The 125,023-nt window shown below is 37.2% G+C and overlaps 10 protein-coding genes and 1 long non-coding RNA gene across 13 annotated transcripts; 4 read left to right on the top strand and 7 right to left on the bottom strand.

Moving 5' to 3' along the window:
- Positions 1-3,999: 3,999 nt before the first annotated feature.
- LOC135439602 (peroxidase) lies at positions 4,000-20,131 on the bottom strand. The gene is made up of 9 exons (XM_064698335.1): positions 19,755-20,131; positions 6,517-6,689; positions 6,255-6,461; positions 5,977-6,188; positions 5,172-5,916; positions 4,872-5,028; positions 4,428-4,797; positions 4,268-4,373; positions 4,000-4,212 (listed from the first exon to the last, which is right to left on the bottom strand). The coding sequence occupies exons 1-9, from the start codon at positions 19,755-19,757 to the stop codon at positions 4,098-4,100; spliced, it is 2,088 nt and encodes a 695-aa protein (XP_064554405.1). The 5' UTR covers positions 19,758-20,131; the 3' UTR covers positions 4,000-4,097.
- A 4,331-nt stretch (positions 20,132-24,462) lies between these two features.
- Positions 24,463-29,845, bottom strand: LOC135439608 (epidermal growth factor receptor kinase substrate 8-like protein 2). Of its 2 annotated transcripts, none has more exons than XM_064698341.1 (7): positions 29,703-29,845; positions 27,108-27,507; positions 26,805-27,043; positions 25,686-26,373; positions 25,235-25,619; positions 24,821-25,161; positions 24,463-24,759 (listed from the first exon to the last, which is right to left on the bottom strand). In XM_064698341.1, exons 2-7 carry the CDS (start codon positions 27,504-27,506, stop codon positions 24,664-24,666), a joined length of 2,148 nt encoding a protein of 715 aa, XP_064554411.1. In that variant the 5' UTR covers position 27,507; positions 29,703-29,845; the 3' UTR covers positions 24,463-24,663. The 2 variants fall into 2 exon arrangements, with proteins under 2 accessions (XP_064554411.1, XP_064554412.1); XM_064698342.1 differs by having other exon boundaries at positions 27,108-27,510; positions 29,703-29,821.
- A 1,598-nt stretch (positions 29,846-31,443) lies between these two features.
- On the bottom strand, positions 31,444-43,339 carry Irc (Immune-regulated catalase). The gene is made up of 11 exons (XM_064698336.1): positions 43,110-43,339; positions 42,267-42,375; positions 40,087-40,417; positions 39,844-40,036; positions 39,609-39,787; positions 38,969-39,543; positions 38,764-38,911; positions 37,974-38,141; positions 32,144-32,261; positions 31,914-32,076; positions 31,444-31,685 (listed from the first exon to the last, which is right to left on the bottom strand). Exons 1-11 carry the CDS (start codon positions 43,207-43,209, stop codon positions 31,652-31,654), a joined length of 2,118 nt encoding a protein of 705 aa, XP_064554406.1. The 5' UTR covers positions 43,210-43,339; the 3' UTR covers positions 31,444-31,651.
- Positions 43,340-49,873: 6,534 nt separating this feature from the next.
- Positions 49,874-54,542, top strand: Sf3a1 (splicing factor 3a subunit 1). The gene is made up of 7 exons (XM_064698328.1): positions 49,874-50,067; positions 50,160-50,324; positions 50,387-50,558; positions 50,620-52,088; positions 52,144-52,322; positions 54,089-54,259; positions 54,322-54,542. Exons 1-7 carry the CDS (start codon positions 49,959-49,961, stop codon positions 54,421-54,423), a joined length of 2,367 nt encoding a protein of 788 aa, XP_064554398.1. The 5' UTR covers positions 49,874-49,958; the 3' UTR covers positions 54,424-54,542.
- Positions 54,463-57,552, bottom strand: LOC135439598 (xylulose kinase). 2 transcript variants are annotated; one of them, XM_064698329.1, is made up of 6 exons: positions 57,289-57,545; positions 56,505-56,626; positions 55,615-56,442; positions 55,248-55,469; positions 54,999-55,188; positions 54,463-54,925 (listed from the first exon to the last, which is right to left on the bottom strand). In XM_064698329.1, exons 1-6 carry the CDS (start codon positions 57,349-57,351, stop codon positions 54,689-54,691), a joined length of 1,662 nt encoding a protein of 553 aa, XP_064554399.1. In that variant the 5' UTR covers positions 57,352-57,545; the 3' UTR covers positions 54,463-54,688. The 2 variants fall into 2 exon arrangements, with proteins under 2 accessions (XP_064554399.1, XP_064554400.1); XM_064698330.1 differs by lacking the exons at positions 54,463-54,925; positions 54,999-55,188 and having other exon boundaries at positions 55,351-55,491; positions 57,289-57,552.
- Positions 57,553-58,957: 1,405 nt separating this feature from the next.
- Positions 58,958-62,451, top strand: EMC2A (ER membrane protein complex subunit 2A). Its single transcript, XM_064698338.1, has 4 exons — positions 58,958-59,116; positions 59,255-59,663; positions 59,721-59,877; positions 59,938-62,451. The coding sequence occupies exons 1-4, from the start codon at positions 59,083-59,085 to the stop codon at positions 60,217-60,219; spliced, it is 882 nt and encodes a 293-aa protein (XP_064554408.1). The 5' UTR covers positions 58,958-59,082; the 3' UTR covers positions 60,220-62,451.
- On the bottom strand, positions 61,694-63,192 carry LOC135439604 (uncharacterized). The gene is made up of 3 exons (XM_064698337.1): positions 63,032-63,192; positions 62,520-62,963; positions 61,694-62,450 (listed from the first exon to the last, which is right to left on the bottom strand). Exons 1-3 carry the CDS (start codon positions 63,079-63,081, stop codon positions 62,012-62,014), a joined length of 933 nt encoding a protein of 310 aa, XP_064554407.1. The 5' UTR covers positions 63,082-63,192; the 3' UTR covers positions 61,694-62,011.
- A 7,149-nt stretch (positions 63,193-70,341) lies between these two features.
- On the top strand, positions 70,342-76,110 carry LOC135439614 (uncharacterized). Its single transcript, XM_064698345.1, has 3 exons — positions 70,342-70,601; positions 74,993-75,030; positions 75,623-76,110. Exons 2-3 carry the CDS (start codon positions 75,018-75,020, stop codon positions 75,892-75,894), a joined length of 285 nt encoding a protein of 94 aa, XP_064554415.1. The 5' UTR covers positions 70,342-70,601; positions 74,993-75,017; the 3' UTR covers positions 75,895-76,110.
- LOC135439615 (uncharacterized) lies at positions 70,743-71,231 on the bottom strand. The gene is made up of 2 exons (XR_010438128.1): positions 71,118-71,231; positions 70,743-70,999 (listed from the first exon to the last, which is right to left on the bottom strand). It is a non-coding gene; the product is annotated as an uncharacterized LOC135439615 (long non-coding RNA).
- Positions 76,111-86,534: 10,424 nt separating the features above from the next.
- AhcyL2 (Adenosylhomocysteinase like 2) lies at positions 86,535-90,199 on the top strand. Its single transcript, XM_064698343.1, has 9 exons — positions 86,535-86,688; positions 86,805-86,960; positions 87,022-87,089; positions 88,136-88,205; positions 88,288-88,847; positions 88,916-89,022; positions 89,087-89,649; positions 89,715-89,835; positions 90,066-90,199. The coding sequence occupies exons 3-9, from the start codon at positions 87,039-87,041 to the stop codon at positions 90,070-90,072; spliced, it is 1,479 nt and encodes a 492-aa protein (XP_064554413.1). The 5' UTR covers positions 86,535-86,688; positions 86,805-86,960; positions 87,022-87,038; the 3' UTR covers positions 90,073-90,199.
- A 4,357-nt stretch (positions 90,200-94,556) lies between these two features.
- Positions 94,557-95,023, bottom strand: VhaM9.7-d (Vacuolar H[+] ATPase M9.7 subunit d). Its single transcript, XM_064698339.1, has one exon. It carries the CDS (start codon positions 94,971-94,973, stop codon positions 94,707-94,709), a length of 267 nt encoding a protein of 88 aa, XP_064554409.1. The 5' UTR covers positions 94,974-95,023; the 3' UTR covers positions 94,557-94,706.
- Positions 95,024-125,023: the final 30,000 nt, after the last annotated feature.

Here is a 125,023-nt window from a genome sequence, read left to right as displayed (position 1 = left end):
TCGCCATCCATTTCAAATGTATTCATATGATAAGGAACAAAACACAAATTAATTAAACCAATTAAAACAAGAGTGCTCAGGTTGAGCGTGCCCGACTTTAATTATACCATATTCACACAAAAGGCAACATTAAAATTGTGCCTTAAATTGGTGTGTGGCTGTAGACATAACATGAAAGACACGTAAGAACTTTAGAGATTTGCTCAAAGACAGAATTTCAGCATCGATTTTTATTGAATAATTGGAAACGAGGTAAGTTTTCGATTAGCGGAAACAAATTTGTCCTGCGCAGACTCTGGTATGATCTATGTTAAACATTTCAAGTCCCTAGCTCTCCAGGTTCTGATTCCATCTGCCTGAAAAAACAAATACACAAAATGATTAAATCGTTTTTTAATAATTTCCATGAATTCAGTGTATAAAAGACCAATTCTTTCTTTTTCTTCGTATTTGTTCTGTTTTGCTTTACTTGAAATGGGCAAAAAACTATAATTAAATTGTGTAAATTAAAAAAAAAAAACCTCTATAAAGATAATGTTGCATTATAACTGTCTTTTCGTCGATATGACATTAGAAGCAGCCCTTTCCCAAAATTAAAAACGGTTATAGCCTTGCATTTCAAAAAAGTCTATAAAATATTATTGATTATCTCTATATATAAATTTGTTTGTCCTAACTGACTGATTGGTGATCAACGCACAGCCCAAACAACTAGAGCAAGGAGGCTGCATTTTGTACTGTAATTACTGTACGTGGTGAAGGTGCACTCTAAAATGGGGGTTTTGAAAATTCAAACGCATTTTATATATCTTTGTTCAAAGTTCAAAGGTGATGTTTCACCTTTAAATTAAATCTTAATGATCTTCATGAAAAATCATTTGAGACGTGTTTCATACTTTTCTCAGAATCCAAGCTTCCTTTGTGCAAAATTCGATTTAAGGATTTTTTGGGGGTAGTTAGTTGTTATGTTTGACTTTAATCTCTAACCAAATAACATATAGACTGGTCAAACCGTACATTTGGCGGTGAAAAGCGTTTTTTTTTTGCGGCTGGTCCAAAGTCGCCGTCGTTTCTTTTCGTGTTCGAGACATGCCCGCATGCTCTTACAGCAAGATAGTAAGAATACATATGACCTGTGTCGTGGAACGGCATCGTGACAATATTTTGGGATTTCTGAATTTCGAGCTCTACACACACACACAAAGACCCAGATGTGTGTGAATGGGGAGACCATGGGCGCAAAATTTATAAATATCATTATTGACAGGCGTTTGACGCGCGCCCTTCTTTTTATGATTTAGAACGAGCCAAAATGAAAGAATTTCGCATCGACTTGGCAAACCCTTTCATTATTTCATATTACCACTAACCCTAAATCATTAAATGAAGGCCGGCGTCGGACGCGTGCCAATAATGATATTTTTAAATTTTGCGCCTATGATCTGCCCATTCACACACATTTGTGTCTGTGAGTGTGTGTGTAGAGCTCGAAATTCAGAAATCACAAAATATTGTCAAATTTGCATCGGACAGGCAGGCAGGGACCAACAGGCACACATGCGCATAAATGCTTCTATTCATATACAAAATATGCAAGTATGCGTGAATAGCAAGTCCAAAAACTTTTAAATGCACACATGCCAACGCTTAGGTACCCTTTCGAACAAGAACGAGCTAAAATTAAAGAATTTCGCATTGACTTGGCAAACCCTTTCATTATTTCATATTACTCCTCCCCTCAAAAGGGAAGAAATGCCACCGACATTTGACGAAAATTGAATTTGTGGGCATTTTTGCTTGTACGGACGCATACACACACAAACATTTAAATGGTACATAGACAAATTGAAAGAGCACTGAGAGTAAGCCAAAGCAGTTTCCTGTAGTGGGAGCGAGATAAAAACAGCGATGCCGTTCTATCGCACAAATCATATGGAAGAGAGTAAGCCAAAGGAGTTTCCTGTAGTGTGAGCGATCAAAAGATATCATATGTATATCTTACTCGCTCGTTGGACCAGATGCATATTTTTTTTGGTGACCAAAGTTCTGCTACGGCATGTCCCATCTATATGTTTTTTGGTTAGTGATATTACTCGTCCCCTCAAAAGGGAAGAAATGAATACTTGCTTTATCAATTTTGATAATTCCATCCACGACTCTGGAAATATAGCGAAAAAGTTGAAACTTGTTTGCTTACAACCGGATCGGCATCAAACTCATTTTCAAAGATCTTTGTGCTAATTTTTTTGAAAGGTTAATGAACGAAAGTTTTTTTTCGGTCCAAGCCTCGCTTCATAGGAATTACATGGCCGAAAACCATTGTATCTAACTTTTGCTTCATAATTCGATGGACTTTAAACTTATTTACAAATATATATGTAAAATTTAACCTTAGACATTTAGATGGGTATATTGTCTACCGACGAGAAATGGGTAAAAAAGTGACATACATATGTATGTATAAAAATAGAAGCACAAACCTTGCTACGGGCAAGGGCGGAAAGTGCCCTATAGTTGTTTATAAACAGCGAGGTTATTGAAGAATCAATTTTTATACCCTTAACCCATTGAAAATGGGTAAAGAGGGAAGCATCTCCGACCCCATAAAGTATATATATTCTTGATGAGCATCAATAGCCGAGTCGATTTAGCCATTTCCGTCTGTCTGTCTGTCCGTCCGTCCGTCTGTCCGTATGTATGAACGCAAAAATCTCAGAACCTATAAGAGCTAGAGACTTGAAATTAGCTGTAGGTCCTCCTAGTCCCCGCGCAGATCGAGTTTGTTTCCGATATTCGATAACTTGCCCCGTTTCCAAGTAATCGATAAAAATCGATATTGAAATCCTGTTTTTTGGGCAATTTCGGTAAATAATATGAGCTAGAGTCACCAAACTTGACATGTAGCTTTTAGAATAGTATATATATATCAAGTATCTTTCATTTTATAGCTATCGCCACCTCCCCTTTACCACCACAAAGCTATAAATCAAGTCAATAAACCAACTTGTATTGCCCACTAATTTAAGCCACAAATAATGCAATTGATAATAAAATTGAGAATACACAAATATTCTGTATTCTATTCTACAATAAGATGTACTGCCGAAAATTTCAATAAGATCGGTTAAGAAACACAAAAGTTATGTGCGCACGTGTTAGCATCAGCTAGCGCAAATTTCAAGAATTTCTGTTTACATGTACACACACACACATTCATGTGCGTCTGCTTTGAATTCTATCAACAGCATTACAATTGCGATTGTATTGTTTTCTATGCTGTTATTTTAATTGGTTTTTTTCTCATTTAAACTCAATTATTGGTGTGGCTCTTGAGTTGAGGCGGCTGCAAGTGGTGCGGTTAGTTGCGAGTAATTTGTGTTTATTACTACTTAAGCAAACGAGCGCGTAGCGCGAGCTGCATTTGGTGTTGGTAGAAGAGGGTTCAGGGTATTCCCTAGTCCGGAGCTCCCGGCTATAGCCTCTTACTTGTTTAATTTGTTTAAATAAGTTGGATATATGAAAGATCATATAAGAAATAAATTTCAATAAAATAATAAGTTGGTTATTCTCAAATTTTGAATTTTTAGTTGACAACACCACAATTGCCAATACTTTTGTCCGTGACTGTAATTTCATTTTGGGTGTGCTAACCTGATGATGCGGAGTGTATATAGGCATCGATAAGATTTTAATTTACAGATAAAATTAAGCTTTTAATTAAAATTCGTCCCAAACTTATTCGGGTTTTATGCCAGAAACTATCTTAGCATTTAAAAAAATATCTAATTATTAAGAAATTGTATGGCGTCGTCGTAATTGACGCCGAGCTGCCAATGTTGTTACCTTCTGCTTGTTTTATTTTACCATACAATTTTAAATAGATGAGGAATATTAATAGAATAAAGTCAAGCATCTGGTTTAATTTGCATTGATCGGGACCATATAATAAAGCATGTTAAGTTCTTATATTGATTTGTTTATGTACATAAAAAGGGACAATATAATACATGGAGTTTGATTTTATAATCTTTAAACTGATTAATCTAAATGTTATTATATTTTGAACTAGTTAATGATAGATTCGTGTATATAAAGTGTCAGCGATCATTTTTTCCAAAAAGAATTGACTGATCTGTGGAGGGGTGTGCACTTTGGTCGATCCATTTCGTAAGGTCAACTTGGGGAATATTTGTGCATGGCACAACAGGGTTCCTAGTAAACGATTATGAAAAATTATTTATGTTAACCATAATTTTATTGTACTTACGATCCAGATATTGTTTTGAAAGCAGCAGGCTGCATTGATGCAATATTGTTACCATTGTCGCAGAGCAAACGTGCCATGCTTGCTTTACGCAGCTCTACCAGTTGATCTAATAAAGAAATTATATTAATATCAATATATGTAATTGTGGATCTTATAATACCTGGAGTAAAACCAGTGATTTTATCTCCATTTTCAAAGAAGAAACGATCGCCCACACGAGTTCTATAGAACTGTTCTGTAAGAATACAAAGAAAAGTAGGACCGGCTAACGCACCGGCAACATGTGCCTCTAAAGAGCCTCCAACTGTTAAATCTACATCCTCATGACTATCATAGAGCGACTTAAGTGTATCAATTATTTGCGGACTGATCAGATCGCCAAAGTCCTCCCATGAGTGTGCCCGTCTCAGCCCACAAAATTCCCTCATATCATTGTATGATGCAAGTCCATGATCACGATTGCGCTGAATATCCAAAGAACGCAAGTCCGAGCCGAAGGGCATATTTCTTCTAAACAGAAAATGCTTGATCTAAGAAATATAGGATGTCAGAAAAAAAATGGATGTTATTTATATTTGATACTATATAGTATATGCATACACACCTGTCTATCAAAGTTTATGTCCGTCAGCTCTTCTGGCTGTGTTGCATGGCCTCTGGTAAGGGAGTCAAAATTGTCGCCAACTTCAAGAATGCCAGGTCGATTAAACCAATCACTAAGAGTCAATGAGCCAAGAACTGAACGCAGCTCGGACAAAAGGCTACAAATAAAGAATAAGCTCGAAAACATTGAGTGGTTGCTTATTAATAACAAACCTTCAGCAGAGTATATGACAATATGTAAGTGAAAGATGTTCACTTCCAATCAATTAACCTATTGAATGGCAAATAAAGATGTACTTACTCCAATCTACCTTCGATTTGGGAATGGAAATATCTAAAAGCCGCTGTCGCATGTTCGTTTAAAACACTGGGATCTATGTTGGAATCGAAGTCATTCACATAGCTTCCTCCAGGAGCTTTAAAAATGAGTCGATTTTTCAACATATTTTCAGTTCCCAGGAAAATTGGCAGCCACTCGTAGTAGCTTATATGCTGGTACTGGGCAATGTTGATTTTGCGTGCTTCCTGGAACAGAGTGCGATCGTCAAAGTGTGGATTTAGGGCCGCTAGAGCATCGGCAATACGGTTGTGTTCACGTAACAGCACGGTCTGTAATATAGCTAGTCCCGGGTTCTGATTGACACGTACATCGCCTGCTCTGTAGCAGACCTCACTGGAATCAATGGCATCACAGTCGCCAGTGACATTACGTGACAAAGGAAGCCATTTTGCACCATTGCGTTCCTCAACAATCATGCGGCCTCCTTGAAACTCACGTATGTCGCTGTTCTGTTGAATAGAGTTACCATAGACTAACGAGAGGTCCATATAAGAGGTGACTACCGTCAACTGTTCCGCAGGTCCACCAGTATATTGACAGTTAGAGTCGCGGTCTGTCAGCGTACGAACAAAGTTGAGACACTCTGTACCGACTTGTGAGTAAGCCGGGTCATGGGGAGGCACGATTATAGCAAAGCAGGTTTTATGTGCTATGTCTAAGCCTACCAAACGTCCGTCATCGGTGCAACAACGTGTCGGATGTTTTTCTATAAAAGTAAACAGTGGTAATGAGCTAGTACTTTATTATAGTTAAACGATTGGTATACTAGATTGGGTGCCACCGGCTTGCATGCTCATGTCGTGGGTTATGATCTGTCCCCATTGCATGTTGTGGAGCGTAAACTGAGGATCGGGCACGTCCTGCTCACCAAACGCCACCAAAGATACGAGACGAGCACTGGGCAGCTCATTTCCGGTAACAGAACGGGTAGGTGCCGATATTCCATCGGCGTATTTGGGCGTCACAAGACGGCCATACCTAGATAGAAACCATTCTGTATATAACAACAGAAAAAAAATTTGCAAAGGCCAGTCTGAATCATACTTAGTGTTAGGGACTCCTAGCCCTGCGCGTTCCAAATGATTGCAAGAGCCGTCCATCGTTCGATAGGCCGACTTTTTACATATTTCTGGAGGATTAGCACATGTGACTCGCCCCGGCATTGGCGGAGCCGGTGGAAGATTCGCAACTGATAGGAAGGGATTTTGTAGCGCCGGCGAAGTATCCGCCACTGCAGTAGGTAGCGCATTTCTAGTAATAAAGATATGTTTGGTAGACTTATTTACATAAATAAGCTTAGGCTTACCCTACTAAATATTGATCTCCTCCGTGAAGGTACCTGAACCCATGGAAGTTTTGTTCATGAGTCTGCGGTTGTTCGTTGTGTACGATGTGATAGCCAGTAGACACTTTAAGTCCCACAATACTAGAGACAAGGCCCAAAATTCCAATTAAAAGCAGCTCCTGCTGATAGCTCATCTGAAATTGAAGTTTACCACATTCATTGTTAGTGAGCTAGCTTTATGAAGCAAGTGAGATTAAATAGATAGAAATACTATATGCTATAAGGTTACTTTGTATATTTTTACAAGCGAAAGATATTAAATCAATGTTAAAATTTTAATTTAATACAAATGTTTCGGAAGTGTCATCTTAAGAAGAATCAAGTGAATATTCGTAAAAGGTTCATGATTATCTATTATTATGTATGTAAAATTTACAGTATGAAATTGTCGATTGGCCTAGAAAGCCAGTAAATCTTGATACTAAAAAATGGAAAACAGGAACTGGTAATGCCTTGATTTATGTGAACTGGCAACAAACACGTACCGCAAGCGTGCTATTTTGCATGCGCTTAGCTTTTCAGCTGCTAGGGAACAGCTAGCTGCAACAATTCACAATCGATCTTAGCTTTTCCGACACAGGCTCCTGCAGTTATGGTCAGAACTGGTTTCATCACCTATTTGGTATGTATTCATTATTATTCATTTTCATTGCGACATTTCGAATGCCAACCATTTGTTGCTGGTATTTGCCTAAACTACATACATATATACCTACATATATACATGGAAATTTATTTAGACATATGCTCGTGCAATGTAAATTGTGGTAGCGTGAAAAGTCTCATAATTGTTTTAAAATAATAAATATATATTTGGCCAACTTACAGGCTACTTATGTAAACAAACTGATTCGCAGGTCTTTAATAGATGGCTGTACACAATACATTTTTCATAGCGCTCTGGCCTCGGGGTTAGACCTAGACTCATTCATCTAGCAATAGCGCCACTGCCGAAGCTAACCATAGTTCCCAATTTGTAGTCAGACCTTTGGGTAAAATGCCAGCTGCATGCAAATGCGCAGATATTGGTGGCTAATCCGTTCCAGTTGCTGCCGTGACAGAAACTAACACAAACAACATGGTGTATATTTTAATTGCATGGCAAGCAGAACAATGGCCCAGACAATACGATTGGATTGCTTTAGATACATGCAAAGCTGTAATAAGTCTTGAATATGCCAACAGGCTCTGACAGGGCTTCCTAGTTAGCTAAGCTTCCTACCTCTTGCCGCAATTAAAACCAAAGCTCCAACAATCTCAACATCAGGCGAATTAAATTAGAAAAACGGGTAAATTCACGATTTTGAATTCTAATTTAAATTAGAGAAACGAGGCATTTGGCAACTACAATGCAAACAAAAGCGATTGTTCGGGGTCAGTCATTGTATATATTTACGATCGTTAAGCATATTTAAATAAGTAATATACTATATATATTAGTCGTCTATCCACTCTTCCAGATCTTGGTTTATAACTGACCAGAGCTCTAATATCGACATAAAATTGTCATTGTAAGCGGAACAGAAACCTTAAGGCGAAAACATATACATACATCTGTGTCTAGCTGTGGACAGCAGTTCCATTCATTTGATGCCCTGTTTGCAAAGTGAAAATGAGTATTTTTATTTTGTGAACTGTACGTCTCTTTGTCCGTCTTTCTATTCGTTTTTTGCCGTTGTTGAATGTACATATATTCGTTTAAACACCGCGTGAGACAAGGAGATACGAAAAGAGTGAGAATCGATATCTCCCACAATTGCACAGCTAGAGTCCTTAAGATTTGGATCGAAAAAGCAACTGCAATAGTGATAATAAATGTAATATATTAAAGAAAAACAGCTCAGTAGTTATTTGATAAATATTAATGCTTTTAAAAAAATATTATTGTATAAACATATTAATAACAGAATTTTTATGTACCGACTCGAATGGCATACATTCCCAAGTGCTTAAGTCAGCAAAATACTCGAATATTTGATCACAAAAACATGCATTTAAAGTGGGGCAATATTGGCGACCCCAATGACTAGCCAATTATGGCCACATTGGGTAAATGCGAGCAAATTTTTTACAACTTTAACGACTTCTAATTAAAATCAAATTTATATCGCCGAATCGGCAAAGAAATTTGGTGATCATTAAAGTGTAAAATAGCTCAACGCAAGACTGCAAAGAAATTAATACCAAATGATTGATTTATTGATGGCTTGGCACACTGGTCGCTGTCATCGACAACCTTATTGGGATCAACAAAGTTGCGCCTTTGCCATTATGGATACAGATGTACATATCTGTCAATATCTTTCTGGCAATCCGTTGGGAGGAGGGTTCAGCAAAGGCATGTGAAAACGTCGATACGACGACGTGGTGTGCACACAAATAGAAAAACATTCCGATTGATCTATGTAGGTAAAAAGCGTTCGAGTAACAAGCACTAATTGAAATTGCCATTTAAAGTGAAAGTGCCTCAAACAGAGAACCGAGTACCCAGCACCTTAAAGTGCAGATTGGGAGGCTGTCGGGCATCGCAGTTGCATTCAACTATACGCATGCTGGCTATAAGTTGTGTAAATTTAAGCGACTCCTCAAATCTACAAGAAAATTACAAAATATTTGGCCTTATTTTCTGATCGAAATCAAGGCACACACTTTATGCAACGACATGTCTGCGTTTTGTATAATTGATGCCAATAAGTAGACTGGCACTCTGAGTGCCCGGCCAAACATAAGGCACATATGTAAGTGCAAATGTGCATACATATTCACTTACAGTCACACACAGTGAGCTGTTTGTACTCAAACAGTCTTTTGACTAACCCGCTAAAGTTGCGGCTGGTAAACCGTAGCTCAGCTTTGCTGCAGCTAGCCAAAAGTCACATGACCGAAACACTCAATATTAGTACACTCACGCAGTCGGGTGATTAGCAATTTATGAACCCGTTGGGCAGGACTGGTCGCATTTTGGTTTTCGAGTTTATTACAAGCACAGCGCTGGTATTTTCATTAATTGCGAGCGCAATTTGCAATCGCCTTTGCCGTCGTACATTTAGATGCTACGAACTAATTGATTCTTAACGGATTTGGCCCGATTAAGCCAAGTCGAGGTAACTGGTTTTGAAGGAAATTATAATACAGTCAATTGAAATTGCCAAGTAACCTTTCATTTGCAGATGGGTGTAAATTAAAATTATCAAATTTATGCCAGGCCAATGTACTGGGTTTTGTTTTGCAAATAAGAGCTGATATACAATCGCGATATACAATCGTCTTACCATACAACAGGTCTAAGTCTGGGCCTGAGTAACAATCAGGCATTTGAAATTTAAAAAATGTATATAAGTTTGCAATTTTTAACATTGTTTATAATTTGATTTTGACTGTTAATTTTAGTTATTGGCTTTGTATACATTTTCATATTAAATATATTTATTAAATTTCTTAAATATGCAGGCATATGTATATGTTTTCAAAGCGAATCTAATTGAATTAATGTCACCAAGAGCATTAGCGGTTAGACTTAGCCTTAAAAGTCATCAGCAGCTAGCATAGAAGTTAACATTCCAGGTCCAGGTCCAAGGTAATGCAACTCTGCAAGTGCCTTTCGCCATTCAGTCTGACATATCACGACTCCGACTCTAATACAGGCCCATGAAGTTAAAAGTTGCCTGCTTTACTTTTAATTACCGACCATGCATAGCGTCATGACAACTTTGGTGACCGCTATTTGTAGATTCGCAAAAAATAAAGCCGCCGGTAGCTGACGGCTCGAAAAAACTTCCATGTCCATGCAATCGAAGTTACATCATGATTTATGATAGTTTAAGTTACCTAGTAGAGGGTACTACAATGAAGATATATATTCTTGATCTGCATCAATACTGAATCGATATAGCCATGTCCATCTGTCCGTTTGTCTATTTCCATTTCCGTTGCAGGCAGTCAAAGGAAAATATCTTCACCAAACTCAGCAATTCACTATTCTCCTCACTTATCTGCAAAATCATAAGCCATACTTCTACAAGGGTAGAATCAGGTTAGGAGTGCCGATGATATCCATCTGTTCTTGTTTAATAATACCAATTATCGGTATAGGAAATAATCGGAATAAGGAAAGAGTGCAAATACACAAGATATCTATGTAATCATATAAAACCAATTGTCACTAATACATTATATATTTATTATTTAATAGCATTTCCCGCCGCGAACGATTTCATTAAGCCGTCCAAGTGTGCTTGTCTCCCCACCCCTCCCGAGTATTCCAATCAATTTTCCATTTAACAAAGTAATAATAAAACGCAAACAACGGCCCCATTTCGCTGTTTTGTTTTTTTTTTTGCTATTGCATATCTTTTGCGCGTATCTCGATACAACATTCGAAAATCCGGTCTTACTGCCAACTTTTGACTTAAAAGGAAGCTTCAGTAAAAAATATTAGCTTCATAGCTCTTACAGCTTAGGCTTAGCATTGGTCACCAGTAAATCAGTCAGGTAGAATATTTTGTAATATTTTATTACTGGAAGGCATGGCCCGTGTCAATTTTAATGGTTCAAGTTTTAGATACCATGTAAAGTTATCCATACTAACAAATGTATATATAACAAAGATATTTATTTATTTATTTATTTTTATAATTAACTAGCGGGTATAACCCGCTAACAATGTTTTCAAAAAGCTTTGAAAATGATTTTGAAACTGATCGGACGGGAATCAAACAAACTTAAAATTCACACAAAAAAAATTTGAAATGTATTTTCCACCGAAGGAGTTTAGATTTTGCGAAAAATGTGAAACACTTCTCAAATGATTTTTCTTATAGATCTTTGGAAATAAATTTGAACAAAAACGTCATCGACCAAATCTTCGACCTCCATTTGCAATAAGGAGGGATGGATTTTTCAAAAAGTGTGAAACACCCCTCAAATGAATTTGAACATAGATCTTTGAAAATGAGTTTGGGGCCGATCGGATGGTAAACAAGAAACTTTCATACAACCGTTTTCCGCCAATTTACTACTGTTGCGGGTGGAATTTCCCAAATCGCTGAAATACGTATTTATTAAGTTCTTATGTAGAGCATTGAAAATAAGTTTGAAGCAAATCGGACACAACTTAAAACTTCGCCCAAAAAATCTTTGAATCGCATTCCCCCCCAAGAAGTTTGAATTCTGCGAAAAGTAAAAAAAAACACGTCTCAAATTAATTTTTATATAGATACTTGGAAATAAATTTGAGGGCGAAACGTCACCCACCAAATTTTTGACCCCCATTTCCACCAAGGAGGGATGCATTTTCCTAAAAGTGTGAAACACCCCTCAAATGAATTTGAACAAAGACCTTTGAAAATAAATTTGAGGCCGATCGGATGGTAAACAAAAAAGTTACATACAAACGTTTTTCGCGATTTTTCCACACTTGCGGGTGGAATTTCCCGAAACCCCGTCTTAACGTGCACCTACATCACATAAGGTAGCTACAGTGAAAATTTCAGCTTCCTAGCTCTTACGGTTTGGGCTGTGCGTTGATCACCAGTCAGTCAGTCAGTCAGTCAGTCAGGACAAACAGTTTTATATATAGAGATAGACGACTAAAACGAATGTCTTCCCAATTATTTGATAAATTAAATTTTAGATATCACTTAAAGTTATCAATACTAACTATTTATTTATTTGCTTATTATTTATTTATTTATTTATTTACTTATTTATTTACTACTTAATGTTTGTCTTCCTAATTATTTAATACATTAAATTATGAAAATTAAATGCTAAAATCCTAATTAGAATACACAACGTTCTAATAGCATCACCGACACGATGGAGGCGTTTTATTTGCCCGTCCGGCCAGCTATGCCCCTTTTTACAGCTAATTTTGTCAATGACGTTATTAGAGTTAACAGCTAACAAGGAGGGTGTTAGTAGAGACAATAGTGTTCATAAAAGTTAAAAATATACTTAATTTACTATATCACTAAGGAAAAAACAATAAATAGGAAACTAGAAAGAAATAAGTTATTAATAAAGTAGGGAAATTTATTCTAGATATAAAGAGTGTTAAGTAGATAGGATAAAGAGATAGTGATGGGAAATCATCGACCCGGTGGGGGAAATTTATAGCCTGTCCGGCAAGCTATGCCCCTACTCATAGCTGGGAATGGTCAGTGAGTTCCCGAAGGTATCCTGAAAGTAACGATTTTTTTAGGGGTAGAGAAAGTTCGGTGGTGAAAACATGACACAAACTATTGATATTTTTACATAGTACACGAAAAGAATTGTGCATAGAGTAATCTGTTGTGCACGTAGAGGCGATAATTCCTGGTTGGTCTAGACGGATCAGAGAATTAAAGACGCCCTAACAGAAAAGAAGAATCTATTTCGTCCTACGGTTGGTAAACGACGGAAGATCAAGAAGAAGCCTGCTGGAGTAGAATGGCAACCGAATATTGGGGTCCCAATTTAAACCTCGTAAGGCAAAAAGTAAATGTTGCTTCTGAACTGATTCAATAAGTCCTGGCTATTGTTAATAATTTTAATTTATAAAAAGTTTAAGTTCAAGTTTAAGGAGTAAAATATCATAGTGCACAAATTCAAACGCCTTACTGAAGTTAGTGTAAATGACATTAGTTTGCATTTTAGAAAGGTAAGCATAATTTGCCAAGGAAGTAAATTCAAGCAGATTGGTCGTAGTTGACCGATTCTTTACGAAAACGGAAACGAGTAAGATAATTCTTATAGCACTGAGACTTCAGAAAAATAAGTTCGGCTTACTCGAACCAGACTTATTATTATTTAAATAAAAATATTTAAAATATTTAGACTTAATACCTAGGACCTGGACACATAAGCAATAAGGCAATCGTTGACAAATACAAGATCAAGTTTTCCATGCAAATGATTAAAAATTGAATTGATTTGAAACAACGAAAGGTCTAGCGTGCAATCTATAAAGTAATGCTGCGCTCAGGATACTAGATAATTTTCGGCAGTCAATAAGGACCAAGAAATGTTCGGTAAATTAAAATCAGCCAACGCTATAAATAGGTTATTATCAAACACGTGAATAAAAACTTTTTTAATACGAGTAATATGTCTTCATATAAACTTGAATATCAGAAGAAGGAGGAGCATAGGAGCAAGTGTTATAAATATCGCGTGATGGAAAAGTCACCTTTACTGAGACAATTTCAGCGTCAGTAGGCATAATAAAACAGAAAGGTTCTGACTGGAGAATGGCTTTAACGGCAATAAATACCCTACCACATAAAAAGAGTGAGCGCATCGAATTAACCAAATGTGGAATCCACATTTTTCGTCGAATGGTGTGCAACACATACCATATTATTTTTAGCAATGATATTTGAAAAGTAGTGAGAAGCTGATTGGATGGAAACGGAAAAGTTTTATGTAACATGTTTTCTGGAAATTTTACACGCTGGCGGTTTGAATTTCCAAAATCCCCGAACACGTATTCATTACATCTTTAATTAGAGTTTCGGAAATAAAATTAAAACCGGTCGGACGAAACTTGAAAGATTGCCACTTTAACCTTTGACCCACAATTTCCATCCAAGATGGTTGGATTTTGTGAAAGATGTGGACCTATCAAATGAATTTGGGAAAAGATATTTGGAAAAGAGTTTCAGGCCAATCGGATGGTAAGCAAACAAATTTCCAATAACCGTTTTCAACGATTATTCCACACATGCGGATAAAATTTTTCAAAACCCGGGTTTAATGTACATTTTCATTTACCTCTTAAGCTTCCTAGCTCGTACGGTTTGGGCCAGTCAGTCAATCCCGAGTCTCACAATGGAGTGAGTAATTTTAATTTTACAGAATAAAAATGTTCGACTTTCATCTAATAATTCCGTTTTCCGGATTCCGTTTCTTATTGTTCCATGAACCACAAGACAATAGTTAAAAATAGCTTAGTTTTGTGTTTTTATGTAAAGAAGCTTTGTAAGATGAATGATTTAGCAGCTTGACGCTCACTTCTGAACCCATTGAAAATTGGTAAGGAGGGCATAATGGTTTATTGCGAAAGAATATAAGAGAAAGAAGAAAGCATTTATTAAGTATATGTATTCTTGGTTAGCACCAATGACCAAGTCAGTCTAGCCATGTCCGTATGAAATGGTCGATATCGGAAATAATAAGAGCTGGAGACTGAAATTTTTAATGTAAGTTCGCCTAGTGCCCGTGTAGTTCAAATCATCGGTAACTTGCCTGGTTTTCATGAATCGATAAGAACGGATGTCGAAACGCATTTTTAGAGGTATAGTCCTTGGCTGTGGTATTTAAAAACCTTTTTTTGATGCCATATTGGTGCCATTAAAATTTTATTAAGATCGTTCAATAAACACCTTAACTAATCTCGAAAGTATTTCCCATAGTCTGTGCCAAAGAAAAGAAGCAGCGTAGCCGGGCCGTTAGCTGCGCAATACGTGTGTGTATGTGTGTGTGAAATGAAGCTAAAGTGTTTGTGTTTCAGGGAACCTCCTAGCTGGGCATCCCCGATATGAGCACTCTTATTTAAAGAGTTTTGAAAATTTGTTTAAAGCCGATTGAAGATCTTTGTATATCAATGTGCAAGGCGTCTTCGTTCAATGAAAGTGGTTTTTATAGAGTGATGTAAGTGCTTAAAAGTTTTCGGTACAATCAGAACAATTACGACGATGTGTAAGGCATAATCGTTATAATATAATTCGTCAATTATTGGTATATAATTTTTAGACCTTATGATGTGTTGATTATTGATGATGAGAGACTTTCTTACGATCCGCTGCTTGGTTGTGTTTTGGACGTCACACGTTCACATGTTTCAACTTGCAATTATAATCAAGGTAATTACGATGCTCTTAACGCAATTGCCGCGTCCGGTCTGGTTCCGGCCCCACGACGGCGGCACTGACAATGCCAACCAGAGCAGATCCATCAACGTTGTCTTTGTAACGGAAGCGAGCAAAAAAGACATTGTCGGGCGGCAATAATAAGAAACACGCGAGACAAACAATCACGACTTGACAATTAAATAAACGCGTACCGCTACTATATCTATATATACAACATATGTGTGTATGTATATGCATAGATATGTATGTATGTATAAATGAAGTAACAGGCATAAATTGGGCATTAATTAGAAGCGGTCATCTGCATTTCTTTTTTTTATTTTAGTTTTAGTGAATCGATCGAATTTCCTCGGCTATGATTAGTACAAATTTCAATTTCAAAAACATGTGAATATCATATATGTATATGTATGTGGACGTACATAAGCTTTAAAATCATGATTAGCAACTAGTACTCATGTATGAATTTTATTTAGCAATAATGATTTCAAAAGCGGTATGTGATTGGTATCGGTATGGTATGGCATAGTATGACCGCAGACATTATTTTTGCCCCCATTAGCAAGCTACAGTTGACGGATAAGCAATGAGCACGACACACAGTGTGTGAAATATTTTCGAATGTACATCCATATGTACATCTATCCATAATTACATTGGTACAACTTAATGTGGAGTGTGCGAATTTTTGTGTGAATTTGTTAACTCCATTCAAATTTCGCACGCGATTCGTTTGTCGCTTGTTGCAGCCGCCCCCCATTCATGCGCCGACAACATACCTCCGTTTGTGGCGAGATGAAGTTGTAATCGACTCAAATTATGGCCAGATGCTGTTGGGGTTTGCCCGTGGTCGTTGGTTGGTAGCTAGCAACAAGCAGCCGGTAGCCGCACCGTCTACCACTGACACAAGCATTCGACTGCAGTTGTTGTTGTTAATATAGACCTTGACTTTGAAATCGTATAAGTTGCTAGTGCAGTTGCATCAACGGTCGGAGCGAAACGTGGCTGAAACCGAAAGCAAAGGCCAAACCCAAACTGGTTAATATCAACGTGTCATTCGCTTTCTTCGGTGCCAATTTAACTTGTTTTATACTTTTTGGTTTTTAAGGTCGCTAGCTGCAAATTTATTTGAATCCTGCTGCTGAATTATTATGTAAATATAGTTTTTACTTTCGACTATATTCAATTGAATAATCATATTGTTAAATTAAATATATGTGTTCATTGTCTACGGTAAATCGCTTTTAAAATATTTAGGGGGTATTCATAGATATCATTTTTTTTATTTCCACATAATTATCTTTATTGGGAAGAAGTGCTTGAAGAACAATAAAAATAATAAAAATAACATATACATTTTTATGATTCACTCTGATATCTAATTTTTCATATTATAACCCATTATTTCTTTTTATTAAAATTTTAATAAAATTATTTTTGGATAGTTGCAGCTGTTAAAATCGATATCCACGTAACGTTCAGCTAATTAATTATACCCTGAACCATTGAAAATAAGTAAATAGGGTATAATGGTTTTCTGCAAATGTATATAACAGACAGAAGGAAAGAACTCCGACTCCATAAAGTATATGTATTCTTGGTCAGCATCTTATGTTGTATCAGCCTATCTAGTCGTAATAGTTCAAAAATTGGTCACGCAGCTTCTCTTATAGAATACACAGAGCAAGTATATTTTTAGATTTTGGGATACCCTTTTGGAAAACAGTATCAATGTTAAGGCTGCTGTCTTTCAGCAGATCGAATTATTTTTTAACTAAAATTCGTATTTTTTGACTAAGACTTGTACTTCAGATTTTGGTAGAAGAGGAATCAGGGTATCTCTTAGTCGGGCACTCCCGTCAAGTGCACTCCTAATTGTTTTGTAATTAATATATTTCTATAATAAACAATAATTGAATTCGCTGGCGAATTGTCGATTCTCGAGCCAAAAATACTCTTGTCGAAAAGCCTTTTACGTTGAATTTTGGTTTACCAATATGCTAGGTGCATGGTGCTCAATAGTTTCGTGCAGACAAAGTATATTTTTGTCTAAGCAAATAAGTATAATTGGGCTAACGCTTAAATAGGTGAGCATGTGCAACCAAATGGGTAAAGTGCGCACTAATTAGTAATTAGTGCGCACTAAAAAAAATATATACACCATAAGTATATAATATTCACGTGTAGTTCAAGTGAGCCTCTTTAACAGTGGTTGCCATAATTACTCGCAAGTATTGCAAAATGATTGAAAACCAGAAATAATGTCCCTCAAAATCTTTGAAAGATAATGTGATCTTTGGATCGTGTTTGTGGGATTGCTTCCCAAAACAATAATGTGCTATTGTTTTGTACACCCTGAGATGACGTGACTTAAAAAAAAACGCAATAACATGTACTATTTATGTTACACATGAATAGGTAGGAGGTAATTAATTCATCTCTTTATGTATAAGGCGGGCTTGGTGTATATAAGTTGAGAAAGTATATAAACCAAAATTTATATGTCTAATATTTACGAGTATTTGCATATTTGACTTCTGGGTTTTGGTTTTAAAAAGCCATAACTAAAATGAATGTAATCGCCAAGTGAATGGCAAGTCGTCAAATTGTGGTTATACTAGTGCATAAATAAACAACGTAGACACATACTCTCTCATTTAGGCATAATGAAGTTTGTATATAAATACGTAATAATTAAGTAGATTACATAACTGGCTTAAGATTCCAGTTGGGAGTGAAATACAACTGGTGAGTGAGAGAAAGTACGCACAGCTGAGCCAATAAGCCACTTACCTTACCACCTGGATAGGTAGGTCACTACACAGCTGCATCGGCGTTCGAATCACCGTTCTATTGAATGCTAAAATCCCCTTCTATGCAAATGGTCCAAATATTCAAAACATATCCAATACAAGCATTGTAATTGTCGATTTGCGGCGGCGAGTGCCACCATTTGGCCCCACTTGAACAATTCAAATATGGATGTATATAATGGTATATGTATGTATAATTTATGGTTTCAGCTAAGACTTGTTGACTGTCTGCGCTGATTAGTATCAGCTAACAATTTCAATGTTGGCTTGAACAGAGCCGATGCTGAACAATGGGGCGTATCCAATTAGATGGCGTAAATTGCTGACCATGCACAGCTTGCAAATGGTTCACTTCGATTATTTATTAATAAAGTTGGGGCAAGGGTAGGCATAGAATGAAATTCGAGCAGCTATGTTATGTGTTTTTTATTTAACTTGAAGCCATGCTACAGGCCCTTTAACTGTTGGGGTCTGCAACTCGTGTCGGGGACAACAATAGCACCACAAAAATGTAAACGAATTCAACTATGAAGGTCATTTGCTTGGTATCTTAAATTAATTACCTTACTTTTAATAAAAACAAATGCAATTTTCAACACAATTATTATGCCACTTTCAAACTTGTGAGTTTGTATGTAGTTTTTAGTGTGGTCTTACAGTTAGAGCAGGTCTCGTATAAACAATAGTCCGTAATTTGTTTTTAAATATGCTATTAAAGGTACTCAACAGAAACTGGTATGAGTAGCTAGATTAACAAATAATGTCAAATTATATATGTATAAACACTTAATTAAATGTTACTTATATTTTAAGTTTCTTGTGAAATATGTTATGTATTGTGTACTCCGACAACAATCACAACTCTAAGTCGATATCAAAACGTACATATACTTATGTCTATCATTTTATATATTTTGGTTTATAAAACATGAAGCTTATTTTTGTGGAAAGTACATCACATTGATCGGTTCAAAGATTACTTATTACCCAAAAATGTTTACTTTTTATAGATGACGCTCAGATGCTCAGAAAATAGTTTGGTAAAACTACACAAAATTTGTACAATATATTGTTTGACTTAACGTTTTTGCTTATTGGAATATTATTATGTTCTTGGGATATACTTATAAATGGACACGAGACTTACCGAATTTTCGAATATAATTTTTTAAGGGATAAATAATTAAACAATATACATTGGTTAATTATTAATATGTAGCGATACGCGCAAAGTGATAGAGATCCACAGGGACTTGGCGGATATAATTTTAATTTGTACTTGAAATAAGAGTTTATGTAAGTTTATGTAGTTTATATCTAATTGTTATATTCTGTCAAACAAAATATATAAAATATCTTGAGGACAGGAATATCCAACTTAATCTTCTTTTGGACTCTTGGTGCCCTTAAAGAAATAATACAAGCTATTTTGCAATCTATTGTTGGCAAAGTTCAATGATATGCATATTAAAATGATAACTGACCCATCGTTATTCAAAAATTGATTTATGTTTATTTAATTTCTATTACTTACCATGTTCAACTGTTCTTGCCTCAGGCTAACCTGCACTTGCGAATGTGAACGTCTCGCCCAATATGCATCAACTTAGTACAAATATTTCACTTTTAATTGCTCACTACTGTAACTGCACCACGAATATAGGCCAACCTTCACAATGCTTATAATTCAGCAATTACCGAATCGAAAACGCGAGTTCCACGGTGAGTTGAGAAAATTATGTCAATATTGTAGGCGAGTAATATTGATTTATTTCTGATAAATTTGCAGCTTAAATAGCTACCCATTCACAGCTCGACACCTGTTCATAAGTGAGCGCTGAGCTTTAATCCACAGCTGGCTTGATTTCGGTCCGTTGGTAAATCTCTTTCTACCAAGGCCCCAAGTTACTGTCAGCGGCAAACTAACTGGCCAGCCGTTGAATTTGGAGCTTTTATAACAAATCGACATCGGTTCCCGCGGCGACTGCACAACGCCAGCGCCTAGGCCAACGAGGCTGCCTGAGTTTGCGTTTGCTAAAAGCCAGTTTACCGCTGGTGGCGCTGCAGGCGCAGGCATATGCGCTGGAACTGCCGCCGACTGCGAAGAAGCTTGCTTATTTTTTACTCTGCTCTAATTTATACTCATACCGGCGGCCGCGGCTTAGAGAGGGGAGGAAAATATGTGCATAGCAAGTGCTACTGAATACGATCAGCAATAGTTTTTAATGGCTTATACTTGCAGAATATATGTCATGGGCCGGTTGTCACTTTTGGCTAGGACCCGCAGAGCAGCGTTTGACAAACTGTGCCAAATGCTATTTGTAAAACTCACATATAAAATAGATATTTGTACATATATATGCACACACACAGATACACATAAGTAACCCCATCGACCTTTTCGAAGTGCGGCTGTTGTAATGCGACAAAACGTGGAATGGAAACGGCTTACATACATATGTGACCTAGAAAGTTTTTCTTTCGGAAATATTACGAAGCTTTTAGTTGCGTTTCTGTGACGTTGATATGGTTAATTATTGCATTAATTAAACATTTGGACACATACTCAAGATCTGATCTATATTTGGCAGATTCCTATATATGAACAACTTATAAAAGTATTAGCCGCTTAGCTGCCGATCGTATTGCATCCTCTAGTACTTACTATAAAAATTCAATAACCAAACACACATATGTTTCAAAATAGCTCATTCAATCTAAAAATGTTAGTAGTTTAAAAAATGAGAGTTGTTTGTGTACTAAGCCAGTCTAAAATATCGACGAAAATATGTATTACTAGCGGGTATAACCCGTCCTTGCACGTGGCACGTCTGTTATAAAATCAATGTTTTCAAAAAGCTTTGAAAATGATTTTGAAACTGATCGGACGGGAATCAAACAACTTTTATGCAAATCGGACAAAACTTAAAATTTACCAAAAAAATCTTTGAAATGCATTTTGCGAAAAATGTGAAACACGTCTCAAATGATTTTTCTTATAGATCTTTGGAAATAAATTTTAACACAAAACGTCATCCAACAAATCTTCGACCCCCATTTGCACCAAGGAGGGATGGATTTTTCAAAAAGTGTGAAACACCCCTCAAATTAATTTGAACAAATTTCTTTGAAAATGAGTTTGAGGCCGATTAGATGGTAAACAAAAAAGTTACATACAAACTTTTTTCGCGATTTTTCCACACTTGCACGTGGAATTTCCCGAAACCCCGTCTTAACGTGCACCTACATCACATAAGGTAACTACAGTGCAAATTTCAGTTTCCTAGCTGTTACGGTTTGGGCTGTGCGTTCATCACCAATCAGTCAGTCAGTCATTCAGTCGGTCAGTCAGTCAGTCAGGACAAACAGTTTTATATATAGAGATAACATTAAATAAAACAAGTAAAAAATCTCTGGCTAGGAGTACGCGACTATGAACTACCCTGAGATCATTCGCTAGTTTGATTCTTGAGAATCATCCGGCTCCTAGTGACGGCGATCGGTCCGTCGGCGGACCTCAGCTCATGGGTCGCTTTCCCATGACACAGACACGTAAAACTACCCATTGGGAAGGGTGCCCGACGGATCGGGTCCTGTAACCAAAAGCTGCTAAATTTTAAAGACACGGACTCACTGTCTGAGCTACTGGGATCGCTGTTGTTTTCCAAATTGACAGCGATGTCTATTGCCTTACACGACTAACTATACAACATATGTTGTCGTATGACCCAAATTTTCTTTTGTGGTATTTAATTGAGCAACCAAGTCACATGTTTCTAACTCAAAACTTCAACTACAACAAGGCCAAACCAAAGTAAGATGTAAGTATATTCTACCTGTATAAAGTGTGTACATACTTACAAGCTACTTATTGATTTATTGGAGTCCCAACTAGGAGATGCCTTGAATATAATTTACTGAAAAATTCGTGCATATTTATTCTCCTAAATATTCTATTCATAACGATTTATTCGTATATAACTAACCAATAATAATCGAACAGAAAGCAAAAATGCACAAAAACTAGCATAGTTCGATTTTTCTTTTTTAATAAAAAACTTCTTGCTATCGACTCATACCTTTCCACCATAATAACATTAAAATTTCACGTTAAATTGAAAATAAAAGCACTCAAACATATTTATGGACTTTAAAAAAGTCACATGTTGAATGCATGTGTCTCAATTTTTTTTTTAACAACATAAATTTTTTTAACTTGTTATTTTTTTTTTTATCAGTCACTTAACATCGGCAATAGTAAAAAAAACTATGACGCCAAGCGACAACGTTTTGTGACTAGGACGTGCTGTGAATTTGCAAGCAAGGAGTGCACGGTATCGAGCCTAGATACAACATACTCCATAAAGGTAGCAATATCTTCCGACATATGATTCCAATGACTCTGTAGCATACAACTTGTCCCCATCGTATAAAATGAGATCAACAAAAATTGAGGAAATGTCTGGCTAAGCCAGTCGATGCTTTGCGAAAACCAATCTTCCGCTACCGCTTTGACCAGCTATCCGGCCTACATTACTATAACGGCCATCACCTCCACTTATACAGCAGTAACTGCAACTACAACTTAGCTTATCCTATTAAAGCCCAGTCCATTATTGCAACAATCGAGCAAGGGCTCCTTGCTCTGCCCTTGGCCAAGATACCTTCTGTCCCAACTACTGTGCTATCTTTTGCCTCCCGGTAAACACCGGGTAAACGCCATACGCCAGATCTTAGCCACACCTTAAAAATGGCCGCAGTCAAGATTGGCACTGGTAAAAGTGAGTTCCCAATTACTTTTGTTTAACTCCCCCGGCTGTACTTTGTGTTACGCCAATTTTGAGTTCCTGATAATAAAACTAGGACAAAATTTGATTGCCAGAGGGGCCTGGGATGCCAATCATAGATAATAGGGAAACCTCAGACCTTGTACGCGAAGGTAAAAACTACATGAAGTCATTATGGACTATAGACACCATGTTTTGACAACTGGTGATGCAACGTATTACGCGTGCAATTAGCAACGCACTCCTACATTTTTTTACGATGGCCTTAGGCACACTCTCCATCAACACCTAATATGAGCTCTTAATATGAACTTAACACACAAACCCTGTCAAAAAAAAAAATAATAATGTGACTACAGCTGACAAATGGGACCTTAAAATATTTCACACTGTACTAAATAACTCAACCAACCTTAGCATGGTCCTGAGGACTCTGGGGACGCAGTGGATAGTTTCTTGGCCAAGATTCAAACAGCGGCTCAACTGCCTAACATCCGGGAGGCTCAAGCCCAGCAGCAGCCCCACCTATTGCACTTAAAAGGCGGTTGCGCACTGAAGACCTATGGTAATCAAGTCGAATCTTATAGAGCCTATCCCGTAATATCGTTTTTAATAAATATTTTAATTGGAACCACACAAGAACTTTATTCCACAATTTTAAGGCTGAAATATACTACATCCACTTCAACTATACCTGAAGCTACATGTTAAATATGGGACATTTCGCTTTGATTTTTATCGATTTCATGCCAACGAGTCAAGTTGTCGATCATTTAAATAAACTTGACCATCGCTGACTATGCGATCAAAATTTCAAGCCTTAAGCTCTTGAATGTTTAAAATCGACGGTTTGCCTTTAATAACCTTTCTACCTATTTTCAATGGGTTACGGGTATACAAAATTACTTTAAAATTCATGCTGGTAGAACTAATTTTATATCTCTTTCTAACCGAGGAAAACAGCCTAAGATACAATACGATACACGCTTATTGCGTGTGTTACCGATAGAAGAAAGCATCTACGAATATGCATACATATAACCAGGACTGCCCGTCCATCAGTTCGTCCGTATGAACGCTTCGATCTCAGAGCCTATAATAATCATAATAGGCACCAAATTTTAAATTTCACCTATACACTTTAGCAGATCGAGTCAATTTCTTTTTTGGTGCCTGGTCGCGTTTCTCTAAAAAATCTATTAATATCGATTTTCCGCCACGTTTTTAGAGCATACAACGAGGATCAAAAGAGCTAGAGACACCAAACGTAACGAGTCCATTAAATTCTTAATCTAAGCAACTTGGTCCGCCTTTTTACTGCAGGCAGTACGGGTTAACTATCAAATAAGAGATGAGTATTTGTTTTCAACGATGTCTTGACAATAATGGACGTAAAAATTCATTTTTGATATGTTTCATACTTTGTATTTTTATATAGTATATATGTACAGACATATTTTATATTTTTATAATAAGTGAACGGAATATTATTAATAAATAACTGGCAAAACTTAAAGGATTCTTTTGAATAATATTGACTTAATATTTGAACACCATGTATTCGTAACGTTTATCTGATCGAATTGTTCAACTCAATCTTCCATGGAACAGGGTATAAATTTCAACCAAAGTAAACATAGAGTAACGTAAGGATGCTTAAAATACCTCATTCTGATCACCGTTTGATTGATCAGCCTTTTGCCTAGCACGAGCAAGTTTAGCCGACAACTCGGATGAACGAATGGTTTTGTACTGTGAAAGATTACAATTAGAAGTGCTCAATAGTGTGTTTAATTATGGAGAATATCTTTACCTCGCAGAAGTTTTTCTGTAGCACAATTTGTGATATAAGTCGACGGCTCTCCCGCTGGCCAAAATAACTTTCGATGGTGTGGGGCGAAAGCGCAAATAGTTGTTCGCCACTGAGCGTATGCAGTCGCTTGATAATGTCGTCAGAGAAGCCTTTTCCGCGCAGCCATTCCTCCACCTCCCTGGGCTTGGAGTTTTGGTTAATATATATTTCAGGTGTCTTTAGAATTTCGAGGTCCCTGCGATGCTGTCTTTGTTGAAGCATGATTCTCAGTTCATCGTTAACGTCGCCCTGCATAAGGTAGGCGTCATCATCGGCATCGCAGTCATTTCGAGCGCGCATTGCTGTTATACAAAAGCCCAAAATGTTATTGAAGTCTATGGTACTAAGTAGTAAGTAAGTAAGTTTAAAACTCACCTGCAAGGGCTCCAGCTGCGGCCATGTTTCGTTTCAAAGTCCCACTCGGGGTAGGTGTTTGGCTCTCACTAGCCGGAGGCATCGGTGGTGGGATCGGCACATTCGGCATTGAGTAGGAACGGGGCATGTTTTTGGAAGTACCCACCGGTTGCTGAGACTCACGCTCAGCAGCTGGTACATACATTGCCATTGTATTACGGTAAAGCGGATTATTGTTCTCTCCTTCTCCGTTCTCCATAGATACAGAGGCCAATGACTCATTATCGCGAGCATTCCGATTAGGTAAGTGCTCGAAATTGTAAGGAACTAGCACGGTATGCGGTACGTAGCCAATGCTTCCGAAATAATTTCGCGCCTTCCACCAGTTTCTGGAGTCGTCAATAATCTGCATTTGTCATTAAAAATATAAATTAATATTGTAGATAGATTTAAAAAAAGGCTACTAATGTACCTCTAGATATTCTCCCTTCGTAACACTTAATTCCTTATCGTTCGTGGCCTTCTTATTATAAACCACCTCTGCGATATTAACGTTACGGCTCTGAAGACGACTTAGCCAGGTGCGGTTGCTTGCTGGACTTAGGGGAATGGGTCCTGTTGAGGATGTTTGGGTATTCTTGATCGCAGGTGCTAAGTACTGCACCTCCTCGTCTACCACCCAGTCTGGCGACCAGTCGTCATAGAAAATAGGGTGGTATACCCCTACGTGATCTTTAAATTGATCCTTCGGCACTGTCCAATTTGGGCCCAGACTAAGCCACAGGGTTTTCTCATTAGAGTCCAATGTGCAATTCAGAAAGCCAATTGTTTCTCGGCGCAATAGTGGATTCAAGACGCTCTCCGGCAAGTGAGCACCGGCGTAAACATCGTTGCAAACGTTCACAATAGTTTGCAGAGATATGAAAACATTGTGAATTGGATCAGCGCTTTTGCTGAAATGGTTCTGTAATTTGACCGCATAGTTGAGGGCCAACTTAATTTTGGCTAATATGTCACAGAACTCGCTCTCGATTGGCGGACGCGATCGTAATACCAGTAGGCCTTCTCCATGAGGGTTATGTTGATTTTTACGAGACTCTAACTCATTCAATGCCTCGGCAGCATAGTGTAATCTTGCTATAAATCGTTCCACATCCTCGCTACGTTAAACAAAATTTAGAAGTAACGAAAAAAAATATTGGTTAGACTTATTCAAATTGAAAGTTAGCTATAGCCTGAAGAATCGATAACACATTAAAAAGAATATTATTACTTAAAATTTTAGTTTGATTAAAAGGACAGTCATTTTAAACAAGCAATCATGAATCTAAACCCATCAGAACAGAAATATGCTTTAATTCCAGCGAATTCAATGATTGTTACAATCAATGAAATATCTTTTTAGACTGATGTACCACGTAAAGCTAGAGGTCTGAGCTTCAGCTTATAGAAAACAAGTCCTTTCCTTTAATAATTCGTTTGAGAACGAAATTACTTACCATATACAAATAAGGCTGAGGATTTGCGTTGATTTTACTTAATATTAAAAAATGTAAATTTTTCAACTAAATACAAAAAGAAGATAACATACAAACAGTGATTGAGCACCTGCACATCACGATCGGTTTGCTCGCGATCTTGTGCATTTTTCTCAGCGGCAATTTCTGCCACGGCCGCTGCTATCCCGTATTGATCCTTAGCCTGTTGATTGGCAGGACGCTCGGGCTTGGGCAAGCGTATGGGCGTCTTGTTCCGGTCCACTATGACTGGCGAGCCGCTGCTTAGCTGACGCAGGTCTTCCACCAAATGTACCGAATTTACGTCACTAACCTATTGAAAAGAGTTTACATACTAGATTTTGTTACAAGTCATCAGATAATGACTCTTAACTTACTTGGAAAATGTGCATTTCAGTATTGCCCAAGGAGATTCCCGGCACAGAAAAAATCAAAATATTATTGTACGTTTCCAATGGATCGTCGCTGATAAAGGCTGTTGGCTCCGTTATTAGACTACCCGGGAAGTTTTCAATTTCTTTCATATCCTTATTAAGCATGACTAGCCATTGGCCATTAAAGCACATATACATCTTATGCGGCCAAATGCCACCCGTCTTATCTAACTCAATTAAGAGTTTCATTTTCTCTTTTGGGTGCTTAACTTCAGACTCATTTTTTAATTTAAAGGTGACCAAGTGCTCCAAGGCATATGTAGGCTTATTATCATCGTTATCGTAGACGCCATTGTGCTTATCAATGGAATGAGCACCATTTTCATAGCCGTTGCGGAGCATACTACTTTAATGCAAATTAAAGGGAATCAATATTTTCAGAAAAACACATATACACTCATATAATAGTAAAGTAGTACTCTATCTATCGCCGCATGGCCCTCTATCAATTAGATATTAATTCATATGAGGGGGAATCCCATAAAGTACATATTTTTAAACAGTAACAAAAGTAAAAACGATATAGTGAAAACTGTCTGTCTGGCTATCTTCACGTGTCTTTAAGCTTTACACATCGCAATAAAACTTTTCATGGGGCCGCGTTGGGTGCAGTATACTTTTCGGATTTCGCGAGGTTTAACTAGTACAACGATCGGTAAAAAATAATGTTGATTTGTACACACACTTTCCTGATGTTTACGATATATTAGCTCAATTTAGCACTTGTAAGGCTTACTTTCCAATATCCACCATGAGAACAATCGATCGAATTATATGCTTTTCAAGATATTTTAACCAAAATTTGCAATGAGCTCTACTATTAACAGGGTATTCAATGAACGGCTTATTAACACGGACTTCTTCTACATCATATAGCTCCAATAGGAAGACTTGGTTAAAAGTCGAGTTTTTGTATGAACAATTTTTTTAAATATCTTAGCCAAACTCGCGTTTCTGGCGAATCTTACCAACATCGGACTGCTTTCTATGTCACATAGCTTTTGTACACTGATGATTTGTTACCCTTGCTGAATGATGACTTAATGTTTGCACTAAAGATAAATTACTGTCATCCAAGCCAAGGTCCTCCCATGCAATAGAAGCTGCGTGGGCCGCCTTTTCATCCATCCTAATAGACCGGCAAGAAGGCTTTTTAGAAGAGAGCAGACTTTGCAAGTCTCAGTAAAATAAATCATATCAAAAATAAACGAAAGAAAGGAGAATTGTGAACCTCCTTATTGCTGATATCTTAATTTTTCAATATAAATCTCATTTTTGATCGATTCTTTATAATTGATAAGATAATGCTCACATATAATTTAAATTCCACGGGTCTTTCGTACGGCAGCTATATGATATTGTGACCCGAACTTAATAAGATTTTGGCGCATATATAAAGCAGCATTATGATATGGTGCTCTGATATTGGTCGGAAAAATATCCTTCTATACGTCACACATGTCGTTTGGTATTGTACAATGTCCGACTTACTGTTTAAACGTATGTGTAGGAGCACAATTTGTGCGAGATATTAAATCTGAAGACTTGAAAGGTTAATCCTGTGTATATATCGACAAAGTGATCAAAAAAGCACCAGAAAGCACTACCTTCAACAAATCGCCAAATCGATACTTCCTCAAGGCGCAGCTGAAAACTGTCTGCTTTGAGCTAATAGTCGGTACGATTTGAAGCTCATTTTACAAGGAGAACGAAGTATTGGTCAGTCGGACGAAGTATTGGTCAGCCCAACTGCAAAGTTCCGATCTTTTGCATAAAGTTTAAATTTATTAAAATATTAATGACTGACAATAGAGATATTTAAATTTTTACTGAAAATGGCCGGGCTATTTTTTTGACTTCAATGAATATTCACCTACGCGTAATCACCAGCGATCGAAAATATTTTAATGTCCTGTAACTCGGTTTGACCATTGCAATGCGACAAGAGCTCTATTCGGTTGCTAATGCGTTTAACCAACTCCGTGCGACTGATTCTTAAACGAAGTAAATATCAATTTACAAAAATAAATGCATGTACATAGTAGTACTAATAAGTTTGTACATATATAAATATGATGATTTATAAGAAAAACGTAAATATATATTTATTTACTGGGTATAGTTTGTGCAATACACCTGTACGCTTGTGAATATGGTGACTGCCGTGCTGATAAGATAAACGCCATATAGCGCCTGGTTATGCTTTGCACCTTATTGTCAATGCCACAGTTTTCCAGTTATCGCATTTTGGTAGAAAATTCTTGGCAAATGAAGCAATTTTTATAAACCGCCCGTTACATAAACCATTTGTTAAAGGTAAATCAACACATTTTTAGTCTCTGATGACGGTTTAGTCGCTTTTATTTTTTTCAAAAATTTATTGATGTCATGACATCATTGCGACATGCGATAATGACATCCATATCGTCTTTATCTTTCAGATCTTGATTTATTTTGTATATCTGCCTTTTTCTTATCGATCGGTTAGCGAATGACTTATTCTACTAATACACATACGCGAGATGAGCAATGTTTTACCTTAGAGGAGATATTCAGGCACTGAGCTGCTCTTTCAAAAACTTCCACTCTCGACACGCCGCGAATCAAAGTTGAACTAACTGCCAATGGCAATCTCCCAATGGAGCGATATCAGTTGGTTCTCTGCGCAGCGACTATTAATTGATTGCTCGAAATTGTTTTGGGTAAGTCTTATCTCTCCGTACAAAAAAAACATTTTTATCTACCTGTTCTTTTTATACCCTTAGCCCATTGAAATGGGAAAATAGGGTATAATGGTCCAAATGTATGTAACAAGCAGAAGAAAGCATCTTCGACCTTATAAAGTGTATATATTCTTTTCGACCTCGGAAACTACAACAGTCGGAGGCTTGAACTTTAATCCTCCTAGTGGCCACGCAGCCCGCGTTTTTTTCAAATTGTCTATTACTGGCCCTACCTTCATTTATTCGATATCGAAATCCGGGTTATTGAGCATATCTCTTCATTTTTGAACTTCCTTTAGCATACCTCCTTCCATTCCCATTTTGAGAGGTATTTTCTTGGGCTTTGAAATTTAAACACAATTTGACGCCCTTAAAATTTCAAAAGTGTTGTACACCGAATTTAATTTTTTTTTTCTCTTTTTATTAGCTAATTAATTGATACTATTCTTGAGCATCTTAACCTAGATTTACAATATTGGATTAACTTACTTAACATTACCTAATAAGTTTTAAATTATACGATTTATATTTTCCATATCTAAGTTCCCGATTTGGGAGGTCGATGGGGTGGATCCTGCGAAGTCTCCGTCGGTTTCTTCTGCAAAGCCTTCTTGCCAATATGTTAGGGTGGGCAGAAAGACGGGCCATGTAGCTGGTGGACTGCTGTCTTAAAAGGTCACCCACTAAGGGAACCTTTAGGTCCGAATTTAATCACAAAAGTATTTCCCATTATGTGTGGCTAAGGGAAGAAATAGCGCAGCCGCAGCGTAAGCTGCGCAACAAGCGGCGTGCGCATGTGTATGTGTAGAAGGAAGGTAGAATTTTCGTGACGGCGCCTCAGGGCGGTGTTTAGGGAATCTCCTTGTCGGGCAAAACCAACTTTGACGCTCATACTTTTGTTTTTGTTTTCATGGCTGCTTATTGACGCCGCAAATTTTGCTAGAAACCCTATCAAAAAATAGTCAACACCGATACTCACACATATATATTTGAGGTATATTTATATAATATATGTGCTTCCGACAAAATAACGCCTCAACAATCAGTAGCAAAGTGCCATTAAATAATCAAATCAGGCATTGAAATATAGACTGACTGATCTCAGATTAATATTTAAATAATAAATATTATATTTATATAACATACATAAATGAAGTAAAAATTAAGTGCTCAACTATGAGATTTCATGAACCTCGCGCCGAGCTACCATCACAAGCATTCATGCTTTCTTCTACTCATACTTACAATAAAATAGATGATGGACTCGGTATTTAGCAAAAACAAATACACTTTATTCGGTTTACCCATTTTCAATCTGAGCCCGGATATAAAAAAAGGTCTTATAAAAGTGAATCGAAAATAGAAATACATGTAATATATATTTCCTAGAAGTTGAGCTATTAAACTGACCTGCGTGCCAAATATCAAGTCTCTTAAAATGAAACGTTCATACGTACGGATGGACAAACACATTGCATTTTATATATTTTGCTATATATATGGGCTACCAAAGTTCGAAAAAAATTGATAAATTAAGCATCGGAAACATATGTAAATAACATATAACTACATGGGTATATTTTTAAAAAGTACAAGTAATTAAAAGTTTATATAATTGCTAAAATATTTATTAATATTTAACTCGTATTTTACGAGTGGCTGCGTAATCTGGCGTATCAGTCAAGATTAGGAACATCACCTCAATTCATCTTGGTATACATTGGGTTTTTGTTTTAATTCGTTTTCGCGTCTGCCATCGCCAAATTATACCACATCGTCACAATTAACCAGGCGATTGCTGCAAATGAAAGTAAGAAATCAATCATTATACGTATGTAATTACGTTGGCCGCTTATCACACTACCCCTTAACTGAATATTAAAAGCAAATCAACTTTTTTTACTGCATCGTGACTCAGAGACGCCTGTCTTATTGATAGCGACTCTTGTTGACATGTGAGCTGAGATTTGCGATTGTAGTTGTGCAACAAGTACATTTCACTAAGACGCACTTCAGTAACACTCACCTGTTGGACTGCAATCGGAAGATATTTTCTGGTACGGCCACTACATTGGAGTTCAGACACAACAATTTGGTGCCGTTTATGGAACTGTATGCATTTAGTAGATTGGCGTGAACTTGCGATTGCTGTTGCTGATGACGTTGGTGTATTTTGGAGAATTGCTCAGCTGAAATGGTTAATTTAAATGGGTTCAAAGCATAGTGTATCAGTAGAAAATATTTCTTGTCTCTTACCCAATATACAATTAAAGGTTGGCCCAACAGTTCCGGAAATAGTCTGCTCCGAAATGCCTCCAATTATAAGGTCCACATCTGTCCAGCTATTGTAAACGTTCTTGAGTTTATTCACGAGCTTAAATTAGAGTCAAAAAATAAAATATTAAATATGTTTGTGAATGTAAATTTAATTAAAATGAATCTACATGTTTTCTAAGGAAAAATAAGCTAATATTCAATATAATAATCTTAATTTATACATACAAAAGATTGATCATGTCTGTGAAAACCGTGTTATATTGAACCAGAAAATAAGGATATTTATGGCACGCAGAAGGTTTAATACCCTTGCAGACATTGCCTTACGTTTTTGCAAATATGTGGGGCTCGTAAATGTTAAGTCTCATGAATATATCTTGTAAAACAGAATATTTTTACATACAAAAACTAAGTTTTCGTAGTAGTAGTATCGAGTAGTATATATACAGATTTGGCTCACATATAGACAACATAGTTTAATTGCCGGGATTGGTCAATATATTTTATTAAATAAATGTTGTTATTAGATTTTGCATACATATTTTGAGAGTGAAAAAACTTTCCACACCAGAATCTTCATGTCGATCGATCGCAGGTATATGATACAGTGGACAAATATGTATACATTAAGGCGTCAGAGAATCTATTTTAATGCGTTAGACATATACCCTAAGTCTACCTATTTGCAACAAAGTTAAGAATATTTTATTTCATAGGAGGAAAAAAAACTCTGAAAAGAACACTCTGTAACGCTTACTGTAATCGCTACAGACAACCCTGAACAGTTTTTGCAAGGCACAGTTAGTTAAAAAACAGTGTCAACATTGTCGATCAACATATATGTGATTATATTAAACATTATACTAAGCATAATTCTACAAATATATAAAGAGGGAAAATACTGTACTGTGACTGTACCAGAAACCGAGTTTAATCCATAGAAAACAAATAATACGAACCGTTTTTGTAAAGATTTAATTATATTTTGATGAATCGAGCATTTTTGGGACAAAACACAATAGCCAAACTCAAGAATGGGACGAATAAAAGACATAACAAGAGTGATCCAGTCAGGATTGCCCGGCTAGGAAATACCCAGAACCTCGCGGGCAGAAAATTACATATACCTTTATACATATTTAATGGGTAAAGGGATAAATCTTAAATTATTAACAAGTAAGAGGTTCTTGTCGGGACCTCCCGACTAATGGATCCCCTAAACCCTCTTAATCCAACACCAACGCGCTCGTTCGCTTTAGTAGTAAAAAAAAGAATTTAATAAAAAAAAGTCCCCTTGGCACGGTTCGAACTCGGAACTGACCGCATTACTTGCTGCCGCCTCTTCTCAACAGCCACACCAGCCAAAAAATAAAACAACAATTAGTTTCCTTAGTTGGGTTCGAACTCGCAACATACCGCACTACTTGCAGTCGCCTCTACCAAACAGCCACACCAATAATTGAACCTTAATGAGTAAAAAACGAATTAAAATAGAAGCACAGAAAACAATACAATCGCAATTGCAATGCTGTTATAGAATGCAAAGCAGACGCGCATGAATGTGTGTGTGTGTACATGTAAGCAGAAATTCTTGGAATTTGCGCTTGCTGCCGCTGATAAAAGGAAAGTCAAAATACTTTTTTTTTAATAATTGTGTTTCTCAACCGATCTTAATAAAATTTTCGACAGTACATCTTATTGTAGAATAGAATATAGAATATTTGTGTATTCTCAAAAAGTCAATTGCACATAAATTGTGGCTTAACTTACTGGGCAGTACAAGTTGGATTATTAACTTGATTTATATCTTTGTGGTAGCTAAAATTTCAAGTCTCTAGCTCTTATAGGTTCTGAGATCCTTGCGCTTATACATGCGGACGGACGGACGAACAGACAGACGGACATGGCTAGATCGACTCAGCTTTTGATGCTGATCGAGAATATATATACTTTATGGGGTTGGAGATGCTTTCTTTTGCCTATTTCATAAATTTCCACAAATACATTATACCCTTTTTACCCATTTTCAATGGGTTCAGTGGGTGAAATTTTAACTGTAGGTCCTCCTAGTCCATGCGCAGAACGAGTTTGTTTCCGATAATCGATAACTTGCCCCGTTTCCAAGTAATATATAGAATTACCCTTGCAGGAATACGACTTAGTTTTTTTTTAATTTTAAGCAAAATTGGTCCCCACAGTTAACAAAAAAATTAAAATATAATATATAAATATATCATTTAGGTCATTTAAGTTTTTAATGAATATAAATATATCAGATTCTTCTCATTATGCCTGACTGGACGAAGAAATACATGATAGAGCATTTGAATGTGTGTGCCTTTTGCCACCACAGGCACAAAGGGCACACAATTAATATCTCTGTCTCACGACAAACCCTTGATCGGCTCATTCGCACACATTTTTGTGTGTGTGTGTGTCTGTGTGTAGAGCTCGATATTCAGAAATGCCAAAAACTTCAAATTTGGTCAAATTTGCATCGGGCAGGCAGGCAGGCAACCAACACGCACACAAACGCATACATACTTCCATCCATATAGAAAAGTGTGTAAGTGTGTGTGCTTGGCAGGCCCAAAAAGTTATGCACACATGCCAACGTTCAAGTACCCTTACCCTTACACCATGCATGGAAAATAGGAGTTTTGCACATGAACAGGCCAAACCCTTTAATAATGTCACCCAACTGCTTACTCGAAAGAGTGTGCGTGTGCACAAGTAGCAAGTCGAAAAAATTGAACATTTTCAATGTTTGGTCTTTTCTTAAATTATTCGACAAGCCGACGAAGAATTACCCTTGCAGGAATACGACTTAGTTTTTTTTTAATTTTAAGCAAAATTGGTCCCCACAGTTAACAAAAAAATTAAAATATAATATATAAATATATCATTTAGGTCATTTAAGTTTTTAATGAATATAAATATATCAGATTCTTCTCATTATGCCTGACTGGACGAAGAAATACATGATAGAGCATTTGAATGTGTGTGCCTTTTGCCACCACAGGCACAAAGGGCACACAATTGAAGAAAAAATCTCTGGCTCGCGACAAACGCCGCGATCTACTTGTACGCACATCCACACAACACAAACATATGTATGTTTGTAGATCTCGGGGTTTTTGAGAAGCTATGCAGGGAGAAGGAGATGCACACAAGTGCGCAAAGCAATAAGTGTGAGCGAGGCGCACTCTGCACACGCATATACACATATGTATGTATTTGGGCTGAAAAGATTTAATACTAACATACATACATATATTACGAAACAGCATCAGCCGCAGCAACGTTGTGCGCTGAGCGGGATGCGGCTTCATACTGAACGTTCGGCTGTCGAGGCCGGCGTTCGGCTGCCACTCTCAGCAGTCTTACTTTGTCTGGGCACACTAAAATGGTCGCGGACACCCATGGGGCTCAGTCGTTGACGATTTATCGGTATCCGATTATTTTGACGTTTGACAAGTCTATGCATTATATAACTTGTATTGCCTATCTCATTAAGCCACAATTTAAATGCAATTGTGCAGCAAGCGCAAATTCCAAGAATTTCTGTATACATGAACACACACACATTCATGCGAGTCTTCTTTGAGAGGCGGTGGAAACTGGCTTGGTCAGCTACGAGTTCGAATCCTGTCGAGGAAACAATTTTTTCTTTTTTTGCTGATATGGCTGTTGCGTAGAGTAGGCAGCAAGTAATGCGGTCAGTTGCGAGTTCAAACCCTGCCAAGGAAACTTTTTTTTTAATGTATCTTTCTTACTACTAAAGCAAACGTGCGCTTAGCGCGAGCTGCATTTGGTGTTGGAAGAAGAGGGTTCAGGGTATCCCCTAGTCGGAAGCTCCCGACTAGAACCTCTTACTTGTTTCTAACATGTTTAATGGGTAAAGGGATTTGCTAGTATTATTAGAAATAAATTCGTAATTGTAATTCTATTTGCAGAATTAAAACGATAAAGAAGGGATATTTCGGAACGCCGATTATTAAGTACCCTAGCAGACCCAACCTTTTCATAGTGCTCATAATGCTTTGCTCGTATTTAACAAGCACAGGAAAAATAGTTAATGCCGAGTATGGTTAAGATAACTCGAAAAACAAAAAGTTTTTTAGACAAGAACCTCATTTTCGACCGATAGTTCCTATGGCAGCTATATGATATAGTCGTCCGATGTTGATAGGACTTTGCATCTACATATATGAGTTCCTATGTCTGCTATATGATACAGTGGTGACATGTACTGCGTGCAACAGAAAGAGGGATTTCTGCAAAGTTTCATGACGATAGCTTTAAAACTGAGAGACTAGTTCGCATAGAAACAGACAGACGGACAGACCGACATGGCTAGAAAGACTCGGCTGTTGATACTGATCATGAATATATGTACAGTGGCTCACAGCCTATTTCAACCAGTACATAAAAAAAAATTTGGGAAGCTATAAAAACTAAATTAAGAATGATATTCAAATGATATAAATGCAGGTTTTTAAATTATTGTTTCAAGTTTTAAACTATGACTTCATGTATTTTTTAAATATTTTTTTTAACATCTTATAACAACTAAAAACAAAATCACAACCCAAAACAATGTCACAGCTTATGTCAACCACTTTCTTAATTCAATTTCGAATAAAAAGTTTACAGCTAAACAATATTTTTTAATATTTAGTATGACCACCCTTGTGGTCAATAACCATTTTGAGCCTTTTTGGCATGGATTTGCCCCGTCGGCGAAATTCTTTTATTTTAGCTCTTTCTTGTTCGAAAGGGTACCTAAGCGTTGGTATGTGTGCATTTAAAATTTTTTGGACTTGCTATTCACGCATACTTGCGTATTTTGTATATGAATAGAAGCATTTATGCGCATGTGTGCCTGTTGGTCCCTGCCTGCCTGTCCGATGCAAATTTGACAATATTTTGGGATTTCTGAATTTTGAGCTCTACACACACACACAGAGACACAAATGTGTGTGAATGGGGAGATCATGGGCGCAAAATTTATAAATATCATTATTGGCAGGCGTTTGACGCGCGCCCTTTTTTTTAAGATTTAGAACGAGCTAAAATGAAAGAAATTCGCATCGACTTGGCAAACCCTTTCATTATTTCATATTACTCGTCCCCTCAAAAGGGAAGAAATGCCACCGACTTTTGAGAAAAACTGAATTTGTGGGCATTTTTGCATTTGCGGACACATACACACACAAACATTTAAACGGTACATAGGCAAATTTAAAGAGCACTGAGAGTAAGCCAAAGCAGTTTCCTGTAGTGAGAGCGAAATGAAAAACAGCGATGCCGTTCTATCGCACAAATCATATGGATGAGAGTAAGCCATAGCAGTTTCCTGTAGAGTGAGCAGGTAAAAAGACAGCGTTGCCGTTCCACGACACAGGCCATATGTACTCTTACTCTCTTGCTGTGAGAGCATGCGGGCATGTCTCGAACCCGAACATAAACGAAGGCGAGTTTGGACCAGCCGCAAAAAAAACGATTGTCACCACCAAATATATGGTTTGACCAGTCTACATATATGTTATTTGGTTAGTGGTTATACTTAATGGGGTCGGAGATTCTTGGTTCTCTCTGTTACACACATTTGCACAAAACCATTGCCCGTTTTCAATGGGTTCAGAGCATAACAAATTAATGTTATGAGAAATAGCCTTACGCTTTTGTACACATGGAATCAAACATACTCAAGTCCTGAGCATAAAGGTCATAAATTCTCAGCACCGCAATTATGCATTTCCTACCTATCAAGAATACAGTTAAGTATATAAAGTCATTTACTTACCGCCTTTGGTATAACGGGCTCAAAATCTTTCCAATCAGTAATTTTTTTGTTATTACTACATGCCTCCAAATACTTGTAATAGGGTTGTAAGCCATGATCCCGACCTCTTTGAATGTCAAATGCCAAAACATCGGCATGCGCCGGTTTCGTCTGTTCATGCCACACAATCTGTAACGAAGTTGTATAGAGGAAAGCTTTTTATATTTTGTTTACAAAGATAAGAAAACAGTTACAATATTAACAATTTCAGCATCAGCAAGCCGCGACTTCGGAATTCGTTCGTCTAAACGAACAGCCGTCGGCTAGCATGTCATCAAGGGCCATATGAAAGGCCAGGCTAGTTTTTATATTGTGTTTGGTAATTCTATTCAAACTATAGGCTCGGAATATTACTCGTTTATGTACGTCAGACAGTGTTTAAATTTAAACGAAATTCGATGGTACAGATGTGCGACAAAAGTACTCGTAAATGCTGAGTTTGGTCAAGATAACGTAATAAACAGAAAAGTTTTTCGTACAAGAATTTAATTTTCGACCGATCGTTCCTGTGGCTGGTATCTGATGTAGTGTTATTTAAATTTATTAGGTATGTAAGGAGCACAGTTTCAAGAATATATGTGAGAGACTAGTGTGCATAGAAAGAGACAAGCGGAGATGGCTATATCGATTGATGGGGATATATATCAAGGATATACATACATATATACTTTATTTGGCCATCGACTTAGTAAGTCTATAATTGCACTTTGATCAGAAAACTCCAACTTTATTAATTGTTTTAAATACTTACAGCGCCTACATAGGAGGCATCCATTTTCATAGCCCGCTCGTGGAGTAAGCTTTGCAGGATCACGTTCAGTTTTTTGGATGTATATCCTAGTTGTGGCTTGTATATTTCATTTTTAAGTTCAAACAGATTCGTTAGCGGCAGTATATTGCTGTAATAATCAGCAAAAATTAAAAGTACATAAACAAAAATAGGTAGATTGTCTTACTTGCTAACTGATTTTAAGCCAACTTCGTTATTGGTGGCTAGATCGTGCAGCACGTTTGGGAGCATTGAGAAATAGAAACGAATAGCAGCTACTCCAAATTCATTGGAAACCTCAAACTGTCGTTGGTCAGCAGTTACTGGTGGTGTAGTAAGCACTTCAGTGGCGTTCTTCTCGCCTATAATCTCTGTGAGCCACTCCCTCATGATAACTCGCCGATAAATATCGATGTTGACTGCCTTTGCCGCCTGGAATAGCTGCTCATCAGTCCAGCCCTTGTTACGTGCCAGCAGCTCAGCGGCAATGCGATTGTGGTTGCGCATAAAGATTGTGTATATTAGAATTGAGAAGGGATTGCTGTTAACACGCGAGTCCCCCGCCACAAAACAGGTGGTCGCATTTGCACTGTCGCTCCAAGCGCAGAAGGTGTGATCTTCATCGTCTGAAGTCATGGGCAATAGGTTTCCGTTCGAGGTGGACTTCAAGGTTCCGTTGATTAACGTGCGCATTTTGCGCTCTGCTAAATCTGTGAAACCGTAAAGCTGGGACAGATCCAAGATGCCAGTCGCTTGGTTGAGCTGTCGTACAAAAATTTGAACTAAGACGTCATTGACTGGCATTGATATTTTTGAAATACACCCACCTGCTCAGCAGCCCCAAAGCTACAGCTCTCGCCCACAGCAAGGGCACTTCTTACATAGTTCAGACAGTTGGGCCAACTGTATTTATCATTGTGGAGAATTGGTGCACACAACGGGTGATGGAAACGGGGCTGTAAATTGTTTTGATTGCGGTTGCAGCATTCGATCGGGGATCCATTGCCTAAGAAATGTTTGTTAATGGCAAAGCAGTATCTAAATAAATATGGGGCCTCTTACTCATCGACTGAGAAACGGTCTTGCTTAGATCATGCTCTATAAACTGTGCAAACTGAACAAGAACTAAATTTAAATTTCGACCATCATCTAGTTCGCTCTTTGGCCTTGAGGCAGTTTTCTGCTCTGCATTTTCCCGATCATACAAAGCCATGCTTATGGACCAAGCAGCGGGCAGTTTATCCTCGCCAAACATCTGGAAAGCAAATTATCATTAGCAATAGCTCAAACTTAGTGTCCACTTACCTCGTGAAAGCCATCCTTGTAGTGGCGCGGCAGAAGACGCCTAAAAGCATAGTGGCCAGCGCGTGAACTGCACAGTAATCTATCACACTCGGATTTCAGAGTGCTGCCCTCAGGGAGCGCCTTTGTCTCAAGGTATGCACGGCACTCATCACTAGAGATCCCTAGAGGTACACACTTGCTGTTATACATGAATAGACTCGCCTTCAAAATTTTTAGCGCAATGTCACTGTCAAGCTTCGTTTTTTCATTCGGTAAAGTATCCAGCAATTGAGCGTGTGAGAGGCTGCCATTCTGGACAGTGATGTCAGAGCTTAAGAGATTGTCCTCGAGTCTTTAATATACATTTGAAATTGCGAAATATTCAATAAGAGAAATTGATTTCATCCGTATAACGCTTTATTATATACTTTTAATGGGCATAGTAAGGCTTTGGAAAGTTTGGTTTAAATTGTTTAGTTACAATTAATACACTTAAAAAAGGATCTTGCTCGAGAAGTTTCGAGCTTAGTGAAGCTTGCAACCACTGGTTATTTCTATAACACCCATAACCAAATAGACGTTCTCTAGTTGCAAGTGTTCGACTAGGAGATACCCTGAACCGAACGACGAACCACTGGTGATCTTACATTCTTACCCATGCCTAGAAATAGGACGCCTTTTGAAGTATACAGTAAACTTGAGCTCAAATCACCTCCTTCTGCTGATTGACTTACTAGTTAAAACTAAGACTAGGCCTGCGAACATATCCCGTTTTCAAAGTAGGCTGGAGCTATTATTTGCATAACATTTATGATGCTGACGCATCTATAATGCTAGGCCAATTAGATGTTGCTGGTACGCTTCTGCCACTTCATGTCCTAATGTGCGGTTATCGTTATGGTATTGAAGAAAGGCAAGGATCCGCATCTTTCGAAAGTATCTCGCCCTACCAGTTGGTAGATGCAAAATAATAATATATATAGCTTAATAGGCAGCTGATCGCAATCTGGGAAACTGCCTGTTAAACCGAGCTTTTGACCCCACCCGATCATGTAATGAGATTAAGCACTATATAAAATGACTAGCTGGTATTCCCCGTACCATATTTTTTTGGCTTCATTATACCCAGCAATCTTGACATGTAGCTTCTACAATAGTATATATATATCAAGTATCTTCCGTTTTATACCTATCGCCTATTGGAAGAAGAGGGACTAGACTAGAACCTCTTACTTGTTTTAATTATATATATTTATTTACTAAACTTTCAACTATTAATGCTTGGGCTAAGAACTATTTTTTTAATTTTGGCAACCTGTGGTTAAGTTAGCACAAGCACATAAAAATGTCTTTGCTTGCAGAAAATCCAAAAACTAAATAAATCACAAAAGATCGGCTATCTTTGACACGACGATAAAATTCCCGTGTAGGATATCTTAGAGTTTATTTTATACAAAAGCTTCATATCCTACAGATTGATCTGATAGAAGCTATTATATGATATTCTGATGACGCTGAAGTGTTTCTAACCATTTAGGGAAATTGTAAACGTCCTAATTGCTCTGTTTGTTAAAGATATCCTGAAAAAGTTAGATCAATTGTACATAATATATTATTTGACTTTAAAAAGATTCGCTCATATGTAAGGGATTAGTTCAACTCGTTTGTTAAAATACCTTGAGAAAAACGTCTTTCATACAAGAAATTTATTTTTGATCCATAATTATTACGTCAGATATAGATATGGTTATCCGTTCTGGCCAATTCCTTGCGTTAAGACTTAGAGACAAGTTTGAATAAAAATAAAATAAAATAAAAAAATAGACAGACGGACTGAAGGACATAATATACCACTCGGTTATTGATACTAAACAGAAAATATAAATACTTTATAGATTTTAAGGCGTTTCCATCGCTCTTCGTGACAAAATAATACCCAATACAAGGATATAACAACAAAACTGAAGTAAAAAAGGCTTTCATAGAGGTCAGATAATAAACAATGATGATTTTTGAGAATGTTTTTCCCCGGATGGAAGGCTAAAGGAAGTGTGCACAAGTATATATATAGGATATGTAGAATGTTTGTGACGGCATCTTGTCGGTGGATACAGTGTACCTCTAAGTGGGACTCTCGCGACTAAAACACTCTTACTTTTAAAATCCTACATTAATAAAATACAATTTTAATTAAATACAACCTTTTTTGTCTATTGACAGAATCAATTCCTGAAGTTACAAAGTCCATCCATTGAACCGGCGAAATTCCATTTAAGTACTCCCTCACATTCTTGCTTAAAGTAAGATGAGCTGTAAGAAAATAAATGCAATCAGACTAAAGTTTTTAAAGAGAACTCTTTACACTTTGTGCACCCATTGGAAGTGGCTAAAAAAAGTTTAAAATGTTTGTGAAAACACATGTAAAAAGACAAAGATTCTTTTCCGACGAATTACTGTAAATATATCCTTGATCAGAAGCAATAGCCCAGTCCGTCTGAACGTATCAATCTCAGTTTCTCCTCTTCACCTTGCAGATCAGGTTTGTTTAATATAATTATTTAATTTCTACGAATTCGATAGGTATCGATCTTCAGATTAGAGATTTTGAACGTGTCTCGTTCTTTAGAAGAGCTATAGATACAAACTACGGAATAAAGGTTCTCGTGTAGGTTGCATTGATCAAAAATATATTCATTTTTTCTTGGATAACTATGCCGATGTAAACCTTTTTTGATTTGGAGCCTGAAGCTTTAGTTGAAAAACACGATCAAATTCCATATTAAGGTCCTGAAAGTTTTATAAGAAACGAATTGATCGATCCATGGTGCTATTTTTAAATATGAATATACACGCAAGTATACATACATGCATAAATAATTATTTAAGTACTCTTGATTATCTATAAATCACGCAAAAGTTATTTATTGATTATACAGATACATGTTAATAATCATATATCGTATACATACGGTTTACATAAAATTATTACTTTTTCACTTATATTTGCAATTGCATTACATTTGATAATTCTAAAATAAACTTACATTGTGGAAATTCAAGCACCTTAGCACTATTGCCGGGTCTTGGTGCTAACGTCAAGAGTATAAGAAAAGCGGACAGGCCAAGATAAATAGGTGGCACCATTATTAATTTGATATTTTTGATTATTGTCTTGTCCACGAAATTAATTTCAAAATGTGACTACGAAAACAAAATTCCTTCTATTAACACAAACATTAGAAAATAGACAATTGAAGCCACTTCACAAATTGTTGATAAGAAATGTAATTGCGCTTCAACGATGCTTATCTCTACCCAAGCCGCTTAGTGGTGTCTCTCGGGCGGTTCGTGTATTACTGAACGATATGCAAATCTCAACACACTACGCAGCTGAGCTGCGCTTAGTCATTATCAACAGAATGAGTACTCTTCGAACTCTCGAGAGAGGAGCAAGTAGAAATGCTCTGATTGGAAGCTTGACTTTGAAATACCCTTTACATAATATTGAATTCTTCATCAAATATATAACTCAAGCTTATTAAGCACTGGACCAATGTTAAAACTTAGTAATCAACTATCTATATTGTAAAAGATTTCAGCAAAAACTGTACTTCAAAGTTTATAATTTTCTTTTAATTTTACATATTTATTTATTTTAATAGAATTATTTTTAAGTTGATTTTTTTGGACCGTTTGTTCATATTTGTGTATGCATATATATTTGTATATATATATATATATATATACATATGTGTAAACGTTCATAGTAATATAATCTTTTCAAACCTTTAATTCACGTTTAATTCCCAAAAATTCGGAATTCTAAATGAAACATGGAATTTGGAATTATTTTTACGATGTTTATATTAGTCTAGTACATTTCCAAATGACACTTTCGTTAATAGGGTATTCATAAGTCTAAGCGGAAAATTAAATAATATATACTTTGTTTTGATTCTTCTCCAAATACGCTCATTTATACACTCTTGCTGTTACATTTATTTATGGATGATCTTTCTTTGTTTGGGATTTTTAAATTTATTATGTATAAATGTTTATATTTGGACATACTGAAACTGTAGAATTACGATACATTTGTACATATGTACATTTTTGCTCGTATAAAAATACATATACATATATAGTATGTATGTGTGTGGCTTTAAATACATGGAATACAAACTTCGCTTTGTATACAAAGCAGTTATTCAAACGCCACCAACATACAAATGGATATATGGACAGTGGTCGGGATAATTATTTTAACGAGACAAATTTTGACATAATTTTATTTTTTAAATAAGTTTTTAATACAATATTGATTACAAAATTTGTTTATATTCACTTTGTTTGAGGCATATTTAAATGTATCATTATCCAATTGTTATTCAAAATAAATATGCCTGCCACTAAACCTCCATGCATAAATACATATGAATTTATATACTAAGTGAACAAAACATGCATGATGATGTAAAAGTTCAAGTTAATATGCTTCTGGAAATGCATTTGAATTGAATTTTTAAATGCGCTGTATATTCATATTTAACACATTCGTCTCTAATATAATCTCAATTTGTAACTCTATTTTGCGCTTATGCTCTGTCACTATTTACCAAGAATCAAAGCTCGCAAGGATTTTTATTCTAATGAATATTTGAGCTTATACGCAATACACATACATATGCATAAGTATGTATGCAATGGTTGACCAACTGTGTGTACTGCGATTGGCTTAACAATATAAATATTATTAATTTTTCATTAATTATATTATTTCATAATAAATTAATGAATAATTATTTATAATTACAAAAATAATTTTATAATTTCTGGATTCAACGAAAATATTTTGTTCTGTAATATATTCGGCATTACCTCCTTTTGAAATTCTAGTGTATCAAATCTCTTTGAACTCTAAAACTTGTAAATAAGGTACACAAATTTTGTCACGAAGTGCATGACAGGTTAAATACATATGAATTTATACGCACAGCTATATATGACAAGCTAGGATGATATAACAACATCGCTAATTGTAAGTACATTTAATGTAGATATACATATACATGTATATACGGGAAAACATGAATTTGTAATTTTGAATGAAAAATTGATTGTTTCAAAAAAACTTGAAAGCTGTGGATATTCAAGGAACTTAAATCCGGATTATTTTTAAATAGTTATAGTTAGTTAACATCAAAAATGCCAATAATATTGTTTTTCCACTGAAAAAGTTTTACAATTCTTCAAAACTCTTATAATTCCGAAATATTTGTTACGCTTATTCAAAACTCTAATAGTCCCCAAATTTTGAAATGCAAAATATGAATGCCATAACTGATCCAAGAAATATTGTACTTCTATTGATAGACTTTTATGCTTAATCCGAAATATTTTATATACAAGACTCAAATGCCATATTTAATATAAGAAATATAGACAATATTTCTTCTTTCTTCCACGGATAAAGTCTTACGCTTATTCAAAAGACTAAACAAATATCCAAATCCAAATAGTTTAAAAAGGCAGATGTGTTGCACATAATAAATAAAGTCGTCAAATCGGCAAAAAAGCTATTGACAGTATTTTTGGAATCCTTATCACGATCAGTGCACGACGTCACTGCAGCTGATTTTCTAAATTTCATTTTGAATTCTTATAGACCCAGATATGTATATATCTGTGTCTCGTTCTCACTCAGTACTTATATGTATATACTTTCTGCATCTCGTTCTTAATGCATAGTTTTGAAACTCAAGACAACCCCAATGATCAGATCAATGCGTTGGTCGCCAAAGATTTTACTATAATGACTGGGGAAATTTGGACAAGTATTAGTATTAGTATAATTTTAGTATTTTTGTAGACCTTTTGCAAAAGGTCAAACAATAGTACAAATGGTTTATTATGTATGACAAATTTAAATTAATTTTTTTTTTTTTTACGTCATGAGAAAACCATTTTGTTAAAAATCTGTCATACTTTGGCAATAACGAAATTTTTCGTGGGTACTGAGCAGGGTGTGTTTCATTTGTAGTAAGTGGTGGGAGTAGGGTATAATTAGATTAAGTGATCTGGTCCCTTGGAAGATCCAGCGGGTGCACTCTCTTGAGTCTTCTGGTGGTGTTGCTGTTGTCCAGCAGGCCAACTGCTAGGTTGTTGCTATGAAGGCAGAGCCTATTCAGGTATCTGCTGCTACTTTTGGCGATCTCCTCACCAGCCCATGGGATCTTTAGAACGTTGTGGTTGGAAGCGTTGTCGTGGAAAATATGTGCATTGGAAACGATGCGCAGTCCCTTGTTTTAAATTATTTGAATTAATTTTAGGTTGCTTCGGCTGGCAGTACCCCATAGCTGAATGCCGTAAGTCCAAATTGGTTTAATAATTGCCTTGTAGACAAGGAGCTTTGTCCGAGTAGTTAAGTTGAATTTGCGGCCAACAAGCCAGTAATAGGACTTCAGCTTGTCCTCCGCTTGTTTCCTTTTCTTTAAAGGGTGAGTTTTCCATGTTAACCTCCTGTCGAGAGTCATGCCAAGGTTTTTTGGTGTCGTCGCTACTGATATTACAGCTCCGCCTAGGTAGACAGGAGGGCAATTACCAGGCCTGAAAGAGAAAGTGGTGGCTGTGGACTTTTCGTTGTTCACCATCATGTTCCATCTCCTCTGTCATTCGTTAAGTGTGTCCAATTGGCCTTGCATGACCTGAGAAGCCTCTTAAGGTGTCTCAGCAGTGGCGAGGAATGCCGTGTCATCGGCATATGTGGCGACTAGAAACGTCTGCAGTCATAGAGTAATAGCCTTTGTCCACTATGCTTAAGAAATGTCACATTTTCAAATTTCACATATTGGTGTTCTATCGGTTGTCGGTAACATGTGAGTGGGAAAAGTACCGCTTCTTTAAATAAACAGCTGATCGAGTTCCTTTGATTTGTCTAAGCACCGCAAAGTTTTCCTTTCAAAATGGACTCTTCGCGGGATTTAGCCATCTTTAAATGTTAAAAACTGTGGGATTATTAAAATTTAAAATTGTAATTTAAAGTTACCGCTTGCCTTCGGTGCTATATCAGCTGTTTATGGTAATGATACTTTCATATTTTTCATAACACCGATAGAAAACTCGATAAATCATCGCAAAAAACTCGAACGGTTCAACTCACACATTTTGGTGCAAATCTGCATGTATTTGCCCAACCCAAGGGAAGTATATGAATTTAAGAAGATTACAACATTCTGTTGCGCATGTGACGTCACAGCCTAAGGTTCTTTGTATGCGTTCAGTAAATTTATACATTTTTAAAAAAATTCATTATTATAAAAGATCCTATTAATAAATTACTTAAATGTACGTAATAAAGATAGAAATATATTATATTTTTTGATACCCTTGCAGAGAGTATGTATAATTTTGTCGTGAAATGTGTATCGCATAGAAGGAGATATCTCCGACCCCATAAAGTGTATATATTCATGATCAGTATCAACAGCTCGATATAGCCATGTACCGTCTGTACTGTTATCCATGCGAACATAGTCTCTCAGTTTTAAAGCTGTCTTTATGAAACTTTGCCAGAAGTGCCTCTTTCTGTAATGTCACGCAGCTACATATGTCAAAACCAGCTGTGATCGTGACCACTAGTATCATATACGCAGACATAGGAACGATCGGTCGAAAAGTATGGTTCTTGTATGAAAAACATGTTTGTTTAGTCAACGATATCATTCACCAAACATTATTAGTTTTACGACTTAGTTTTCCTATGTGTCTGATATATGTAGATGCAAAATCCGTATCAACAGTCGGACCACTATATCATATAGCTGCCATAGGAACATATCGGTCAGAACAATGAGGTTCTTGTCTGAATATAAACTTTATTAGATTTTTCGCAGTTATGCTTAACCATACTCGGAAATACATGATAGAGCTATTTGAATCCCTGTGCTTCTTAGCATCATGGCGCAAAGGGCACTATGAGCATTGCTGAAAAAGTCTCGGATCGTGCAAGGGTATTAAATCTCCTTCTTTTTACTTCATACGACACAATCATCATGTATGCACGTTCTCCAAGCTCTTGAGAAGCTATGCAGGGAGCATTTGATGCATACAAGTACGCAAAGCAACACGTGTAAGCGAGGGGTACTATGCACATGCATATACACGTATGTATGTATTTGCGCATGATTAAGACACGTGTATTTACTAAACAGTGTTAGCTGTTGTAATGTTGTATGTTGAGCTTGGCGAATTTATATTAATGTTTGGCTGTCGAGTTGGCGTTATGCTACCACTCTCAGCAGCTTACTTGTCTGGCACACTAAAATAATCACGGTCACACATGGGGCTAGTCGTTGTCGATTTATCGGTATCCGATTATTTTGACATTTGACAAGTCTATGCATTGTATGGTTAGTGGTTCGGTGTTTACATCAAAAAAATTATCGATAAGTCTTCTGCATCCAATAGGGTGCAAGCAGCGCTGAGTTCGGCCACTAACCAAATAACATATAGACTGGTCAAACCGTACTTTTGTTGGTGACATTCGTTTTTTTGCGGCTGGTCCAAACTCGCCTTCGTTTTTGTTCGGGTTCGAGACATGCCCGCATGCTCTCACAGCAAGAGAGTAAGAATACATATGGCCTGTGTCGTGGAACGGCAACGCTGTCATTTTACTCGCTCACTCTACAGGAAACTGCTTTGGCTTACTCTCATCCATATGATTTGTGCGATAGAACGGCATCGCTGTTTTTCATCTCGCTCTCACTACAGGAAACTGCTTTGGCTTACTCTCAGTGCTCTTTCAATTTGTCGATGTACCGTTTAAATGTTTGTGTGTGTATGTGTCCGCACAAGCAAACGAATGTCACCAACAAAAGTACGGTTTGACCAGTCTATATGTTATTTGGTTAGTGGTTCGGCACTTCTAATTTGGTGGTTTGCTAAATACACCACAAAGCCCCTATATGTTCTCCTCCCAAAGATCAAAGAGGATCAGAGTAGCTTTCTTTGACCAACCATTTTACTGCAAAAGCAAAAACAATAATAAATGTTTTTAATACAGTTAAGCCTCAAATATCCCGGATATTAAAAAACCCCGGGTAAGACACTTAAAACAGAATGAACGGAAACGCGCATTACAGTAAAAAATAAATGGAAAAATGGCCTAATTTTAATTTGTTTATGAGCATAAGTATGCATATATGGGTGTCAAGGACAAAAAATATAAATCACGGCTACAGGCATAACATCAAAAATAGAGGTTAGTAACGGTATTAAAACACCTGCTGGTCTCCCGGATAATCGAAGCTCATCGAAGCTTATAGTGCACAAATTTACAAATTTTGTTACCAGAGACATAACCTAACATTCCCAACATTACAGAAGTCAGTTGTGTTAATGCATATGCTGTGCCGGCAGAAACGCATAGTTATTAACAGCAAGCAAATATATTTTCATTGCGTGTAAAAGCATACTAACAAGAAAAAAACAACCGAAATGTATCGTACCAGATTCATGTTATATTATTTTAATTTTAAATTCTTTTTTCCTTTTGAAAAATGAGGCTGATAAATTTCAAAATAACTTTATTTAGTTTTCTCTTTAATCGAATTATTGCAATTCAACACTAAAAGTTTTTGCTGTTAATAAAAGTATACAAAAAATTAAAATCTTACATTTGACCCAATATTGATTCTATGTTGGGTTAAAGACTTTGAATTTTAAAGTATTGATATTGGTATTATAAACTAAGAAATAAGTATTTCTTAGTAGTATCGTAGTATTTTCATTCTTTCGTAATACGGTCACACTTTACTTAGCTGTGTTTTGCCGAGTTTTCGTGTTGATGTATTAACATACTAAGTACATAAAATAGTATCAAGCAGTTTTTAACAATGCCTTTACTTGAAACGGATACCTCCAACGATCAGTTCAACAATGATCAATCTAAGCCAATGTCTGGGCCCATCATTGGCATTATTTATCCGCCGCCGGAAGTTAGAAGCATCCTTTTACAAAAAAACACTTTAAATACATATTATTATTTATATCTGAAGGTTTTCTTTATGCTCAGTAAACTATATTTAACTAATTAGATATTGTTGACAAGACCGCTAGCTTTGTGGCGCGTAACGGTCCGGAGTTTGAGGCTCGCATCCGGCAAAACGAGCTGGGTAACCCGAAATTTAACTTTTTAAATGGAGGCGATCCGTATCATGCTTATTACAGGCATAAGGTCAACGAGTTTCGTGAAGGAAACGGCTAGTATTATTCCTTGGGTTTATATCGACTTGTATAAGTAATTTATCCCTTATTTTAACAGATGCCAGCAACGCGGCAGTAAGTGGTATTAAGCAGTTGTCAGTGACGAGTGCGGCGCAGCAGAGGCAGCAGGAGCTATTAAAACAGGTAGTGGAACAACAGTTTGTACCAAAAGAGCCGCCTGCGGAATTCGAATTCATTGCTGATCCACCTTCTATTTCTGCGTTAGACTTGTGAGTTAGAAAATGATTCCTAGAAAATGATTCCTATAATGTTTGAGATTTTCTTTTTTAGAGACATAGTGAAGTTAACCGCTCAATTTGTGGCCCGAAATGGACGTCAGTTTCTTACGAATCTGATGAGCAGAGAGCAACGAAACTTTCAATTTGATTTTCTACGACCGCAGCACTCACTATTTCAGTACTTTACCAAGCTTTTAGAACAGTACACTAAAGTACTCATTCCTCCAAAAGATCTACTGGGCAAGCTGCGTACCGAAAGCGCACCCGGGCGCGCTAGTATGCTTCTAGTGCTGGATCAGGTAAAATATCGTGCCAATTGGCAACGACACCAGGAGGCGCAGCGTCGCCGCGAAGAAGAAAAGATAGAACGCGAGCGTGTAGCCTATGCGCAAATCGACTGGCATGATTTTGTCGTGGTAGAAACGGTTGACTATCAGCCGTTTGAAAGCGGCAACTTTCCACCACCGACTAACCCCGATGAAGTCGGTGCTCGTGTGTTAATGGAAGAGCGTTTAATGGAGGAAGAGGGCGACATTGAAATGCAAATCGAGTCTGACGAAGAGGTAGACTCTCCAATGGTTGGTCACATGGATGGTGGTGTCAAACTCTCACAAATGGAGAATCGCGTAGGAATTCAAATGAAGAACGCAACGGCTTATGGGCAGCCAGCAAACGCAAAACGCGACAACACACAGGTTCAGGACATGGACGAGGCCTCAAGTGATGAAGACACGCCAACTACAAAAATGCAGCCAACTGTCGCGCCCATGCTACCCCCCACACACGACAAGGTTGTGGTTAAAAAATACGATCCAAAGGCGGTCCAACCGAAGCCGGTGCCAGTGGCAACAGATGAATACCTTATATCGCCAATCACAGGCGAAAAAATCCCAGCCTCTAAAGTGTCGGAGCATATGCGCATTGGATTACTTGATCCACGCTGGGTGGAGCAGCGTGACAAGCACACAGTAGAGAAGATCAATCAAGACAATGTATTCGCAGCAGGAACGGCTATCGAGGCCAGCTTAAAGCAGTTGGCAGAGCGCCGCACAGATATTTTTGGTGTGGGTGATGAAGAAACTGTTATTGGAAAAAAGCTTGGGGAAGAAGAGACCAAAAAGGATGATCGCGTCACCTGGGACGGTCACACATCCAGTGTAGAAGCGGCCACGCGAGCAGCTCGTGCTAATATTACGCTCGAAGACCAAATACATCAAATTCACAAAGTGAAAGGTCTGCTGCACGATGAAGAAAAAGAGAAAATTGGACCCAAGCCTGTGGGTAACAAAGCGACGCTTTCCGCGCCTCCGCAGCCATTATCTTCGAAGAACCAACACAACAGCCACACAAATAGCCAGGCACTGCATCATCAAGGTGGTGGTGTCACTCATCACCACGCTCAGCACCATCATCACCAATCGCATCAGCAGCCGCCGTCGCTTCATCAACACCAGCAGCAGTCGCAACACAGCATGTCGCAGTCCAATCCAGTAATGATGATGCAGAGACCACCCATGATACGTATGTTACATACTTGAATTGTAATTTACATCTAATCGAATCGGATCTGTTTTAGCAACCCCTTATGGTGCTGGCTCTGGTGGCTACATGGGCATGCCATCTGGAAGCGGCCCACAGCAGATTTCTCCTGCGCCGCCAGTTGAGTTAATGCCTATTGAGGATGAGCCGCCTACTAAGAAAATGCGTTCTGAAGATAACTTGGTGCCCGAAGCAGAATTCATAGCTCTTCATAAGGTTGGTTATGACTTATGGATATATATTATATATATCTCTATATATAAAACTGTTTGTCCTGACTGACTGACTGACTGTCTGACTGACTGACTGACTGACTGATTGGTGATCAACGAACAGCCCAAACCGTAAGAGCTAGGAAGCTGAAATTTTCACTGTAGCTACCTTATGTGATGTAGGTGCACGTTAAGACGGGGTTTCGGGAAATTCCACTCGCAAGTGTGGAAAAATCGCGAAAAACGTTTGTATGTAACTTTTTTGTTTACCATCCGATCGGCCCCAAACTTATTTTCAAAGATCTTTGTTCAAATTCATTTGAGGGGTGTTTCGCACTTTTCGGAAAACCCATTCCTCCTTGGTGGAAATGGAGGTCAAAGATTTGGTGGGTGACGTTTCGCGCTCAAATTCATTTCCAGTGATCTATATGAAAAATCATTTGAGACGTGTTTCTCACTTTTCGCAGAATTCAAACTTCTTCGGGGGGAATGCGATTTAAAGATTTTTTTGGGGGCGTTTTAAGTTGTGTCCGATTTGCTTCAAAATTATTTTTAAAGCTCTTCAAAAGAACTTAATAAGTACGTATTTCAGCTATTTGGAAAATTCCACCCGCAACAGTGGTAAATTGGCGGAAAAAGGTTGTATGAAAGTTTTTTGTTTACCATCCGATCGGCCCCAAATTCATGTTTAAATATCTATCTTCAAATTTATTTAAGGGGTGTTTCACACTTTTTGAAAAATCCATTCCTCCTTGGTGGAAATGGAGGTCAAAGATTTGGTGGGTGACGTTTCGCACTCAAATTCATTTGCAGAGGTCTATAAGAAAAATCATTTGAGACGTGTTTCACACTTTTCGCAGAATCCAAACTTTTTCTGGTGGAATGCGATTCAAAGCTTTTTTGTGCAAAGTTTTAAATTGTGTCCGATTTGCTTCAAACCTATTTTCAAAGCTCTACATAAGAATGTAATGAATGCGTCTTTCAGCGATTTGGGAAATTCCACTCGCAACAGTGGTAAATTGGCTGAAAACGTTTGTATGAAAGTTATTTGTTTACCGTCCGATCAGTTTCAAAATCATTTCAAATTTTTTTGAGAACATTGATTTTATAACATACGTGCCACGGGCAAGGCCGGGTTATACCCGCTAGTAAATTATATATTAGCCTGATATTTATTTTAGATGCTTTATTATATGTATTCATCCATGGTAATAGGATTATGAAATGTAAATATTTATGATAATACCGGTAGTTAAACGGGTAGGGTTGATTAATTTGGCACGTCAGTGTGTTTATATTTATGTGTATAGTTTATTAGGTTCAGAGCGTGACACATTTTATTATAAAATTTATTGCAGGCATCCCAGGAATATTATAATGCGTGTTTACCCATTAAAAATGGGCAAAAAAGTATGTGCAAATGTATGTAACAGGTAAAAGGAAGCATTTGCGGCCCCATAAGTACCAGTTGATCTGTCCGTCTATGGAGAGCTCGAAAACTACAAAAGTTAAACTTGAAATTTTAAATATGTATTCTTCTGTAGCATATGTAAAACAAGTTTATCTTTTGTCGATGTGGTTTTTAAGCCATAGCCCAAAAAGGATGAGCGAGAAAGGCCAAATTAGGTATATAGACTCTCGTAGAGTATGCACAGATTTCATAAAAATCGTGTGTACAGAAGTAGGGTAACTTCTAGTCGGACATTCTCGACTACAGAAAACTTACTTGTTTCAATAAAAATGTTCTGAAAATATTAAAATTTTTTGCAGAGCCCTGTAACGATACAGGTGCAGGTACCAAACACCGAGAAATCGGAATGGAAGCTAAATGGTCAGATGATTGCCGTTACCCTGGCGCTAACCGACCCTATTGCAAACCTTAAGGCCAAATTGCAGGACGAAACAGGCATGCCACCTGCAAAACAAAAAATATTCTATGAGGTAAACAGTGCTTGTTTTCGGCTTTCACAATATACTTCGATTTATTTCGCTATTTTTTTCAGGGTATGTTCTTTAAGGATAGCAATACCATGGCCTTCTACAACCTATTAAGTGGTACTACGGTACACCTTCAAGTAAAGGAGCGCGGCGGTCGCAAGAAGTAAGGAAGGGAAGAAATAAGGAGCTAGTTCCTTTTAATAAAATCCATTTGAAACATGTAAAAGTTTATTTTTGTGAATGCTTTTGCAATCAATCAATATAAAAATGGTTAATCACAGAATAATTTTGTTAATTGCACTTTAGTCGTATATATCTTTATATAAAATTTGGAGTATGGAATGTGGTTTCCAAAGTGCATAGGTGATATTTAATATTTAAATCGTGGAGCGCGGACTTACAAAAGATGACTACCACGGATTATACAATGGCTCATTGAGCCAATTGACTTTCGAGAACGCTCGCCATATCCCTGTATCGTTGCAACATAGGCGTGTATACGGTCTCACTATCTTTATTCGGCTCGCAAACTAGCTTAAGGTGATTTGGCGTCTTGCTGAGGATGTAGTCGCGATAGCTGTTAACGGGTTCCCTCTGCTCATTCTTATTAAGATAGAAAGCATAGGCTGCTCGATATGCGGCACCAAGAAGCGCTGCCTCACTCTCATTCTGTAACAAAGCAACGCATATAAGGAACACACTTAAAAAAGGTCTGTCAGTAAACGGAAGAGTTATCACTCACTTGTTTGTAGACTGGTGCATTGAAAACATCAGCAATAACTTGAAGAATGGATTGGTTGACTGAGGCACCACCGGTAGCAAGGATTTTAGTCTGGTTCCCAAAGTGGAAGCCCATGTCCTCCGCAATAGCACGATGATGTAGCATTTGACCCTCGACCAATGCACGGATTTCAATTTGAGGCGAGCTAAATCTATTAGACAAGATACAAGAGGTTATAGGGGACACAAATGTTTCTTATCTTACACTCACTTAAGTACACCCTTTACGGCGTCATTAGAACTCCGATGGATGTCCTTGTTCCACCGAAGCGTTCCTTTCGCCTTGGGTATGATTTCCATTTCGTTAAAGTGCAGAGCCATGTTGCCAAAATTACCCCGTGGTGTAGAATCCAGCAACTCATTGAACTTCTCCCAGCTGCCGTCAGCCTCTGATTTGTTCATCGCTTCGCGAACCATTGACCCGTTTCTGAAACTAAATTACAAAAGTAGGAGATCTGAAAAGAATGTCAAGCTGGTTTCGATATATTCTAAAAAAAAAAAACTAAACACAAAATGTATCCACTCAAACATAGGGCAAATGCACTTTTTGTTAAATTATTGTATATATATATACTTACCACAAAAGACCCATATATTCATGCGATTCCGTTGGATGGCATAGCACATGTCCCTCTTCTAGATTAGGCGGTTCTTCCAGGCTCATCATCAGCGTGTCGCTGGTACCTAGGGATATACTCAGCCAATTTTTGTCGACAAGCATTCCTGCCAGAGCAGAAGGATTATCGCCCGTGCAGGCAACGATTTTGCATGTAGGTGGAAAGCAAAAGCGCTGCACAAAGTACTCGCTTACATTTCCCAGGATAGAAAATCCACTCACTGCTTCACCCAAGCGATCCTCCAGATCGGGCGCACAAGCATTAAGGCATGTTTTTGACCACGTTTTGTGCCGAATGTCCAACAAGTTCATGCCTGAGCCATCGGCGTAGTCAATTGCCGCTACTTTCCCAAGGAACAGCGAAGCCAGAAAGCTGCTAACCAACGAGATTCTCTGCGCGTCCTCGTATGCGTGTGTACGTTGCTGGTAAATTTTACGTATTTGTGGCCCCGTGAAGCGCGCATAACACTTGGAACCAGTCATCTGAACCATTTCAGTCTGCCCACCAATGGCCGTTTCCATTTCGAAACACTGCTTCAAGGTTGATGCGTCCATCCAGATAGGCGTTCTGTTTACTACAAACGCTGAATCGTCGATTTGCGCATGCAGAAACTTTTCGGCATCCAGAGTCTGTAGAGCCGCAATGCCGTGCTTCGACCAGTACAGGGAGCCATGCTGCTGGGCAGAGCCACTAATGGCAACAACAGTGCTCAGATCAACCTCCTGTATTACCAATCGATCCAGAACAATGTCCATAGCCTTTACCCACATAACAGGCTGAACAAAGTACCTAATAAAGTCTCTTAAATTAGATGAACGAACTTGAAATCCCATTAAAACTACTTGACTTACTCGAACTTATTGGGGCCCGGGTTGGCGCCCCCTGTGGTTCGAAACTCTGGTAAATCACTGTCGAATTTTACCTCTGCCGAGGCAATAACTTTCAGTTCGGCATTAAGGAGAATGGCCTTAAGCTGAAAAAATCAATTTGTCAGTAGCAGTCAGGATCAACCATCGTTAGAAGACGGCCTAAAGGGTAGCTAGCTGTCAATGCTTTCGTCTGGCTATCCCAGCACATTTTTATAACGTCGTTTTTGCAAATAAAAATTGAAAAATTATAAACTCTTAAAAGTTCGCTAACATTTTATTTCGTATACCTTATCTCAAAAATAAGTCATGATTAGAGAGAATCATTGCCGAACGGCCCTACGCCCTATGCTACATTTTTGCTTAAAATACTACGCCGAATTTGTCGGTTAAAATACATACAACGCTTAAACAAAGGTATGTATATCTGTTGTCCTTTTAAGCTAGTAGCAAAGGCTATTGAAAGGAACTTAACAGTTTGCCGAGGCATCTTGAAGATTATACACATATAAAAGTCATATAAAAGTCAAGCTCGAGGGTACGAGATGAGCGATAAGCAAATTCTAAATATATATGCATATTAATAAAAATTGGTTTCTGATTAGAAGTGTTAGTAATTTTAGCAGTTGAACAAGCATTTGACCTTTTACAATAACATTTTTTAGGTCCGATCCGTGTGCCGCGTAAGCAAGTGGATCTGAGGTGAAGTCTTCAAAGGCAAACAAACTGTACAGGAGCAAAACTATAAACTTGAATATGCATTTTTTACCTTTTGCGTGCTCAAATCGAAGCCCAAAAATGTTTGTTGTGAGTCCTGTTCCTGTTGAGGCATTGTGTTTATATTGCGTTGATCCGCTTTTGAAATATTTATTTTATAATCGTTTTCTAAGAACAGGTAGCTTGTCTTAACTCCAAACCGTCCAAATCGTCCACTTGTGAGCACCCTGGGTTTGTTAATAAACTACCATTGATGCTTTGGAAGGAACACACACCCAAATGATTTAATCTTGGCATCACAGGTGTAAGCATTTATTATTTTTTGTCGGGTTGTAGGGATGCACGATGTACATCGATATTATACGTATTCGATATATCGAACTATCCAATATCAACTCTTACAATCGATATATTGCATTCGAACACTAACCAAATAACATATAGACCGGACAAACCCTAGTTTCGATGGTGACATTCGATATTTCTGCGGCTGGTCCAAACTCGCCTTCGTTTTTGTTCGGGTTCGAGACATGCCCGCATGCTCTCAGAGCAAGAGAGTAAGAATACATATGGCCTGTGTCGGGGAACGGCAACGCTGTCTTTTTACTCGCTCACTCTACAAGAAACTGCTGTTGCTTACTCTCATCCATATGATTTGTGCGATAGAACGGCATCGCTGTTTTTTATCTCGCTCCCACTACAGGAAACTGCTTTGGCTTACTCTCAATGCTCTTTCAATTTGTTTGTGTGTGTATGTGTCCGCACAAGCAAAAATGCCCACAAATTCAATTTTTCTCAAAAGTCGGTGGCATATCTTCCCTTTTGACGGGACGAGTAATATGAAATAATGAAAGGGTTTGCCCCGTCGATGCGAAATTCTTTCATTTTAGCTCGTTCTTCTTCGAAAGGGTACCTAAGCGTTGGCATGTGTGCATTTAAAAGTTTTTGGACTTGCTATTCACGCATACTGGCGTATTTTGTATATGAATAGAAGCATTTATGCGCTTGTGTGCCTGTTGGTCCCTGCCTGCCTGTCCGATGCAAATTTGGCAATATTTTTGGACTTCTGAATTTCGAGCTATACACACTCACACAGAGACACAAATGTGTGTGAATGGGGAGATCATGGGCGCAAAATTTAAAAATATCATTATTGGCACGCGTCTGACGCGCGTCCTTCTTTTTATGATTTAGGGCTTGAATTGATGAATGAATGTTGACCCCTTATTACCTGCAGCAGCCCGTTGGGCCGAAAGGGTCAACTTTTGGCAAACACCTGCACCTGCATAGGTAGGTCAAGAGACTGATCACTTAACTAATTTTAGGAAATTTGTGTAAAAAATAAACTTTAAAATATTCAAATATACCAAATACAAAAAAGGAAAATTATTTGTTAATAGTATTAATAATTTTATTGTCTTAAATTATTTAGCTTTTTCATATATGAATTTGATCTCCATGTTATAATAATAATAATAATAATAATTAATAGTGGTATGGTGCAGCTATGAATAGCTGATGAAAAGTGTTATTATATTATTTTGTAAATCAGCTATCATTTGCATTCAATTTCCGATTTTCTGTCTTGTTACACAAAAATATAGGATCTCATATCTTATTATCTTCTTAGCTTTACAGAAAAATAAAACTAAAAAAATCACACTCAAATAGAAATATCATAAACGTCAGCCAGTTACAGTTATCGACAAAACATCGTATAAGCATATCGATAAAATACCAGCAAGAACATTGTGTACACAGTAACATTATTGCCTATCGATATTTCTCTAACTCGTCTATTATCTTACAAATTGACAATTAATAAATTACAATAGTTAAAAGTAAAATGTCGCTCAACTACGAAGAAATGAGTTGGTCAGGTAAACGCTTACATTCGAAAAACTTACTTTTAGTTGAATAAAAATGCTTAACTCACCTGCTAGATCTGAATAGATTTGTAAACTTTGTTAGTACTTATTGATGAAAAAAAATTTGTATTACGTGGAATACATTTTCAGATGTGCGAGATCAGTTTAGAAAATGGCGTGAGGAGTCTGGACGACACAGTGAGGAGGTGGTACAATTGTGGGTAGCCGTGCTCGAGGACAAGGTCCATAAAACAGGCAATGAAAGACACTTGATACTTGAGCAAGTCATTGTTGCTGCTTTGGATACCGCACGTTTCGACATTGCTACAAAGTGCACAAAGCAGCTCAGTGCCGAGTTTCCTGGTAGCTTGCGAGTAATGAAGTTTAAAGCAATGCGATTGGAAGCGCTTGAACAATACGATTCCGCCAACGAAGTTTTGGATGGTATAATTGAGAAGGATGAGACAAATGCGGCGCCGCGCAAAAGGAAAATAGCTATAATGAAGGCACGGGGGCTGCGCTTGGATGCCATAAAGGAACTAAACGCATATCTGAAAAAGTTGTGAAATATATATTATATTTAAGTGAGTGCTAATTGTAAAATTTATGTTGCTAGATTCATGTCAGATCAGGAAGCATGGCAGGAGCTCTGCAACTTGTACTTAAGTGAGGGTGAGTACGGTAAGGCCGCCTTTTGTATGGAAGAAGTACTGCTACACAACCCCCACAGTCACCTGATACATCAGCGACTTGCTGACATCCGCTACACTATGGTAAGTGTGCATCGTCATATTGAGGCTCTTAACCCTTTATCTAAAACTATATACCTTTAGAGTGGAGTAGAAAATATAGAAATAGCACGCACGTATTACTCGCAGGCTATCAAGCTGAATCCTCACAATTTGCGAGCACTTTACGGTTTGTTTTTGTGCTGCAGCTTTTTGGCTAATTCGAAAGCTGTAAGCTTCAAGCGTAAGGAGTCTCAAAAATTGGCACAATGGGCACTGGAACAGGCTTTGGACCACACCGCCAAGCGTTCATCGATAAATAACAATGACAAATGGATAACATCCTTGGATTCTGCATTTGGTACTCTCGAGATCAAGTCAAATTGACCTGCAGTTTCTGCTGATATAGTTAGCATAGATGCAATACCCAACAAATCGTAAACTTTTCCAAATATGCTTTAAAATGTAACTATAATTTTTAAAGCAGTAACCACCCTACCATACACACATATAATACGTGCTCATGAATTTTAATATAAGTGAAATTCGAGCTGAATCAAAAGTTGTAGTTCAGCCAACCGTCTATATTTCATTTTATAGTTTTGTTATTTTTTTTTGCCATCAGCTCGATCAACTTGTAAGCGTAGAGTGCATTAATAAAGCTAGGGAAATTGATATGAAACTGGTAATTTAAAATTCATTGTTGTCAACCTCATTACTTGATGAATATCACATATTGCCGTACCAACCAAAAATTTCATCAAACGTATAATAAATATAATATAATATAAAGTATTCTTGATCAGTATTTATGGCAGTATTTATGTCGGAATCGGCCGGATCAGATCTGTACATCATAAAAAATTGAAATTACCAAGTTTGGTATTTATTAGTTCTACTTTGTAAACCCAGCAATAACGAGCTTAACTATTTTCCCAACATATACTATTTCTAACAAATCGACCTACTTTATTATATGTGTACATGGGAATTTAATTTAATTTTAATTTCGCAAGCTTGTCTTGCTCTTATATTCTAAAAACATTATTTTTTACCTAACACTCGGTTAAAAGACAGTACGGTAGTGGGGACCTTGGAACCTGTATATATATATATATATATATACATTTTTTTTTTCTGAGTTCACGATAGTCGGACATTAATATCGCTACAAGAGTAGTAGTAGTAGTATTCTTCATGGGAATGTCAGCATAAAATTTTTTGGTGTTAAATTTATACGTTCTTCTTTAAAAAATAACGAAATAAAATATTCTTGGTGTCAAATTAGTGGCCAATATGAGACCTGGCTGTTTCACATGCAAATTCCTTAAGCTTATTTCAAGCAAACCGGCAATATTAAATAAAACCACAAATCGAATGAGCACAACAACACGAGTCAAGTAGCAAAGAGAAGACTTACTTGCAAGTATAGTCGTTTTTAAATATAAACAATATATTGTGTTACTTGTTCTGACCTCAGTTGAAACTTTGTTTTTGTCCGTGTGCATTTGTGCATTTGTGTGCTTGTGATCACTGATGTAGTGGACACATCTTCCCTTTTCAAATAATTTTTATACTTTTGCAAGTTTAGCATGTTTGCTTTGGTATAAGACAATAGGTCTAGACAAAAAAAAAAACAGTATGGCTCGAATTTAACTTATATACGCTTGGGTCAGTAGGTGTTCGTACCGGTGAAATCGAATGTATAAATCTCGTTTGCCATTTCGAAGGGATTTGTGCAAGGCTCTATTGGGCGTCTCAATCAAATAATTTTCAAGTTCTCACGTAGTCTAATTTTTTAAATTAACTGAAAAGATGTAGCTAATTATGGTTTTTATGGAAATCAAATCAAACAGAAGTATTATTTTCAAGTGTTTTGTTGTATTTTTCGCAATGCAATTTAAATCCATTACAATAAGCAAAGCTTAGTATGTACATATTAATACATATGCATATAAATAGATTATAAATGTCTGTAGGTGTAATCGGGTGCAGTGGAATGCCAGCTTGGACATCGCAAAGGCCTGTAAGCGGCACTGATAATCATATTTTACCCAGCCGAACTATAAATAACAGCTTAAGACGCTATCTTACTGGCACTACATCTACACGACTCGTTCGCCAGGGTAATATTTTCTATAGATTTTAGTTTGAAGAGAAGCAATATTTTCAATAGATTTTAGTTTGAAGAGGAGCCACCTCCGCTTTGCGCTTTTTTTACTGGCTTAAGGCGGAAAAATTCCTTAAAGCTGATCGTGGGAGACGTGACCTTTCTGCCTCTACATGGCTTTTCAGATGTACTGGTGGATTCGTGCCCCTGCCCTATCATAGAGGCACACGAAGACGAAGCTTCGGCCTTTCGATTTTGGTTGACGTGGTCCATGTTGCGATCTGCATTATTGAACGTATACCGTGACACACCGTCCAGGAACTTCAGATTAGGAAGCACTTGAAATATGTATTCGCGGGCATGTGCTACGGGCATCTCGGAGCCCTGGTTTTTGAACACAGTCTGGATTCCAGGATTCCCCATGCAGGAAAGTTGTTCTAATGAGGTACATTGACGCTCTATGCGATGAATCCAGTCGGTTATATTGCAGATATCGCAGTTGTTTATCCTTCAGTATAAACACAGAAATAGTCACATGGCACACAAGTACTTCGGCTAACTGATATTTCATCCTTACCACAAAATTTTCAGGTTGGGCAAGTAGGGGAATGTGTTGACATCTAAATTGCTATTGCGGTCCAAAATAAGCGTATGTAGTTCTTCAAAAAAAGAAAGAAATTTTAGATTCTGAAAGTTGTTGTGGCTGAGATCGAGGAATTTGGTCTGCGCAGCAAACTTGTCTGCCAGTCTTCGTGGAATGGTACATAAATTTTCGTAGGCCAGTGAGATTCTATTGTCCTCCTCGAGCACGATGTCCGTAAAAGTCTCTTCGCTGCCGCAGCTGCTGTTCGACATAAGTCCACTGAACGAGCATGGATTGGGAGTGATCATCTTCTCCCCTGTAGTAGACGAAATGTACACGTCGTTAAAGTCGTTGCTTAGCGGAGGGCATGGATACAGCGACTCCAGCGACTGAATGTTAGCACACGTCTTAAGCACCTCTTGTAAACGACAGTTGTTGCTGTGTAAGGCATAACGATCTAAATATATAACTTCCACTTTAAACCATAGCAGGTAATAGATAAATACCTAGAAAGATCTTCTGAGTGCGAACGGCCAGACGTTGATTCTTCAGACATGCCTGCACCAACTCATTACTAGACAATTTAATCTTAATTGTAAATAGCGTTTGTTTTCGTCAGTTTGGGTTCGTTGGGCTCAGGTCCAGTGCTTTCAGCAGACTGAAAAAAATAATCACACAACACTCGCCACCCAGTGACAAGAACAGAGCAAGTGACAAAAGCGAAGATTTTGAGTCTTTAAGACTCAGAATATATGTATGTATGAAAGTACATATGTATTTATGCGCACACAATTACACATGCACATGAAGCAACTACATATGTATGTTTGTACATGTACATACATACATGTATGCATATCTCGACGCATACAATCTCACATCGTAAAGCATCCACACAAGCGTGTTTACACAACACAATAGGAGAACGTACTGCTTAATAGCCAGGGTTTCGTCTTTGTTTATACTCTACTTGTACTAGCTGGGGCATTGGACCTAATGACTGCACATTGACTCTGTGTTATCTGAATCGTAGGTTTTCTACCTAGCTACGATATAAATTAACGGTAAATAATAATGCACAGCTAGAATACGCACTCTTCTCAGGCCTGAAGTAAAATAAAATGCATATCAGCTCCCAAATATCTGAGCGCATATTGCATATTTTTGACAAAGATTATCAGTAATCTATCAAATTTGGTGGCTTTAAGGCTGCGTGAAATCCGAGGGTAGGTGTCTCTAGTGGGTTTAAATGTACAGATGAACGTACGGAGACAGCTAGAAGAAGTTCCACAAATTCATATTTTCTTTCTAAATTTATAAACAGATTATAATAAGGAGCGCGCTTCTTAAATACATTCTAATACATAGGATGATAAATATTCAGCTTTTTGTTTTTTGTTATGAGTATTTTTACGAGCACCCACACTACATATAAGCTTATAAACAAGCATATAAACAACCGAACCTATGCTATAACCATATTTAATAACAATAAAAATGGGCGCATGTTTAGTACGTCGAAAATGAAATACCCTTGAATACATGTTTTCTAAGCCGGTAACATTTCCACCTCCAATCTTTGCATTCGTACAATCCCCCGCCACATATTCACTAAGTTCTTTGCTTTGAAAATAAGTTAGTAGTCGATCGGTCGAACCTGGAAGCTTCGTCAATAAAACTATTTATTAAACTTGTGGGTAGAATTTCCCAAAACCGTGTCTTAGCGTCTATTACATGTAGTAACATTTTCAGTAAACCGTTTGTATTTAATAACATGACATATGCAGCAAACCTTTGCTGTTAATATTAAGCTACAGCCTAATGATAGTTAACGTGTGGTCGATAAGTTTGCCGAACGTTCCAAGCATTAGGTGTGTTGCAGTATAGATATGAGTTTCGTTGGTCAGTTACACAGTGCTGACCCTACAGGCTTCCCCCAAAGAGTAGATGTCTAACTCCACACAAGATCGGAGTTGGAAGGCATTTGACATTGTGTGGTGCTAAGCGAAGGAGCTTACAATGTGAAGCAAGCATGCTTAAACATATCCGTGTGTATGTGTCTCATTGTGTACATAGATAGCTATAATCATGTAATGCAATATAACGAAATCTTAGATATTTCCAGGATACCATCAAATCGGCCAATCTCTGAAAATTTTAACGGAAGCAGATCAAGTTTGTTTTAAATTGGTGATAACTAGATCCGTTTTCCCAATCCTGTTTTGTGATCATATTTCAAAGGATTTTAAAGATACTCTCCAATTTTCTCAAATTTTTCCAATTTTTTTGCCGTCTATCCCTCCTGCTCAATCAAATTAATAATTAATGGAATTGCAACCATATCCACAATTTTAAAGGCGCTTTATTTTTTCGAATATTGTCTATTATGTGTATGTAGCACTAAGCTTTACTGCAGGAAAAGTGCTCAAGATCGGTTAGAAACACAGAATTTATTGAAGAAAACATGTGGTCATATTGCTAAAATCAAGCGGCTATTAGCGGTAAGTATGCATGTGCTCACATTCATATTCGTACTTTTTCGGACTTTATTCAAAAAAAGGGCAATTGTTATTCTGATACTACAACAATTCTCTTTTATTTCGTTAGGTAATTGTTGGCGATAGGGAATAAAGACTTATAGTTCAATTTTTATACTCTAAACAGGGTATATTGTATTTGTGCAAATGTATGTAACAGGCAGAAGGAAGCATCTCCGACCCCATAAAGTATATATATTATTGATCAGCATTAATAGCCGAGTCGATCTAGGCATGTCCGTCTGTCCGTCCGTCCGTCCGTCCGTATGTATGAACGCAAGGATCTCAGAACCTATAAGAGCTAGAGACTTGAAATTTTAGCTGTAGGTCCTCCTAGTCCCCGCGCAGATCGAGTTTGTTTCCGATATTCGATAACTTGTCCCGTTTCCAAGTAATCGATATAAATCAATATCCTGTTTTTGCGCAATTTTTGTAAATAATAAGGGGTTGAGTCACCAAACTTGACATGTAGCTTCTAGAATAATATATGTATATATATATGAAGTATCTTTCATTTTATAGCTATCCCCACCTACCCGCTACCACCACGAAGCTATAACTTGTATTGTCTACCTAATTAAGCCACAATTTATATGCAATTGTCATTTTGAGAATACACAACAATTTTATAGTATAATAAGATATACTACTGAAAATTTCATCAGGATCGGTTAAGAAACACGAAAGAAAATGTGTTTTGGCCTGCAAACACGTGCAGCAGCAAATTCCAAGAATTTCTGTATACATGTACACACACACATTCAAGCGCGTCTTCTTTGAATTCTATCAACATCATTGCAATTGCGATTGCATTGTTTTCTGTGCTTCTATTTTAAATTCGCATTTTTCTCATTAAGACTTAATTATTGGTGTGGCTATTGAGTAGAGGCGGCGGACAGTAGCGCGGTCAGTTACGAGCTCGAACCCTGCCGGGGGGACTTTTTTTTTTGTTTTGGCTGGTGTGGCTGTTGCGTAGAGGCGGCAGCAGGTAATGCGGTCAGTTGCGAGTTCAAATCCTGCCAAGGGAACTTTTTTTTTTAAATTTATTTTTATTACTACTAAAGCAAACGAGCTGCATTTGGTGTACATAAGAATAAGAGGGTTCAGGGTATTCCCCAGTCGGGAGCTCCCGACTAGAACCTCTTACTTGTTTATTTTTTACTAATGCTGGATTTATCCCTTTTACCCATTTTGATAATTATAATAATGCCAAAGGGTGTCTTACTGGAAAACGAGCATGGAGAGAGCAAGAATTCCTTCCTTAGGGTTCCATCCTAGGTTCGTAAGGGATTTAGCAGTGGGGCTTTGGGATAATTAGGGGAACCTCGTCCGGCTCTCTCGAACTCCTCTGCTGCTTTGTTGTCGAAGATGTACTAGGACTGTCTCATTGGCGGCGGTTGGACATGTGCTCATAATTGTGTAGTGGCTTGTTGAACCATTGATCACCAGACAAGGACGGCATCCAAGACAACCAAAACAAAATTTAAATTAGCCCTACTATCTTGAACTCTCAACGTCTAAAGTTATACTTAACGTAGATATTTGAAGTGTTCATTAAGTTTTTATGACTAGCTCGGAAATTAAGTTGGAACACTATCTCTATATAAAAAATGGTTTGTCCTGATTGAGTGACTGTCTGTAAGAGCTAGATAGATTAAATTTTAACTGTGCTTACACTATGTGATGGAAGTGCATGCTAAGACGGCGTTTTGGGAAATTCCAGCCGCGAGTGTGGAAAAATCGCGAAAAATGTTTTCATGAAACTTTTTGTTTACCACACATAATCTTATATAATCTTATTTTCAAAGATCTTTGTCTAAATTCCTTTGATACATTTCACACTTTTTTAAACCCAGCACAGCGAATTAAAGATTTTTTGGGCGAAGTTTAAAGTTGAATCTTCGCCCATTAAACCATTCCGCTAATGTACCATAATTCCGGGGGAATTTCCTAAATCACTTAAAACACATTTTCACTAAGTTATTATGAAGGGCTCCAAGAGTTATCCCAAAAAATCATTAACCCGCAATTCCGATCAAAGATGGTTAGATTTTGCGGAAGTGTGAAACATATCTCAATCAATCACCCACCAAATCTTTGACCAGCATTTCCACTTCTACATAAAAAACTAATAAATACTTGATTCAAAATTGTTTGAGATGCTAACCATAAGTTTGGGAAATTGCCGGAAAATTATTGTATGAAACATTTTTGTTTACCATCGGTTACTAACTAATTCTCAAAGATCATTGTGAAAATTAATTAAGAAAATGAATTCAATTTTCTCAAAATCAAATGAAAAATGCAGGCCTCCGGTTCTATGAGCGAAACTTTTTTTTCGGCTTTGAGCTTCACACCATGGGATTAAATAGGGAGAAATATGATGATTCCAACTTTTAGTCTATAATTCAATTCATTCATTCTATTTAAATTTCCACGGGCGGGAAATGGGTGACCAAGTAGTGTCAAAAATTTGAAGCAAGACACTTGCCACGGGCAAGGCCAGGGAAAAACCCGACCCTTCAGTATCAATAGTCGAGTCGATCTAACTATGTATTTATGTACATATGTACATATGGTCGCCTAAATGCTTATTGATAACTTGTCCCGTTTCCACGCAATCGTTAAAAATCGAAGGGATGTTAACATATGTATGTATGCTCCTGAAGCGAAGTGCGTATGAACTCGTTAACTCTACGAACGGAAATATATCATTCAGAAACAAAATGTATCAAGTGAATAATAATTCAATTTATGAAGTAACAGTAAAAGTAACAGAAGATATCGTGAATTTAATTAAGAGGACTTGTCCGGGATAAGGTGTTGTTTAAGAGAGCACTAATAAAAGAGTTAAAAGGCCGCATAAGTAAAATTTTCAGGTGTCAAACTCCGCTATGATGTGTGAATCATAGCCAGTCTGACGACAAAAAAAGAGACTATTTTTAAGAATTTGGAAAAACAATGAAATTTTCCGCAACCAACGCACAGACAAACGTAAAGCGAGCGAAGCTCAAAGGAAATCAGCAAAAAATATCTGGCAAAGAGGCAACAAAAGGAGGAAAGAAATCGACGCTGATCGACTTTTTGTGGAAGCCGAAGGAGACGATTATATTTCGTGCCAGTTGGGTATCGACACGCAAAAACGAAGATTCGAAAAGAGGGGGAATTGAGACTAACGTAAACGACGCCAATTATTTCGAAGAAGAACGTTGTGGATGGAACCGTTATCATGGTAAATATGTGCATTGGAAACTACGTGCAGTGCCTTGTTTTCAAATGTCTGAATCAGTTTACGGGAGCTTTGGCTCGCAGTTCCTCATGGATGAGTGCCGTAAGTCCAAATTGGTATGATAATAACCTTGTAGACAAGGAGCTTCGAACGAGTACTCAACCTGGATTTGCGGCCAATGAGCCAGTAATAGGGCTTTATTTTGTCGTACGTCTGTTTCCTTTTCTTCAATAGGTGGTTTTTTCACGTTAACCTCCTATCGAGAGTCATACTGAGATATTTTGGTGTCGTCTCTTCTGCTGTCTTACAGCTCCGCCTAGGAAATGGGGGCTGTGGACTTGTCGTTGTTCACCATGATGTTCCATCTTCTCTGCCATTCGTTGAGTGGAGCTGGGTGTCAGAATCAGCGCACAGCAGTATTAGATCCTTACGCATCTTAACATTAGTTTTGCAATTATGTTTCCCAGGAGTAGTATCCATCAACTCCCACAATTTTTTAATAGTTGGGTCCTCCCGACTTTAGCACTTTGGTTTTTTTAGTTTATGTTTATTTTGCTTACGCAGCTGTCGATTTATTCTCTCTAATGCTCACAACGATTGGCTTACAATCAATGGTTGTTTTTATTAAAGATCGCACAGACGCATCATAAAGTAAACTGCAATTGGCGTACATGTTTGCGTATGTTAATAAGTACGACTTTGAGTATGTATGTATGTATAGGAAGAAAGAATTTTTGGTTCAGCGTATTGCTAAGCCGGAAACAAAGCTAAAAATAAAGTTTCTCAATAATGTTAAGAGCGGGGGAAGGCATAAAAAAAATAATTATTCTGAATCTGTATCTGTTATACGACAGACTGCACATAAAACTTGGTGTCCTCAGGTGTTAACCAAGATCTAAACAGAATCTAAAAATTCCTAAGTTATGATATACGAAAATCTATGTTTCAAACTTTAAGTCTCTCATATATGTATAGCTTTCAAGATCGACTTGCTGATTAACTTGCTTGTCGTCCTATTCAAGGAGATATATATATATTTATATATATAAATATATATATATATTTTATATACTTATAAATATATACATATACATATATGTATATACTAGCGGGTATAACCCGGCCTTGCCCGTGGCGCGTATGTTATAAAATTAATGTTCTCAAAAGAATTCGAAATGATTTTGAAACTGATCGGACGGTAAACAAAAAACTTTCATACAAACGTTTGCCGCCAATTTACCACTGTTGCGAGTGGAATCGCACTTTTTACCGAGGATGCTTTGATTCTGCGAAAAATGTGAAACACGTCTCAAATGATTTTTCATATAGATCCTTGAAACGTCACCCACCAAATCTTTGACCCCCATTTCCACCAATGAGGAATTCATTTTTGGAAAAGTGTCAAATGAATTTGAACAAAGATCTTTGAAATTGAGTTTAAGGACGATCGGATGGTAAAAGTTCTTCGCGATTTTTCCATACATGCGGGTAGAATTTCCCGAAACCCCGTCTTAACGAGCACCTTCATCACATAAGGTAACTACAGTGAAAATTTCAGCTTCCTAGCTCGTACGATTTGGGCGTTGATCACCAATCAGTCAGTCAATAAGTCAGTCAGTCAGGATAAACAGTTTTATATATAGTGTGCCTATGTCCTTTATAGGGTCGGAAATGCTTCCTTCTGCTTGTTACTTACATTTAAAAAATAAATTTAATTTTTTACGCAACAAATACAGCGTTTAAAAACTGTCGTTGTTATTTGCGACGTGGGTACAATTTAAGCAGAACTACTTGTACCACTGTTTATTTACATTCATATGATATATCTGATATATATACATATACATATGTATGAATATAAATATGCACAGACCTTGTTACATTCATACATTAATACATACATAAATTTTGAGCTGCGTTGCCTAGCTATCGTTAAAAGCGCCATGGAGCCGAGCCTCCAAACAGTCAGTTTCGGTCTCTCGCTCTTTTTACTTGCTCATTCGCAGCTGGCGTTGGGACTGCGGCCGCTCTAGCCCGGCTGCTAGAGATACAATGGAACGAGGCAACGACAGTCTGTGTCTATGCTTAGACCTCGATAGTTGGGCGCGGCGAGTAGTTCGTGTAAACGTGACCGAATACGCAAATCCAAGATCGACTTTAACGGCGACTGCCCTCGGCCCCCTTTTCAATTACCTACATATATTAAAGCGTTTGCGCTCTTCGGCTGTGACTGGTGTGCGTGCATCAGCTGTTGACAAATTAATGAGCACTGCTTGGCCTTAGTCGACTTTCGGCTTGGCAATCAAAACGGTAATAACAAAATCACGTCAGCTCACACTTGCTGTGTATATATATAAATATCTATGTATGTGTGCACACATGCTTATGTATTTAAATGCACTGCATACATACATACAACGCGTAAATAATCAAAAATGCAATTGAACCAACTACAAAATAAAAAATATATTTTGATTATTGTGTTGTACGCGTTGATGGTCGCGCCACTTTTCTACACATCATACATAAACACATATACTATATATGTACATGCATTATACACGGCTGCCACTTAAAATATCACTTAATAATAATAATAAAAAGGATAACATGATTTTGTGCAAAGGCATTCAACAGGAATAAAGAGGTATATCCGAAGCCATAAAGTATTTGCATGTATATGTACAAATGTATGAACGCGTCGATCTCTGAAATTACAAAAGCTAGGATGTAATATATTTTCTCCCATATGTATACATCTCATCATAAATATTGATGTTGAAATATATTTTTTAAACATATCTGGGTAATTATATCAGCTCTTACATAAAAATTTATTTCGAATAGTATATGTATGTATGAACATATAAGCAGAATCTTTCAACTCCCCGTTCTTCGCAAATTGTAAAGTACTCATGAATGCTTTTGTGTATATATTTTATGTATAGAAGAAGGTTCGAATTTTTGTAATGTAAGCTTGACGCAAGGGGCTTAGGGTATTTTCTAGTCTTGCTCTTGTTATTTGAAAAAAAAAAATTTAAATGTTTTGTTTCGTATGAATGGGAAGTATGTACTGCGCATGCATTGTTTGATTGTAATTTTTTTAGTGTACACTGCAAAAGAATAAAAAAATCAATATTGTCAATTATTTAAAAACCAAATCAAAAATTTCAAATGTACCTACATACATAAGTTACATATGTGATAGCCGTGCACACATACATACATACACTCATATACAAAAACATACTTTTAAAAAATCTTTAAAACAAAAGCTACTTTTGTGTGTTCATATACAAAACACATACGAATGCAAAATACCATATACATACATACACCAATTAACCTAAAGAGGTATTTGTACGCTTATCAATTGATGGGGCTGGCGCGTGTTTACCTTCCATGAATTTTTGTGCTGATTTGTCCGCATTTCGCTTTAGTGCTATTCTACTTTGATAGTAGGAGTACAGTATAATACCAAACTAATGATCTTTACCAAAGAACTGCAATACACATACACTTGTACATATTTATATACCTATATCTAAATTGTAGTTCCATGTACTTAAGTTTTGCGTGAGTGGGTGATAGCTCCAGTCCCAATTTGATGTAATATATTTTTATAACAATATTTTATGATTCGCTCTTCGGAATCTTTACTGTGTAAGCTCTAGTGCTCGCTCGTTGTGGGAATTTGGCGAGCGACGTGAAATCAACTGATATGAATAGGGGATGGTGGGCAGGCGAGTTCATTGATTAAAGAAAAAGTCCAGCTGACGTTGCCGTTTCCTTCTTTGTCAATCTTATCATGTCGGCAGCAGTGACAGTAGCAACAACAATGAACCAATTTAAAATATGACAATATTTTTGTATATATGTGCATGTATCTGTAAATGTAAGAATACGGTATAAATATATTGAATATGAAGTAAACAAAAACAATCACTGCAATAGATTCAGCTTAAATATAAAATGATTGATTTATGATCATGAACGTTATGTAGTATATGCATATTCATACATGCCTACGTACGTATTTATGGTATTCCGTATCATTGTTACTGCGTAAGTTGCTATATGCATATGTATTATAATACATATGTATGAACATACACACATATATTTATGTATTTTCAACATATATATATACTTGTGGATGTACAAAAGCACGCAGTTGGCTCAAAGTCCAGAGATATTTTATTTGACTCATGAGCAATCGTCGTTAGCTGGGATACTTGCATACAAACTTATATACATATTTCGATGAAGTGGTCGTTCATTGGACAAAGTTCCTCGTATGGTTTGTTACCGAGTTGTGCTAAAAAGTGACAGCAGCAACAAGTCCCAACAAAACCGGCATTGTTTAGTGCTAAACAAAGGAACAAATAAACAAACAAATCAAATGCCAAAGGGCAGTTTAGTGTTCGTGTGTGAAAGGCATACATACCTGCATACTATAAACAATATAAATGTACACACATACATCAAAGTAATAAAAGTAATTAAAAGTTATTATCAGGATTGTTGGCAAATTATGTTATATATATTATGTTAAAATCAGAGCTGATTGTATTAACGTCAATTTAATTTACTTTACATACATGTACGTATAAACCAAAAAAGATATGTACATATGAATGTATGAATATAAGTACTGGTTTGATGAACAAAAATTTCTTAATTTCAATTTCAACTTCTTATAGGTCTTGTTACTACACTTTCCGTTATTAAACTCAAACCTTATGCAAATTAATTCTGTGACACTGTGACCCACTCGTGAGAGTGTGTTTACAGTGAAATATACAAAGCGCTCTCGCTTCCATAATTCTGTTTGCCTTACGTCATGCACAACTTTGAGATTTTAGCTAATGCAGCATCCGCATCTGTTCTCTGCTTATTTTTATACCCTTGCAGAGGGTATTATAATTTTGTCGTGAAATGTGTAACGCATAGAAGGAGACATCTCCGACCCCATAAAGTATATATATTCTTGATCAGTATCAACAGCCGAGTTGATATAGCCATGTCCGTCTGTCCGTCTGTCCGTCTGTCTGTTTCTATGCGAACTAGTCTCTCAGTTTTAAAGCTATCTTTATGAAACTTTGCAGAATTCCCTCTTTCTGTTGCACGCATCTCATATGTCAAAACCAGCTGGATCGGACCACTATATCATATAGCTGCCATAGGAACGATCGGTCGAAAAGTAGGTTCTTGTATGAAAAACATTTTTGTTTATAAAGTTATCTTGACTAAACTTTGTATTTATTAGTTTTACTACGCTTCCCATATATATGCAAAATCCTATTAAGATCAGGCAACTATATCATATAGCTGCCATAGGAACGATCGGTCGAAAATTAAGTTTTTGTATGGAACATTTTTATGTTTTTCAAGATATCTTGACCAAACTCGGTATTTATTAGTTTTACTACGCTCCCCATATATATGCAAAATCCTATTAAGATCGGACCACTATATCATATAGCTGCCATAGGAACGATCGGTCGAAAATTAAGTTTTTGTATGGAACATTTTTATGTTTTTCAAGATATCTTGACCAAACTCGGTATTTATTAGTTTTACTACGCTCCCCATATATATGCAAAATTCTATTAAGATCGGACAACTATATCATATAGCTGCCATAGGAACGATCAGTCGAAAATTATGCTGTTGTATGGAATTTTTTTGTTTTTCAAGATATCTTGACCAAACTCGGCATTTATTAGTTTTACTATGCTCCCTCCACTTATGCAAAATCTTATTCACATCGGGCAACTATATCATATAGCTGCCATAGGAACGATCGGTCGAAAATTAAGTTGTTGTATGGAAACCTGTTTTGTTTTTCAAGATATCTTAACCATACTCGGCATTAACTATTTTCCCTGTGCTTCTTAGATACGGGCAAAGCACTATGAGCATTTTGAAAAGGTTGGGTCTGCAAGGGTATTAAATCTTCGGTGTGCCGAAGATAGCACTTCTTTCTCGTTTATTTTCAGCTTGAATTAAGAAGTACATACAATTTGTTTTCAAAATGCAATGCACTTGTAATAATCTGAAAAATCTGAAAAATATTTTGTCCTTATAAATGTTTCGTGAATTTCGAGAAACTATTAGCTTTCGTTTTTGTTTATGTAACGTAATTCATTTTATTCTTTTTTTAAATAGTAGTAGTCGTCGAAAATTCGCTTTCGTTATACCATCGCATCTGTCTTTATTCCACGACTGTCTAGACCTTGGCAAACCATCCATCCTCTCGCTAAGCAAAAGTCAATGGTGGTGCGAATTTAAGCCTTGGTAACAAAGGTTGAGCCAACAATGAGTTCAACGCGAATATTTTCTGTGTATTAACGAAGCTACTTGTATGACTATATAGTCACATTTATTGGATAACATGATTATTTAATGGATAAGTACGCATTAAAGAGAAAGAAAACAAAATGGGGAGAGAGACAGATTTTAGATTCAGGCAGTCACAAATTATCCATGTTTTTAATTAAATGATTTACAAGTCCAGAATTTTAATTAGATTGTCGTGCTTCACGTAGAACGTTTTAGATTTCGAGGTGGCGGTTTTATTTTTCATGGGCGCAAATTCATCGAAGGTCAACGCACCGCTCACTCATTGAATTACAATTACGTACTGTTTGTTTACAATTGAACGATTATATTAATTTCATTTATGGTATTTGTTTCAGACTTTTTCTATTAAAAATTAGTGAAATGACTGGATCAGGTGAATATACGCATTTTAGAATTAAGAAAATGTTTGTCTTTTTTTGTTATAAATTACACACTTAGCAATTTCTACAAAACTTCTCTCTAATAATAATAATAATAACAATAATAATCTATATACTTTAATAAAGTTAAAATATATTTTAATTAGAATAAATAATGAATTAACAATTAAAAATAATAAAAAATTAGATACAAATATAAGAAATAAGAAAGGTAAAAATTTGTTTAAAGGGTACAACAAAATTAGAGTAAGAAACAAGATGTACTAAGCTGAGTAATCAGGAGCAACACTATTCTCCCAACTCTCTCAGATTCACACTGATTACCAACATGCAGCTCACATGACTCTTGAATGGCAGAAATCATCTGGATTCCCTTTGATAATCGTGATGATGACTGACTGGGCCATGATCTGCGAGACAATTCATACATTTAGGCACACTTTCTTTTGCTTTCAGGGTCCAGGGTATCTCGTTTTCGAGCACTCTCGACTAGAGCAATCTTACTTGTTATTGGCGAATTACTGATTTTATATAAATATTAAGCTTGAATTATTAAAATAAAAACTTTTGTATTCATATTTACAGTCCACGATCCGAAATGGAGCCTGGAGCGAAGAGAATCTTCAGGTCATTTGGTGTGGCGGAAAGAGTCACCATCATCGAAGGTACGATTTCGTTTCGACGTGGAGGTCCTGGAATTTGAAAAACACCCAAACGAAGAACTGGATCACAAAGAAGAGCACTTCTCGATCACAAACCTATCATCAACGATTGCCCTCTGTGCCACATGTGTAGCCGTTGTTGCTGCATCTGTATTCCTGCCCTGGTACCTCATGGAAAAGGTCGGCTCGTTGTAAAAGCAGTGCGATGGCATAAGAATGTGCAATGTATATCACTTGACGGTATTAAGTAGGATTATGTATATAAACATGCATAGATTTAAGTAATATTACAATGTGTAAATATGAGTGTAAATAATGCATAATAGACCTAAAACTAAGGCTTTAAATGCAAATTATAACAGACTGTTTGCAATAAAATTATTTCATTAGTGAACAGAAATTATACACAAATGCATAAACAAACACTTATTTAAAGATAAACAAATATAATGAACAAATCGCTTATATCCCACTCTTCATGTACATAAAATGTTGAAATTAGTGCTGCCTTCAAGATTTTTGTCCCGCTGTGATACCGTGTGAACCGTGAAATTCTCTATTAAAAGAAATCTATAGATAAGTTTGCCTTTGTCCCCTGTGCTGGGTTAGGCATTAAGTAAATGCATGAATAAAAGTATCGAAATGGTAGACTATTTGAGCACCTATTAGAATTAAAAGTATTTGAATGTCTTCGTAGCAATTTCTTCATTTTGGTATAACGCTGGTGAATTATATAAACCGAACCATCATTGAAAGTTACGAACTAATTGAAAAGACCGTATCTCTGAATATACTTAAACTCTACCTCATAGCTGTGTAGAGAGCATATATAGCTTCAGATCGCTCAGCTCGTGCGATGAGCTTAGTTATTTGTATCTCAAGTTTGTTAACATTTCACTAAACTATGTGAATTTATATTATACTTCTTGCTTACAATTTGTTTTACTCTTTACCGTAACGTATACAAATTTGATTAATTTTCAAATTGCATTTAACATTTCAAAATGTGTTTCAAGCATATCGAATCAAGAACAAAAAGTTCAAATCAAAATTTTCCGCCCATTTTAGTTCCGTGGTTTGTAGCTTATGGTAGAACAACCTTTCGTTCACACAACCTTTGAACTGCATGTTTTATCCAAAAGAGTGGATTATACGCTGAAACACGTATCCGCTAAGTTCTTATGTATATAATTAAAAATATGTAGGTTAGAGGTTGACTGCGAAGACCCTTTGATATGAATTTTAGTTCTGTATTCGCCAAATCCTTGAATCCGAATAAAAAGAAGGTAAAGTTATCTTCAGCACGCCGAAGAATTAATACCCTTGTAGAAATTTGTTTTGCTCGTAAATGCTTAATTTTATAAAAATATCTTAGGAAACAGAATACTTTGCAATAAAAAAACTAATTTTTCGACCGATTTTCCTATAGTGCTACAATGCAGAAGTGTGATATCCATTAGATTGGGGTCATATGAAGCAGCAAAGATTAACTTATAAATGCGGAGTTTGGTCAAGATATCTTGATATTCACAGCAGAGCTTAATTTTCGACCGATCGATCCTATGACAGCAATGTGCTCCGACGTAAAAACTAAAATAAGTAAAACTAACAAATAGACCAAAAAGCTCTCCACACAAATACCTAATATTGCAGCTATGTGATATAGTGTTTTCTATACAATAGAACAAAGAGTCTTCAATATAAGAGAACTTACTTTTCGACCGAATGGTCTTATGGCAGCTATATGATATAGTGGTCCAAGCCGCCCGGTGCCACCATATGTATTGCCTGCAACAGAAAGACGAACCTATGCAAATCAACTCGACCGTACGATCGGATTGTCATTGCCTTATGTCTATCTGGATCCTAAGGGGAAAATTTGAACTAAAAAAGCAGCACACACACATAGCACATCATACAATCCAATCGTAATTGCAATTTTTTAGATTTAGAACAAGTATACACTCATACGAATGTATGTGTGCATATGTATATACTAATTCTTGTGATTTTTGCTAACTGTCACGAGGCTTGCCAATACAACCACATATTTTCTTTAATAAATTCTGCGTTTCTTAACTGATGCTGATGACCATTACTGGAGTTGGTTTTATTGTGCCATAGAATATTCGTATATTCGAAAAAGACAACAGACACTACCATTTTTAAAAATTGAAAATTGAAATACGTGATCTGTATTCTATTGGATATCGATTTTAATTGATTGCCTGGAAGCGGCTAAGCTATCGAGGATTCGAAACAGTTTTACTGCGCGCGCACCGTTCGAAATTTGAAGGTTTTAAGATCTCATATGTTTTGAGATCGACACAATCATACATACAAACAGACGAACGGATGGCTAGACCGTAAGAATACTGCGTAAAGTAACGCACCGTAGTTTAATATTTCCAGGATCATATTGAATCAGATCAGAAGCAATTTCTGCTTTTTGCCTTACGATGTTTAAATTGGGACCCCAAACTTGGGTTGCCATCCTACTCCAGCAGGCTTCTTCTTCTTGATCTTTCGTCTTTAACCAACCGTAGGACAATACTCGGTATTATCTTCCTACATAAGTTGATTGTCGACGACATATGTAGATTTTTCTTTTCTATTAGGGCGTCTTCAATTCAGGAACTATCACCCCTTATTCCTACCTACGTGTACAACAGATTACGCTTTGCACAATTCTTTTCATTTTCTATGTACAAATTAATAAAGTTTGTATTACGTTTTCTTTACCGAACTTTCTCTACACCTATTAAAATCGTTGATTTCAGGATACCTTAAGAAACTCACTGACCATTCCCAACTATGAGTAGGGTCATAGCTTGCCGGATAGGCTATAAATTTCCCTCACCTGGTGATTTCCCATCACTTTCTCTTTATTCTATTTTCTAAACACTCTATATATCTAGTATAAATTTCCTTACTTTATTAATAACATTTTTCTTTATTTTTTCCTATTTATTGTATTTTCTAAAATAATATAATAAATGAAGACTATTTTGAATTTTTACTTAAGAACACTATTTTCTCTACTAACACCTTCCTTCTTAGCTGTAGGCTCTAATAACGTCACTGACAAAATAGCTGGCATAGCTAATTAAAAAGCTCCATCGGTCGGTGATGCTATTAGAATATTTTGTATTCTAATTAGTCTTTTAGCATTTAATTTTCATAAATTGATGCATTAAATAATTAGGAAGACACTCGTTTTTGTCGACCATTAATAAATAAATAAATAAATTTAGAATAAGGGATCGAAAATGCTTTTTCTGCATATTACATATTGTCTATTCCATTAATATATTTTATTATTTGTAGAAAGGTTTTTCATTTTATCAAGAATTGGACTGCTTATAAAAATACATTTCAGGTCCCATTAAGATATATTCATATATACATACTTGATCATTATCCTACCATAAAGATCCAACCATCTACATTAAATACATTTGTAATAAAGATAAATTTAAAACAAGTAAGAGGTTCTAGTCGGGAGGTCCTGACTAGGGGATACCCTTAAACCTCTTCTTCCAACACCAAATGCAACTCGCGTTACGCGCTCTTTTGCTTTAATAGCAATAAAGAAAAATTAAAATACAAAAAAAATTGTTCCCTTAGCAGAGTTCGAACTCGCAACTAACCGCACCACTTGCCGCCGCCTCTACCCAACAGCCACACCAATTATCGAGCCTTATCGTGAAAAAAACAAATTAGAATAGCAGCACAGAAAACAATACAATCGCAATTGCAATGCTTTTGATAGAATTCAAAGCAGACGCGCATGAATGTGTGTGTGTACATGTACACAGAAATTCTTGGAATTTGCGCTAGCTGCTGCTAAAACGTGCTCACATAACTTTTGTGTTCTTAACCACAATTTATATGCAATTGACTTTTTAAGAATTCACAAATATTCTATATTCTATTCTACAATAAGATGTAGACATTAAACATCTTATTGTAGAATAGAATATAGAATATTTGTGAATTCTTAAAAAGTCAATTGCATATAAATTGTGGCTTAAATTGATGGGCAATACAAGTTGGATAATTAATTTGATTTATAGCTTTGAGGTGGTAGCGGGGAAGTGGCGATAGTTATAAAATGAAAGATACTTTATATATAAATACTATTCTAGAACCTACATGTCAAGTTTGGTGACTCTAGCTCTTATTATTTACCAAAATTGCTTTAAAAACAGGATTTCGATATCGATTTATATCGATTACTTGGAAACGGGGCAAGTTATCGAATATCGGAAACAAACTCGATCTGCGCGGGCACTAGGAGGACCTACAGCTAATTTCAAGTCTCTAGCTCTTATAGTTTCTGAGATCCTTGCGTTCATACATACCGACGGACAGACGGACGGACGGACGGACGGACGGACGGACATGGCTTGATCGACTCGGCTATTGATGCAGATCAAGAATATATATACTTTATTGGATCCTTCTGCCTGTTACACACAAAAAACCAATATACCCTTTTTACTAACTTTTAATGGGTTCAGTTGAGATATAATACACGGCTTATTACAATTTTTACAAATAAGTCACAACAGAAGGACCTAGTATAATACATAGTTATTTATCATGCACAATGAATAGTGAAAACCTTTTGCGAAGGGATTTCTAAAAGGAAGTGCCCAATAAAATATTATTAGGAACTCTTTGATATATATTTCATCCCTTCTCATCACTTCGACCTAAACGAGCCATTTTCCTACGCCCTCAGCCGCTTCACCGACTGTTGTCTCATAACTAGTGCGCAGCATCCCCAGCGTTTTTTGATGGTGGATGATTCACTAAAGACTCTTTTATTAAATTCCCTCCATTTTATGAACATGCTAAAAGGTACATTGGTATCTAATTAAATTTTATGCAATCAAGCTATTGGGCATTGACAGCTAAAATGGCGGAATGGCACGTAGTATATAAAGTTAATGAGCAACCCTCAATACTACAGGCCTCATAGACCGCTAAAAAAATACCCTAGATACATTTTGTGCAGTTAAATGTTAGCGTTATTTGACTTTAAGGTACACGCATATTTAAGATAAAAGAATATAAATGTATGCAAAGGACGATTTTGATTCATTATATTGACAAGATAAAACAAATGAATGTTTAATATTTCGGATCCAATACTTGTATCCTGCGCAAGGTCCTAGAGGAGATGCCGGCAGTTTAACCCGCCGTAGCCTGAGCCACCACGTCCTGTAACACTTCTCTAATCCTACCGCCGGCTGTGCCTTTAACCAAAGCCAATTTTGAGCTCCTAATAATGAACCCTCATTGCGTGAGCGGACTGGAGTGCGAAGCACAGGCCATGTGGAAACAGCAGAGTCTTTACGCGAGATCAGAGTTTGCACGAAGACATCATCGACTGCAGATACGATGTCTTGGCAACCGGAGATGCAACATATTACGCGAACAACTCGCAACGCACTTCTAGCGCCCTAGACTATTTTATATATGGTGGCCTTAGCAGAACTCACTCACTATCGAGACAGAATATCGGACCATCTTCCTCTTTTGACTACTCTCCACACCAACCCTGTGTATCAGCCAAAAAGAAAGAGTCTACTGCCGACACGTTGAAAGATTCCAGGCTGAACTCAACAACTCAATCAACCTCAACATGATACTGAGCTCCCTTGAGGACATCGACGATGCTGTCGATAATTTCTTGGCGAAGATTCGAGCTGCAGCCCAACTTGCTTCACATGCGATAGACTCGATTGAGACATCGCCCGCTCGAGACCTAATCCACCCGGCGGCAGCCGCACTGGTGATCAAAGGTTGAATAGGATATACAGAAGAATATCCAACAGGCTCCAGAAAGACCTGGCAGCCATTAGCAACCAGCAGTTCAGCACAAAACTTTCGGAAGCACCCCAAATGCTAATACAGGATACAATCTCTGGCAGCCCCATAAAAAGAGATGATGGTTCCTGGGCCAGATCGAGCTTGGAACGGGTTGAAACTTTCGCCACATATCTAGAGAAGCAATTTAAATCGTTTGATTCCACCCACTCACTCCAGGAAGAATACATAGACAGGAACCTTGAAGCACTACATCAACCTGGCCTATCTATTCCTTATACTCCACAGCTTTCTCAAAACAAGAAAATTTCTCGTGGTAGTCGACGGCACGTTCAATGAAGTTAAGGAAATCCAAACTGGAATCCCCCAGGGCAGCGTCCTTGCTCCGTGGTTCTACACTGTTTACACAGCCGATATGCCGACGGTGGATCCGACGACACTGAAGCACCCCGATAGCTGCAACCTCGCCACGTTCGCCGACGACACAACAATCCTCTCCAAAGCAGCTGTGTATACCAGGCCACTGACCAACTGCAAGAATACTTGCACGAGTTTGAGACATCCAAGTGGCGGATTGCCATCAACAGGCAACAGTCGATATGCCCCACTTTTGCGATCCGCAGAGACACATCGCTATGAGTGTTTCTCTAAGGCGAGCTCCTTGAGCATAAAATGGGACATCGCTACCCTGGAGTCCATCTTTATCGCAGGCTCACTTGGAGCAAACACATATCAACAGTATGAAACAGTCGACGGCAAAAATTAAAAAAATGTCATGGCTCCTAAAAAAAAGCAGCAAGCTTTCGCTGAGCAATAAGGTTCTGCTGTATAAAACTCTACTGGCCCCAGTTTGGCATAATGCGAGCCAAATCATTTGAACGATAGGAAAATCGCACTGGAGAAAAAATAGTGTCTTTCAAAGCCAAGGTGCTCAGACTAAGTACTGGGGCACACTGGTATATCCGCAACAGGGGCTTAGCAAGGGACCTAAGGGTTCCCTTGTTAGGCGACAGCAGCACACCAGCTACATGGTCCATCTTTCTGCTCACCCTTATATATTGGCAAGACAATATATTGCAGAAGAAAGCGACGGAGACCTCGCAGAATCCACCCCACTGATCTCCCAACCCCGGGTACTTGGATAGATATAAGCTAAATCGTATACTAACGAGAAATAAGGGCTATCTTCAGCACGCCGAAGTTTGATACTCTAGCAGACCCAACTTTTTCATAATGCTCATAGTGCTTTGGAAAATAGTTAATGCCGAGTGTGGTTAAGATATCTTGAAAAACAGAACATTTTTCCATACAATAACTTAATTTTTACCGATCGTTCCTATGGCAGCTATATGATATAGTGGTCCGTTGTAAATAAAATTTTGCATTAATGTAGGGATCATAGTAAAACTAATAAATAACGAGTCAAGATATCGTGAAAAACAAACAAATTTAACTTAATTTTTTACCGATCGTTCCTATGGCAGCTATGTATATGATATAGTGGTCCGATGTTGATAATATTTTGTATATATATGGGGAGTATAATAAAACTAATAAATGCCGAGTTTGGTCAATCTTGATAAATAAAATTGTTTTTCACAGTATGGTATAGAGGTCCGATTCAACTGATTCCGACTTATGTACTGCGTGCAACAGAAAGAGGCACTTCTGCAAAGTTTCATAAAGATAGCTTTAAAACTGAGAGAATAGTTTGCATGGAAACAGATGGACGCACAAAAGGACAGCCGGACAGACGGCCATGGCTTTATAGTCTTGGCTGCTTATACTGATCGTGAATATATATACTTTATGGGGTCGGAGATGTCTCCTTCTATGCGTTACACACTTCACGACAAAATTATAATAGCCTCTGCAAGGGTATAAAAAGAAACTAAGAATAAAAATTAATAATTAATGTTGTAGACATTTGCCTTACGGTTTTGCACATTTTTCAGCTGATTCTTTCTATAGAGCTTTACAATATAGTGGTGCGATTCTTATAAGATTTGAATCATTATTAAACTGAATAGTTTAACTAATCCGAGTTTGGCCCAGAAACCAAAAAACCAAAAAGTTTATCCTATGGCCGCTTTATGATATAGTGATTTAATGTTGATGCGATTTTGCATATATGTAAGGAGAAACAAGTTAGAGGTTCTAGTCGGAAGCTCCCGACTAGGGGATACCCTGAACCCTCTTCTTCCGACAGGCGATAGGTATAAAATGAAAAATACTTGATATATATATACTATTCTAGAAGCTACATGTCAAGTCTGGTGACTCTAGCTCATTGCATATGCCGAAATTGCTCAAATAACAGGATTTCGATATCGATTTTTATCGATTACTTGGAAACGGGGCAAGTTATCGACTATCGGCAACAAACTCGATCTGCGCGGGGACTAGGAGGACCTACAGCTAAAATTTTGTCTCTAGCTCTTATAGGTTCTGAGATCCTTGCGTTCATACATACGGACAGACGGACAGACGGCCGGACGGACGGACAGGCAGACGGACATAGATAGATCGACTCGGCTATTGATGCTGATCAAGAATATACATACTTTATGGGGTCGGAGATGCTTCCTTCTGCCTGTTACATTCATTTTCACAAATACATAATACCCCTTTTACACATTTTCAATGGGTTCATGGTATAAAAAATAAGGGACATATACAAGGTTTCAAGCCCATAGCTTTAAAACTGAGAGACTAGTTTGCATAGAAACAGACAGACGGACATGACTTCATTCACATATATATACATATGTACATATGTATACATATATTCGGGCCCCATGGTCGGACAATCTTAGAGACTAGAAAAGCTAAGGACTTCAACTTTGGACGTAGGACCTTCTATTACTCGCTAAGATTAAGTTCATATAAAATTATCAATATCTCAGTCGCTTTCCACGAAACGTATAGTCCCCACACTATGTATGGCAAATGAATTCATGATTCACTTCGGTGCTTATAGTCCGATCCTTATGAAATTTTCCGAGCCTACGCTTACTCCTCTTATAATGAGATATCCAAAAAGTGAGTTATCGAAGATGTGAAAACAAAATTATCTGTCTATGCCATAGAAGGAATTACGTTAAAATTTAAAATTTTACGTTTATTCAAACGGATGTGGTTTAATCGACTCGGCAATTTATGCTGCCTATTACAAATATTCAAACAAAACAGCATATACAATCACTAGAACCGATTTTATTTATTTTTACTTTTTTTTATTTTCGATGTTTCAATATAAATCGATCGGTTTTTATTGAACATACCTAGTAAGGTATGGCCGCCAAAAAAGAAATCTTGACGAAATTCCCAAAGGTTACAAAAAATTAAACTATTAAGCGGCCATTGGCTAGATCTCTAATTGTACTTATATGAATAGTGTATGTGAAGACTATTTTTTTTTTTATTTTTTTTTATAAATGTTTATTGTATTCAATCAATCAACACAGCCAACACAGTTGGCTTAGGTGAAATTTCGCCAATCCTGTTTGAGTCCTCAGGCTTTATCCTGGACAAAAGTTGAAGGCAACTTTTTTGAATAAGGCTGCATCGTAACGTAGGTAGTCGGGGGACTCTGGGGCGTCTCCTATGTCGAGCTTGGAGGAGATCCTTGAACGATCTTCTCTAGAGCCTCCTGACTGAAGACTATGGTAAAAATGTCTTGCTGCTCATAAGAGCAGTCTACTCTTATAAACTTTGGCTTAGCCAGTTTTGTCGGCTTTAAGTTGCCTGTAATTCTTAAGTGGTTATAGCTTCGGACTGTAAACAAGGACTTGTAATCATAGATCCGATAGCAGTTTGTTGATGATAGATCCAGGAAACCAGTCAACAAACCAATATTATAATTATAATAATAATTATAAATAATTATAATATATTTGTATTGTAAACATAACTATTACTAACAGTTTTGAGGAGAACTGTGGGGCGTAATTGCTGGGTTTGGCTTATATATGTTGAAAAGCAGCAATTTTCGCTACACAAACACATTTTTTGACCGATTCTTCCTATAGAGCTATCTTGTTTGATACATTCATATATTCTTTTTATACCCTGAACAAATTGAAGATGGGTAAATGTATGTTATAGGCAGAAGAAAGCATTTCCGACCCTTAAAAGTATATATATTCTTGATCAGGACGACAAGCTGTTCTAGCCATGTCTGTCTGCCTGTATTTATGAACGCATCGATCTGAGGACCTACAAGAGCTACAGAGAAAGTGAAACTTGCCTCGAAAACTTTCCCCGTTTCCAAGAAATCGATACAAATCGATATCTAGGATTGGAGTCACCAAATTTAACATGTAGGTTATAGTACAGTATGAACAGACAAAGTCTTTTTCAAATTTTATAAGGGTCAGGGTATCTCCTAGTTGGCCACTCCCGACTGGATCACTGTTACTTGTTACTTGTTATTTTTAGGTTTCCCTTTCGAATTTTGTTGCCGATGTTTGTTTCGGACATAGTATATGTATATGTATATAACTAATTTATCTTTTATTAATCAAATGCAAATTTTACTCTTCTGCTGATGTCCTTTGCGCTGGCCCTAATTTTGAGATTTTTTCATATTTGAATATAAGATTGTGATCGATCGTATGCTTGTAAGGAATATTGCACTAGTAGTATGCGATCACTAAGTTATTTTCGTTTAGGCACCTAGCTACGTACTACGTCAAAGCCCCAACTGATTCTGCTAATCGGGACAGCCACTAAATGAGTCAAGTCAACTTTGATAAGCGTTTAGTTCCAAGCCATGCGCAGGTGAAGATGGCAGGCGGCAAGGGTTCTCTGTTCATGCTGAGAGCAGAAATACGGAAACAACATGCGAGAGCGATAACAGCTTTGAGTAAGATAACATGCTTATTTTTGTAGGTGCGCTTTTATTTGAGCACATTTTTTGCTCGACTTTTTGTTGCACTCGTTTCTCGTTCTTTAATTGTGTTATTTCTTTATTTCTATACGATAGCTCTGCTCCCCATAAACATAACCAGTACCAGTTGATGCGAATCAGTTTGTTGTTTGCGCCAGTCGAGAGCGCACGAAGGCATCGGCACTCCACGTTCCGCACTCGACCCAGTAATAGTGACGCAGACAACGACGAAGACGAATGCGAAGAGGGAGACTGAGACGGTGATTGAACAAAGTGCATTAAGTCCGATTGCGCTGCGATCTCATTCGAGGCGCGATGGCAATGTTAAGCTTTAGTCTGGCAAAGCCAGCTCTAGTAAATGGTTTGATCTCCACAGGTATCGACACTGGTACTCCATCCGATCCGATCCAAAGAGCCGGTCTCGTGTGTGAATAAAAAGGCAGATTGAAAACAAGCAAAAAGCAAACAACGATTGTTGACAAACTTGAAACATATTGAGCATAGCATAGAACCAGTTTTGACATTGTCAAATGTGAGTTCCCAAAGGTCGACTCAGCCAACGATGTAAATTATATTGACGCAATAATTTTCAGCTAAAAGTGACTTCAAGATGAGTAAAATGCCCGAGACAACATTTGCCGACCTGAGTTTGGCCGATAAGGTAAAAAAATATTCATATTCATTCATACATCTGCAGTTGCAGGGATTTGCAAGGGGTTGCCACATTTTTATGTTTACATACATATGTACATATATCCGTATTTGGCATATGGAACAACAAATTTTACAAGTTGCTTCGTGTGTGTACTACTAAATAATGTATGAAATCAAACGCCAATCTTAGCAGCTTGGCTATACAAAATTTGGCACGTGAGGCATTTAAGTACAAAATCAACAAAAAATCCAGAACGAAATAGGTGAGAAACGTTGCAATCGCAGGCAATCGACCTCGCAATACTCTGTACATGGTGTTAAACTGTCGAATACAATCAACCCAATTTGCTCTGTCAGTCGGCCTCCTAATAAGCAAGGCCACGAAAATTTCAACAGTTGAAAGGGATATACAGGAGAATATGTATATTCCAAGTTTTAAATATCTATCTATCTGCTCCGTATAGGACAGTCGCACAGCGAAACTTGCATTGCATAAAACCAATATATTCACTTTTAATTGATGCATAGAGTATTACAAGTACTGCGAGTCGATATAAAGCAACAGCTCTTGCAATTTACATTCGCATATATGTATAGAGGTGTATATGTTAAATTTAAATAGTATATGTATATGTAAATAGTATATGTATGTGCATTCATATGTATATATGTCGAATGTTTAATGAACACGGCTATGGAAATTTACACAACAGTTAGCAGATGGGTTGGGATACGGATACAAATACATAAAATACACATTTATGGAATCAATTAATTTGCCCGCTTACTTAGATATTGGCATGTGATCTAAGAAGCCGTGATTTTCGACCTGCTTTACGCTTATACAGCCTCAATTGGCTCGGCGAATTATCGTCGGTACTCTAACCGATGCCAAATACCAGCTGCGACCTGTATCTGAGTTCTCTGTGGAGCTCGAAGTCTGTGTCCAATCAAACTATTTGAAAACTATAAATATTTTGAGCTTTTTTTTTGAAATTCTTCTATTACTTGGTTAAATATAAAAACTGCAGATTTCAAATTTTCGTACAATAGACTGCAGTCAAGAAATCAAGTATCGAAGCTCGTCGATTCTCCGACGTTTCCACCTGTTCATTTAGTTCGGGTAAGTTGGGATAAAAATTAATAAAAGTACTAAGCTGATGATTATTTTTCTAATGATTATTTTTCTAACCATTACCATACAGCATGTTTTACAGAAACTTCGGATGAGGACGAGATATCACCAAAGGATGTAAAGCAGAACAACTCCAGTGGCAACTCAGACTTTTGCGTTAAGAATATTGGCAAGGCCGCATTCGGACGCCGGGAGATTGAAATCGCAGAGCAGGAGATGCCGGGAATTATGACCTTGCGCAAACGAGCCACTGCGGACAAGCCGCTGAAAAATGCGAAAATAGTGGGTTGCACCCACATCAATGCGCAAACAGCAGTTCTCATTGAAACTCTGATTCAACTGGGTGCATCCGTTCGGTGGGCGGCCTGTAATATATTTTCGACACAAAATGCAGTGGCGGCGGCATTAGCGGAGGTTGGGGTACCGATCTTCGCGTGGCGCGGAGAGACCGAAGAGGATTTTTGGTGGTGCCTGGACAGGTGCATTCACAATGAGGACTGGCAACCTAACATGATACTGGATGATGGAGGTGATGCTACCCATTTGATGCTGAAGAAGTATCCAGACTACTTCAAATCGATCAAGGGCATTGTCGAGGAGAGTTTGACAGGAGTGCACAGGTTATACCAGGTGCATATTCGACTTCGCAAGTACCCATCCCCTGCATCCCAGCTAATCTGATATCCTTTCCAAATCAGATGTCAAAAGCAGGCAAGCTTACCGTGCCGGCAATCAATGTCAATGACTCAGTGACAAAGAACAAGTTTGACACATATTATACATGTCGGGACTCAATACTGGACAGGTAAACATATAACTCCCATATCCAGCAATCTGCCATCATAACTAATAAATTATTTTTGAGCCAGTCTGAAGCGTACGACAGACATCATGTTTGGTGGGAAGCAGGTTGTGGTGTGTGGCTACGGCGATGTAGGAAAAGGTTGCGCTGAAGCCCTTCGAGGGCAGGGCTGTATCGTGTACATAACAGAGATAGATCCAATCTGTGCACTTCAAGCGGCCATGAGCGGCTTTCGTGTAGTGCGCTTGGCAGAAGTCATACGCAACGTAGATGTGGTGATAACCGCCACCGGTAATAAGCATGTTGTCACACGTGATCATATGAATCGCATGAAGAACGGATGCATTGTTTGCAACATGGGCCATTCCTGTTCTGAAATAGATGTAAGCAGCTTGCATACTCCGGAGTTAACTTGGGAGCGAGTGCGCTCGCAGGTGGAACATATTACTTGGCCAGACGGCAAGATGATCATTCTCCTAGCCGAAGGACGTTTGGTCAATCTGTCGTGCTCCACCATCTCATCCTTTGTCGTATCCGTGGCCTCTTCCACGCAAGCACTAGCTCTAATTGAACTTTACTCAGCACCGGGGCGGTACAAGTCGGATGTGTATTTACTGCCAAAGAAAATGGGCAAGTCAATTGTTTGTTTTGGACTTGATAAAATGTGTTAATTCGTTACCAATGCAAATTCACAGATGAATATGTAGCTAGCTTGCATCTATCGACGTTTGATGCTCATCTGACCGAGTTAACCGACGCACAGGCGAAATTCCTGGGCTTAAGTAAGGCTGGGCCTTTCAAAGCAAACTATTACAGGTAAATAAGTCTTAACAGACATAACGTTAACATTTAGCAAATTGTTCATATGTTTTAATTTTTATACAAGACAAAAATGTATAAAAATAAAAACCGGACTGCGAACAATTAAGGTTTTTAATTGTTAAGAAGCATCCGGCATGATCTTATGATTTCAAAATTACTCATGATATTATCTAAGTAAAATAAGAAAAGTTTGCTAACATATATATCTCATATTATTTTTATAGATATTAATCAGTGTTTGGTGTCATTTTATTGTTTTACGCATCTTGGATGATCTGGATTCATTCAGATTAATTATGAAATTTACAAAAATGTAATTATTTTTTGTTATTTTAATAAAGTCGAGATATATACAGAACAGCTCTCTTGAGAGACTCAGCTCGTTAATTTGTCAAAAAATTTAATCACAATATTGAAAATCTGTACCTTTCATTAATATTATTCGATCTTCATAATACTTTAAGGGCATAAATATAGCATTCAAAATGTTTTTTAATTTTTTAATTTAATGCTAGGAGGTGGGAGAGTATATCCAGAAAGTGAAATAATTGTAATATGTCTATATTACACGAGTTATGCTTAAAAAATCAAGACTTAAAATCCATTTTTATAGATAGTTTGAAAAGCTAGATTTGCGTATAACATAGAAAATATATTTTAAAGTCTTTTCACGTTCATAGGTTTTTAAATTTCGAGAGTTTGAAAGTTCATACAGACTGACATGGCTAAATCGGCTTAACTCGTCGACCTAAAATATATTACTTTATGGGGTTTGAGATGTCTCCTTCTGCCTGTTACATATATATTCACAAGACCATTATAACCTCTTTTCCCGTTTCCAATGGGTTCACTTTTCACTTGTTTCAAGACTTGTTGCTGTTCGTTTATAGAGCCTTTATATGCATATAACTGTTATCTTCTCACGTCCAAGTTTATTCTTCAATTTTATGTTTCACTTTTTCCGCTAGTAGGAAAATTTAAAATTGCCGTTCCTGACGTGGGCCCTAATTTCCATTCAGATGAGTAGATTTTCCGAAACCGGTAAATCACTTTAAAAATGATTTTACTACCCAAAAAGTGTGGAGCTAATTATTTTCATACAACCGTTTTCATGCGGGTGAACATTTATAAAACCTAAGACAAATGCAGCTCGCGCTACGCGCTCGTATGCTTTATTAGTAATAAAATAAATATAAAAAAAAATTTTCGCGGCAGGGTTCGAGCTCGCAACGGACCACACTACTTGCCGCCGGCTCTACTCAACAGCTACACCAATAAAGGAGTCTTAATGGGAAAAAAAAACTAATTAAAATAGCAGCACAGAAAACAATACAATCGCAATCGCAATGCTGTTGATAGAATTCAACGACGCGCATGAATGTGTGTGTGTACATGTATACAGAAATTTTTGCAATTTGCGCTTGCTGCCGCTGATACGAGGCCAGCCAGAACACGTTTTCTTTAATAACTTCTGTGTTTCTTAACCGATCTTTATGAAATTATATATATTATAGGTTCTGAGATCCTTGAGATCATGCATACGGGCAGATGGACAGACGGACAGACAGGCGGACATGGCTAAATAGAGTCGGCTTGTGATGCTGATCAAGAATATATGTACTTAATGGGGTCGGAGATGCTTCCTTCTGCCTTTTTCATACATTTGCATAAATACATTATACCCGTTTTACCCATTTTCAATGGGTTCTGGGTATAAACATTACTAATCAGTTAATCAATCAGAGCAGGGCTTTGAGCATATTTACATATATATAAATATATACATATATATACATGAGATATATATATATATACATGAGAATCAAAATGCAAGGAACTCTAGAATTTGAAATTAAAATCTGTTTTGCGCGTTTGAAGTAGCTATATATACATATGTATAAGTATGTATGTATATTTATACATGAACCAATATATATATTTATATATCAAAAGCGAAAAAGACGTTTTAATTAAAAATTCTTGCGTTCTTTGCATTTTCATTCTCACAAAAGTTTTAGAGCGCCTAGCTCTTGGCAGGCTGAAACTGGCAATTGGTTTGAGTTCTGGCTAATATATATATATATAAGGTTCAAGCAATGAGCTGTAGGTGGCGCAACCTTATACACAGCAGCTAACAACATAAAAAAAATAAACAAGGGTTTTAAACAAGTTAATACCCAACTATACGATACCCTGATGCAAGGCTCGAGCTGCATTAATATACTTTCGTATATACGATACAGCACACTGACACGAAACACAGATGTTCCAACTGAGCGAATGCGTCGAATCGGAATGTAATTCTGGCCTATACTTTTATGCTCTGAGCTCACTGAAAATGTTCGACTATTCTATAACACAAAGAGGGGCACAGAGCGCAAATCGGAAGAGCTCCTGTATATACTTTTGTGCAAACAGAATATATGTGCGTGCTTTCTTTTATACCCTGAACCTATTAAAAATGGGTAAAAGGGGTACAATGTATTTTTGCAAATGTATGCAACAGGCAGAAGGAATCATCTCCGACCCCATAAAGTATATATACTCCTGATCAGCATCAATAGCCGAGTCAATCTAACCATGTCCCTCAGTCTGTCCGTCCGTCCGTCCGTATGTATGAACGCAAGGATATCAGAACCTATAAGAGCTAGAGTCTTGAAATTCGGTATGTAGGTCCTCCTAGTGCCTGCGCAATACAAGTTTGTTTCCGATAATCGATAACTTTGCTCGTTTTCAAGTAATCGATAACAATCAATATCAAAAGCCTGTTGTTTGAGCAAATCTTGCAATTATAAGAGCTAGTCACCAAACGCGATATGTTGCTTCTAGAATAGAATATATATATCAAGCATCTTTCATTTTATAGCTATCGCCACCTACCCGCTACCACCACATAGCTATAAATCAAGTAAATAAACCAATTTATACTGCACACCAATAAAAGACACAATTTAAATGTAATTGACTTTTTGAGAATATACAAAGATATTATAGTACAATAAGATCTACTCTTGAAAATTTCATCCAGATCGGTTAAGAAACACAAAAGCCTCGTATCAGCGGCAGCTAGCGCTAATTGCAAGAATTTATGTATACATGTACACACACACATTCATGTGCGTCTTACTTGAATTCTATCAAGTGCATTGCAGTTGTGATTGTATTGTATTCTGTGATGCTATTTTAATCCGTTTTGTTTCTCAATAAGACTCAAATATTGGTGTGGCTGTTGAGTAGAGGCAGTTGCAAATAGTGTGGTCTGTTTGAGAGTTCGGTCCAATCGAGGAAACACTTTCTTCTTTTTTAAATTAATTTGTATTACTGTTGAAGCAAACACGCGCGTAGCGCTAGCTGCAATTGGCGTTGATTGAAGGGGGTTCAGTGTATTCCCTAGTCAGGAGCTCCCGACTAGAGCCTCTTACTTGCTTGCAATTGCGATTGTATTGTATGCTGGTCTATTTGTCTGGGCTGATATCTTAGTTCAGTTTTTTTGTTGTCATTAAATCCAATTCTGGGTATGACTTTCTCTCTGAAGGGCCGGTAAATGGAACTAAATTTTGTTTGATTTATTTTTAGTAACAATATTTATAGGTTTAGCTTGAGAAAGCGACCGAGCCACCTAAGCTGATTCTAGTTTTGGAACGCGATCGTAAAAAGAAAAGAAGAAAAAAGGCTTAAACACAATAACATAGTAGGATGGCTCATTGGCTCGCCTACGGCAATTCGCATTTCACTAACCTGGAGAGAAATTGTCTTTAATGCAAAAGCAGGAAAACTCCGGTGGTAAATGCAACAACTTAAAAAAACAATAAGTCTATTCTTCTTTTTAGTCAAGTAAAAAGTCCCAATTGAAATAGGCGTTGTAAGCTTTAATCAAATAGCAAATTAATTGATTTTTTTTTTTGTATACGCTATTTGCAAGAAGTCACATAGGAAGAAATAATGACAACCATACCAGGCTCTTCCCGACAAGGTCCTCCTTTTCTCGTGCCGTTATGCTCCTCACAAAATGAAAACCCCTCACGCCCTAGCATACAAACTTAAGTGTTCTTCCGCATCATCCTCACGGTGTTATATGGAGTTTTATTTTTTATTTCTCTTTTTTTTAAGAACGCTAACTCCGAGTTTCGTTGACGGAATAACTTCAGCCTTCAGTGGTATAAAAATAAGCATCCTGTAGGAGGTGTCTTGAGACTCTTGGTATTTACTTTATGCTGTAGCTACATGCCAAAAGCCAGCAGCAATCTAGAGGTACACCTTGACAAAAGACGCTCTTGGCACTTTCGCTGACTGTAAATGCGTCGAACTTTGGCTAAAGACTAGAATGTCTAATAGTGTGCCAGCGTAACATTAAAATTGGGTAGATGTTGTCCATGTTCAAAATCTAAGGTAAATCTGACATATGATATATATAATTTGTAGGAGGTGTTGTTTTAATAAATATCTTGGCAAGAATGCAAGGGTGGTCTTGTGCTGCAGCTCTAACAGAAAAAATGCTTGTGTTTTAGGTTTAATCGAGATGGCTTATAAACTTAGTGGCTGTGGTCATAAACATTTCTGTCACATTGCGTATCTACCAAGTTAATCAGGATTAGATTTCCTTAGCATATTGATGCCCCTTCTCGAGGAAAGATTGATTATATTATATCTTTGAAAATCACAGTATGTTAGAAGTTTTAATGATAACATTAATTATTAGTTATAAAGCCCCATGCAAGAGTTCAGCAGTGTATATGTTGATATTAACACAACGAGGCACTAATATCATTTACATGAAATTATTATTATCTGCATTATAACTACATTGAAAGACACTTTAACCTGATATTCGCCCGGAGGAAAACATTGCCGGAAATTGCGCTTGGCTATGGGTCCGGTTCATTGTGCATGTACGAGTTATCCCAGTATGATATCATTGCCAAAATATTTAATTGACCAACGCGTGGCCCAACCAGGGGATTCATCTGCATTAGGAAGGTAATCAGCCAGACAAGCCAGCAACAGACGGCGGTTAGTAAGATGCAACATCGTATAAGGGTCCGCTCCTTAAAACATACAGCCACTATCCAGCCAATTACGCCGAATAAGACCCAAAAGATGGTAAATAATATAAGACTAATATTTTTGTTCATTTTTAGAATGATTCATATTTGTATTGTATAGAATGTTTTGACAAGTTTCCCTATTATATTCAGGGATTTCAGGGCGAATGAAATGCTTTTTTTTGACGCAAAAATATTCGCTTAAAACTTTGTTATGTGCAAACCCAATTTGGGTGCTCGTGCTCGTAAACTTTTATGATTGCGAACATTTTCTCATTTTATTGCCGTACGCGGAGGCCGAAGACGTGCGCTGAAGCGTAAATGTTATAAAAATGAAAATTGTATACATTTTCCCGAGTGCCAGCACCAATAATAGTATGTGTATCATACTCGCATCCTGACTAAGCACAAAATCCGTTTCAGCTCAACTGGGCCTGATGAGCGGTAGACTGCATGCATGGGTCCAATATTCAGGCCATGCGTACCATGTGCTATGTGGTGTTGCCCCTGTGCTGATGATGCCATAAGTGCCCAGGCGCGGCTCGTAAAATGGCGGCTGCGCATTGGCACGGGGGTCTGAGTCCGGCGGCCGGCTGTAATCGAGTTTTCCCAAAGTAGCAATAAATGTTTATGGCGACATCGAATTTTCCATTTTCTCGCCATAAGTATCAAGACAGCCGGTGACGCCTCCAACCCGACAAACAAAAGCCATTTCGCAGTGGTGGAGTGCTTGCTGCGGCCATCTTAAATTCCATTTCGGATCAGCCCTCAATGAAACTCGCCAAAGTCGCGAAATCATATGGCAAATAGTAGTTCGCCTGTTCTCCTCTGGTCTTCGCAACAATTATTAATACGGTCGCAGTTTTATAAATCCCTCACTTACTATTCAACTCGCAACTAAAATCTGCTTTAGAGTACATGCCCAACTTGACGTGTCTGGGATTGATTGCATGCTATAAATCACGGTTCCCATGTCTAAGACGTTGGCTCGCATGTTTTTTGGATCGTAAACAAATGCAAATCAGGCGTGAAGTGTGATTTCGCCTTTACACAGCGCCCTTCTCGGCGGCAAGAAAAAACAAAGTCGTCGCTCTCGATCTTAAGACAACAAAACATTCTATCTGTTCCGGTGTGTTTCGTCCTTTGTTTTAATATCATAGAGTCAAAATATTTGACTTTAATTGAAAAATGTGTTTCAGATAAGTTGCACACACTACGGACTTATATTATGCTACTTGGTTAGAGTGGGAATCTTAATTTTGAGACAAAGCAAAGTTTTCTTAACATATAAGTGGTTAAAAAAAGGTGTCTTCGTAGAAGACGATTTTAGGATTTTAACTAATCAAATACCAAGTATTTCAGGCAACTCGATGATTTTTAAAAGATCTATCCACATTTATTCATTTATAAAGCACGGTTCGAGTATTGTGTGTTTAAGAATCTGATCCAGAATATCTTTTATCTATTAGGCTTAAGATATACATACAATATTTGGACTATACAATGTTACGTAAGATTAAAAAATATATAGCAAGAGGAGCTAGAGCCAATTTCTTCGTATCTCAACTCAAACTTCGGTTAATAGTTTACAACTACATCCTTTAATAGCAATACCCTAGAAACATTAAAACTGGTTATAAAACAAGTAAAACTACTTTAGTCGGAAGTGCCCGACTAAGATATCTCTGAGCCTCTACCAAAAAATGTCCAGCACCCACGCCGGGGCAAGTTATATGATTTGAAACATACCTGATCAGCACTTGCCATAGAATAGTCTGTAATACCCATTTTCAATGAGTTCCGGGTATAATAAGAAAAAAACTTGGATTACATGATTTCATTGAAAGTGCATATGTTATTTGAATGTTTATTAGTACAAAGTTTAGCCAAAATAATGCACCACATTTAATACGGAGCTCGATCTCGTGCCCTTCAAACGGACAGGCAACTATTTGCCATCGCTTCATACCCTACTGCCATACTAAACTGCTATACTAGACATATAACTAGTCATTTTTATACCCTGAACCCATTGAAAATGGGTAAAAAGGGTATATTGTTTTTGTGCAAATGTATGTAACAGGCAGAAGGAAGCATCTCCGACCCCATAAAGTATATATATGGATCTAGCTATGTCCGTCTGTCTGTCCGTCCGTCCGTATGAACGCGAGGATCTCAGATCCTATAAGAGCTAGAGACTTGAAATTTTAGCTGTAGGTCCTTCTAGTCCATGCGTAGATCGAGTTTGTTTCCGATATTCGATTACTTGCCCCGTTCCGAAGTATAGATAAAAATTGATATCGAAATCCTGTTTTTTTAACAGTTTTGGTAAATAATAAGAGCAAGATTCACCAAATATGACATGTAGCTTCTAGAATAGTATATATATATCAAGTATCTTTCATTTTATAGCTATCGCCACCTCTCCTTTACCACCACAAAGCTATAAATCAAGTTAATAAACCAACTTGTATTGCCCACTAATTTAAGCCACAATTAATGCAATTGATAATACAATTGAGAATACACAAATATTCTATACTAGCGGGTATAACCCGGCCTTGCCCGTGGCACGTATGTTATAAAATCAAAAAAGCTTTGAAAATGATTTTAAAACTGATCTGACGGGAATCAAACAACTTTTATGCAAATCGGAAAACTCTTAAAATTCACCAAAAAAATCTTAAAAATGCATTTTCCACCGAAGGAGTTTAGATTTTGCGAGAAATGTGAAACACGTCTCTAATGATTTTGTTATACATCTTTGGAAATAATATTGAACACAAAACGTCATCCACCAAATCTTCGACCCCCATTTTCACCAAGGAGGAATGGATTTTCCTAAAAGTGTGAAACACACCTCAAATGAATTTGAATATAGATCTTTGAAAATTAGTTTGGGGCCGATCGGATGGTAAACAAAAAACTTTCATACAACCGTTTTCCGCTAATTTACCACTGTTGCGGGTGGAATTTTCCAAATCGCTGAAATACGTACTTATTAAGTTCTTATGAAGAGCTTTAAAAATAAGTTTTAAGCAAATCGGACACAACTTAAAACGCCGCCCAAAAAATCTTTAAATCGCATTCCCCCCGAAGAAGTTTGAATTCTGCGAAAAGTGAGAAACACGTCTAAAATGATTTTTCATATAGATCACTGGAAATGAATTTGAGCGCGAGACGTCACCCACCAAATCTTTGACCTCCATTTCCACCAAGGAGGAATGGGTTTTCCGAAAAGTGCGAAACACCCCTCAAATGAATTTGAACAAAGATCTTTGAAAATAAGTTTGGGGCCGATCGGATGGTAAACAAAAAAGTTACATACAAACGTTTTTCGCGATTTTTCCACACTTGCGAGTGGAATTTCCCGAAACCCCGTCTTAACGTGCACCTACATCACATAAGGTAACTACAGTGAAAATTTCAGCTTCCTAGCTCTTACGGTTTGGGCTGTGCGCTGATCACAAATCAGTCAGTCAGTCAGTCAGTCAGTCAGTCAGTCAGGACAAACAGTTTTATATATAGAGATTCTATTCTACAATATGAACTGTCGAAAATTTCATTAAGATCGGTTAAGAAACACAAAAGATATTTTAATTGGTTTTTTCTCTCATTAAAACTCAATTGTAATGTGGTGTGGCTCTTGAGTAGAGGCGGCGGCAAGTAGTGCGGTCGGTTGCGAGTTTGATCCGTGCGGAGGAAACTATGTTTTTTTGGCTGGCGTGGCTGTTGAGTAGAGGCGGCAGCAACTAATGCGGTCAGTTTCACGTTCGAACCCTGGCATGGGAACTTTTTTTTTTATACCCTGAGCCCATTAAAAATGGGTAAAAAGGGTATAATGATTTGTGCAAATGTATGTAACAGGCAGAAGGGAGCATCTCCGACCCCATAAAGTATATATATTCTTGATCAGCATCAATAGCCGAGTCGATCTAGCCATGTCCGTCCGTCTGTCCGTATGTATGAACCAAGGATCTCAGAACCTATAAGAGCTAGAGACTTGAAATTTTAGCTGTAGGTCCGCGCAGATCGAGATTGCTTCAGATATGCGACAACTTGTTCCGTTTCCAAGTAATCGATAAAAATCGATATCGAAATCCTGTTTTTTGAGCAATTTCGGCAAATAATATGAGCTAGAGTCACCAAACTTGACATGTAGCTTCTAGATTAGTATATACTTATATATCAAGTATCTTTCATTTTGTCGGAAGAAGAGGGTTCATGGTATCCCCTAGTCGTGAGCTCCCGACTAAAACCTCTTACTTGTTTGTATGTGTTTTTATGTTGAGTCAAAGATCTCGAATTTTTAGGGACGGTTGGTGATCAACTGGATACTATGTTGTTTACCATTCGATCGGCTTTACATTATTTTTAAAGATTTATGTGAAAATTTGGTTGATCATTTTTTTCAAAATTTCACACACAACATATTCAGTTATGCGCGTATAGAACACTGAGACTGGATCCGACATCAAGACTACAGACAAAGAATAACAACTTCGTGGCACAATTATTCAGGATGGGTCTTATTTCAAAGGACGAAAGAAATAAGATGACTACAACAACAGCGGTACCTTCGAGGATATATGGACTACCAAAAAAGATCCATCGGATCTCCATCTTACGGGCTGTGCAAATACATAATACAAATATTAAAAAATCTGACAATGGACTCTAGCCACAACATCAAGAACGCGGTAGATTTTAAAGACAGAGTTAACAACTCCCATATTAGAGAAGAAGAAACATTAGTATCATTTGACGTAGTATTTCTATTTCCCAGCATACCAATAGAATTAGCACTTGACACAATAAGACAAAAATGGAACAAATTAGAAGAGCACACGAGCATACCAAAACAACTATTTATGAACATAGTTAGATTTTGCATTCAGGAAAACAGATATTTCAAATACGAAGACAAAATATACACACAACTAAAAGGAATGCCAATGGGATCACCGGCCTCCCCAGTAATCGCAGATATATTAATGGAGGAACTGTTGGACAAGATTACAGATAAATTAAAAATAAAACCAAGACTCTTGACCAAATATGTAGATGACCTTTTTGCCATAACTAACAAAATAGAAGTGGAGAAAATTCTAAAAGAATTGAATTCCTTCCACAAGCATATCAAATTTACCATGGAATTAGAAAAGGACGGGAAATTACCATTTTTAGACTCTATTGTAAGCAGAATGGACAACACACTCAAAATAAAGTGGTATAGGAAACCCATAGCCTCCGGACGAATACTCAACTTCAATTCAAATCAATACAGCACTAGGCTGTATGAATAGAATGATTAACATATCGGACACAATATATCACAAAGAAATTGAACATGAAATCAAAAAAGTCTGGACCAAAAATGACTTCCCACCAAATATAATCAAAACATTATTAAAAAGACGACAAATCGAAAGAAAAAAGCCAACAGAACCTGTTAAAATATACAAATCACTAATATATGTACCACGACTATCAGAACGCCTCACAAACTCAGACTGTTATAACAAACAAGATATAAAAGTAGCACACAAACCGACGAATACATTACAAAAATTCTTCAACAAGATAAAGTCGAAAATCCCGATGATCGACAAAAGCAACTTCGTTTACCAAATACCATGTGGCACGAAAAACAACAACAAGTGCAATAGTGTCTACATAGGTACAACAAAATCGAAGCTAAAAACAAGGATTAGTCAACATAAATCGGACTTCAAATTAAGACATCAAAATAATATACAGAAAACAGCACTAATGACCCATTGTATGAAAAGCAACCACACACCAAATTCTGATGAAACAATCTTACAACAAGAACAACACTACAACAAGCGACACACATTGGAAATGCTACACATAATTAACACACCAACCAACAAACGACTAAACTACAAGACAGACACAGAAAATTACGCTCACTTGTACAGACACCTCTTAAACAGCCAAACAGCCTCAGTAACAATCTCCACGTCAAAAAGCGCAGACGTGTAAAATAATGTATGTAAAATGATCGAAATAATGTTTAATTTATTGTATTATAATTGTTAATTGTTTTTTGTATCTTGGTGTTAGTGCCCTGAAGACGGTTTGCCGATGTGCAACCGAAATATATCGGAAGCAAATACTAAATAAAATTGTTTTCATTGCTTGTTTTTACAAACACGGACCTCGAGCCAGCCAACAAATATTTTGAAATATGGAAAGGTGAAAAGGATATTTATTCGATGGACTTTAAATGAATGCTCAAATATTTATGTACAATATCATTTTGTACGTGGAGTTTCATGCGACAAAAATGTATTCAAAATGTATGTCTAAGACTTGAAGCAAAAAACGGCGAATGAAGAAAATTTTGAAATACTTTATATCCCATTGGCATGGTTTTGTGGGTTTTTTTTATAAAGATTTTATTAAACACATATTTAAATCAATAAAAATCGTTGAACAGAATATGCTGAATGCTCTAAAAATAAATATACTTTTTATTCTAACCAAATCTCTTAACAAAATACTACAAGCTTACAACCAACCAGAATATATGATCGTGTCGCCGAGAGTTGAAATGGGGTTGGGATTTTGTTGGAAGAGATTTCTGTAGCATTTTGGTATTTTCTTAGATGTAATTGTTCATTTACTTAATCACAGCTATACAATTTGAAAATTGTATGTCATAGGCATTATCAATTTCAAAGAAATATTTATGAAAATAAAGCAGCGGAAGCTGAGAATGAGCTTTTTTTGCCCTCTGTTTAACAATTGGGAAGCCAATATGTATGGCAGATTATTATGACAGATCTGTAGTCAAAAAAATATAAATAACTAGTGGATATGTGATGAGAATCTTGAAGACGAATACTTTCGTATATTAAGCCATTGACCAGTATTTTCCATCCAATAGTGGTGGATTTTGTGAGAAACGTATCAAAAAGATCTTTGAATATGAGCTTCAAACTAGTCGGATGGTAAACAAAAACTTTCATACAACCCTTATCCCCAATTTGTCACATTTTTGGGTGGAAAGAACCTTAAATTTAATTTTCACCGAGGGAGCTTGGATTCTGCGCGAAATGTGAAACACGTCTTAAAAGAATTTCAAAAATAACCTTTGATTTTTAATTTTTCGTCGTCTTCATTCTCCGTATATGTATGTATGTTAAATGTGTATATTATGAAAGTATTTACAAGTTTATGTCTATATCCGTTATAATAAATAGGTGTGTTTTGTAATATAGATAAAATAATATGAACTAACTTTTTCATATGACTGATTGTTGGTAAAAATGGTACGAATTTACATAAATCATGTATATTTTTATTTCTATCAATATTTATTCTATTTTTATACCCTGGACCCATTAAAAATGGGTAAAAAGGGTATAATGTATTTGTGCAAATGTATGTAACAGGCAGAAGGAAGCATCTCCGACCCCATAAAGTATATATATTCTTGATCAGCATCACAAGCCGAGTCGATCTAGCCATGTCCGTCGGTCTTTCCGTCCGTCCGTCCGTCCGTCCGTATGTATAAGCGCAAGGATCACAAAACCTGTAAGAGCTAGAGACTTGAGAAATGTTTGCTGTAGGTCCTCCTAGTGCCCGCGCAGATAGGGTTTTTTTCCGATATCCGATAACTTTACCCGTTTCCAAGTAATCGGTGAAAATCGATATCGAAATCCTGTTTTTTGAGCAATTTTGGTAAATATTAAGAGCTAGAGTCACCACACTTGACGTGTAGCTTCTAGAATAGTATATGTATATCAAGTATCTTTCATTTTAAAGCTATCACTACCTCCCCGCTACTACCTCGTAGCTACAAAACAGGTAAGTAAACCAATTTATACTGCTCACCAAAATAAGCCACAATTTAAAGCCAATTTACTTTTTGAGAATACACAAATAGTCTATAGCACAATAAGATGTACTGTAGAAAATCATCAAATTCGGTTAAGAAACGCAAAGTTTCAAAGTTATTAAAGAATTCCAAGAATTTCTGTATACATGTATACACATATACACATACATTCATGCGCGTCTACTTTGAATTCTATCAACAACATTCAATTGCGATTGTATTGTTTTCTGTGCTGCTATTTTAATTCATTTTTTTCTCATATATATTCAATTATTGGTGTATCTGTTGAGTTGAGGCGGCCGCAAGCCGTGTGGACTGTTGCGAGTTCGAATTCTACCGAGGAAACAATTTTTTTTTTGCTGGTGTGGCTGTTGAGTAGAGGCGGCAGAAAGTAATGCGACAAGTTGCGAGTTCGAACCCTGCCAAGGCAGCATATTCTTTTAAAGTATCTTTATTGATACTAAAGCAAACGAGCGTGTAGCGCGAGCTGCATTTGGGGTTGGAATAAGAGGGTTCAGGGTATCCCCAAGTCGGGAGCTCCCGACTAGAACCTCTTGTTTATTATTATATTTTTATTATATTCAACTTTATTTTAATACTTTCAGAATAAATCTCTTAGAAACGAATTTCGACGTCAACTGCGTTCAACTTTTAATAATTGGTCGAGGAATTAGAAGAACCAACAGATTATCGTAAGAAAATCGACTAGCGGGTTTTAACGCTCATGCAAAAAGTATATTATTACTAAACAAAATAAAACAGGTCTTCAATTTTGGAGATAAAAATATATAAATGCATGAGTAATACAATCCTTAAATGTGTTAGGGCTTAACAATTATCTATACTATATATTTTTGAGGACTACTTTGCCCCCTAAACCCATTGAGGGGTTTAATTGTTTTGTGCAAATGTATGTAACAGAAGGAAACATCTCCAAGCCTGTAAAGTTTGTATATTCCTGGTCAGCAGCAATAGTTAAGCAATTATAAAATGTTAAGCCATTTTCCATGGGCTTAGGGTATTATAATATCATTAAGCCAATTAAACATAAATGAAGAGCAGAACAATAAATCGTGCCCCTGAACTACACATGTCTGTACGAACGTTTTATGTTCAACACCTGAAATATAAACCGTTTTCTTTTCTTGTTGTTGTTTACTGTGACAAATATACTGTATTCTTCGTAGCAAAAGTGATGATCACCGCCGTGGGACTTTTGAAATTTGAATTAGTGGTGTGACAAAGAGCCAGCACGCGTTGTTTGTACCATCAATTAGCAGTTTTAACACCATTAAAGGAAGTGCCCGCGGCGGTAACATTTGCGGCTGTAACGCAGAACTTGCAACACAGCTCGCAGGTAAATAGCAGCCCAGCGGTCGCGTTGGTGTTTTTCTGTTTTAGTTATTGGCGCTTTGCTTTGCCAGCCTGAAAAAACTCCTCGGCGGTTTGCTTGGTAGAGAACGTGTAGAACGGTTGCAGCGGAGCGAATGGTTCAATATGAGATCTGTCAGTTGACGATGGGTGCAAATATAAGCTCTCAGTACACCCGGCCTTTGTTGGCACATGTCAGGTCACGCTCATTGAAGCGGCTTGTAAATACATACATATGTATATCGTTTTACGTTCTCTTATTCACTCTAATGACCTAAATTTAGGGATTGTATTCCTCTCTAAAGTGCAATAGTTTATTTTACATGAACAGTTTATTTTACAGAAGATAAAATAGTCGTGTGTCTATAAAATTCAGAGTTGCGTCTTAAGTTATTTTTTATATAAATATGTTTGAAGTCCATCAAGCAATGAACCAAAAATTTGAATCCTCATTTTCCGCCCATTTTAGTCTACTGATGAAAGTCTTGAAGTCAAAACAATGTACTTTTCTTTAGACATTATTTGACCCGTATTCAAGAGTGGTGGATTTTTGAAAAAGTATGAAACTCGTCTTAATTGAATTTTCTTAGAGATCTATGCAAATTATCTTTCACCCGAAACAGTACCCAAACAGGTGTTCGATGTCAATTAATTCTGCGAAAATCAGAGACCACTCACTCCCATTTCCATCTCACTGGGTTCGACCAGACGCCAAGCTTTCTATCAATACACTAGAAAGCTAAGAACGTTAGTGGCTAAGAACGATGCCTCAATATTAAAGCGTTTTAGTGGATTATGTCACTAAAGACCACATGTTAAAAACGGAGAAACTTATTTCAACTTGTGTTGTCAGGACAACACAGTCTCAAAGACGCAGAAATTGCTCTATCTCAAATACGAGCTGCCTATAAATTAGGTGTTTTTTCTGTAAAGAAAAACACCACAAGCCATAGCCATAGGTAGAAATATTTCCAAAGAAGATCTACTTTTTGTAAGTTACCGATTCTAGCAAAACACGCTTTCTTGGCATTGGATGGAATGCTAAAGATTTTTAATGCGACATTGGCTCCCTTAGTACAGTCGAATCAAAAACAGCACGAAAATGTTATCACAAGCGTTTACACTTTGCAGCTGGTAGGTAGGGTGGTTTAAGCCATTAAATATTTATGTGAAATATCTAATCCAAGAAGAAGACCACGACAAGAACACCTCTCTGTTGAAATTTAACTTCCTTCTCAACAAACATTCCCAACATTCCAATATGGAGTGTGTACAGGCCAAACATGACTTTTGAGATGCCTTAGAAAAAGCGTATTGCACCGCGTTCTATATTCATTCAGTGCACCCTTCCGGGACAGTACAATCTCGCTTACTAGTTGCTAAATCAGTCAACCTCTCCCGACTAGAGCAAAGCGGGTCACATCTCAAGTTTCTGGAAACCAGCTCTTCTATGATGCGACTTGACTATCGTGCGAGCAAGGTAAGAAGATTACCAAACGATAAACTGCCCAACACCATCTGGAATCACGTGCAGTCCAAGATAATCCAGTTTACCTCGGCCCACGTAGCTGTAATCCCACCGATTTATTGGAATCCAGTCTTTGGTGGAACGACCCATCATGGCTTACTCTCCTTAAAGAATCCAAAAAGACTATAACGCCAGAGTTAAGAACAGTTCTGCAGTTTTTCACGCAACCCAATAATTATCATACGAAAGCCCTCAGAGCCACAGCTATTTTGCCTTGGCATCTTGTATACGCAAATAAGTCTCAAAATTCGAAGCGTCACCCGATTTAAACCAGAAAATCCTTTTACTCAAGGGCTCATCTTCTGAAAAGCGCAACTCTGTACTCTGAACCCATTCTCGGACGCATAGGACCCTTTATGTAAAAAATAGTCGACTGCGAAACGCAAATCTGTCCTTTAATGAACGAAATACGATTTGTATAACAACCCAATCAAATTTGACAAGTTTATTTATAAAATTTATCCACACAGTATTGCTTCACGTGGATAATTAGCTAAAACTACGCATGACAAGAGTTCTTTATACCCAGATTATGTAATATCGTGAAGTATGACATTCTGAGTTGTGTGTAAAAATCGAGTAAGAGTTGTAGTAGGAAAAATAGAAAAAGTTTCCGGCATCCCACACGCAAACTAGCCGCATTGACTCCGCAACATTTCTGCCCCATTACTGGTATCTAGGTGTCATCATCCGAGGCAAGACAACAACATACATGTCTTCGACCTGCGAACACAAGTAGCTCCCATCGCGAAACCGATTGTAAAATTAGTTCCTTTACCCACCAATGACGATCCCTTTAATCCTAATCCTAATCCTGCCCCAAGATCTTAACACATATATCAACCTCAACTAATTGATTCATTTTCCTATGTCCCTTAAATGGTTTTTAATTGCAACATTTTCTAAAGCTTAACGAAAAGAGTCGACTTGTACATAAAGAATGTCATAAGGAGCACGCTTACCCCTCATCTCTACAATATAAAACTGTTTTTCCTGACTGACTGGCTGACGACTGACTGACTGACTGGATTGAACGCACAACGCACACAGGCTTTCCCACTCTATGCAGATCTGCGAGACCTTGACGGACTTGGTGTGAGGAGGAAAAAGGCCCGTTGAAATATTTCCCGGGTCCAGGAGACACCAGAGCGGCTGCGACTCCTGGAGCTATTCGTGCGAGAAGCGTTCACCAGACGGCGGCGAGGAATGGAGCGTAGGGCAGCCACACGGGATCAACCAGTGCCGGTCTGATCACAGCAAAAACTAGTGGTTGGCTGGCCCAATAAGGTTGCCCGCCTTTGTGGGAGTATTGTAGTGGCTGTGGGTTTGAGACCCAAATGCGAGGAGAGTCTTGACTTGGCTTGAAGTTGCGTGTCAACCGTGTGCTGTACCCAGAGACCAGCAGAAGTTTAAGATAGGCTTCGCCCCTCACCAGGGGGAATGTCATGCTGGACTAACATGCATTCAGTTTGGCACCGCACTGCACATGCGGGGATCCTGAGGGGCGCTTTGCGACGGTTTCTTTCGGTCCACTGCATTATATGTCACATATGTGACATATAAGAATGCGTCTTAGTAAACCCCCACGGGGTGCACGCAACGTAAAACAAATGTTTTCATTTTCATGGATCTTTGTGAAAATTCATTTGATCGCAAAATCTACTCTTCTTAAATGATAAACATAATAACAATAAAACTGTTTGTCCTGACTGACTAACTGACTGACTAACTGACTGATTGGTGATCAACGCACAGCCCAGGTTTCCCGGGTTTTCGGGAAATTCCACCCGCAAGTGTGGAAAAATCGCGAAAACCGTTTGTATGTAACTTATTTGTTTACCATCCGATCGGCCTCAAACTTATTTTCAAAGATCTTTGTTCAAATTCATTTAAGGGGTGTTTCACAATTTTAGGAAAATCCATTCCTCCTTGGTGGAAATAGAGGTCAAAGATTTGGTGGGTGACGTTTCGCGCTTAAATTCATTTCCTGAGATATATAAGAAAAATCATTTGAGACATGTTTCACACTTTTCGCAGAATTCAAACTTGTTTGGGGGGGAATGCGATTTAAAGATTTATTGGGCGAAGTTTTAAGTTGTGTCCGATTTGCTTTAAACTTATTTTCAAAGCTCTACATAAGAACTTAATAAATACGTGTTTCAGCGATTTGGGAAATTCCACCCGCAACAGTGGTAAATTGGCGGAAAACGGTTGTATGAAAGTTTTTTGTTTACGATCCGATCGGCCCCAAACTTATTTTCTAAGATCTTTGTTCAAATTCATTTGAGGGGTGTTTCGCACTTTTAGGAAAATCCATTCCTCCTTGGTGGAAATGGAGGTCAAAGATTTGGTGGATGACGTTTTGTGTTCAAATTTATTTCCAAAGATCTATAAGAAAAATCATTTGGGACGTGTTTCACATTTTTCGCAAAATCTAAACTCCTTCGGTGGAAAATGCATTTCAAGGATTTTTTTGGGGCATTTTAAGTTTTGTTCCATTTGCATAAAAGTTGTTTGATTCCCGTCCGATCAGTTTCAAAATAATATTCCAAGCTTTTTGAAAACATTGATTTTATAACATACGTGCCACGGGCAAGGCCGGGTTATACCCGCTAGTCATCTATAAAGATATTTGACAAAAATTAACTTGACACGTATTTCACGCATGAATGGTTGTTAGGGCGAACTTTTAAGTTCTGTCCGATCGGCTTCAAACTTTTTTTAAAGTCCATAAGAATTTAATGAATATGTGTTTCAACGAGTTTGAAAACTCCACACGCCAGTGGGGAAATTTGGCGGAAAATTTGCAATTAAAGCACGTATTTAATAAGTTTTAAAATAGCGATTTAAAAATAGGTTTGGATAAAACTTAAACTTTGTGAACAGTGTAAAACACGTCTCAAATGAATTTTGTAAGATCTTTGCGGATGAGTGTACCCCCGCCTTTTATTATCATCCAAGATTGGTTCATTTTACGAAAAGTATGAAGCACGTATGAGATGAATTTTCACAAACATCTCTGAAATTGCTTTTGAAGAATGGTAAACAAAATACTTTCATGCAACCGTTTTCCGTACATTTACCATAGTTGCCATAGTATTTTTCTTGTTCTTATGTATGAATTTTAATGTAACTTTGTAATATATCGGTAAGAATGGCTCGACTAAAAGATAGATATATTAATGCTCTGAATAAAGATCGGACAATATTAGCCGATGATATTCCAGAATTAATATCCCACAGCATGGCGCAAAGTAAAGTAGCACAACCGCAGCGAAAACTGTACAGCAAGACGTGTGTGTGCGGGTGAACGTGTGTTTATGTTTAGTCGGCCACTCCCGACTATAGCACTCATACTTTTTGTTAATAGATTGCACATATCTAGCCACTTAATGAGTCATTTATTTTTTCTATCGGGCGCGTCTAGCGCGATACTGTCCAATACTTGACATAGCTTTTTTTCGGGCTCCATGTTGCTTTTTTGAGCTCTTATTTCTCGTGTCAGCGGCTTGACAAGGTTCGGCACGAAAACAAAATTCGGATTAGGAACAGATAGATAGAAAGACGGTCATAGGAAAAATCCATTAAAAACAAGATTTCTCTAGTCGGGAGTACCCGACTAGGGACCTTTTTTGGTCTTTTTTTTATACTAATATCCGACTTTAAGCAACAAAAAAGAATACACTTGTTACCTTTTTAATGGGTAGAGCGATGTAATAGCGTGGGTGGGGCGGTATCCAAAGAAATAAATGAAATAAATGATAAAAAGGATTTCGATATTGATTATCTTCGATTGCTTGGAATCGGGTCACGTTATCGATGTTTTAGAACGTAAATGTTCTGACATCGACGGGTTAATACGAACGGACAGGCAGACGGAAATGGCTAGATTGCTTCGACAATTGAGGATGACCAAGCATACATATGTACTTATATATACTTTATCGACTCGGAGATGCCTCCTTTTGTATACGACAATATATATTTGCACATAACCCTTATAATTTGCAATGGGTCCAGGGTATAAATAGCACTTATTAATATCAGAAAGGAGTACGAGCTTATCATTTACTGTCGATATCTCCTATCATTTTTATGCTGTATAACTTGAAAATTATAAGATCTGGTTGCACTACACTTGGTATTTAAGGTCTCGTAATATATACAGAATAAATAAACATATTTTACATTTTGGACACTTTGCGATTTGGTTTATACAAAGTTTTGGAAATTTTTTAAAGATGGGACTTTAAACACCGAAGTTAATAATAGCCGCAGCTAAAAACGCGCATCAAGCGGCGGGAATTCGTCTTTATATAATTTGTTTTGTAAATATTGAAAGAAGTTAGAATTTGTACAACGGGATCTTAGCGATCCAACAAGACTTGTTTTTAACATACTTCAGCGGATGTCATACCTCCGGATACCTCAATTCTTATTCCCCGAAATCGAAAAAGCTTTAGCCCTTAAAAGTTGATAACGAACACACACAAACAGGGATGCCTTTTCCTTAGTGTGGCAGCGGAGTGTAGCTTGAGACGTTGGTGTTTGCATTTGTAGAAGCTTACTTATTTTCATTTTTTAAGTTTGATTTGATTTCTCATGGATATGGCTAACATTTCAAAGAAATTCACATGCCACGCGACAAAGTGAACACAATATGCGTATGTACATCTAAAACACATACGTATAAGGAAGAACGGAGTTTGCGCACTGTTTAACGCATCTATCAATCGCCATTGATTTTCTACAGACTTGTTTCTACCACCATGTTTTGGAGGTATGTATGGCGCAATGCGCCGCGGTCAGACACTATTGAAGGGGGTTGCTTTTGGTGATGTCGCGAGTGCGAATAAATTTAGCTGGAGCGACTTTGCAACCCCCAAATTCCCGGTACATCGAAGTTAAAGGCTATGTCGGCTTTGTTGAATGTCTTTCAGAGGCTCTATGGCCTGTGAGTGCGGGTAAATATGTTTGGCAGTCAGCGAGCATGCAAGATATATAGCACTGTCATATATCTAAGCAGTGTATCCGTGTTCCCTGCCCATTTATTTATTTATTTATCTTCTATTTACGAGCCCGTGTGCTATGTCTGCCCCTGCCTCTGCCAGCGGGGTTCAGTTCCTTGCCAATACATATACCGATGCTCTTCTCTCGGTTGTCGGTTCGATACGCTCGCTTTGTTGTTGTTACTTATTGGTATTGGCAGTAGTAGTGGTATCGGTATCACTGTCGCCTTAACTGTGACTGTGACTGTGACTCTTGGCGTCGGCGTTGGCGTTGGCATTGGCGTCGGAGTCGGCGTAGTTTTGTTTTGTTTTGCTCATTGGTGGTGTGGATGTGATTCAATTCTTGGAATCTAACAGCTATTCACACCCAGCAGAAAACTCACACATCGCATTCACAGTTCGAGCGTTTCCCGATGACGTTCCGTTCTGCACATCGCAAAGCTCAAACTCCAACTCCATCTTACTCTGTGCAGTTGGCCGACGGCGCGCTGTTTGTGGAAAGTGTTAAAATAATAAACCAACAGCAATAACAGTACAACAATTATAACAATAAAAGGGACGTTAACCGCCGTTCAGCAAAAGAATATTGTACCGAAAAAATATTAAGTTTTGTATATACAACTCTCATAAATATTTAGCGCCATATTCTATAGCCCTTTCCGAACAGCACCGCCAGCCATTGAGTACCTTAAATTACAACCGCCATAATATTAAATACGAATACGAGCTCGCCAGTGAAGTGACATTGAAAGACTCCTCGATTTCTTCTGGAATTGTTAATGGTTAGTGGCCAATAGCCAATTAACATCTATATGGTTATCGCCACCGTGTTGAATATTTGAATATTTATTTAAGCCGACGGCAAATGACTTTTCTGAAAGTGAGTGATCCGTCTCGCATACTGGTTAAGTGTTCACTGATAAGTTAATCGCTATTCGAATTGGGCAGTTTCTTGAAAAAAACAGTTGCATGGGATAGCTATACTTGGCAATCAACCGGTAAGTCCATGAACATTACGGAAAAATGTAACACATTATTTGGTAATACGGTTTTGAATATCAACAACGTACTTGTCGACATACAGATCTTTTGGCTGATATGTGTGGTATAACGTACATAAGGGAAAATCTATATAAGACTTTATAGACAAACTAGCTTAAAAACTGAAATATGGTTGAGCTACATGTGTATGTAATATTTTTTTATTTTTATTTTTTTGATGGCATGAGAAAAACCATTTTTTTTTTAATCTGTCCTACTTTGACAATTAGCATCGTGTGTTTCATTTGTAGTGATTTCTCATTGTATAATTAGATTAAGTGATCTGGTCCATTGGAAGATCCAGCGGGTGCATTCTCTTGAGTCTTCTGGTGGTGTTGCTGTTGTCCAGCAGTCCAACTGCTAGGTTGTTGTTGTAAAGGCTTAGCCTATGCAGGTATCTGCTACTGCTTGGCGATCTTCTCACTAACCCATTGAATCTTTAGAACATTGTTGAGTCGCTCTAGCCAGGTCAGTCTGTATGAATGTGTCTATCTTGGAAGCTATAAGAACTACAGACTTTATATTTGGAATTTGTATTTTGCATTTGTATTGTACAATTTTGATTGGAATATTTTGAACGTTAAATTTATCCTAATCTATAGTGGAATTATTTTTAAGCCAATCAATGTTAAAAAAGGTTTACCCACTTATTTATATTCTTTTTAGTAACAAAAAATATTAAAATATATAATAAAATTGATAATTATTTGTTTGGCTGGCTCGAAGTCCGAGGCTTTTTTATTACCAATATATTTCGGTTGCACTTCGGCAACCGTCTTCAGGGCACTAGCACAAAAAACAATACACATTAAGATGTTAGAGCCCTGAAGACGGTTGCCGAAGTGCAACCGAAATAAATTGGTTATATTCTAAAAAAATTGCATTTTCATTTTGTCTGGAATAAAAAAGCCCCGGACCTCGAGCCAGCCAAACAAATAATTATAAAAAGGAAAGGTTGCCAAATCAAACATTAAAAAATAAAATTGTTTATCAATTATTCGACAAGTATTAAATAAGTGTAAATCTTTTTTATTTCTGTATTAACCCCATGCTTAGTATTAATAAGTTCAGTTTTATTTTAAAATGTACTCTCTCCCTCTCTTAACAAAGTACCACACGACGATCGCAATGTTTTTATAAATATAAATAAAAAGATGGGATTTTATTTTTTGTATTATTTTATTTCTAATTTGTATAAAATTTTAATTTTTGTTTTGTTAATGCCAATTAAGGTTCACTTAAATTTCCAATTGGGTATTACGTATTATTAATTTCAATGTGGTTAAGGTTAAAGTTTTTTTGATGTTGTGTTATTTGAAACTGTTATCCTGACTGTAATAGCAGGAAATATGAATTTATTATTCTAATTGTAATTGTTAAAATATAATGTGATGTAAATACATACATGAACGCAAAATCGGAATTTTTAAAATTAATCTCACAGCTGTGGTAGATTTATGCAATGTTCGTTCGAAGCGGGCTTTATACTTTTGGAATATTCATACATACGCATTAAACTTATTCAATTTTACAATATTTAAGAGGGAACGTGGCTACCGATTTTGGATAATCCACATGGGCGAAAATTGGCGAAAACTAAAAACCCAATTTTGGGAAATCTACCCCGCTTAGTGAAAATAGGGGTTAAAGGGCAGGAAATATATAATTAGAAAAGAGATATATAGTTCGAAGAAACACGTAAGAGCGCTCTAGTCCTGTCCTGTACTCAAAGGCGAGCTACCATTCAAGCTTCCTTTATACATGAACACACACACAATTCACACACCATTCAATTTGTAATTTTTTTATAATGTGAAGAGAGTATTACGTCGTCGGTTGCAGCTGACTATCAGATTCTAGTCTATTTATTTTTAAGGTCTGTCAGTCCTTTATCAAGGACGTGGGGCAAAAAGTAAACTGAATCGCCATTAAAAAAAATAAAGTTTCTGCTTTATCGCTTTTTAAGTCAATTGCACTATTCAAGCGTGCGTGAGACAATTCTTGCAATCCTTCTGCTCCACTCGTGACTGGAAACAAATTACTTCCTATCTCCATTTCGAATTTACGCTTTATGACTAGCGATAAAAGGCGAGCGGGTGCCTTCTGCAATATAAATGTTCACACGGTATCCGGCGAGAAATGATTAAAGAGATCACGTACAGTCGTAAGACAGATACACACACACTCGCACACACTGTAACAGAGAACGGTAAATGGCAATGGCGGCACTTAAGGGCTGCTGCTGCCTAATCCGGCTGTGCAAAATGGAGCCACGGGTTCGCAACCCTAAATCTCATCAAACTCAATGTTCTCCGTCGACCAACTGTTGTAAGCGCAACACAAATACGTACGCACGCGTGCATAAAAACACATAAATGCACCCACACACCCTCCAGATACACACGCATTAAATACTGGAACAATGTTGCAGAGCACAGATAAGAATTTACGCTGCGTTTGCTGTTTGTGGGCGGGACTTGCTGCATGGAAATGTGAATGTATGTATGTATATAAATGTAATGGCGTGCTTAAGGCAGCAGAGTTGCCAGACAGGCAATATAAGAAATATTTAGTATGATGTACATGTAAAAAAAAAAGTATACAAATTCTTGCATGTGGAATTCTTACTTTGCTTACTTTTTTATAAAGATATATGTATCTAATTTAAAGTAGACTATGAGTCATTACTTATATTAAAGGTGAACAAGCTTGTTATTATTAGCAGTGAACAATATTTATGTGAAATTTATTCGGATTGTGTTGTGATTGTCCATGCTATCAGCAGACATAGATAACAAGCGTGCTCTAGTGCCCGACTAGAAGATACTCCGAACCTTCTTCTAGCAAAAGCACATAAGGTTACCTGATCTGCTTGTGCTATAATGGGTATAAGCATGTGCACACAAAATCATGGATACATTTAAACACTAACCAAAAACAGAAAACAATACGCGCGTTTAGTCAAGAAAATACACATTTTATTTTAGCTTTTACCTAAGTAATGGATAAAGGAAAAAAACAAGATTATTAACGCGCCCCCATCAGCTGAACAAACTAACGGTTTTATTTTTGGGAAAAAAAAAATTAAATGAGTACATATACAATACAATCACAATTGCAAACTTACGCATATGCAACGTGCTCCATCAATATGACCGCACATTATCTGTGTTTCTTAACCCATTTAATGAAATTTTCCGCAGCAGAACCTACGGTTGGAATCAAACAATCCAAAAAAAACATATATATTAAGTCTTTAAATCGGGCGAAACTTCAATATTTTACGAATGAATTTACACCCGGACTTTGCTCCGGAATATAACCCTTCCCGGCATAAAAAATTTCATTCAACCGTTTTTTGCGTTTTCCCCACATTTGCATATGGAATATCCCTTCCATCATATAATTACAGTAAGGATTTCAGCTTCCTAGCTTATAACACTAAGCAAACAACATAAAGATAGGACATGCAGAACAACCAGAGTGGGCATACAAAAATCGCTGATATCTGGTCAAAAATCGGGAGCAAGAGAGTAAGATATACATATGATGTCTTTTTATTCGCTTACACTACAAGAAACTGCTTTGGCTTACTCTCTTCCATATGATTTGCGCGATAGAACGGAATCGCTTTTTTTATCTCGCTCCCACTTACTCTTAGTGCTCTCTCTTTATGTAAGGGATCGTTTAAATGTGCTTGCCCCCTTTCCAAGTAATCGATAAAAATCGATATCGAAATCCTGTTTTTTTGAGCAAATTGGGTAAATAATAAGAGCTAGAGTCACCAAACTTGATAGGTTGCTTCTAGAATAGTATATATACATATATCAGTATCTTTCATTTTATATCCATCACCACCTCCCCGCTACCACCATAAAGCTATAAATCAAGTAAATAAACCAATTTACATATGCTGCCCACCAATATAAGCCACGATTTAAAGGCAATTGTGAGAATACACGAATATTTAAAAGTACAATAAGATCTACTGATGCAATTACATTAAGATCGGGTAAGAATCCCGAAAGAAACTGTGTTTCGGCTGCCCACGTGTTTGCGGCAGCTAGCGCAAATTCCAAGAATTTCTGTATACATGTACACACACACATTCATGCGCGACTTCTTTGAATTCTATTAACAGCATGTGCTGCTATTCTAATTAGTTTTTTTTCTCGACAAGACTCAATAATTGGTGTGGCTGTTGGGTAGAGGCGGCGGCGTGTAGTGCGGTCTGCTGCGAGTTCGAGACCTACCGAGGGTAATTTTATATTTAATTTTTGGCTGGTGTGGCTGTTGTGTAGAGGCGACGGCAAGTAGTGCAGTTAGTTGCGAGTTCGAACCCTGCCAAGAAAAGGTTTTTTTTTTTCAATTTTTCTTTATTATTACTAAAGCAAACGAGCGCGTAGCGCGAGCTACACTTGAAGAAAAGTGTTCAGGGTATTCCCTAGTCGGGAGCTCCCGACTAGAATCTCCTACTTATTTTGAATGGGTAATGTAAGAAGCCAGTGTGAGTGTATGAGTGATCTTGTGCATGTGTGTGTAGAAGGAATCTATAATTTTTGAGGCTCGGCGCAGGGTTTGCGGAATCTCCTAGTCATGCACTTAAATTTTACTTGAGCTTCTCCTATAGTAGAGGTAAAGTACGTATGTATATTATATTTTTTGATGCGACCTATTCCAAAAGCCACTACTCAAGATTTTTTTCTGTGGGACAATTAAACTGTCCGTAGAAAATTGCATCAATATTGAAATAAGATCAAGAAAACGCCATTAACGAGCCCGTAGCAGTTGGCGGAAAGGGCCAGCATTTTCTGTATACATACATATATTCAAAGGCGTGCGTTCCTTTTTGAATTCTATTAATAGAATTGCAATTGCGTGTCTATTGTCAATGTGCTTATTAAATTCTGGTATGTGTTGATTTCGTGTGTTGTTGATAATATTTCTGGTTGTTTTTCATCCGTTCAGTTAAAGCATAAGAAGAATTTTGATGCTCATTTACAAATTATTTCCTGACTCAAATAAAAATGGGTTAAAATGGTATAATAGATCGTTCTATTCTTTGCTATAGGAAGGTTCAGGGTAACTCCTGTTCGGGAACTCCTGACTAAAGCTTTCTTACTTGTTATGTCATGCAACATGCAACGCATAGAAAGATGCATCTGCGACTCTAGTAAGTGCATATATTCTTGATCAGTATCAAAAGCCGAGATAATAAAGCCAGGTCCGTTAGTGTGTTTCTATGCAAAATATCAAGATATCTTGCCCAACCCTGACATTAACTATTTAAACTATGCTGTTTAAGTGTGTGCCAAGTTTTATCAAGATTGCACAACTATATTATCTTGCTTAATAGTAAAAATCTGTCAAAAAATGAGATTTTCTATTGAAATTATTCTGTTTTCCAAGATATTTACATTAAACTCACCACTTCATTTATTAAATTGAGATATCTGCAAAAAACTGCAAATCTCTTCAAGGGTATTAAATCTTCAGCGTGCCGAAGATATCCTATACAACATATAGATGGGACAGCTAGAACAAATAAACAATTTCTGGTCGAAAGTCGACTGCGTTTTTGTATAGAGAGTATAAAAACTATATGATTTGTATATATATCGGCATCTCAGTGCTCTCAATGCTCTCTCATTAGGTCTAGAGAAGAGTTAAGGGCTGTGTGTATGTGTTCACACACGCAACAATGCGCACAAATTTGAAAATTTCTGACCCGTTTCATCCCTTTTAAAGGGACGAGTAATATGAAATAATCAAAAGGTTTGCAAAGCCGATACGAAATTCTTGCATGTGCGTTGGCATGCGTGCATTGAAACTTTTGGACTTGCCATGCACGCACACTTGCACACTTTTGTATATGGATAGAAGCATTCATGCGTCTGTGTGCCTGTTGGTTGCCTGCCTGTCCGATGCAAAATTGACAAGATTTGAAGTTTTTGGGATTCTACAATAATAGTTCAATTAGAACTTTTAACCGTATAAATATTAATTTATATTTTTAAAATTTTTCAAAAGAGTAAAGATTATTTCATATGAAAAATGTGTTCAACGTTATTTCAAATTTTTGAGTTGTTGACTTCGCAAAATGTTGATTCTAGATAAATGTTAGCCTATCTAATCTGGACAGATTCTGTTAAGTGTACAGTTGTACATGAACGATAGATGTCGCTTTGGTTAATAATATTTGGAGATCTGTCTTACTACGAAAGAGTTTGTGAATGTTTTTTATAATTCTTAATTATACCAAAAATATATATATACGATGATCAAGGTGTCGCTAGTTGGATCCTCTATTCCACCAGAAAGTAGGGATGAGAGTGAGAGAGGCCAGGGATAGCAAGCTGCTAAATTTCCTCGATGTCAATTAACATTAAAGATACCATACATTACGTCCACCAACAATAGATGGCGCATTACATTGCCGCCACAAATTCCACGTACTTAACGAAATAACACGATGTAAACCACTTTCGTTATGTGTGGAGTAATTCTGGTTACATGTGGAGCATAGCTGGTACGGCTGTAGTGTTAAGTCGTCGAATTCTGTAATGGAAAAGGTTGAGTATAATTTATAAGAGATACATGGACATGTATAAGGGGCGGAGCCTATCTTTATAATGGCTGCCAAATCTCGTGAACATGGTTGCCACTGTGGTCCAAATGTAACAAGACTGGTTCATTATATATATTCACACCAAATCTGTTTTCAATTTGGATTAAGACGGCCACGAAAGAGAAATGTACGCCTCATATGAGTTTTAGTAGAGTTTTCAATACTTATTAATACTTATATTTATAATAAGTGCAATTTAACAAGACAGCATCTTACTTTTTTAATCATATTAGAAAATATGTGTTTTGTTTAATAAATTCAAATAGAAATTTTTTCCTTATGCAATTGATACCAGACATTTTATTTGAAATAAAATTATTCTGAGCAACGAAAGCAGTGGTAAGTTTTCGCCGGCGCTTATGTAGTTTTTAATACCGCAAAGAATGTGCTAGATCTCCATGTGAATTATTTTGGCAAGATTTCCGTGGAACTGACAATCTTAATTTTTATAATTGAATTTGTAATGGATTGGTAATTAATAGATTACGTGGGAATATGATAAATGCGTAGACGCGTGGCCATTAGAGTGCGTAGTAAGTGCAAACAATTTCGGTATCACCTGCATTTTCAACATTATTCATTTAAACTTGGAAACTACGGGTCTCTTCTTCTATATATATGTATATATAATATATATATAATAATATATATATATATAAAACACAAACAACGGACCCATTTTTGGGTAGATGTGTGGACAAAGTAGCGTCGGAATATGCTAGAACTTAATACATTTTAAATGTATTACGCATTTACAAAGCGGACAATCTTAAATGAATAACATAATATCATTATATAAGAAACTAGCGGGTATATCCCGGCCTTGCCCGTGGCACGTATGGTTTAAAATCAATGTTTTTAAAAAGCTTTGAAAATGATTTTTAAACTGATCGGACGGGAATCAAACAACTCTTATGCAAATCGGACAAAACTTAAAATTCACCTAAAAAATCTTTGAAATGCATTTTCCACCGAAGGTGTCTAGATTTTCGACAAATATGAAACACGTCTCAAATGATTTTTCTTATAGATCTTTGGAAATAAATTTGAACACAAAACGTCACGCACCAAATCGTCGACACCCATTTGCACCAAGAAGGGATGGATTTTTCAAAAGCTGTGAAACACCCCTCAAATGAACTTGAACATAGATCTTTGAAAATGAGTTTGGGGCCGATCGGATGGTAAACAAAAAACTTTCATACAACCGTTTTCCGCCAATTTACCACTGTTGCGGGTGGAATTTCCCAAATCGCTAAAATACGTATTCATTAAGTTCTTATGTAGAGCTTTGAAAATATGTTTGAAGCAAATCGGACACAACTTAAAACTTCGCAAAAAAAATCTTTGAGTCGCATTCCACCCGAAAACTTTTGGATTCTGCGAAAAGTGTGACACACGTCTCAAATGATTTTTCTTATAGATCTCTGGAAATGAATTTGAGCGCGAAACGTCACCCACGAAATCTTTGACCTCCATTTCCACCAAGGAGGAATGGATTTTCCTAAAAGTGTGAAACACGCCTCAAATGAATTTGAAAATAAGTTTGAGGCCGATCGGATGGTTAACAAAAAAGTTACATACAAACGTTTTTCGCGATTGTTCCACACTTGCGGGTTGAATTTCCTGAAACCCCGTCTTAACGTGCACCTACATCACATAAGGTAACTACAGTGAAAATTTCAGCTTCCTAGCTCTTACGGTTTGGGCTGTGCGTTGATCACCAATCAGTCAGTCAGTCATTCAAACAGTTGTATATATAGAGATGTAGAAACATTTGCTTTTATTTCAGACTATAAAAGAAACCTGCTGTTTTTTGGTCATATTTTATTATAGTGCCTGAGCATTTGGCATAATAAAGAGCTCTATCACATAAGAATACCATATATATGTAACAGTTCTTGCCATATTCCATGATATTCACCATTTATTAGTTTTTATTAAGTGAGAGTCATAAACCCTACCGCAGTTGAGTTTCTTCTTTCTACATAGTCATTAATAATAATTTAAATTCATTCTGACGGTATGTTCGTATATAGAGGACTTTTATTACGTATATAGATATTTTATGCAAGCAAAGTTGGCAACATTTGATGGCGACCTTGACACACATTTAGTGTGACCCATCTGCGAAAGAAGAAAGCAGGACCATTGACACTTTGTGCGTGTAATATTGCGTAAAATAATATTTAACTGAGCCTCGAATGTACCTCGTCAGGTGAGGTGTCTGACCTTGAGATCACTGCGCTCTGTATGAAAGGGGCGATTTCTAAACACATTTCGGAACATGAAAGAGTTAAGGGTGCGCCTTTGATAATGGGATGTAGACGAGTGGTGCCAGCGCTTCAAGGCCAGCGAGAGCGGTCTATGTATGTACTATTCGTGGATGTGGGACAGTTGGGCTGCAAAGTCTGGAGATCCCAAGATGCAAATCAGTGCGACATTCGGGCCGAGCGGTGTTCGACATGTGTTGCTTCCAGATCGGTCTATATTACGTGCGAGTGCGGCTTGGATAAACTCATGTGAATGCTGCACGCAGTTGTGGAATGCTTTAGAGTGTGAGTTCTAAAAATTCAAACGACACTTCTCCAAAATGCTGGCAGTAATAAAAGTACTGCGCGTGGTTTTCGCATTTAAGTGTCCGCTTCTGCTCCGTCGATTGCAAAATCTAAGCGAAATTAGAGCGCCTTTGCCATCGTAAATCCAAATCGCCCGTCTGGCGGGTCCAGTCCGTTTACGTGAACTCGTAAAAGGACTCGGCTCGGCCATTGCCTTAAACTAAAAAGTGCTCCATACCATTCAACGTCTAAGACCGTATTTCTGACAATGTTGAACCTGCATTTGTCTGCGAGTGCCAAAAAAAAAAGAATAAAAATGCGTAGGAATTAACGACACAAAAACGAAAAGAAGCGATTTTATTGCCAACAACGAAGTTTCCGAAAATGTCAATTTCGTTATAATGGCATCAAATGTTTGGGAAGCTTATGTGGATTGCTGTCACAAAGTGGATTTCATGTTTGTTTACTTTGTCGAATAATTTTAAATATCTTAGCGCAGCATTCCCCAGATTTTTTTTCAGGACGGTTAAATCGATATTTAATTATTTTGAATTAAAGGTAAGAAACAAAATTTATTTTTATGCGCTGAACCCGATGAATATGGGTAAAAAAGGGTATATTCGTTCGGTGCATCCCCGACTGCATAAGGTATATACATATATTCTTGATCAAGACGACGAGTTTAGGACACACTTTCTTTTAACCATACTTATAGATCAAATATCAACCTAATAGGAGCTAGATAAACCAATTTGTGGGGTAGGCCTTGTATATAATATACATAGTAAGGAGTAAAGATCGGACTATAAGCACTGAGGCTTAGCAAACGACGCTAGAGTTTTTGTCTATCTATCTATCAGTGATACAATATACTACAACATAATATAGTTGCTATAGGAATGTTAGGTGAAAACAGAGTTTAGGTATGAAAAATAATTTAGTTTTCACTGTATCCTAACCTAAGCAATTACGAGCCTAACTATGCTCCAACAATTCGACATCGCCCATCTAATCTATCATATGGATACCATAGGCGTCGAATAAACTATATACTTTAGAACTTATTAAAACAACCGTTTCTTACATGCCAATCTCTTTTGTATGCAGTCCAAACACAGCAATTAACAGATCTATTAACATATAAGCAACATTTTATCGACAACAAATTTAAAGATTATACTACTCTTCTTTTAATAAAACGTGCGGCTGAAAGATTTTTCGGAGTGTGAATTTGGTTTCGTTCGATCGGCCTAAAACTTATTTTCAAAGCAGCATACAAATACTTAATAAATGCGTATTTCAGAAATTCGTACCGCAACTGTGGAAATTTGGAGGTTAATTTGAAATTTTTTTGTTTAGCAACCGATCGTCTTGAAACTCATTTTTAAATATCCTATTGAAAATTTTTGACACCTTGAACCCATTGAAAATGGGTAAAACGGGTATAATGTATTTGTGCAAATGTATGTAACAGGCAGAAGGATGCTTCTCCGACCCCATAAAGTAGGTCCTCCTAGTGCATGCGCAGTACGAGTTTGTTTCCGATAATCGATAACTTACTCCATTTCCAAGCAATCGATAAAAATCGATATCGAAATCCTGTTTTTTGAGCAAATTGGGTAAATAATAAGAGCTAGAGTCACCAAACTTGATAGGTTGCTTCTAGAATAGTATATATATATATCAGTATCTTTCATTTTATACCTATCGCCACCTCCCTGCTACCACCACAAAACTATAAATCAAGTAAATAAATAATTTATCTTTATTACTACTAAAGCAAACGAGGGCGTAGCGCGAGCTGCATTTGGGGTTGGAATAAGACGGTTCAGGGTATCCCCTAGTCGGGAGCTGCCGACTAGAACCTTTACTTGTTCAATATGTTTTTGGAAAAATTCACTTCTCTTCATTGATAAATGCGGGTCAAAGGTTGAATGAACAAAAGTTAATTTTTTGGCTTCAAGATACTCTCCACAAGACTAGTATAGCTAGAAACCGTTGATTTCAACTTTTGGTTCTTTATTCGATGGACTTTAAACTTATTTCCAAATATCTATTTAAGATATAACTTAAGACGTGGAAAATAAGACAGTACGGATTGATTCGAATTTTATATGGGCGGGTACTGGGCACCACTTAAGCTGGCACGGGCAAGGCCGGGGAATAATCGTTATTATTATATACGTGACTGCCATATAATCAATCTTGCCGAATTTTAGTTTTCGTACGGAAGATCTGCCACTAACATGTCTGCATGGGTATATTTTATGCAGTACCTCGAAAAAAAACTGTTTTCCTGCTTTTTAATTAATTTTTCCATATATATAATTTTTTTTTAGTCGATCTGTCCGTCTGCCGGTCTGTATAGGAGGAATATATGCACGAAAATAAGCATTTGAGTTCTCGTATGGCATATGTAAATTAATTGTATTTTAAATTATCGGTAGCTTGTCCTCTTTACCCAATGTTCAGCCCGGCTATTGGAACGCATGTAAAGCGAAAAAATATAGAGCTCATGCATTTTATTGTGTATGTGTTAAAGAAAATGACTCGACTAGAGGAGTCGTCAAGTAGTATATTTAAGTTATCTGAATCTTTTATATATTGAATAAAGTTACACTAAAATATACAATATTTAAGACAAAAACCTAAGAGTAAATGCTGCAGGGGCTTGGAAAAAGAAAGAAGTACGAACAAGGCATCGGCTGTCGAGGCATCTTTTGGAATAGGCAAATGCACTTACACATGTTGCTTAGCCTGTGAAAGGTGGCAGCGAGCATAAAATGTGACTAGGGAGCGCGCTGTGGATATTCTTTTCAGTGCTCCACGTTCCAGGTAACATTGAACGTACATTTAATGGCTGATCAATGGGATTTTTATAATGAGCCTGTGGTGGAATCCATAAAATTAATGCGACTCCGCCATTTTCTTTAATCTTGACTCAAATAAGCCGAACTGAAGTCAAACCCAAACCCGAACTGAAAGCCAAATCGAAACGAAAAACATAAATGAAAAGAAATCTGATATCATTCAACGTCCGTTAAAAAGGGAACCCGCGTCTTTTATGTGCGACCCGCCTATATTGTGAAGCAGATTTTACCATTTTGAATACAGTTTTTGTATTTTCTGGGCTCTTTTTCTTCGCGCGGCCATCGCCAGGTCCCATTCGCAGCCGCGGCCACAGCCATAGCCGCAGTCGCTGTCCCAGTCGCAGTCCCAGTCTCTGACCAGTCTCTGAGGGGTTGATGGCCTTTGTTGTTGTACTTTTTAACAAGTTTTATGGGTTGTCATGTGTCAAATGGAAATGGGAATTTATGTGTTTGTAATTGAACGCATGCCGCGAGCTGTGCAGTCCAGAGGACGGCAACAAATCTCGAATTCGAGTACTGTCGAACTGTGGACCGTGGAAGCGCCCATTACCCAGCCGATGCCAGCACGCTACGCGGCCATCTTGAAGCCTCAAACATGATCCGCATCATGATGGTGCCGCATCCACCGTATTTACATAAATTATACCCTCTTTGGGTATTTTGCCTTGCCATCAGAAAGAGTGCCTGACATGACTGTCCCAAGGATTGGGTTAATGTTGCCGGCGCTATGAGCATTCCCGACAAAGAAAGAGCATCTTTTAATTAATCCTTATATATTCCAAAATTAGTATTGTTTTGGTTGTCTGTATATTACCATATTTATTTAACTATTATGTTTGATCCTCCACTATATAGAAGCTCTTCATTTTGTATCCCCAATAGCCATACAAATTTTCATTTCTGTAGTTCCGGAAAATCCATACATACATTAATATAATTATTAATACATTTTATTTGTTTAAATATATATATTAATACGAGCATGTTTTGCCCGGCCTTGCTCGTGGGAAGTTTGGTGCTAAAAACTTTAGATATTACCTTCCCACCAAGTACAAGCCGCTGGGAATTTGAAATCCACCCGTACCATCTTGATATGCACTTATATTTAAAAATATATTTTAGGTGGATCGAATGAAGAACCAAATGAACCAAAGAACCAAAAATCTTTCATTTTCGCATTTTCCATCCAAGAGCGGTGAACTTTCCGAAGACGTATCGAATAAATTCTGATAAACACCTTTATAAATGAGATGGAAATTCATAAT

This window comes from Drosophila montana, unplaced genomic scaffold (genome assembly GCF_035044405.1).
Source record: "Drosophila montana isolate Dmon_TW-CO22-7 unplaced genomic scaffold, ASM3504440v1 contig_599_1, whole genome shotgun sequence".
In the NCBI taxonomy this organism is placed as follows: Eukaryota; Metazoa; Arthropoda; class Insecta; order Diptera; family Drosophilidae; genus Drosophila; species Drosophila montana.
Note: the sequence above shows the minus strand (reverse complement) of the source record. Positions and strands in the feature narration are given on the sequence as shown.

Bases quoted from the DNA above. Each gene is read 5' to 3' on its own strand.
- Sf3a1 (XM_064698328.1), top strand. From the start codon at position 49,959: ATGCCTTTACTTGAAACGGATACCTCCAACGATCAGTTCAACAATGAT. The intron at 50,068-50,159 runs GCATCCTTTTAC...TTAACTAATTAG, and splicing joins TCCGCCGCCGGAAGTTAGAA to ATATTGTTGACAAGACCGCT. The intron at 52,089-52,143 runs GTATGTTACATA...GATCTGTTTTAG, and splicing joins GCAGAGACCACCCATGATAC to CAACCCCTTATGGTGCTGGC.
- EMC2A (XM_064698338.1), top strand. From the start codon at position 59,083: ATGTCGCTCAACTACGAAGAAATGAGTTGGTCAG. The intron at 59,117-59,254 runs GTAAACGCTTAC...ATACATTTTCAG, and splicing joins CGAAGAAATGAGTTGGTCAG to ATGTGCGAGATCAGTTTAGA. The intron at 59,664-59,720 runs GTTGTGAAATAT...TTATGTTGCTAG, and splicing joins CTAAACGCATATCTGAAAAA to ATTCATGTCAGATCAGGAAG.
- Irc (XM_064698336.1), bottom strand. From the start codon at position 43,209: ATGGTGCCACCTATTTATCTTGGCCTGTCCGCTTTTCTTATACTCTTG. The intron at 39,544-39,608 runs GTGGGTGTATTT...TTTGTACGACAG, and splicing joins GCTTTGGGGCTGCTGAGCAG to CTCAACCAAGCGACTGGCAT. The intron at 32,077-32,143 runs GTAAGAGACAAG...TAACCATTTCAG, and splicing joins AACCTTTAATTGTATATTGG to CTGAGCAATTCTCCAAAATA.
- VhaM9.7-d (XM_064698339.1), bottom strand. From the start codon at position 94,973: ATGAACAAAAATATTAGTCTTATATTATTTACCATCTTTTGGGTCTTA.
- LOC135439598 (XM_064698329.1), bottom strand. From the start codon at position 57,351: ATGCCTCAACAGGAACAGGACTCACAACAAACATTTTTGGGCTTCGAT. The intron at 56,627-57,288 runs GTAAAAAATGCA...TGATTTTTTCAG, and splicing joins TCGATTTGAGCACGCAAAAG to CTTAAGGCCATTCTCCTTAA. The intron at 56,443-56,504 runs GTAAGTCAAGTA...AGACTTTATTAG, and splicing joins CCGGGCCCCAATAAGTTCGA to GTACTTTGTTCAGCCTGTTA.
- LOC135439608 (XM_064698341.1), bottom strand. From the start codon at position 27,506: ATGCTCCGCAACGGCTATGAAAATGGTGCTCATTCCATTGATAAGCAC. The intron at 27,044-27,107 runs GTAAGTTAAGAG...TCTTTTCAATAG, and splicing joins CTGAAATGCACATTTTCCAA to GTTAGTGACGTAAATTCGGT. The intron at 25,620-25,685 runs GTACATTAGTAG...TGACAAATGCAG, and splicing joins CGAAGGGAGAATATCTAGAG to ATTATTGACGACTCCAGAAA.
- AhcyL2 (XM_064698343.1), top strand. From the start codon at position 87,039: ATGAGTAAAATGCCCGAGACAACATTTGCCGACCTGAGTTTGGCCGAT. The intron at 87,090-88,135 runs GTAAAAAAATAT...TTCGTACAATAG, and splicing joins ACCTGAGTTTGGCCGATAAG to ACTGCAGTCAAGAAATCAAG. The intron at 89,650-89,714 runs GCAAGTCAATTG...GCAAATTCACAG, and splicing joins TTTACTGCCAAAGAAAATGG to ATGAATATGTAGCTAGCTTG.
- LOC135439602 (XM_064698335.1), bottom strand. The intron at 5,917-5,976 runs GTATACCAATCG...TTACTTTTATAG, and splicing joins AGCCGGTGGCACCCAATCTA to AAAAACATCCGACACGTTGT. The intron at 4,213-4,267 runs GTAAGTACAATA...ATCGTTTACTAG, and splicing joins TTCAAAACAATATCTGGATC to GAACCCTGTTGTGCCATGCA.
- LOC135439604 (XM_064698337.1), bottom strand. From the start codon at position 63,081: ATGTCTGAAGAATCAACGTCTGGCCGTTCGCACTCAGAAGATCTTTCT. The intron at 62,964-63,031 runs GTATTTATCTAT...TGCCTTACACAG, and splicing joins CACTCAGAAGATCTTTCTAG to CAACAACTGTCGTTTACAAG. The intron at 62,451-62,519 runs GTAAGGATGAAA...TTTATACTGAAG, and splicing joins CCCAACCTGAAAATTTTGTG to GATAAACAACTGCGATATCT.